The sequence below is a fragment of the Dromaius novaehollandiae genome, chromosome 2 (assembly GCF_036370855.1).
Source record: "Dromaius novaehollandiae isolate bDroNov1 chromosome 2, bDroNov1.hap1, whole genome shotgun sequence".
NCBI classification, from domain to species: Eukaryota; Metazoa; Chordata; class Aves; order Casuariiformes; family Dromaiidae; genus Dromaius; species Dromaius novaehollandiae.
This window is the reverse complement of record NC_088099.1, coordinates 56,155,093-56,299,271: the sequence shown is the minus strand read 5'-3', so window position 1 is coordinate 56,299,271 and position 144,179 is coordinate 56,155,093. Positions and strand designations below refer to the sequence as shown.

At 41.3% G+C, this 144,179-nt stretch overlaps 1 protein-coding gene across 3 annotated transcripts; it reads left to right on the top strand.

Annotated features, from left to right (window-relative positions):
* Nucleotides 1-30,861: 30,861 nt before the first annotated feature.
* On the top strand, nt 30,862-143,405 carry AMPH (amphiphysin). 3 transcript variants are annotated; one of them, XM_026117858.2, is made up of 22 exons: nt 30,862-31,058; nt 78,298-78,378; nt 90,224-90,278; nt 96,764-96,858; nt 99,427-99,522; nt 100,914-101,021; nt 101,408-101,493; nt 102,770-102,845; nt 103,646-103,728; nt 106,465-106,603; nt 108,272-108,400; nt 113,464-113,571; nt 116,821-116,844; nt 118,487-118,510; nt 121,142-121,174; nt 122,295-122,345; nt 124,554-124,676; nt 132,525-132,581; nt 136,718-136,870; nt 137,822-138,088; nt 139,804-139,905; nt 142,232-143,405. In XM_026117858.2, exons 1-22 carry the CDS (start codon nt 30,990-30,992, stop codon nt 142,337-142,339), a joined length of 2,067 nt encoding a protein of 688 aa, XP_025973643.1. In that variant the 5' UTR covers nt 30,862-30,989; the 3' UTR covers nt 142,340-143,405. The 3 variants fall into 3 exon arrangements, with proteins under 3 accessions (XP_025973643.1, XP_025973644.1, XP_064362657.1); XM_026117859.2 differs by lacking the exon at nt 132,525-132,581; XM_064506587.1 differs by lacking the exons at nt 124,554-124,676; nt 132,525-132,581.
* The last annotated feature ends 774 nt before the right edge of the window (nt 143,406-144,179 follow it).

Genomic DNA, 144,179 nt, shown 5'->3' with positions numbered 1-144,179 from the left:
GCCCAGCCAACCTCCACGGGCCAAGGAATAAAAGAATTCCTGAGTGTCACAAGTGTTGTGCGAGCCCTTCTCTCCTGCCCCACGCCGTCCCCGCGCTGCCCCGCAAGCCCTGGGCCGTGAAGAGGTGGCCTCTCTTCTGCCCCGAGCCCCGAGGGAGAGGCGAGGAGAGGGCCTGCCTTCCTCTGGGCTGCTGTGTCAGGGCGACAGGAGGAGTCTGGCGGAGGGTCGCCAAGGTCACTGGGGGGCCCGGAGGTAGGGTTTTTTCAGTCGGAGGGTGAGGAGGCGAATGGGGGTAGCTGTCTTCAGCTCCTTCTCTCTTCAGCTACCTAACGGGAGGTTGAAACTGGAGCAAGATCCTCCTTGGAGGCGCACAAATACCACCACCGGATCGATCGCAGGAGCCATCGACAGAGTTGCTCCTCTGCAGCAGCAAAGGGCTTCAATTCCAGCACGAAGACGTGCTGCATTTCAGCAGGGAGTTCCGTCCGTTCTAATGGCTCCAGTAGGAGTTCTTTTCAGGACTGGGCTAATTTGTTCAAACTGCAAACATATCTGCTTCCCTGTTTGGCACCTCCTCTGGATTGCTGTGTTGGGTTTGGCCTCTCCCCCGCCCCAAAGAAGACTGAAAGACTGGAGGAGCCCAGCTTAAGGCCACAGAGGTGATCAGGTGCTGCAGCACGTGGCATGAAAGGCGAGGTGGAGGGACCTGGGCTTGTTCAGCGTTCAGAAGAGAAGGCTTCCTTTCACAAGACTCACAGTGCCTTCACTTTTACCTCTGTGCGTTGCATGGGACTGCCCTACAGCTACAAACGAGCAATGTTGCAATCAACTGTCTTGATGGTGGAGTTGCCAGTGCTGTGAGCTTTGGCTGTCTGGTCACTGTTTTGCTTGCAGACGGACTAGGGAACATCAGTGGAAGCAGTAAATCAAAAGGAAGCGGTAAATCTAGACGAGGAAATGGCAGTCTCACAAAGTACAGCTGCCTTAAAGGTGCTGGTTGTCATTAGAGCTACTTAGAACATAAGCATTCCCTTTCTTTCTGGCACGTTGGAAAGCTTTCAAGTTTTTGCCTCCTGGTTAATGAGACCGAAGAAGAGCAAAAAAGAAAAAAATTTATTTTCTTTTCATAGCGTGCTTAATCATACGACACTAACTGAGAGCAACCAGGACCATGTCGCTTTAAGTTACCAGGTGTCTTTGCAGAAGCAGAAGGTTGTATGTGCATGTAGAGACGCATATGCACGCCTGGGTGCGCACACAAATGCATGAAGTCGTGAGCTTTATCTTTGCCTGGTCTCCCACACTACTACCTATATTATTGCAGTTGGCTGTGTGAGCTCTGGTAAGTTATAAGGCTTCACTGAGACGTGTGTGTGCATACTTCCTTGCACACATTAGGCTGATTTACAGTTATGGAAAAGGAAAGCTTACAATGTGCATGACTGATACTTAATTCTTTTCTGAACGGGTGCCTCTTTTGGAAGGAACCCTTTGTGGTTAGCAACTGGTGAGACTTTTCGGTATGGGGAATAGTGCCCTTTTCTTGAAGCCCATCCTTTTTTCTTTTTTTTCCTTTATCTAGGCCACAGCTGTAAACCCCCAAGAACCTTATCTGGTGCCTCTTCAGTGTATCATTTGCAGCAGGTGATATAAATCAGATTGCAGGTGTGGCAAAAGTCTCGGAATTTAGCTGGAAATAGTTTCACAAAGCACGTTTCTCTGGTCTCTTTCTGATCTCTGGTTCTGTGTGCCCGCGCATGGGCAGCGCTGCTTGGAGCAGCTCCGTGTCTGGGAACAGACAGGGCAGCTATCCCGGCGGCCCGAGCCTTGTGCCGTGGGCAGGGACAAGCATGCAAAGCCAGGTTGCTCTTGGTTGTTCACCTGTTGCCAGCCTCCTCTGTAGCTACAGCAATTCATGAGCACCTGTCGGGGTAAGTCCGCTGAAGACTGTTCAAGAGCTGCGTATTGTGAAAATGCTGAACGATTACGCTTACTTTTCCGGAAGCATGCAGAACAGTACCTTCAAGCACAGGCACAGGTGCAGCGATAGTGTCTGAGGGTAAGAAGGCTTACTGGCCCGAATGTCATTCCTTTACCGGACCTCGTTTCTATGAACCTTGTCATTTCATAGGTCTCGAACTAGTTTGGAAAGTCAGCAAAATCTATTGCTTGGGCTGGTAAAGTAATTACAGAAGCATGAGCATACCTATTACTATTTATCCAGTCTCTATACCTATGCTATTTAGCTTGCGCTAGGGGCTGCAAGGCCCTAGCGCAAGCACTTGATGGTCTTTGGCTGTACTATAAACAGTCATTCCTGGAGCAGCTATTTACTTTTATTGGGTACAGACCCAATATATATTATATAAATATAAATATGAAAGGCAATTTAGAATTCAGACAGGGATGCTTGTAGTAGTAAGCCACGACAGTGCGGTCTCATGGTATTGTAAAATACACCTCTGCTGTGTTTTATCCTTCTCTTCTTAGCAAGTCAGGTTGGCTGCCACTACGTCTAGTGCCAAAGGGCTAGTGGCGACTGGTTTTGCGCAGAGTCTCTTAGCCCTTCCTGCCTAAACAAGGTGCCTCCGGGCAGCGTTTACCAGGTAATGGCGGGGCAGGTCAAAGGTTAGCTGATTCCTGCACCTCAGCTGAACGCTACTGCACTGTAGCCGAGGGAGCACAAGTGAATGGGCACCGCCTTTTCAGTTTCTCCACTTTACCACCCAGTGTGTTCACTCCAGGCCACCGCAATAGCGGCTTAACTGAGCACGTGGGGCAACAAACTGCAGTGGGCGAGCATCTGGCACACGCTGGCTCCTGCCAGGCTTGCGACACTAAGGTGACCTTCAGCAGAGACACAGCATGACCAGTGTGCGGCCGTAAGGGCTTAACTTGCAACCATGCTCTTTTAGAAAGGAATATGTTGATCCTTAGCGTCATAAACACCGTACCCATTTCTCAGAAATTAAGTTGGTACCCCCGGTGCCTACTACTGGAGACAGCCATCCGATTTGCCACACGCAACGCTGCGTACTTCCAGCTCATCTAAGGCTGCCTTTCAGTATGCATGTTTTGAAGGGGTATGTGGCTGTTTTTAAGACTTTGGGGGAGGAAGGTGCCCTTGTGCGACTTTTGTAAGTGATTCCTGGATGAAGAAATCCGTGATCTGTGTAATTAAACAAATAAAGAAAAAGTGTTGAGCACAGAAAATCGGACAGCCAACTCCAGCGTTAGACATTGGGGGTATCCATGTAATGGGTCCTGAAAGAGGACTATAGTATGCATGGCTGCAATGTCAGATGTTCTCTTTTAAAAGCCCGGAAGCAGAAGAACGAGTCCAATTGTACCGCAGCAGAAGTGACAGTTGAACCGCAGTTTTCACAGAATCCCAGAGCAGCCGGAGCTGGAAGGCCCCTCTGGAGCGCAGCTCGTCCAACCCCTCTGCTCAAGCAGTTTGTCTCCTGTCCATGCCTCACCCATCTGGCATTTGTCCTCCCTTCTCCCTCGGACACGTACCTTTCCTTTCAAAGGGGAGACAGCATTGCCTCTCATGGGTAGCAGCTGGTCACTCTTCAGTTCCCTTCTACTTCTTAAAAACTGTGGCAGCATCACAGCAGCTACATCTTTCTTTCCTCCCGTTTCTCCAGTGCCAAACTGACACGTGAGGCACGGCGACAGAAACGATCAGAGTTCACATACTTGGCTCAAATTCTGCGGGGAAGCTGGTCCTATCCCAACAGACCTCGTAGTTCAATCAGTGTGAACAGAAGGTGTCACTGCCTTGGCAAACTCATCACCAAGGGAAGTAAAGGCATATGGAAAATCTAGGGCTATTCATATACAGATAGACATAGCCTGCGGTTATGTCCATAAAGCAGGAAGCATTGCCCTTTTGCCACAGTTCCCAGTCCCCTCCTCCCCTTCTTCCACTCTTTCCTCTGGCGGAGTTTGAAGACGAGTTTTGGTGAAAGAAAATCCCGCGGTGGCTACACTCGAGGACCACCAAACAATGCCGCCAGTCAAAGGAGATTCCTGCAGGCTGTGCAGCTGCAGTACCACCTTCAGAACTGATCACATATTTGTGCTGATACCGGAGTATGCAATACAGGAAGCAGGAAAGATTGGAAAAAAAAAAAAAAAAGGAGAAAAGAACAGGAATAAGGAAAAGGAGTTACGGGTAGAGGGAGCATTTAGCAAGAAGCAGTAGTAGTAGTAGTAGTAAAACGTGGCCACAGCAACACAACTAAAGTGGGAGGGAGAAAGACCAGAGACTGCTTGACAGTGAAAGAAAAAGGGAAAGAGATAAAAGCAACTGAGGGTGAATGACCAAAATAATCCGAGGACAGAAGCTGTTTTGCTATCGAGTCCCCGCACTGCCCACAGAATGGCTGACTTTGGGGTCCAGTTGGCCTGAGATCACAGAGGAACACTGATGCCACAAGCCACCTCACTGCCGTTGCCCCTCAAAAAGCGGGAGCGCTGGCACTGGCCCAGAACTCACTGAGGTTCTTGCTCCTGGAGCACCGGCGCGACTTGGAGCGGCAGGTTGCCAAGAAGCCTTGGCGAGTTACTTGCTACCCTCTGGGTAGTGTGTTGCGAGCGTGCTCAGGTTCCCTGAGTGATTGTGAGGCCCTGGAAGGAGCATCTTCCCCACAGCCAGCACAGGCTGCGGGGGTGCTCTGGGACTCCTTTCAGGGCAGGCCGCTTCAGAGGCCCTCTCACAGGCCTGCCAGCAGTGCACAAAGGCCACTGGGCGGTGTGCAGGAGCCCTCTGTGTTCCAGAGGGCACCCCGGCACAAGGAATCAGGTGGTCCGCAGGGGAACCAAAGGACTTTGGAAAAGAAGGAAGGAATCCTGGGATAAGATCTGGGCCATCAAGGATTTGATACGATTGCTCCAGAAGGATGAATCTGAACCAATGGAGGCTGATCCTCCCATTGACGACCCTGAACCCATGGAAGTGGGCTGCAGGCTGCAAACCACGCCCAGCCAACCTCCACGGGCCAATGAATAAAAGAATTCCTGAGTGTCAAAAGTGTTGTGTGAGTCCTTCTTTCCTGCCCCACACTGTCCCCGCACTGCCCACAGAATGGCTGACTTTGGGGTCCAGTTGGCCTGAGATCACAGAGGAACACTGATGCCACAAGCCACCTCACTGCTGTTGCCCCTATAAAGGCGGGAGCGCTGGCTCTGGCCCAGAGCTCACTGAGGTTCTTGCTCCTGGAGCACCAGCGAGAGTTGGAGCAGCAGGTTGCCAAGAAGCCTCGTGGAGCTACTTGCTGCCCTCTGGGTGGTGCACTGGGAGCGTTCTCAGGCACGATGAATCAGGTGGTCCGCAGGGGAACAAAACGCCTGCGGATAAGAAGAAGGGAATTGTGGGACAAGCTCTGGGCCATCAGCGATTCCATACAGTTCCCCCAGAAGGACCAATCAGAACCGATGGAGGTTGATCCTCCCCCTGACGAGCCCGAACCCATGGAAGTCGATCCTCCAGCAGGTGACGAGGAGGAGCCCATGGAGGTTGACATGCCGCCAGCAAAGGTGGCCTGCCAAAACCCCCCGCTGCGTGGGATGGCCTGGCGAAAGCCACGGCGGCCGAGTCATCCCAGGAGAGCCGGGGGCTGCACGGCCATCAAGCTCGGCCCAGTCACCAGCCCCCCACCAAAAGATCAAGATGAGGGGGCTGCATGGAGGAGAAACATCTGCCGGCGGCAAACAGAGCGCAGCCCCCAGCCCCCAGCCAAAAGAACAGGATGAAGGGGCTGTAAAGACATCTGCGGGCTGCAAACCACGCCCAGCCAACCTCCACGGGCCAAGGAATAAAAGAATTCCTGAGTGTCACAAGTGTTGTGTGAGTCCTTCTTTCCTGCCCCACACTGTCCCCGCACTGCCCACAGAATGGCTGACTTTGGGGTCCAGTTGGCCTGAGATCACAGAGGAACACTGATGTCACAAGCCACCTCACTGCCGTTGCCCCTATAAAGGCGGGAGCGCTGGCTCTGGCCCAGAGCTCACTGAGGTTCTTGCTCCTGGAGCACCAGCGAGAGTTGGAGCAGCAGGTTGCCAAGAAGCCTCGTGGAGCTACTTGCTGCCCTCTGGGTGGTGCACTGGGAGCGTTCTCAGGCACGATGAATCAGGTGGTCCGCAGGGGAACAAAACGCCTGCGGATAAGAAGAAGGGAATTGTGGGACAAGCTCTGGGCCATCAGCGATTCCATACAGTTCCCCCAGAAGGACCAATCAGAACCGATGGAGGTTGATCCTCCCCCTGACGAGCCCGAACCCATGGAAGTCGATCCTCCAGCAGGTGACGAGGAGGAGCCCATGGAGGTTGACATGCTGCCAGCAAAGGTGGCCTGCCAAAACCCCCCGCTGCGTGGGATGGCCTGGCGAAAGCCACGGCGGCCGAGTCATCCCAGGAGAGCCGGGGGCTGCACGGCCATCAAGCTCGGCCCAGTCACCAGCCCCCCACCAAAAGATCAAGATGAGGGGGCTGCATGGAGGAGAAACATCTGCCGGCGGCAAACAGAGCGCAGCCCCCAGCCCCCAGCCAAAAGAACAGGATGAAGGGGCTGTAAAGACATCTGCGGGCTGCAAACCACGCCCAGCCAACCTCCACGGGCCAAGGAATAAAAGAATTCCTGAGTGTCACAAGTGTTGTGCGAGCCCTTCTCTCCTGCCCCACGCCGTCCCCGCGCTGCCCCGCAAGCCCTGGGCCGTGAAGAGGTGGCCTCTCTTCTGCCCCGAGCCCCGAGGGAGAGGCGAGGAGAGGGCCTGCCTTCCTCTGGGCTGCTGTGCCGGGGCGACAGGAGGAGTCTGGCGGAGGGTCGCCAAGGTCACTGGGGGGCCCGGAGGTAGGGTTTTTTCAGTCGGAGGGTGAGGAGGCAAATGGGGGTAGCTGTCTTCAGCTCCTTCTCTCTTCAGCTACCTAACGGGAGGTTGAAACTGGAGCAAGATCCTCCTTGGAGGCGCACAAATACCACCACCGGATCGATCGCAGGAGCCATCGACAGAGTTGCTCCTCTGCAGCAGCAAAGGGCTTCAATTCCAGCACGAAGACGTGCTGCATTTCAGCAGGGAGTTCCGTCCGTTCTAATGGCTCCAGTAGGAGTTCTTTTCAGGACTGGGCTAATTTGTTCAAACTGCAAACATATCTGCTTCCCTGTTTGGCACCTCCTCTGGATTGCTGTGTTGGGTTTGGCCTCTCCCCCGCCCCAAAGAAGACTGAAAGACTGGAGGAGCCCAGCTTAAGGCCACAGAGGTGATCAGGTGCTGCAGCACGTGGCATGAAAGGCGAGGTGGAGGGACCTGGGCTTGTTCAGCGTTCAGAAGAGAAGGCTTCCTTTCACAAGACTCACAGTGCCTTCACTTTTACCTCTGTGCGTTGCATGGGACTGCCCTACAGCTACAAACAAGCAATGTAAGGTTTTTTTCAGTTGGAGGGTGAGGAGGCGAATGGGGGTAGCTGTCTTCAGCTCCTTGTCTCTTCAGCTATGAACTGGGTGCCACTCTGGAAGCGGTGGTAGTTTGAAAGAGAAAATAGGCAGCACCTTCCAAGCTTCTAGCCAGTCCCTTAGACACTCCCCAGACTTTTCTGCCAGTCATCATACCTTCTTGGGGATTGAATCTGGTAAAGAACATCTTTTACAACTTATGACTCCTCTAATCTCATGTGCAGAAGATGTACAGGGCAAGCACTGATTGTACAAACTATGCTTAGAAATTAAAGAACAGCAGGTAATACCAGTTGCCTGTACAGGTATAGTAGGTCATGCCTTCATATTTAGAGACTTCTGCTCTTGTTTTCAAGTGAATTTTGATATCCCTAGGTATTTAAGGAAATAAAAAATAAAGCTATGCTTTCTGCAAAGCACGCCACAGCACAGCAGGCAGACTTCCAAGCCCAGCTTTGCAGCGACACCAACAGAGCTGCAAGAGTCCCAACTCGACCAGTCAGCACTGAGGCACAAGCGAAGGAGGGAACAGGCTGTATCTGCCTTTGGTAAGTACACAGTATTGTCTCTGTGGAACAAAGCAGCAATGAGGAAGAAGGCACAATTGACAGAAAGAGTAGGTTTGGCTCCAAGCCTAACAGCAGCGGTATTGAAATATGAGTGGACTACCTTCTAAGGGAGAATGATCTTGTGTGGAGCCCAAAGAGAATGAAAGTTTCCTGCCGAACACTCAGAGGCCTCATAGGTTTGGAGAAAGTTTACAGGAAAGCACAGCTTTCTCTTGCCAAAACCAAAGATATTCCTCATGCAATCAGCAGCAGCTTCTCTGTGAAATCTGAAGTGCCAGTATCCAGTTCCATTATACATTTATGCATTATGAGCTATGATGCTAAAAACTACATCTAAGGACCAGCTTGCACTGAGAGTGGAGGTCAGGGAGCAGCAAATGAATGATATGAAGCAGGTAACTCTAGCAGAACTGGATAAAAACAATACTGGAGTATTCCTGATACAGTCAGACCAGCAGGAAAAATGTTTTGCAGAGAACTAATACAACTTTGGTAGCAACCAACTCTTCCGCTACTTCTACATGAAAGTGCAAACGCTGCTGTAGAGGCTGAAGCACACCTGAAGAGTGTTAAGATGCTTATTGCGGTAATAACAAATGACACAGCAAGGTGGTTCCAACTACTTTCTCTGCTATCAAGCGTAGTAGGCAAGTGATAACACAGACTGTGTTCCTGGCTTTCCTTCAGCCCTTCATTTCTCTTCCACCCACCCCTGCAATATAAGCATTAAGAGACACATCCAGTCTTCTAGCATCCCCTGCAATGTTCCCCTGTGAGAACAAATCCTATGAGGAAGGAGGATCCACATCGGATGGTAAATCAATGTAGCCTTAATGGCCACACCAGTAAGGAACAGGCTGACAGATTCTGCTATTAGCATGGCCTTCACTGATTTCTCCTCAAACACTTGGGCTCAGACATTTCTCATTCCATAAAGGTGGTGAGCACAAAGCTATTTTTAAAAGGGACTTCTCTCAGCATAGTTCCCAGGCTGTGGAAACCCTGCCATTTCACATGGCAGTCTGCAAGTACAGTCCTGGAACGAGTTATTCAAATGATACGGCAATCCGATTTGTCTTTCCTCTACTTGCTGAAAGGCCTAATCCCTGTCTCAGAAGAGATTTCTTCTTCCCAGTTTAACAAGGCTTACTCCTCTGTGGAACTGGCAGCTTCCCAGTGCCAGCTGATCACAGCAAGCAGGAAAAGGAGTGAGGCCAATCATTTCTAGTGCAAGTTAGTCAAGACTTCAAGCCCATGTTTTCCATCATCTGTTCATATACAATCCATGCCATTGCTGCCATCAGAGTACGCCTCAGGGCCTGGAGCGCGCCAGCTGGGAAAAAGCTGACCAAGCCCCAAGTCCTGCAACAGGAGACAGGCAAACAGCAGTCCATCACCATGTGCCTCCAACATTTTAATTCCTCATTATTTATTGCATGGAACAGCTATTTCAGCTCAGACCCAGACTTGTCTCCAAAAGATCCGGGTGCAAACAGCATTTAACCCTGAGGGAAAACTTGTAGCAATTGCAGTGCTACTCACTAAAAGAGGAAGAGCAGAGAGTGGGGAAGGGTATGCCAGGATGACAAAGGACAGGGAAAGTGTCACCCGAGCCAAACAAAGAGGAGACGAGAGAATAACAGTTTCAAGCCACTTCAGGAGAAGGACTTATCCTTGTTTTAGAGCTCATGCATATTTACAAAAATCACTTTAGTGTTCTTCAAAAACAGATTTATCAGTACTGAAGTAAAAAAAGATCTGGTAAGACAGAGTGGACCAGAATGAACATGCAAACAAACAGACTCCTGTTTAGGGATGGAGTTCAACCAAACCAAAGCAAAGCTGCCAAACTCAGATTCAGATCTTTCATTTTGGCCTTTGCCAATTTTGATTTATAACTGAAGAAACCATCTTGACAGGAGTCACCTCATCAGCAAGACATGCCAGAATCTGGAGAAACTCAGCTCTGATCTCCTGTCACCCTGTATCAGAGAGGCTGTGAATCTCTTTGGGCCAGAGTACAGGAGACACAAATCTCTAGGGCTCAACTGATCGCATCTCACACAGCAAGGCAAAGGGCCAGCTTAAACATGACAAACTCCACATTCCCTGCAGTCTTGATTCTGATCTCTTTCAGGGCCCAGCCTGGCCAGTCCACAGGAAACTTTCTAGGATGCTCACTGGAAGATCAGGCTTGGCCCAACTGGAATACATGTGCAAGCAAGCTTGGGCCCATGTTAAAGCAACGAGCACATTTAGCATCTTTGCTTCCAGCAAGGCCTGCACCTCAGGATCTTATTGTGAACGTGAGGATGGCGAAGGACCTGGTTTTGAAAGAAGGCTTGGACCTACACTTAATTAACAGCATATACTAATACGCCCACATGGGTGAAGGAGAAATGCACCACAGTAGCTGTTCTTCCAAGGAAAGGTGAGTTGGACTAGATCTTCACCCAGTTCCTTAAATACAGATCTGGACACTCCTTTCCCTTCTAGTGTCCAAAGGTCAAAGAATTGTTTTGTAGCTGGCTTCTCTCTAAAACTGCCATTTCCTGCCACATACTAAAGAAACCTTTGCCTCAGCATGGTAATCACAGATGTGCCTACACCAATAAATCAGAGGGGTGGCAGCAGCTGTAAGCTGGATGCAAACAGCTCCTACAAGCTTACATGCTCACACATTTAAAATGAAATAACCAAAGTGTTTTCCATCGCTACCAGTGTAAGAGTTAAGGTGGATGGACAGAACTGAAGTGAAGCCATACACCAGCCTGGAACATGAGGTAGGTTTGTCTGGAGATTTGCCTGCTACAGCATGCCCACCTTTGTGCTCCCGCGTGCTGCGCTTGCTCAGCAATTCCCCCATGACTCACCTCAGCTTCTGAAAATCCTTACACTGATTAGCCTGACTGCAAGAGCATGTCTAGCACAGTCGCATTTGTTCGCCTGCTTTCAAAGGCAAGAACTTTCTTAGCAAAGCCGTGCTTCTGGTGAAAGGATGGGACTATGAGGCTGTGATCAAATATATCAGAAGAGGTCCACCTCAGCTTGAGGATGAAGGCAATGGTTTGGGTCGTCCTGTGGTACTTTTGGTATGGACACCTGCATACGTGTTTTGATGACATCAGCAGGCTGCGTTGCCAGTAAAGCCAAGATTCCCACAAAGATCCCACGGCCAAAATTCAGCAGGGGCATGGGTGCTGGATCCAGCTGATCTGCCAGAAAGCAAAGGGAACTCAGACACAGAGCAGTGTGGTAATACTCATGCTGCACAACACAGTGAAAAGCTACTGAATAACAGAATCCACAGCAGAGTTTGAGAGAAGATAAAATCTAGGCAGGGCAGAGAAGACTTTTCAGGAGGAAAAGTGACTACAGGTTAAAAGCTAGCACTGTTAACGACTCCCTGCCAAAGAACTGGATTTGCCTGGAACTCAGAGAAGGAAAGGTTGTATGAGTCTTGCCCCAGCCAGTTCGACTAATTCTACCACCACAGAAACCCCATTTTAGTGGAAACTACCCAGCATACGAGACAACCAGCAGCAGACAGCACCGCTGAACACAACCTCTCTCTCAACTGTTCACTAAGCAACCTTATGCATCAGACCACCCCATGAAAGACAATTAGTAATGGACCAATTCTGGGTTCTACTTCTGGACTAACCCAGGGCTACAGTATTTCACAGGTAAAAGGCCAATGCCCCACCTAAAACCCCGCAAGAGACTGCTTTAACTGCTGAGGTAGAGGGCTGTAAGTACAGCATGCAGATAGTTTCCTGCAGGGCAAGAATAACATCTTCCGTTACATCACCTTACATTCAGCCTTTACCCTGAGGGGTGAGTTTTTTGGTGTGTGCGTAGAATATCAGGTAGAGTCCAGAGAAAGGAGCATCCTGTAGCAGCATCGCGGTGAGTCTGCTGAACACACCACGAGCCCTGTCTGCCTGACAGACAGTCTTCAGAGCTCCATATACACTCCCATAGCCAAATCTTCCACACTGCAAAGGTAGACAAGTCAGCGATCTGTGTGCCAGACACAGGCCAACAAGTTCTCTACCCAGTCTGAGGCCACCGTGTTCAAACAGATGTTAGTACGCGCTCCGTGTGATGGCTGAGATGGCAGTGCCCAAGGGCACAACTGAGTTCCAACCTACCTCAGCCTTTAAAATAATTCTTCAAGAAGATAAAGTAAGAAAGATGCTATAATTAGAGGGGCATTGCATAAAACTGAAACTTTAAAATCTCAGGGTGAATTCTGTCCCATCTTATATTCCTTGCCTAAAAAACAGTGGCGTGGCATGACATTTTCCGTATAACGTGTGAACCAGAATGAAACCAGGACTACAGTCCCCACTGTCACTCACTGCCAGGAACTTGCAGTTTTGCTACAGCACACGGTGAACTTCCAACATGCCTTAGAACAGATATTAACGTATCTGCTTTTTCACTGCAACTTCTCCTGCCCCATCCACTTCCTCTGGAAAGGAAGGGAACCTTAGCACTGGTTCCCATACATGGCTGAACTTGCTGCCTTCACAGCAGTTGACTGCACCTGGCAAATGGAAGCAGTTGCGTGCACATTAAAAGGTTGCATGGCAGTTGCACAGGATTTTCCAGACCACAGCTGACAGCCGGTTAAACTGCCCGGCACCCAGTCCAGCAAACATGGCACTCTCAGATGACTACCAACAGATGCTGCAGCTACATCTTGGTAACGTTCACCAGAGCTACCATCTTCACTCCTCTGGGGCAAAATACTGAATCTTCTCCATGCTATAAAAACACACCTCCATTCCGGAAAGACTCTCAGCATCTGAATTACACCCCTGAATGCTAAACCCTAGCCAGCGCACCAGGAAGAAGCCTCTGATGGGGCCCACACACCCTTTCCCCCCCAGCCGTGCATAGAAAGCTGCAGAGGCTGCAGGTGGGTTTTCAGCAGGTTGAGGGACTGGACCAGGAGGCTGGAGTGAGTCCGCCTGATGCAGCCATGCATAAAGGCCTTCAGGACTGGCATCTTACTATTTTCTCACGCTTACTTTTGAACCTCTTGTCGCTCACTAGATCCATTATGATTCTTCAACAATGTTCCCTAAAACTTGTTGCTGGAAGGGCAGCAAATATAGGCGAGACGACATGGGCATGCTCCCGAGATGTCCTGCTTCCCAAGATGTCCTTCATCCCACAGCATCTTGACAGTGGCCAAACCTGGGCTATCCCGGCTCACGTCCCGTGCATGGCACCCCCGATGGTAACCCCACAGCTGCTGGGCCATGAGGCACCACCTCACATGTGAGCCCCTCGGCAGCCTACGGCGCCCTTTGGGTTTGCAGCTACACGCGCCTGGTGCGCCCCTCCTGAAGGCACAGGAGCCTGCTACACCCCCGCTGAATCTGTTAAAAGGCAAAAAAAGTCCATCTAATGTGGCCTAGGTGGGGGAAAGAGGTGTTCTTGTGAAAACAGGCAGAAGATTTGGGAAAGACGACACATTTCCAATTAAGCAATGAGGTGCCTGGGTCAACGCATGCGTCAGAGCCACCAAGCACCTGGCCGGTAGCCTGACAGCAGGGTCACCTTAGCCACCTCCCTACAGGGCAAGCAGGGCAACGGAGTCTTCTGGGCCCACCAGAGCTTCCAGCCCACTTACTACACCAGCTGGGCCCCAGGACAGAGGGTGATTTGGGGGGTGGAGGGGGAGTGAAGCAACCCCTTCCGGTCTCCCATCCGCTTGCCACCCCAGGCAGGCCCTGCCTAACTCGGCAGCCGGTGAGCGAAACGAGGCTGAACGACCCCCGCAGCGCTCCTCCGCCACTGGCCAATCCGAGCAGCCCGCTGGGAGCCAATCGGGGGGCAGAGCACGGCCGCGCAGGGGCGCCTGCGCGCTCGCTTTAACCCGTCGTTTGCCTGGAGGGGGGGAGGGGGGCACAGCTGCGCGAGGCGGCTGGTCAGCGCTGGTCAGCGCCGGGGCCGGCGGGCGGGCGGCCCCCGGGTCTCGCCTCCCTTGGTGCTCTCTGCTGCTCAGTGGTCTGGACTATTAGTGACTGTTTCTTTTTCCACAGATTACCTATGTTCTCTATTGCCACTGAATTTTTTTGTACCACCCTTGACACATCAATGCTCACTTTGAAAGCTGTCTTTCTTCAGCGATGACTCCAAGACTGCAAGTTAATTAAATGAAAATAATAGGAAATATTCAAGTCACTCCCCTGAAAAGATCTCGTCTTTATTACATCATTCCCCAGCTAGTTTACCATCCAGCAACTGAAATGCTGCAATGCACTGTCCTCGTGAACTTTATAAAACACAAGCAATTCATAAGGGAAAATTTATAATATATTGTTTTCATTTCTTCCTTCCTGTCCCTCCCCTTAAAGGTCTTGTTCTGGAGACAGTGGCATTCAGAATCACAAGCTTCTCTCCACTGTTTTCTTACCATTAATGTTTCTACTCTGTCTTCTACATCTTGAGCCTGGAGCAGAGCAGGCCTGGTTTTCTGGATCATTTGAACTAGACACTGAAATGACATGATTCAGCTCTCAAGCCTGGGTTTCTTTGCTGCCTCTTCAGATCCAGCCCTTTCTTATCTGTGAAGCAGGAGGAAGATGGGAGGACTACACAGCTGCTTAAATGATCTGCTTTACAGAGGATCTCTTGCCAGCTTGCCATGCCCTGGGTGTGTCGGGGGAGGCACTTAGAGACATGTCACACTTCAGCTAAGGTGGGCTGTTCCTAGGAAGAAAAACTTGGGCACAGAAGTAGTCATGTGGACAAACCACTTGTCCTTATTTGCTCACTTTTCCAAACAGGAGCCCTGAAGAAAGAGACACTGTTCTTGTCTGAGAAAATGTAGCATATATGCCAGCAAAAGCTTTTCATGAAGGCTTCCTTCTGCACTTTGCAGTTGACTTCGCTTTGGTGAGCTCCTCTCTCTCATTATGCAGTTCCCTCCTCAAGAGGGGTGACTGTCTTCTTATATTTCATGGACTGACAGTGCCTGCAAACTTGTGGAAAAGAAGATCAGCCCACCAACTTCTCTTCTGGTGCTTCTTTCCCTAGCTCACATCTCAGGGCAAAACAAAGCTGGATCCAGGCTCTCTGGCTGGATGCTGTTCAATATACTGCTGTCTGCAGACCCCCTGTTGTGCAGTGGTGCAGAAGCTCTGCCAGGAGGGTTTTCTCCACACTGGTGTGCCAGAGCTCATCACTGGAGTTGCTCAGACTAGTTCATAGCTGCAGATTCTCATGGAACAGCAGTGGCTTCTGGGGTTATCCAGCAACTGTTATGCAAAGGTACTCCAGGCATTGCCTGCTGCACGCTGGGTACTGCATCCCATACAAGTGCCCGGTCCCATCGCATGCTATCCAGGATTTTCACTGATCTCTTCTTATTAATCCTTCGGTGCTAGGAATGCTCCGCTGTGCAGGGCAGTTTTCTAGAACTGACACACACGTGGAAAACCACAAGCACCATCATGGGGTAGATCTTAAACAGACATCTTGCCTCCAGCCTCGCTTGTGTATTTGACACAGACATAAGACCATAGGAGACGCTTTCTGGTGGGTCAGGCAGTGGGCTGCCTATTCCATGCCTGGCAGTAGCAATAGCAGATGTTATTTAGGGAAGGGGCATAAACCTGGCCACTTTCTATGGTCCCTTGTCACCCCACTCCCAGATCATCTCCAACTGCTTGTGCTTGTGGAGATCTCAAGGTGTCTTTGACCAGGTAGACCTGAATTCCTTTCGGATGAAACTGAAAGGGAAGCCCCACTCCAAATCAGCTTCCAAAGCATAGTCTGTGGCCTGTAGCGTGAAGTCCTCCAAAAGACTTCCAGCTTGCATGTATCGCCCAAAGGCTCTCGAAGACTCAGGAGACCCCCCCCTCAGATGGCTTAAAGGCAAATCTGAGGCTCACTTTTGTATTTGTCTTTGACAGCCAGACCCTCAGTTTCACTTGCCTGATCCTCTACCTTCCTCTTTGCAAATCCTGACCTTTTTTCCTAGCCCATTTTCTCCTCTATGTTTCACAGAATCACAGAATGTTTGAGGTAGGAAGGAACCTCTGGAGATCATCTCATCCAGCCCCCCTGCTCGAGCAGGGTCACCTAGAGCATGTTGCCCAGGACCCTACCCGGACAGCTTTTGAACATTTCCAAGGATACAGAGATTCCACAACCTCTGTGGGCAACCTGTTCTAGTGCTCTGTTACCCTTGTTGTAGTGATCCTAACTGGAAGACTATTGTGCACCAAGGAGTTAGCGATTCACTTACCAGTTAACCTGAGTAGGTACAGACCTGTGCTGTGCTGCCCATATCCCTTGGCCGCAGGATTAACTTATCTGGCTAATCGTAACGGAGGAGCGTGTAGGCAGCTCCCACTTGGCACCAGCTGCCTGCCTGTCCTCGTCTGTATCTGAAATTTCTCCTGTGAGCATCCTTTTGCTTGACAGGAGGAATGATGAATAAAATTGCTTTCTTCTAAGAAAACCCTTTAAGGGCCCTAAAAACCAAAATGCTGGTGAACCTCACCGCAGATGGGATTTGCACTGTGTGCCATGTCCTGATTGAGAGGTCTGTCTGATGCTGTATCCTCTCGGTGTTCCTAGCATCAGAAGGGACCTAAGAGAAAATTCCTAATCTGTTATTCTGCTCCTATCTTTGAACACTCTGCTTAAATATCATATTACTCCTAAAGATTTGAGTGGGCATTCTCTCTTACCAAGATGGAGAAAGCACTGGCACCTACCTGGTGCACAACAATGTTCCACTGAAACTAGCTCAGCAACAAGGTGCGGCCCTGCTTCTAACAGCAGAAGAATTGATGGTTGGCCTGGGAAAGGAAAAGTAGAAAAGAGGTACAAGTGTTTATTTTTTTGCACGGACAAGTGATGTTTCTGTAAAATTCCATGGCCTTGCAAATAATGTGGTGCAAAATTACAGACTGGAAATTTGGTCATGAGAAAAAGGGGCAGGAACACTTGTGCTGGACACAATTTACATGGTAAAGAAGTGTGTGAGACAGCCTTAATAACAGGGGTGTGTAGGCACTTTACCCTGACCATTGTTTTCACTCATTGCAGTAAATTTCCATGGCTTCCTAAGTTTACTCAGGCACCTCATGATGCCAAGGGAAAGGCTCGCTCTCTCTGGCACCCAGCTGGTTTGGGTGGGGGGCATCTCAGCTGTGCTGCCAGCTTCCAGCACCCCGTCTCTCACATACCCCTTCCTCTCCTGAATCCTCTCTCATCCACAGGGAAAGCTCAGCAGCTCTCAGGGAAATCTTCCCTTCTTCCGGGGGGGGGGGAAGATCTCCCATCAAATTCAGCTTGTAGCTGTTAGCACAAGAGAAACAGAGCGCCTTTTCCTTGTTGCCCAGCCTCAGTCTTTGTAAGTGAGTACCAGATTAAAATGAAACACACTTACTGTGGACAGACACTCACGTTGCATCCATCACACTAAATAAATAGTTTCACACAGCTGACATTTTATGAGATAAGCAATTTTGATTTTAAGGTATGTTATAACTTCTGTATGTAATACAGAAATATTATATAAAATAAGATATAACTTTTAATACACACTTGCAAGGTTAAGGTTATAATAGCAAGGATATTGTAATATTAGGAAAAGAAAGCTGTGTTCAATTAACAGTTCAATTAACATTATGCTGCATTTATTGTGTGATCACGTCTCGTGCACAGTTATTCAATGTTTATATGAGGAAGACAGCTTGGAGATGCAAGCGGTTTTGGAAAAGCTCCCTGGGCTGCTTTCTTGTACTGGCATGTGGTGTGTTTCTGCTGTGCTGGGCTGGGAGTCTCAGACTAGTGTTGGCTCTATGCATAGTAGTTTGTTTGGCTTTTCCTTTGCAGAAACAATAACAGCATATTCCAATGCCTTTTTTAGAGGAGTGAACTTCACAACTCTGATAAAGCTTGCAAACCTCAAATTGCAACATTCTTGTATGGAGCTGAGCATCAGGTAATTGTGCTGTGTCTCTGGGTGTAGCTACAACAGACCCTTGCCTTGTTTCCTCAAGCAAAGCAGTGCCTGCCAGAATAGTGGCCAGACTGTTCCCATCTCCAGCAAGAGCTCTTTCAGTCTGAAACTCTGTTAGTAGCAACAGTCTCTATCTCTTTGGCTTGCTGTGGAGCTGGAACAGTTTTGTTCCTTTACAATAAGACTTGATAGACAAGGAAGTGAACTAGCACCGCTGATCACATGCATCTCCGCAATGATTATTTCCTTCCCTCACTTCTAAAGGAAAAGCCAGTAGAGGGAGCCTCCTTCTTTCATGTGGCTGTCGTTTAGGGCTTCAAGGAGACAGCTCAGCTCCTGTGGCTTTCCAGCCACCAGTAGCAGAGATGGGTTTATTCTTCTGTCATTTAAGGGGGGGGGGGCAAAAATTACCTGGAGATCCTCCCTGATACGATACTTCCAATTTCTGCAGCTTTATCTACCAGCACTTTAAAGAAATTAATGCGTAACATGCTCTTTTGAGGAGATCTGCCTCCCTATTCTTCTCTAAACTATAGATTCTAGACCACTGAGAACAGTGTTTTCTCTTTACTTAGGCCCCCATCTTTGACTTTCCCAAATCTGAGGTGAGAGTATTTCATGGTGGAGTATGCAAAATGATTTGATCCAATGCGGGCCTGTTTTCCCTAGCTGAACCTCTCATTAGCAGTCCCTCCTTTGTTATTGGATGGTGAGTGTTACCATGCAAATATATTCCCACCACTAGCCCTTACCACCGTGCAGACCGAGTATCTTCACCTGTGTACTGTTCCAAAATTCATTGGATTATGGACTTTGGCCCATACAAGAGAATTGAAAGAGTTTCATTGCCTTCAATAAATTTTGAACCAGACCAAATTTGCCCAATTCTGGTTCGCTAATATAAAATCTCTCTGATAGTTAAGCTTTACAGTTTCTTCATAGGCAGATGTATTAGTAAAGACTAGTACTAAAATTTTTGTAATGAAGTTATTTACATGCTTTAGAAGGATCTCCATGAGTATAGAAAAAAACAGCATTGTTCTACTTGCTGACCTTCATTGTCTTGTCTGTTTTGTCTTTGTCTTTCTTTGAGATCTCGCGGAGCTGCCTTTCCTTGGTGCATTATGCACAGCATCTCTTAGCATTAATAAATTATCCATTCTTAGTATGTTCCCTCTCATGACAAATGTTCCAGCACAGTCATAAAGTGCATGACCTGATTTATTGAGATATTACATTAAAATATTGGGACTGCTTCTATGACTACCCCCATAGGGATGTACATCTGGAATTATGAATGCAGATGTGTAAATGTCATGTACATGATGGATCACTGATGTAAAAATTATAGTATCAGAACATTGTTGCGATCCTGTTAGGTGGGACAGTAAAAAATATAATACAAAAAAGAAATCATAACCTTCTGAACTGGTGGGCTTGAGCAGTTTTTGTGTGGTTTCTTGACGACACCAGCATCACTTCTGCTTCCATTATAATGCACTTGCCACAGCTCTTTAAATATTCATTGTGGCCATCTGCTTGAACCATGCTGGTTGAACTAGATACCACAGCACCATTTGATATGCATCTGAACCTCTTCTCCTTCTCCCTTTTCCAGCCTCTGGCCTTTCAGGCGCTGAGCAGCATCTACCTGGTTAGACTTCTGCTTTTAATCTTCCCGGTCCCTTTTCTTGATAATTACTTGGATTTATCACTCTATAGCTTAAATTTTTTTAATGATAAAGTTTGAAGTTCATCGCGTGTGTGTCAAATGTTGTCATTTGCCTTAGTCATTTGCTTTAGAAGGAAAGTGTTTGCATGGCTTTTGCTTAAATGGAGCCTAATTTCTACTCATATGTCTAACTTGTAGAATGCTGAAGGGAGGAGAGGTGAATCCCACCCTTAACAATTGAAGGCTTACAATGGAAGTTGATTTCCTTAACTTCTTATATGCTGGTCTTGTGCTTTGTTCACTCTAGGAGGTGATACCTTTAGAAGGGTTAGCAACAGAGATAGGAAATAAAGAGGAAAAACCCTTGCAGCGCACTTCAAATGCAGCATGTTTTCACTTTCAACTGATGACATCGGGTCACTGACAAAAACAATGTGTGCCTTAAAACTCGCATTAAAAACAAATTAAAAGGAACAGCTGCAGTGAAAATTCAAAGCAAAACTGTTCCTTTCTCTTGCATAAGCAACTGCACATTAACACTGATCAGTGTCCAAAGCCCATGGTACAATTAGTGTTCCTCTGTGTCATGTAGAGCAGAAATGCATGGATAGATGCATCCTCAGCCCCAGAGAGCTCTGAGTATGAAATCCTAAACCAATACTTACCGAAGTCAAACAGAAGTTTTTTATTGACTTTGATGGTTGTTGGCACAGGCTTTGAAGTCCCAGTACTTCAAAGGAGCTTTACAGTTCTCTGTGATTGTAATTCAAAATCCATGAAAAATGTAAGCAATTCCACCTGGTCCTCTACCAAGGTCTGTTTCTTGAACACATCAGAGTGCAAGGGAGACCACCATTAATTGGGCATTGATCTGTCTGTGGAAACTGTGCAATAGGTTGGATACCATTACAACCAGTCCTGTAGTCCTTTAGTTCACTCTCCTGGTAGACGACTGAAGGTTTTGTCCATGTTATTTTCCTCTCTTTCTGCTTTCTTCTAAAACTCTTTTCTTGGTGTACCTAAGTTAGATGTGTTATATCTTAGTTGCAAAGATGATGAACAGCATCTACTTTCCACAGTGTTTATTTGCATCGCGACATGCTTTAATGTGAGGATAGACAACTTCTCCCTCCCTCCCTCTTGTTGAGTGCTGTTTAAGTTTTCCAAATTCTTTATACAGAGGAGTTTTAAAAAGAATTGGGTGTTGCAAAAGACGATGTCAACAGAGGGGTCTTGTTGGCTCACATTGTTGAATGTTCCACTCCTAATGCCCTGCTGACACCTGCACACTAATTTTGGGGCCCAGGAATTGGCAGCACGGCTCTTTTGGATCAAGGTTCTGAGTTCTATCTCAAAGCATGTGGAAATGTGTCATGTAAACTCTGTGTGTGAAGCAATATTTTGATGAGTCATGTAATATAAAGTATGGCTTAAAATATCCTTTCACATCTACACTACAACGATCTGCTTCAGTCTGCTTCTGCTTGGCTTCATGGTGTTTTTTTGCTCCCTGCTCACCTCTGCATCTCTGTATGTCGCTGTTGCCTCTTGCCACCTACCCAGGTCATTAGGCCCAAGTGTGAAAAACGGGACTCTGGAGCTTGGTCCTGCAAAGCTTGGCCTTTAGCTTGGTATTGCAGTGTTAGGTCCAGAGGGGCTCAGGCAATTTCCAAAGTTTCCTGTGCTCTGGGGGGAAGAAGAGTGAGCAAAGATTCCTTGACTGTGCAACCTCATCTCTCCTGGTCACTTTGTTTATGCAGCTTTGATCATGTGCAGAGAGAGCCTGTATGCAGGGCATACAGTGTATCACATATACACAGAACTTAAAAGCACAAAGTAATTCTTTATTGTCCAGTAGCTAGGACTGATGAGCTGCTGGCTAAGCATTAGTATGCACGCTGCCCCAGCAAGGCATTGGATGAACATTGGCAGCCCAGCAAGCTGTCTGTCAGCTGGGCAAGAGCTGGCCTCCATCTCTCATTGCAACGGGCTGAACCTTTAAGTTGCTCCTCTGACTCCTCCTTTTGTCTGTATGATTTTATACTTTTTCAGGTCAATGTTTTCCCTCTTGAATCCACGATCTGTTGTCTATCCCAATCTCAACAAACTTGTCTGTGCCTGCTGTTTTAGTTTCTGTGCTTTGCACAGCTCTAGGTGATGTGCTTTCTCACAGCTTGTCCTCACACCTTAGCCGTTATCTCAGGAGTCTGAGCTCCAGTAGTGCAGCTGGGCTGTATTGAAACCTGGCCTTGGCTGGGACACAGCTGAAATCTGAGGAGGAGGATTACAACTGAGCACCTCAGAGTGACTCTGACTGCAGGGATGCCTCTGCCGGTTGCTCTGAAATGCCAATGACAGGGATATTTCTCTCATGTGAACATGGGTGAAGGTAGCCATCTTGGTGAAAGTGGGACTCAGCGTCTGAAGTTGTTCAGTCCCTTGAATCATGGTTTTCTTTCCTGGGTGGGAAGGGTAGGAGGTGAGATTCTTGCCACCCGCTTGTCTAGTAATAGTCTGGCATTTACAGCATCTCCTCTGAAAAGGGAGACCTGGATTTCAGCTCTTCCTTGCCCCAGCTTAACGCCTCATCTCTCACGTCTCATGAGAGCACTGTGACCAATAGGCCAGAGGGCAGTTAGTTTGTTGTCAGCAGCAGCAGCCACTCCTGGCTCTGCGGCAAGTGCCTGCCTGTGTGGAGCTGTCCTGGTGGTGCTCACGAACGGCTTTGCAGCAGCCTGCACCCCGGCACGGCTGTGTGCAAGACTATGGTGGAGGCTATGAGGATGTCTCCTAACATTAGATGGAACTTGTTTCCCTGTGGTCCCTCCGAAATCTTACAAATAAATCAAAAGTTTGTAGCCAGATTGGAATCTCTGAAGTGCTCAGAAATCTCATCCTGTTGGTACTCCAGTTCTTTTGAGAAGGGACAGAGGGATGACTTGGGGAAAGCTTAACATGAATAGTTCATAGGTCTTGTCCTCTTGAAGGAAACCGGTATCCCTGACCTACCTGGTGAACTGCTGTGATGTCATGCTATCTCCTAATTTTTCATCCCATCCCTACACCGGGGTTAAACTGAAGTTGCAGAGGCCAAGTGCCTGCCTCTGCTCAGGGTCTCCTTTCACAAGCACTCTTCAACACAGGAGCCACAGCAGGTTCAGCCACAGATGTGCGCTTTCACTTGTGGAGGTGGAGCCTAAGACATCTCACTTCAGCTTCCCCTGGTGCTGGTGAGACTTACCTAGGTATTGTAACAACAAAAAAGAAACTTTCCACAAAGGCTTTTCTTCTCCCTCCCCAAAATCCCCGTATCTTTTAAACTTGTTTTGCATTTCAGAAGATACTGCCTGGTTCTTTTTGGCAGACATTCATGAAAAGAGGGATCGGAAAAAACTCATTCGACACTTCATATGCAGAGGCCTCAAAGATTTGTTCATGAGTAGTTTTTGATTATATTGAAATAATTTGTTTTGTGTATATCACAGTTCTGATGCAAACCTTTGTAATATTTCTCAGCTGCCCCTTTGAGCTCCCTGTTAAGGTGCTTGTTAGCCAATGATTATCCAGATTATTCTCTGGCATAGTGAAACTATTGACACTTGTGCTTATGTTACTAACAGTCTTAAATTTATTTAATGCTCATTTACTATTCCATTAACCTTGATCAGAAAAGTTTCCGTTGATGTCAATGGGAATGTGACTGGATCTTTTGCTCTAAAAAGTCTAAGACAACTTTAAAAGAAAAGTTGAACAGTATCTGAAAATACAGTTTTTGAACAATATTCTACTCAGGTGAAGAAAAATCAATGCATAGTGAAAAATATTCAACACCAGATTCTGCTCATTCCTTTCCTGCAAAGCTTCTGCAAAACTTAGCTCCATCCATTGAAAATTTTAACTTAAGTACAGCACCAAGGCATCTGAGCCCTCATTGTGCCACAGATCTGCTCTCTAACCTTGTTCCTCATTTTCTGTGATATGACAGATTTTATTTTATCTTTGTTTATATTAATCTTCTATTTTATCTTCTCTTTTCTTTATCTTGTAGGTGTTCAGAAAGTACAGGGAAGTATATATAAAGTTCATGGCCTCACTCTACATAGCAAAGTATTCATTATGGATTATACAGGTTGCATCGGTCTAAAGGCATTTGCAGGCTTTTTAAAATCTAACTGATACATAATAGTCATTAATTTATGGGTGATCAAGATTTACTAGAGGTTTTTCTTTAAAAGAACTGTTTTTAACAGACATACTATTGGAAAATATCATTATTGTGTAACTGGTGCTCTCCTCTTCTGCTGTGTGTGGTTTCTCAGATATGGCAGGGAGAACAGTAGCAATGTGTGAGCATTTCTCAGTACAGTTTCGAAAGTAGGGGGAAGGGAAGGGAGGAGGTGTTAAAATTTAATTTGGATGATGTATAGCTTTAACTTTTATCCAGGCTGTCTCTGATGAAAGATGCAACAAGATGCTTCTAAAATAAGACTAGCATAACATTATTAGATAGAAAGATTTTTTTTCACCCTAGAGAGTGAGAAAAATCAGTGTCTCACATGCCAAGAGCTAGGAAGCCAGCAATATTTACGGAGTTTGGTTCCTATAGTGACTGTTATAGCGACTGTTAGCATTTAAAGTGTCTTTTAATTCTAATGATTGAAATATTTCAGAAAAATCTCTTTCCAGAGATAGTTCCTGGATGAATGCAGTATTCATTATCCTGTATACATCTATAATAAAATGAGACAGATCAGAAACTGAGTTTGGGGAAGAGTCAAAGAAAGTTTTGCTGGAATCTGGATGCAGATTAACTTGTCTCTAATCTCTGCTGTTTGTTTATAGCTCTTTTAAATGCTGCAGAGATATATTGCTGGGCAAAAATCCAATAAACCTGGAACACAGCTTCTAAAATATGCTGAAGAATACACTAGCCACAGCTCAATAACTTTCTCTTAAGCCAGTCAGGCTGTTTGCAGATAGAACAGTTTTAATTCACCCCAGAGCCTGTTTCCCCTGGAACTATCCGTGAGACCTTTGGGATGAATAATGATAATAGGACAGTTGGAAAGATTTTATTCCTGCAAGTAGAGATGTAAGTTATAACTTTTCAGTGTACTAATATTACTAATTTCACTGAGAGAAGTGCTGACGTTCCCACAGCTGTGATGCAGAACACAGGCATGAAATTCAGTGTGGGATTCCTCAGAACAATTTATGAAGAGATATGAGGACCAATCTGGATCAGTTAAGAACAAACTAAATATTAAGAAACAAGAGTGGAGAGAGAAAATAAGGATGCTTGATAATCAAAGCTGGCAGTGACAGCTAAATCTTCAGATTACATGGGTTTCAAAGCCTGACTTTAGACGCCATGATCACAAGCAATAGATGTTACAATTTGACTCAGTCTCAAGAGGGGACACCTTTTTGAAGTTTGGATTAATCTCTTGCTGTGGCCTATGGTTTTCATTATGAAACTGCCTCTCCTGTGGCCAGGGGTTGCATCACTCCCTATAGATACTGGCTTTTTAGAACACTTCCAGTGGTTCTGCAGCTGACAGTGACAGCTAGGCAGGGTTTTTCTCGTGAGTGATGTTCCACACCCCAGAAGCAGATCCTTGGTTGCTCTACATGTTATTGGTCCATTGAAATCAGAGAGTGTGAAGACAAGAAGACCTGCTGCAGGAGAGGAGGCTTCCAACCACCATAGCCCAGACCCAAGTGACTAGGAGGAAAAATCTGATGTTTAGAAAATGCTGTGCCAGTCCTGAACCAGCACAATTAGTCCACAATGGTTGATATCCACATGTCTTCTTCAATGAAAAAAAAAATCTTAGGGCCTTCGTGTTAAAATAATTGTATCCTCTGCATTTCATGGGCCTTCTAAATTAGGGGCACCCACAATCAGAATAGGTATGACTCCAAAACAGCTCTCTCACTAGACACTCCTCTTTACTCGTCTTTCTCCTCCTCACATCAAATTTTAAGCTTTTCAGGGTTAGGATTACAATTCCATCACCTCACCTCTCCTCCTAGTCCCCAAGAACAGTGGAGGTGATGGCACTGTCTCAGTGTGCATTAGCACGAAGAATAGAATTGGAGAGGATAGATGATGTAGTGTGCTTATAATGTAATTATCATCCAGTTCATAAGCAAAAACTCACAGAATCGAACTGATGCCATGGCGCTGTTCCCTTTAAAATGCCTAACTTGTGTGAGAAACTCACCAATGAAGGCAAGTTCTTGGTGGAATTAAACATATATACATGTAAATGTCACACTATTTATTATTATTGTTATCCAAATGAAAGGTGTGATCTTCTAGATCTTTACTATAAGTATCAGGAACAGCCTATTTGATGAGGAAGAGAAGAGGAGGGATATGGAAAAGTTGGGAGTGGAATACACTGTTTTTAAGCAAAGAAGTCAGTTTTTCTTTCAGGAGAGATCTAGAAGACGTCTTTCAGAAACCTCTTCTGTCCTTTTTAGCTGCCTGTTTAAAGGGCAGATGTTTCTGGTTCTGGCCTGTGACCTCTTCTGAATGAAAAGATAAAATGTGTCAAGCAAATCCATGCCCAGATTTTTGAAAAGCAATTCTGAATGACTTCTGAATGTTGACTTGAGATGGACACTAAGGGAGCCCAAATTTAGATGATGGGTGGTTGGTACTTTTCAGAAAATCAGATGCTTCCACAGAGTGACAATTTGGGAGTCTCCATCTTTTATCATGTTATGGAAGTTTTTCCATTTAGGTGGGAAAGCTCATATGTCAGTATCATTCTCCAAAATTCATCTTTCTTCTGTACCATTGCCTATGCTTTTCCTTTAAAGCCTGACATATCAGGATAAGGCAAACCAAAGCATCAGCATCCTACTCAGGATTCATACCTAATGCTTGAATGCATTACAATGCAGTACTATATATGCCACCCCTGAAGATACTGTTGCTATATGAATTATACAGCGTAAAGCCATTTTCTTTGTGTAGCCCCTTTTACAGCAGGCTCCAGTTTGGCAGTTAGTTACCCTCTCTACGGGAGGGAACTGCAGATCCTGGGAACTCTGGAAATGGACACAAAGGTGGCTGATGACAAAGCATCCCTCGATCTCAAGAAATCTTGCCTTTCCCATCAGCCTAGTCGTTTCCTCAGTAATATATTTTATTGATACAACTGTGTACTTTATGAAGTCAAAATGCCTGGTATTTACTAAGTAATACTTAATTACTTACTCCCACCTCCAACTCCTAACCCTAAAGGATCTTTGGATCTCCTGTCATGCCTCCTTATATGCTCAGGCCTGGAAACATTCACACAAGGGCAGCAGCAGTAATTCCAGCTCTTCTCTGTCTTGCATCCAACGTTTCTGCTATATTTGAAGCTCATTTCTCTAATTGCTACTCTTTCAGGGAGAAGTACTTGGGAGAGGAGAGAGGAAAAAAACATACCTCCCTGCTGAAGTTCAGCACAGAAATCTGTGTAGCAGACATGCTTCCTAGGTGCGAATTTCATACAGAAACATCACTGGCTGTAAGCTAGCTCTACAGGCCCCTCATTAGTGCCACTTTCCACCAGAAGTCTGTGGGAGTTTCAGAGCCCATGGTGTTGACCCAGCTGTTCACTAGTTCAAGTTAGTGGTAGGACTGACCTCCAGAGGAACAAAACCAGGCCAGTGCTGAGTGCTGCCTAACTGCAGGCAGCTCTGGGAAGCAAAGTAGGTTCACATAATTAAGCTGAAATCAAAGGGCACTTGTAGCTTTTAGACAAAATGCTTCCAACTGATGAAATTGGTATTCTGTGCCAGAATGTCAATATAGGTTCATATTAAAGACTGAGAGAAAAATATTAATCTCAAGCTATGGCTGTGAAGGAAAATGTAAAAAAAAACCCCAAAACCTATATTTGACTTTAATTATAAGGATTGTAATTAAAAGTAAATGCCTAAGTCTTTAAATTTAGAGAAATGAAACTATTTTAACCCATCTCCTATTTTTTAAAATTTCAGGTTTTTACTAAAATTTTTCTATGGACTAGATTTTTACAGGGTTTGGTACATTTGTTTTATGGACAGATTCTTTCTTCCAAACATGTATTTTCTACTGTTTTCCTTACCTCCCTTGTCCTGTGATTCTGACAGGTGAATCTTCTCTCTGTGACAGACTTCCTCGGAGCAGTGAGACCTACAGAAACATTCTTGATGATTTAGAAAATCTTTTTCTTCCCTTTATAACCTGGCCTAAACCACTAGCACAATACCACGGAGGTGCTGTAGGAAGAGGTTTAAAACTGAGGTCCTCCACCTGAAATCACGCCGGCATCAAACTCAGGTAAATACATTCTGCCTATCAAAATCCGCAGTTACAATGCAATTTCAATTCTCAGGCTGTCCTGCAGCTTCATTTGGATAATCTTCATTTCCTACTCCAATTTGCCATTGCCATGACCAATTAAGTGGTGTGCTTATGATGGGGATATCTTTCATCTACCATATCCGAGCTGTGAATTATGAATCTCAGTATATTAGTAATCATATAGTCCTTTGAGCTGAAATTCACTGTGTTATTCCTAAGTAGTTGATATCTATGTTGTAATTATCATTTGAACAGAGATGGCTGCAAGACACTTGCCAATTTTTTCATACCTGATATTGTAAAACTGACCCCTGTGGACCAAGGTCTTCCCATTTGGTTGATTTAAACCAATAGCAGAGAAGCGTGATTAGTAATGGTGCCATTGATGAGTGAGGAGAGATACGGAGTTGTTCTTTTCCTGACCATCATTTAGGGTGAATGGGAACTGTCACCTGGCAAGACTAGTAAAACTTTCTCTCCTCCCTTCCCCTTAAAGATTTTAGGTTTAAAAATAACCATTTCAGTAGGAGCATTTTTCTATGAAGACTGAGCATCCCTACTCTTCAAGAATGAAACTGAAGTGAAAATTTCATTTTAAAATAACACCAAATCAACAGTACTCCAATAAAAACCAAAGAGAAAAACAAGCAGGAGAAGTAGTAGTAATGATCTTCATTTTTAAACATTATCTATTTCAGACTAAGTTATCAGCAACACAGAGAAAGAAATTTGCTTTAAAATCTATCTTACTGGAGAAGTTTTCTCTGAAGAGAGATTTGCAATAAACCTGTATGACAGATAGAGATTTCACTAGCACAGAGAGTATGAGATATCAGCCTGGTGATCTGCTGACAACTACTTTTCAAAATCTAGCTGAGGGAGAGAGCAACATGCACATTCATAAACTGGCCAGTGAATAAGCCATTTCTGGCTGTTGTCCAAAGCAATTAAATGGGGCAAAACCAGCGCAGGTCTACTGTTTGGGAAAGAAGAGAACGGATATATGATGAGTATAGCTGACACATCTTCATGCTCCTCATCTGCCAGCATGCAAAAGCATTTTTGTGTTTGGCAATGTGGGATTTACTATCATTATATCAGACAACTGGGACAAAACAGGCACAGGAGAGGATGTCTTCCCTCCCCCTGACAGGCTGAATGCAGACTTGTACCCCAGAATACTCTGTGCTGGTAGTAGGTCTACCTTGGTTAATTTTTGGTGAAGAAAAGTCACGAGCAATAGAAGTTAAGGTAATCTCTTTTAATAATTTTTTAGTGTCAGAGTGGTGTGATCCTTTTGAAATCAAACCCCAAACCAACCAAAATGAAAAACGCTAAAGATGTCCAAAATTACTTCAAAGAGTTTGGGAGCTCTAGTCACCTTGGGATTTTGTACTGATCTTTCATCAGCCCAGCAACATTGTAAGAGATTGCCTGCGATCTAAAATACTTTCCTTGGTTGCTATGATGTGTTTTCTTTGGTTTTGCTTTGTATTTTTTTCTTTTTAGAGATATTTACGTGAGAATTAAGTAAGCCCCCACCTTACATAAGTCACAGGTCGCAGTTTCTTAATCAGCATTATTACATCTGCAGTCAGTGTGTCAATTCTGCTCCCTAATACTAAAGGAAAATGTGCCATGCAGTTCTGGGACTGAAGAGATGTCAGAAATATAGGGGCTCAAGAAACATAGGTGAACTTACTAGCTCTCTGACAAGACATTGTCAGTTGGGACATTTTCTTTTTGCGTGTACCTTGGCATGTTTGCTGTAGCCAGTGATGATGCTCTGGCTTGTGTTCTCTATCAATTTGAAAAATCAATGAAAAGTATTACGAATGCAGAACAACCCCCCATAGAAGAATATAGGCACAGGCTCAGAGCCTGGAGTTTCACAGTGTATTTGCTTTGTGTTGGTTGCCACCAGGGTTTCTAATCTCTGAATAAGGGAACTGCATGCTTAGCTAAATAGCAGAAACAAGGGCCAGAAGGGAATAGGTATCTTGGCAGGCTGGCTTAGCTAACCTTGAGTGACTGGTGTTGAGCAATTCTGTGTTTTGAAGAATTCTGGGGTGCTCAGGTGTCAGGGAAGACCAAAAATTTTGCTGCAAGGGCCCTCTAGTTTTGACTACAAGCTGTAATTTCAGGAACTAAGTCAAAAATCTTAAATCAGTTTGGAGTCAGTTAATCACGGTAGGCATCTACATAGAGATTCAGGTGAGCAGTCTGACACTGAGAACAATGTAGTGAAGAGTGAATGTCTATTGGTTTTGTTCAGCAGTGTGAGCATGGCAGGCTCAACACCACTGCGAACCACGTCAGAAAAGTGCAGGGCCTAACCATGGATTCATGTCCCCGAACCTCAGTGTCAGATTTTGTGCTAAAACTTTGCAAAACATCCTCTCTGTTCTCCAGCCCTAAACCCAGACCAAAGGGTGTCAGAGGCAAAGAGCCTGGGAACAGGGCAGGGGGCTCGACCTGGTGGAAATTTCACAGGAAATAACTCAGCATATCTCTACCTTGGTCTGTCCAGCTGCAGAACAGGGCTGACACCTCACCTTTCTGCTGGATGAGGAAGGCTTGTTTGTGCACTGCTTCTCTCAGCACAGTGAGGCAAGGGAGCAGGATTTACTGTGGTAATATATCTCGTTACTAGCGACTGCAGCACTGGCAGCAGCTAATAACCATCTATATTATCACAATAATCTTCGTGCGTCCTCGCTGGCTCGGGGAGTGGGGGGCGGCTCACCTGCAGCCCCGGCGGGGCCCGCCTCTCCCCGCTGTAGCTTTAAGGCCGCCCCCCTCCACGGCGCCCCTCCTCCTCCTCCCGCTGCCTCTCTCCATCCATCCCTGTCTCCCTCCATCCATCCTTCCCTACATCTGTCCTTCCCTCCGTCCCTGCCTCGCCGCCGCCGGGCTCTGCCTCACCCGCCCGCCCGCCTCCAGCCATGGCCGACATGAAAACCGGCATCTTTGCCAAAAACGTCCAGAAACGCCTGAACCGCGCTCAGGAGAAGGTGCGCCGGGAGCCGCGGGGCGGGGGGGGCCGCGCACCGCGCTGGGGCCGGGCCCGGCGGGAGCGGCCGCGGGGCCCCGGGCACCCCCCGGGCGGGAGGAGGAGGAGGCGGTGGAGGAAGGCGGCGGCAGCGGCTCGGTGCGGGCGGGGGGCGGCAGCGAGGCCCGCCTGGGGCCGGGCTCGGCCCCCCCCCCCGGCCGGGGGCGCCCCTGCCGCCTCGGGGCCCTCGCCCCCGGGACCTGCTGCCTCGCATTTGAGTGTCCCCGCAAGCGGCTGCCACCCCCTCAGGTCAGTTGTCGGGGTGCTGCCAGAGATGGTGAGATTATATAACTGGCCCATTTATCTCATATCTTGAGTGAAATTCTCTCTGCTGTGGAGTGAGGTGACTCAAGTGCCTGCCAAAGCGGCTGTGGCTGTTCTGGGGTGGCTGTGACCTCCTTGATGCCCTCTGCTTGCGCACGGCAGGTACCCCAGGTGGGCTGTCTGCTCTTTTGGAAATAAGCGTCCAAGAGTCTTGCTTTGACGCTTTGGCAGCACAGCTGGGCTGAACCTGCTCTGGCTTGGAGCACTGAGCAATGCTGGTTTACACCTGCCAAAGACCTGACCTGGGGTTTTCTCACCCTCTGCTCTTTAATAAGAAATGAGACTCCCCAGTGGATGTGGGCCAAATGGTTGTGTGACAGCAGGAAGACATCCACTGGCCTGATCTGTGCATAGAACAAAGGTTTGCCTGTCTCATGGCCCCACACACACGCACACAAACACATGCACTTTCAGCCTTCTAAGAGGATTGTATTTCCTTTAATATCCACCCGGCTCATCCTGAACTGAAGTGATCCTCCTTGCAGCGCTCACTTGGCAGCTGAGCAATCCAGCTACAGAGGTGGTGCTACAGCCTTCGAAATCTCTTGTGTCAGTAATCCATGGTGACCACTCTGAGTAATGCTTGCAGAGAGGCCCATGCCTGCTTCTTTTCATTAGCAGTTGCTTCAGTTTTGCAGAATGTCTCTTAATGGCATGACATTAGGCATAACACCAAAATTGTGTGTGATTACACTTACTGCTTAGAAAACTCAGAAAACTCCTGTTTTATTCCAGCCTGATACTGAACAACCAGCAAAGTCAGAGCGAATTTGCAAGTTTCTGTTAATGGATGAGGGCCTTGTTGGTCCTTGTTTATTTTATTCTTCTTCACTAATAAAAGCCAGTGGGGGTAAATGTTCCACCTAAATAGCTCTTGTTTAGCTATTTTACACATCTTTCAGAGCAGGACCCTAAATGCAGACACTAAACTGAGCAGAAAAACATTTGTGTATGACTATATATAGCATGCGTATCAGCTGCTCGTATGGTTTGTTATAAAGCTGTTGTCAGCGTGAATTTGAGAGGCAAGTTGTCAGCAGGTTAATGCAAGTCATCCCTTTTGAGGGTCAGTATAACCTCTATTCCTCTCCAGCACATCTTCTGTGTTGTTATATGTTTTACATAGTAAATCTCTAGAGAATTAAGAGAGATTATTTTTTGTTTACTATTTTTCATATCCCATTTCCTTTGTGCCCTCTACTGAACTGTATGGAGCTCTAAGGGAATAAAACCCACAACAATTAAAAAGTAGAAAAGTTCCATACGTAATCATGTCATTATTTGAGAATCTAAGAGTTGAGGCTGTCACAGGCAGGTGATGAATTTTCTTTTTCAAATACTCACTCATGTCTAGCTCTCAAGGTCATAAAATACTGACCTCTTCAATACCAAAGTCATGATGCATTTCCATTCTTGCAGATCTAGATTGAAGCTGTTTTCAGCCAAAACACATATATATTCTTTAATTGTTTGAAGAACTTGGTCAGTAGTTGGAGTAGATGCCTAAAACTACCTCCCGGCATCTTTGTCCAAGTTGTTTATTAGTATTGTTACTATTGACCATCCAATAAAGCAGTGGAGTAAGCCTTAATATCATGTGTACTGCTTACAAGTGTGTCTGTGCCAACGTGGGAGGTCTCTGCAGAAATGTGTGGGTGTATTGGAGCACACCTTGCTCTGAGGGGCTGAGGTCCCGGTGTTGCGGCACAGATGGCTACCGCACCAGCTTGGGGGAGCCTGATGGGTGCTGCGGGTGCAAACCTGGGACACTGGTAGGCTCTGGCCAGGCTGCCCCACCTCCCTTCTGTGATCAGCCACACCAACAAGGGGAAAATTTGCCTGGTTTGGCCTTCATGTATTGCAGTCAGGCAACTGGCAGCTTGGACCTCCCCAGGGCATGTGTGGTGTTGGTTTCTCACCATATCAGGGGGTCTAAACTTTGCTTATTTACAGGGGAACTAAAGCTGTCAGGGGCCTGATGACAACATAAACATCAGTAGTGTAGGCTGTGGTCCCAGGCAGCCCTGTATCCTTTTCTCTTCATGGTGTGCATATATAGTTACTGCATGAGCTGCAGCCATCTATTCTCTGCTGCCTACACTGCGAGTTTAGTTCTGAGTTCCTCTAATGGTTATACAACATAAATCTTCTTTATTTTTGTTAAAATAAATAAATAAAATATTGAAAGTCCCCAAATGGGGTTTAGATAGCCTTTTTTTAAAAAGTCAATAATTTTATACTTGCTGTTGTCCAGTAAATTGTATCTAGGAATTGAAAGTCTGATTCCTGACTCTGTGAATACGCTGGGTTTGTGGCACCAGCTTAGTGTGATTTTTTAAATACTTTCAAAGTTGTTTTATTTTGTTGCTTATATTGCATTTGAGCGCCTTCAATTTATTTAATGCACCCTTGTATTCAAGTAGGGTGATAATACATTTATAAATAGTTTTCAATTATTTGTTATTCATGAAACGTCTGTATTAAGAACTCTTGAGACTTGGATGCAGTTGTCTCATGGAGTGGATATAAAATATAAGCCTTCAGCTGTGTTTTTCTAGTAACAGAATCATTGTCTTCAATTCCTTGTAGTCCAGGAGAAACTTTAGTTTTATGGTACAGGTAGTGCATGTGCCTATATACGTCTGTCTGTTCAGTATTTATATGACAGAAACTAAATAACTGTTGTGAAAACATCTCCTTTTTACATTCTTGCATAAGGCTTTTTGTCTTGGACAAATCTAGCTATCTTCCATTAGAAATGTTTAATCCATGAGTTCCATGGATGCATTATATGATGACATTTTCCGGTTTTAAACAACTCCCCCTCCCCCAGTTATTATTCATCTGTAATACACTAGACTTTGGTATTTGTATGATAGACTTGATAAGATCAACAGTGTGGCTTTTTTCTTATAAAATTCCAGACATATTTGCAAATTATTTTTACCTCTTCCATTTCTAAACTGTAATGTGACAATGGCTTGATATTGCAATGACGTTACAAAACAGTGTAGGAGTAAAGAAAGAAGCAGGTACTGTCATGAACTTAAAGTGCTGAGGGGGGGGGGAAAGGTAATTGTCCAAACTGGGCTAACTAGAGTAATATCCAAAATGTAATAGGATTTTAAACAACCAGAAGTAATAATTGGCCACTCAGCTTTTCATGCCAACCAGAAGATACTACTTCCAGTAGCACATAGGCCCTGGCACTATCATTTGATCTCATGATTTTGATTGGAGAAAAGTGTCCTATGTACGAATCTACACTGCTTTCCATTGCATTTCTTCACTGGCTTTTCTCTCAATATTCAAAAAGTTTGGATGTAAGGAGCGTGTAGCATCTGCTGGAAACTTCCAGCAGTCATCCAAAGAATCTGGATTACCATTTTAAAAGCATCAGAGCAGTTTAGGAGCCAGTACAAAAGTAAATGAAACACTCAAATGCTGAAGGGTATGTTTCTACTGAAAACCAAACAGATGGATTTGTAACTGAGATTGGCTGAGCCAGGCCTGAAGACAAGATGACTTGGATGAAGAAGCTGAGTTTGGATCTCTGGGTTCCACCAGAAATTTGAACTTAAGCTGCCAGCGCAATTTATGACACTAGAAGTTATCCGCTTGTCCTCACAATGGTGAGGACACTCAAAAACTTAACACTTCTAACTAAGTGCACCCACTCACTGTCATCATAACATTGATGAAAGTCAGGCTCAGTAAGGCTTGTTCCCTGGAGTTTCTTGAGTAGCTTTTGAGAATCCAACTAACAGGCTTTTTGACATTTAGCTTCTGGTCAGCTGTATACTGTGTCCCATCCAAAAGTTAAAGCAGTAAATACTCTAGGTCATGAGAACTTTGGAGGGGTAACTAGTGTTATATTGCCTACATATTGCACCTGTGCTGACCTGCAAGTGTGGTGATATGGTTCTAGCAACCTCAAGCTCATAAAAGCAAATGACTGGCTGATGGTTTAAAGTATTGACCCCAGATGTGTTAGCAGATCTAGTACCCTGAAGCTATTACAGTATTATGGCAGACCCCAAAGTCTAATAACCCGCTGGTACAAGCACATCACAGGCAATAGAAGCAGCTTCATCTCTGAAGAATTAGTTGTTCATCTCTGAGTTGAAAATTAGTTAGAAATCAGTTGTTTCTCATGTAAATAGTATAGTCTAAGGTATGCAGCCCAGGTTCTCAAGTATAAAAAACCTTAAATTTATATTTGAGGGAGCTTAAGGGGTTATTTGACACATTCTTCCACACCAAAGCAGAACTGGCTGTAGTTAAATTATTCCTTAGGAGTGATTTTCTTGCCTGCTTTGCAAATGTCTAAGGGTGGAGATTTTGCAGTCTCCCTAAAATGAACTATATCAATGCTTAGTCACCTGCAGTTGAAGGGTTTTTTTTTTTTCTTTCTCATTTAATATAATTCTCCTTTTTCACAATTGAAGCTCTTCGCTTCCTGTTCTGTCTTTGCTGGATGCAGTAGAACTTGCTCCCTTTCATTGTGCCTCAAAATTGACAAGTAGCTTTGCTCTGCATTCTCCTTTTTTGCCAGCATGCCCTCTGATCTAACTGGAGTTATCGCATGACCTTCCCAACCAGGCAAAATAGTAGCTATTATTGAAATATTGATTGCTTTCTATTCTTTCAATCTCTAATGTGCAGTTTAAAATATAGAGGTAGATTTTGGTTCTCTGGGTGCCAAGTGTGCATATTTAAAAAAGAAAGCGGGGGAGGCTCCTTCTATTTAGGTTTTCATGTGCCATGTTCCCTGATAGGTGTTTCAGGTTTCTCCCCATATGCAATAAATAATCCTGACACTTAGTCACTGTGTGCGCTCTTCCTCATCATCGCTTGGTGTCTCTCAAGTTAGGAAAGCACTGTTTCTTCAGTTTTATGGGGCTCTGTGTCTCCACATTCACTGACCAGAGCATTAATATTAAAGCTGCTTCTTCCTCTGTTCTTGCTTGATAATGTTGTCTTCTTGCTTGTATTCTTTCCCATCTCCTTTTTAATTACTGGTCTTGTGTCTGTTCCTCTCCCATTCTCTCTACAAGTGATCTCCTAGCATTTTTCTGTCTCCCTCAGAGCATTTCATTGAGTCCCTCTCTAAAAATGTGTTTGCTACTAATTTGTTGGGTTTGGGTCTGGACTATCTTCCACTTCACTACATCTTCCCCCTGCAGCGGATCTTTTCTCTCTTGCATTTTAGTATTGCCTAAGCCCTGAGATTTCTCAGCCAAGACCTTCACCTTGCTTGTGGTCTATGGGGCTGTGATGAGTATCTGCAGCTGCCTCTGCTCCCCTCCTCCCCTGCACAGCTGATGTAAATGGTGAGGGTGAGAGAGCTGTGAATGGGAGTGGGAATAAATTTTGCTTGTCACCTCAATAGCCTAAGAATCCTGTACTAGGTAGGAGGAGCTGTGAGTGAAACTGCTCAGTGTCTGCTGTTGCAGGATACTTCCTTGGGGATAAATGGCAGAGATAGAGCAGGGGTGAGTGTGGGGTAGGGATAAACATGGAGGGAGAACCACATGCCCATACTCATCCTGCCTGCAGGAGCAGCTGCTGGGTTGCTGGCTGGGGCCATGGGGCACCTCTGGTACTGGCCAGGCAGGGAATAAAAGCAAGCATGGGAGGGCAGACCTAAATTTGGGAGAAAATGAAAGCAAAGGGTGAAAGATGCTTTTCAGCTGTTTTGTGTTGGTGTTAGTGGAGGGAATGTGGTGTCTGTGTCTGAGCTTGGAGTTTGTGTGAAGTGTGTGTCCCAACTTTGTGACTTAAAAAGCTGGTGTGGCAGTTGCAGCATGTCCATAAAGCCACAGCACAGCCTTCCAGGTGGGTACTCCACAATATCAGCCTGAGATGAGCTGCTCTGTGCCTTTTCTCCCACATGCCTTTTTGCATGGCTGGTTCCCATAAGCTTTGGCATCTCTCTCTGCTTAACAAATGATGCAAAAAAACAGTGTCTTGCAGTGCTTCTCAGTACTGAATTGACTTGAATCCCCCAGTTCTCCAATGCAGGCACCCCCATGAAGGGGCCTGTAACTCCCAGATCTCACATGGAGATGGCAGGGCCTTTCTTTCACTTGTGTGAAATATGCAGTGTGGGATTTCTCTTGCCCCTTCCCCCCCCCAAGTCTCTTCTCAGGCAGTAGTTGCTGCTCGCTCTGCTGGTCCTCTTACCTCGAGGACTGAGGAGTAGGGGGAGAAGAGGTAGCAGATGGCCCTATGTGCCCAACACAGAGGGCATTTTCCTTAGGGAGCTGTTGTTTGGTTTAGTTCATTGGGCTCTGCTGCAAGTTCAGCTGCTTGGAGCCTTCAGTCCTAAAAGTAGATTCAAATGCTGAGTCTCTCTTCTCTGAATGTTTTGCAGCATCAATGGTGTGCCATGCTGAGTCTTTGCTGTTCTTGAATACAAGATAATTTGATCTGGACTTAATAAGTAGCTACTTAGTCAGTAGTTGCCAGAATCATAAAGCAGTGACCAATCTGGAAGAGCAATAATGTTGTCTTGTCACGTGAGTCTCTGCTAATTGTAGTTTATTCATCTATTCAAAAGCATAAGGGAAAACAAAGGCCTATGGTAAAGATGCATCTAACACATTTCTGAAGTAGGAAATGAGAAATGAGGAAGCTGATGCAGAGAATAGCCTGTTCCTCTTGCTGGCTGCTCTACCTTTCTTTCTGTTTTCTCAGTAATCATCCATTCATTTAATCTGTAGAAAAGGAACACCTGTAAGACCCTGCAGAACTGGGACCTGGCATGGATGGGGCCCGTAGCCAAATGTCTAAACAGGATTTTACCACCTAAGGAGGTTGGCAGGGCAATCAGAGGGAGGTTCAGAGGCCTTCGTTTTGCAGGGGCACAGAAAAGTGGGGAGCTGGACCACATTTCAAGTTTCTTGATTTCCAGTGCCCTGCTACTACTCTGAATTGTCTCTGTTGCTGTTCCTTGTGTTCCCCTGTCTCTTTGCTGACTGTTCCATCTCCAGGTAAGATCCTCTGCTTTGTTCTCCCTGTGATTAGCAGATGAATTCCTGTGGTACTCCCTTTAATTTTCAGCTTCACATTCATCCCACTTTTTTGTGCCTATAGAGTATTGAATCCATGAGTTATAGTGATATAGAGCCCAGAGATACAGTCTGTGAACTGCAATCAACCCTCTTTATTTATGATACAGAAGAAGAGAGGAAGGCTTACCAAAGTCTTAGGCTGTTGCTGAAACAGGGCACATGGAAAAACAATTTATAGTCTGCATTACCAAACAGAAGTTCATATCGTTTTTCTCAAAAGCATTTTACAAAATAACATCTTTATAACACAGGTACTCGCATGCATCTGTTCATGCTTACAAAAAACTGTCAATCCTACTTTTCTCAGGTTTCAGTTTGGAAAACACTGTAAGAATAGGCGGATTTCTTATTTTTAACAAAGTAAGGGTTCGAAGGCTAAAAAATAAAGTTGTCTAAAGAACACAGAGAATCTGAATTTGTTTTTTAGTCTGTGATCATCAATCAGTAAGCATTTGCTTGTATCTTTGTGGAAGTATAAGGGTTTTCTGGTGGGTGGGTCTGGTCTGCAGTGCCATGGAAACATAGTTACTTTTACTGATGATCTTTGCTTTAGGTTTCAGTGCAGTCCAGTTACGTGACCCACATGCATGAGAGTTAATGCACATAAGCACAAAGTAAAGAAGAACAAGAGAATGCGGTTTATGTCCAGATGTGTGGAAGAGGCCCAAAAACAAACCTAAAGTTTTGAGATGAAATATGCATTTGGAATATGAAATATGGATTTGGGGAAAAATGTTAAAATGTAGCTGTGCAGGGGAAATTCCTTTGATTTATAAAATACTACAGCTCCCTCAGTCTATTCTGAAGTGCCTTCTGGATTAAAGAAATGAATATATTCCTTTAATGTGACAGTCTTCCAGGCTGCCAGAATGGAACTTTCTTAATAGCTCATCTCCAAACATCGTCCTACTTAATTCTTAGAAAAAATGCGTAGGCAGAGTTCGTACAGTTCTGTCTTTGTTCATGTTTGTTCATCTTGCCTCTTCCTTCTTTGTCCCTCTCTTCTCCCACCATTTGTTCCTTGCTGCTTTCTCTTTCCCTTCCTCTCCCATTGTAGGCATAACTGCACAAGTTGTTGCAAACTCTAGTTCCAAAACCATTCACAAAAAGCTTTGACTTCTCTTGGGCCATTTGGTTATTTCATAGCTGAACATAGCTGCGCTCTTCTTAGGTAATCACAGTATCTCTGGTTCCACTCTTTTAAAAATCCATCCTGAGCCTCCAAACATCACAAGCTTTCAGGGTATAATGAAGGTTCACTTAATTTTATTTGCCTCTTGCTTTGCATGAGAGGAGGGACAGATGGCACTAATGGATCCTGGTTATTCCCTGGGCTTGTGGGACTGACCCAGGTCCCTTCTGTGTGATGGGAAGCTGTGAATAAAGTGACAGCACCCCATGTAGGCAGTGCTGAATACCTGGGGAAAGGCTGAAAGACAGGGAGGGTGAAACTGGGAACAAAGCTTCCTAGTAGTTAAGGCACCAGGGTGTAAAGTGCAGATGGGTGAGCTGAAGCTGTTTGCAGTGGGCTACATTCACAAGTGTGTTTTTCTGTTTTGTTTGTTTGTTTTTTTTATAGGAAGTTCTAGCTGACTGCACGGGAATTTCCCCAGTTGGCTTAGGGTTTAGCCTAGCAGTGCTATCACTCTAGGTTCACTGAAGAGAAGGTGCCATGTGTATCCCAGGGATTTTGAGCTTTGCTGCTGTTGTATTTAAGGAAAAAAAAAAAACAAAAACCCCAACTCCTATGAAATCCTTAGTTTCAGGGTGTGAAAGACATGTTCCAGAGAAGGCAAATCTCGCTGATGTTTTTGCAGGACCAAAGAGGCTTTTATTCTTAACACCACCCTGGCATTATGTTTGCCAGTAGCACCATTCCAAGATGATATTTGTTTCAAGCACAGTGCCAGCAACTTCAGTGCAAAATTTCATATTGGGGAGAAACCAAATGGTAATTCAGAAGCTGGCTGAGGATCTAGTTTGATTTGACAGCCAAACTGAGAAACAAATCAGGAAAGAGTTTAGGCAGTTGTTAGCTGACAAACACACGTGCAATTCATATGGCATCTTCTGGGTTGTTTTTAATGTTAGTCACAGCTTCAAGAGTCAGGACAGAGTAAGGTGGCAGGACAGGGAAGAAGAAGCAGCCCTCACTGACAGATGTTTTGGGTCAAGAACACTTGTTTGCAGACTGCATAATGAATGGCAAGTTTGAGTGTGATGTGTTTGGTCAGTGTTTCAACTTGGGTTGTGTAGTTTGGTCTGGTTTCTGCCATGAGGGCTGTGTTTTCTATGTGCAGTATTTGGGAAAGAATTTAAGAAATTGGACCTCATTAAAAAGTATATTTTAAAGGAGACACTATGCCCTATCAAGCTTGCTAAGTTACCTTATTATTTTTCCAAGAATCTATTTTTGACAGCCATAAATCCTTTTTTCCCTCCAGTATCTGATTTCCCAGAACATTTATACCAAGGTCTGTTTGCTGTGTCTATTGCTAGCCCATCCTACCAAATGCTTACCATGGAGTGGTACCCTAGGATTGCTTAGTAGTATCTGTAATCAGATGTGCTTGCAGGGATGCAGTAATATAAATCCAGCAAAGACTTTTCCCTCCTCTAGGTCAAAGAGGGATTTTTTTTTTTTTTTACCCTGCATTATTTTACAAAAGAAGATTCCTTACTTGCATGAAAGCAGTCACTAATCAAGCATATTATGTTACATACTAGTGCATCTTGGAAGATTTGCAAATTTAATGGATCAGAAAAAATGACAATGAAAAGTCAATCTCCAATGCAAAGCACTCCTTATCCCTTCCTTTCTCCTTTGAAGCACAGGATATTTTCAGTTCCCCTTCAGGGAAGCTATCATCATTAAGTGTTGGCAAAAAACACCTCTGGTGGATTGTGATGGATTTCTGTCTTATAATAACAAATAAAAGAAGCAGAAATAGCAAAAAGGTGGGGAAAGGCTTTCTAAAAAGAGTCACCAAGTCCTTTCCATTCTAGGATATGTACAGCAACAGATTATATCTACATTGAAACCTGATTTATCTATAGCAGTAGTGAGCAGGTGGTTTCCTATCAAGTCAAAATTACGTGCTGTACTACTGGAAAACATTAAATGAAAAGTATATTTCCATCCACTTTTTCAGCCCTGGGACTTGACCTTTCAGAAGAACTAAGTCCCTGCTGATCTTCCTGATTTAGTTCAGGATTTTTGGTACTTGGTTCTTCATTCCTGAATTTGCCTTTCAGTGCTGTTTGTGCCTGCTTGAGTGTGGTGTGGTGGGTTTCCACTTTGCACCTATCAAATAAATACAAATGAAGGTTTCAGGCAGGTGCAGAGAGTAAAGGTTTAGGTTCCTTCATAAAAATATTATGCGTTGTCTGCATCTTCCGCTCTGCCCAGTGTCTCCCCTAGTAAAATGTGTGTTCTCCAGAGCTTGACTTGGTGAGGCATGAAGCAAAGTGTGAGGCCCTATGTGAAGGTGGTAGGGTATCACTGTGCATTGCGGGAAAGCCAGGTATTGTTTGTGTTCCCAGTGTCGTAGGTAAAAGTGGGGTCCTGGTCCTAAATACAATTAGTTTGGTCCCTACAGTATTGGACAAATGAGTTGAGAGCACACAATTTTCTTATCCCTAACCTAATGCTTTTGTGTGCAAAGAGAGAATTTAGGGCCAAACTGATGGTCTAGATGCACAGCCACAAAGTTGCTTGACAGATCAAAGGCATGCTGTTAATGCTGATACATGGTCAGATCGCACATCCATTGAAATAAATTAAAATGATTGAGGGGAAACCTTGCTCTTGCTTAAATGAGTGCTGGACCATCGTGGGATGCTGGCTGCAATGAGAAGCTGATAGGCAACTGATGTTGCATTGCCATTAGTGAAGTTCCCTTGTTTTACCACATCTGCCCTATTTGGTGTCTCTGTCCTGGATGGGGAAGAATAGATTTTCTCTGCTGGTCTGTGTTGTTCCAAAACAGAGTGCAATTTCTATCCAAAGTTTTAGGAAAACATCAGACTTCCTCTACAATAGCCTTTTCTGAATTCCTTAGCAACTAAGAGGCAATCCCCCTGTGTTTTATGCATGCAGTCAAGAGAAGTTCGTTGTAACTTTGTGATGGATATGAAGAGCAAGCACACTCGTGTTAATATACATGGAACCCAAACAGATGGCTGGATACCTTTTATATAATATATGATGCTACGAGCACTAAAGAACTCAGTCTTAAAGTATTTTCAACTTGGTAAACAGCGAAGAAGTAGGGGTCTGTTCTCCATGAGATAGTGTTGGCGTAAGACTAAAGTGATACAATGATTAATGAAGGCCAACACTCCCAAATGCAAATTTAAGTTTTAGTGGGGCTACATATTTAAAACTAAGGGGAAAACTGGCAACTTCTTAATGTCTTTGCATATATTTTAAAGTGAGAAATGAGAGGACTAGTGGTTCAAATGTGGGCAAAATCAACACTGATATGCCTGGCATAAAAATATTTTTATAGCTGTTTAGATGACAAATTGTTAAGATTTACAATTAATGTATCTGTGCCAGAAGAGAGTGTGTGTTGCAGAATATCAAATCCAAGTTACTCTTTGTGTTTTGTAAACCTGAGGTATAGTAAGGAGCATAACAACTTCAAAACAACGGACTGATTTCTAATCTTGGATGTGTAGGTGCATATTGTTGCTTCGTCCGTAAAATCTGCGGTAGCTAATTTTACCAGAGACCTGATAAAATGCCTGTACTCTCATCTGGGATCCGAATGATCCTTTAGTCTCTGGCAAGTGTAGGAGTAATAGAACTCTTCCTTTCTCACTCTCCTCATGAGAAAAGGCAATGATTTATTTGTATTGAAGGAAAACTTCCCTGATTTCTCCAATGACGTGAGCTTTTCCTATGATTCAGTCTCATACTGAATTGTATTTTACTGTATAAGTAATCTCATTGAAATGCAGTGGACTATGCGCAGGTTACTCTCTTGTTCATGCAGTGGGAAAAACTGTGCAAAAATATAGTCCCAACCAGCATTCCAGCTCAGCTACCTTTCTTCCTGTTGTCTTTTTTTTTTTTTTTTTTTTTTTTTGAGGGAGGGTTGTCTTAATACAATACCTGATCTTGAATTGTATAGGAATTCTATCTGAATAAAAATTCAGATCAGAGCCACCGCTTATGAAATTGGGGAATACATCCATTGTAGTATTTAGGCTTTCTGCCTGTTACAAATTGTGCTGATTTTGATATCAAATCTGTGTTGTACTATGAGCTGTCTGTTAAAGATTAGATTGTGCTCATGCTGATTTTAGTGGCAGCAGGATCAGGTTCTGTGGGTTAAATATAATCCAGTTTATTGTGCTAGCAGAAGGTTTAACACTATATGATCTCTGTACTGGCTCTGCATGGGACTGAATTTAAGTCCTAGCTGGTTGCATAGCTTTCTGCAAATACACACGTGCTCATAGGTGTAGTAGTGTGTATACATAAGTGTAGTAGTGTGTATACATTTTGAGTTAAGAAGCATTTTTATTTTGAGGATCCTCTCAATAGCAAAAGCTATGTTGTGAAATCCTGAGCAGTTATAAACTGGGGACGCTGCTTGCATTAAGGGAATTTGCCTGGCTATATTAGCTGCAAATGTGGCCTGTGGAAGCTCCTGGTTGACCTTTCCTTATAGCCATGGTGTGTATAAATTGATCCTTCTTTTTTGCTGATACTGGAGTTTTCCAGCTAGTTATACCCATTCCAGCAAACTTGTGTAAACCTGCACATCCACCACATCCCATTGGAAGGAAATGTGTGACACTGACTTTGTGCTAAAATTTTGCAAGGACGCATGCAGACTCACTGCTGAAGCCTTTTGCTTGCTCTCCTTGCAACAGACGCCTACGCACAAATACAGAGGGCTTAGTAGATCAGTCTGAGGCCGTCTGTCACTGTTTTTAATCTTGCTAATTTTTCGTTGTTTGTACTGATTGGTTGATGATACTTGGAAGGTGCATGCAGTTTGACTGCTCCCTTTTCATTTGGTACAATCAGTACTGTACTTTATTTGTTACACTTTACTTGAGACTCAGCCAAAGGTATATAATGTGTAGGCCAAGGCACAAGAATTACTGACCTGACAGACAGTCCTTCTCCCCCTCTTTTGATATTGCAGAGTAACTTCAAACTGTTTATGCTGATTTGTGTTAAAAAGAACATTGTCCCAAAAAGCAGAAAATGACAGTATACAAGGCTGGCTTCCTCATGTCTTGAAAAAATTATTATTATTATTATTTTTATTATTATTATTTTAATCTTAACAAAAAAAATCCTAGCATGGGTTTACTGAAAAGGGGAACAAACAATTTTTCTCCTCCTTTCCCTTTGATTAGCACTTCTCAGTGTGTTTCTCGATTACATATACTGCTTGTACAGTTCCCATTCCTGCCCCTGCCTCTTCCTTCCTATTTCAGTCAGACCAGTGTCTGGTCCTTAATTTCACTTTTTGTTTAGAATTGTAGAATAATTTAGGTTGGAGGAGACATGTGCAGGCCATCTAATCCCCCTATAGCTCAAAGCAGGGCCAACTTCCAAACTAGATCAGATTGATCAGGATCGTGTCCAGTTGTGTCTTGAATATCTCCAAGGACAGAGATTCCACAGCTTCTCTGGGCAGCTCGTTCCAGTACTGCACCATCTCCTGGTGATTTTTCATCTCTTGTACCTACTGAGAATTTCCCTTGCTGCATATTGTGACTATTGCTCTTGTCCTTCCATTGTGCCCTGCCGCACACCTTCGTGGCCCTCAGCTGGCCTCGCTCTGGTTTGCCCACGCCTTTATTGTACTGGGGAGCCCAGCGGTGGCTGTGGTGGCACTCCTGATGCAGCCTGATGAATTCCAAATAGAGAAGGAGAGTCGCTGCCCTTGACCTGTGGCTACCCTGCTGCTCTTGGCCTTCGACCCTGCAAGGGAGCACTGCAGGCTTTCAGGGTGTGGATCCTCTGCCAGTGGAGGTCAGCAGCAGTTTTCGGATATAAGAACTGAGGGTTTTAGAGAGAAGAACAGGGAGGAGAGAAGAAGCTGTTAGGTGCTTTGATAACTCGTGTCATTCGTGGGTTTAGTGGTGACTGTGAGCCTGTGCTTTGCACCATCCCTAGTAAACAATAATACATCAAGAAACTAAAAAATAGTAAACGCGTAGTCTGTACTCACATCTGCTTAGCTTAAAGCTCAGTGCAGTCTTCAGACTGTCCAAATCAAGACTTTATGGCTCACAATACATGTGTCTTTCACAGAGTCGTGCTGCCTGCTCAAACATGTGCTGAGGGCAGTAGAAGGCTCACAGGGTAGTAAGTGCATATTCCGTCAGGGATCAGAGGTTACCATTTTCCTGAGGAACATAAAAAGCCCAGCTTGTTGAAAACAGTTTATCCTAACTAAGTATCTACTGCCTTTTCTTAAGGTGGCGTTTAAGGCACTGTTTACTTATTTTATTACTACACTATTTGCTTTCAAAAATGACAGTTTAGTGCTACTCCTTTTAGAGTAGCATTAATCCACTGTGTTTGATTTTGCTCTCAGTAACGTTAGTTTTAACCCCATTGTCTTCAGATGAATGATTCTGGATTTTAAACAGAGCAATTCTGTAATTTGGACCTCTTTTGAATAATACTGTGAACTGTAAAGAAGGATATGACTGCTGTGGTTTGGCAATGGCTTCTATATCAACAAGTATAAGAACCTGTGTTTATGTAATAACAGTGCTTTGAAACCTTTGAGTTTTAGGGTCAGAATTAGCAGATTGTGGTCTGGGATATAGCTACAATTAGCCTTGACTTGGCCTGCATACAGACTCAATGCCATTTCAACATTTATGGTGTTTTGATGTTTGGAGAATATTGTCAGTGGTCATAGAAAAGAAGACCCATATTCTTGTTCCTCTGGCACCATGGGAAGAGAAATGTGACTGAGTCAAGATACTGAAGATTGTTACCCACTTCAGTCCTGTGAATAATCTCCCCATGAAGAGCTGAAGGTTTCTTGAGAATATGCCACACTTAGGGCTGGAACACACACTTGGCCAGTCTGTTTTAAGTGCCCCTTTTGAGGGCAGTTTCAGGTGGTGCATAATTTAGAGCAGCCATTAGGCAGCCAGAGCACCAGGAAAAGGGATGACACTCACTGTTTCTTGTTGTGATCATCTTGCTGTAGCTGCACTTGCAATTCTCCGTATTTGTGTTACTGTTGCTTCCTGTCCCAAGTGCTGGGAAATGCAGGCGTTTGTCCTCTGTTGTCCTGCATGCAGTCGTTTACATCACTGCAGGATCCAGATAAGCTGGTCAGGAAGGGGTATAAGGAGCTATGTAAGCGCAGGGTAGCAGAGAAGGTAGCGAGCGCTTTGTTACATTGCGGTATGATGAATTTGGTAAACATGGACTTTTTCCAATGGCATCTGTTGTACAAAGTGTCTGAGTGAAGACGTATAACGCCGTGCGCTTAGAGTGTCCCTGCAAGTACATACTTCAGAAGAACAGTTGTACTGAAACAGGGCATTGGGTGATGGTCTGTGTCTAGCAGTTGCCAACAGCCAACACTTTAGACAAAGATTTAAGAAATGAGCAAGCATGCAACAATACTTCCCCTTTCACCACTGCCCTGTGCTGGAGAATATAACTTCATGTTTAATAGCCCTTGATAGATATGGATATATTTGACTATGGATAGGTTTTGATTCTGAATATATTCATGCTTTTACAACATATTTTGCTCCATGTCCCTTTTATGTTTTGTTATTTTTAAGAAATCATACTTTGATATACAGCATAAAACCCTAATATTCTTTAGCTAGTAATCCTCTGCTAACTGATTTTTTTTCAGGCAGTGATTTTTAAGTGTGTATTTAATATGCAGCTAACATAATGAAAGATAAAGCACAGAGCTCTCTAAAACCAGTGGTAAAACTTTGTTCTGCTAGAGACTAGTGATCTAGAAACCTACAGTAAGCGTTCTGCAAAATCCTTTTATCTTGCAGGTGTTTTCAAACAAAAATGGATGAAAAATGTCCATACATCAACTCTGAAACTTTTCTGAAGGTTTTTGAACCATTGGTGTATTTTGCTTGCCTTTTTTTTTTTTTTTTTTTTTTTTTTTTTTTTTCCTGTGTGTGTGTGTGCCTTCAGTCACAGTACAAAACAGAATATAGCATTGCTTTTCTTTTTCCTGGATAGATCGTATCTATCTTTTATTTTTTCCACCTTTTAAAAAGCTCCCCTGCACCTTAATACTTGAGGATGGGAAAAAGTGAGAAAGCTGTAAATGCAAGACTTAATGGTAGGGCAGTTTAGTATACAATATTTCAGACTTCTTGTTTCATTTGAAAAACTCAGGATGAGTCCAGTGGCAGAAAAAACAGCTCTGATATTGTGTGCTTCCACACATCTTTCATTAGGGGGCATTGTTTTACTCTAAGGAGAGAACAAAAGAGCAACAGCAAGCTATTAACCATGAATGACTAAGATGGTAAAAAGCTAGTGCCGCCAATTCTGCCTTTGCAGTGGAAGGACTACAGGAAATCTATAGATCTCACCCACTCCACAAAAATTTTTATCTTTTTCACTTTTCTAATTTATCTGGCCTTGAGCTTTATTTTTATAGTGTTCTGTTGGTTCATCTTCAGGGTTGTGGGAAACTTTGTGTTGTTATTTTTAATTGCATTTACAAATCACAGTACAGTGAGAGAGCATTTTGAATATTCTACAAGTGATTGCTCTGGTATAAGTTGTGAAGAACGTGACTACAGTTATTAAGGCTGGTAGAAGTTTTCCCAGTGAAACCCTTTTTTGAGTTGAGAACAAAATGAAATTTCTACAGAAAAGTGTCCCTTAGTGCAGAAAATCAACATTTGTTGTGTTTTTTATTTGTCAGTGTTCTTTATTTGTCAATTACCTTCATTGTGTTCTTAAATTGTTTTCATTATAATCTTCAATTACTTTTGTTGGTTTTTCTGTGAATTTACATTTTGCTGTTCCTCCTGCCCCTTTATTAAAAAGTCAGACTTCAGTAGAAAATCAGGTCATCACATTTTTTTTTAACTTTTATTTAAATTTTATAGTGAAATTTCATTTTCCATTTAACTCATGAATTGGAAAAAGTTCTTTGCTGTTAGCCTAATTGTTATAAAATGTGAATAACATCTATTTGCAAAAACATATATATAAAAATATATTTATTATTTATATAATTTATATATATAATTTTTATATATATATAATTTATAAATATAATTTAAAATATATATCAAAAGCATTGTTTTCCCTCTTAAGACAGCAAATTTTAGGGAAAAGCTTCTAACTTGTATAAGATAACTCTTTAGGTAAGTAGTAGACTCTCACATTTGACTTCAAAACATAAATAGGTCTTTTCTGCCTTCTTTGCTGTCTCTTGTAATACTGTAAAATACAGTCTGCAGTTCTGCTTCTATCAATTTTATTGGGGTTTTTTGCATTTTTTTAAACAAGATTTCCATTTTCCTTTTGCCCTGTTGTCAGCTCTTCAGTCTTTGCTGTTGTGTGATGCTTTCGATGAAACATAGGAGTGCTTAGCTCAGATCATTTTTAAGTGTTCAGATAGAAAGCTTTTTCTCATCACAGATGCCCTTTAGGGCAATCCAGCTAGAACCTTAACAGAAGTTCTTAAAAGGTGTAGATATGATTGGGGGTTTCAAGCCAAAAAAAACTTGCAGAGTGCTGAGCTGCAGTGTAGTGAATCAGACAAATGTCTTGCTGTATGCTGAACATGATAGCATACATCTTAGATGAGATGTCTTGGGCAAACACCTGTGCTTCCTCTAGAGCATTTTTGTCATGAGTGCCCAACAGAGGACTTCAAGTGACTTCGAATTTAAGGGTTCCTGGGCAGAGTTGTGAATAGTTACTCCAGGATCTCTGACACCATGTATGTAGAGAAGTATTGCAAATACCTTAAAACAGCTGACCAAGAGGTTGTGTTTGTGTGACTGCCACAGCTCAATGAGGGACACCAACAAAACACTTTCATCCCCGTGCTATGAAAGGAAGTCCTAAAATGACAGATGTCAGAGTGATAGTTACTGAACTGTAGAGAAAGCGTTAAGTGGGCTACAGGGAGGAGGTTAAGTCCAGGGATGTGAGAAAATCCTGTTTTTGGTGGAGATAGTGAGCAGAATCAAGGAGAACATCTCTAAAAAGAGAGGGTTGTTTGCCCCAAACATTATCACTTCTGATAAGAAGGAGTTGGAGAAGAACTAGCTTCTGGCTCCTGTCCCTGACATCATAACTTTGTCCTGCAGCTGTCACTGCTTGAAGGAACAGATAATATTTGACTGATTCTAGGCTGGTGGAGGTTTTCCAAGGCAGAATGGAGGATGTGATGATAATCGACAGTAAATCGAAGAACAACAAGCTGAAATTCAGTAAAAATGAACAAAATCTGAGGTCAGTCTGAGGAAAAACTTCATTTTGGCATAATCAAAGCAAGTATAGAACTGTTTATAAAAGCACAGAAGGTAAATTACCCACTCAAACCAGAGCTGTTGAAACGTCATCTAGAGTCCTTGGTACAGTTTTGGGCAACAATTCCTTGAAAAATGTGTAGAAGGGGTACACAGAGGTTCAGAGAACAGTGACACAGAAGAAAGAGTTATGGAAACTGGCTTTTCTTGGTCTAGAAGAGAAAATGTTGAGAAAATGTTAAGGGCAGACATAATTCTTCTCATATGTGAAAAGTACTTACCTTTACTTACCTGTAAAGATGATGGTGATCAGTTGTGCTCTATGTCCACTGGGTGTAGGACAAGAAGCAAATAGCAGAATGTGAAAGAAGGAAGACTTGGGCTGCTTTTTAGGAAAAATGTTTGCTATAATGACAGTGAAGTACTGAAATTGGCTTCCGAGTCACGAGGATCTTATGCTGTATTTTTTGTACTTGTATTTTATAGAATAGGTCTGACCTAGATCTGTCAGAGTTGGCCTGGATACAAAGAGCTGAGCCCAGCGCCTTGTAAGCCGTTAGCCTGTTTCAGGGCAGGAAAATGGAAAAATGATGTCTTGAGGTCTAATACCCCTTACACTTGTGAGGTATAAGTGAGTCCTTCCCTAACTATTAGGAGAAGTCCTAAGGCAGGTTAACTTAAACATCAGTCTTTTCCCGGCTTTTTGCTATTATGTTTACATATTCTTGCTTTGTTCCCATGGCTGAATTTCCTTAGTTATCCCTGTGTAGTTTCTCTTTTGCTCTGTGGTTCACTGGACTGAAATCAAAGTGATGCAGAAGATACATGTGGTAAGGGAGTGAGTCTGAAGTCAGCCAAAAAAAAAAAGGCAACCTTTTGTATGACCTATCAAGCTAGATCAAGTTCCCCATGTAGGAAGATTGATGATAACTGCTTTCAAAGGCAGGTTCATTAAAGGCTTGAACCTGCTAAATAGGGTAATAGGATAAAAATCCCCCATGCAGTAAAGTCTAATACTTCATAACTTGCCACAGGCAAGCAGAATGGGCTAGTGTACAGTCCTTTCATGAGGGATGGCAGGTACTCCTGACCATTCTGCCTATACTCAGAACAGGATTTGGGAAGTGGGTCACAGGCTTTGAACTATAAATGTAATTGTCCGTTTTATTTTGAAGATCTTTTTTTTTAGTTAGGGTTTTTCTTACTGTCTTCCTTTGATCTCCGTGCTTTACTTGAGATCTCAGTAGTAAGTGGTTGTAGGCAGAAGTGACATCATAGGAGAACTGTGCTGTGGCAGCCTGCTGTTTTATTTTCTCCACAGCAGCATAGCTGCAAACTCTGAGCCACCTAGATACTGTGGGAACAAAAGTAAAATGCTTATTACTGGGTATGATGTATGAGCATTTAATTAAAATACAGATAGTTTTCCCTGGGAAGGGAAAATAGCCTGAAAATATTGCATTTTGCAAAGCAGGGATTATAGTATGAAATGAAAACCTCAAAATAATAGCAGTAGGGTAAAACTAACCATTGAGGGGGCTTTCCGACTCCAGTGCATTCAGGCATAATCCCAGAGATGGAAGCTTCACTCCAGTAACTCCTCAGCCGAGCATGTTCACCAGATGTCTCTATATATAGACAGAGAGGAGCTTTATGAAAGAATGGCTTTGTTCATTTCTTGAGATAACTATTATAAAACTAAATTATGTGTACTTATTATTGCCTGATAGGGTACTATGTGGTATTAATGAGGCTTAAAGAAGTGCGTATTCCTCGGGGCATAGCGAGCTTCTAATGCATGTGGAGATCAGCATTTTCATGGTGAAGTTCCTGGAAGCCTGGCATCTCATGGTTGTGAGCTACAGTGAAGCCTGGTTTCCAGTGGATCTGTGTCTCTCCTTTCCATTGATGGATCTGTATTGTGATTTAAAGATTGATATTGTCAAAGTCCAGCCTGCAAGAAAAGCTTCAATTACACCATCCTGGACTGTAGAGAATCCACCTGGGGGAAAATGCCTTTCTCAACTGAGAAAGGGATTAGTTTGCTGTCTGAGGAAGTCTGAGCTCTGACCGAAGTTTGATTTGCGATTAGGGCATTGATACCAATGCTTTTCTAGGTTTGTGTCAAATCTCTGCTGCCTGTGTTGAAGAAGCATGCTTGCATGTGTTTTTCCTTCATTGAGAGCTCTGTAAAGTTTGTCTCTTCTGTGATCTGTGACATGGAAGAATCATATAATCTGGTAATACAGAGTTTGGAACTATTTTCATTTTACAGATAGGGGTTTTGGCAGTTGTGCTTTGCCAAAAGTTTTCTTGTTTTCATTTGAAAGTGGTTTATACACCAGAACACAAATTACAGACCTATCTACCCTAAAGTTTGGAACCCCAACTATACACTTTTTACTGGTTTAGCTGTGATAGTTGAAGAACTCAAAGTATCCACTGATTTAACGGTAACTGTTTTCTAAATTGTTTCTTTTCTTTGTGAGTGTATGTGTAAAACTTTACCATCACCCAAGTTTAAATGTTGAGTCTATAAGATGTGGTTCAACTCAGAGGTTTTCTACATAAGGATTGTGATTTCCCTCAGATTATTTTAAATGGGAAGAAATGAAATCCCAACAATATAAAGCTGGAGTAAGTAAGATGGGAGTTCATCCCAAAATATGACAGATTTTTATTATATTATGTGAGTTGGATGCACTTAAAATGCAAAATCTGAAAAGTTTCATGTTAGCAGAAGGGGAAGTTACCCTCTTCTGAAGCTTTGACTTTGACTTTCCCTAAACAACCATTGTGGTTTACTTAATGAGGGCCTGCACTAGAATATGACAAATTTGAAAAGCCAGTCTATACATATTTATCTTGCAGAGCGTTGAATTTGAATGCTGGCATGAACTTGTTTATGAGTGAAATTAAATTTTTGCTGCTTTTAGGTAAAATATAAGCAATTAAAATCGTTAAGGCCTGCAGGGAAACCTTATGGAATTTCTTTATGTTCTTTTACTTTTGCTGAGCTGACAATCTTTGCTACTTTGGCTGGAATGCTCTTTCCTGCTAAAGCAGATTTGTAAGCATCCACAGGGAGACTGTAGCCTCCCCTGCTACTATGGAGAGGAAAGGAATAAGGCAATAACAAAATAACCTATCACTTGCAGATGGTCTAATAACACTTATTTCTCGCTAAATTTTGCTCTGTTAGCAATATTAATGTGTCTAACTATTTGTGGCTCTGCAAAGCTAGAAGGCAAGCCGCAGAAGTTGCTGTGATTCTCTGGCTTTGCTCAGGTAGAATAATGATGTCCAGATATAACTTTTGGGACCCGTTTTGGAGTCCTGGGGGCCTCTAAGTGGAATTTTCCAACCTTCAGATGTCATGAGCTAGAAGTGATATCTGCGGTTACAAACCAGCCTGAGTAGTGTGCAGCTGGCATATACATTGCACTTTTTCCCTTTTGCAAAGCACTGCTAATGGCAGTCTGTGTGAAATATCTGGACTGTGAGCAAGTCTCCAGCTAGAGATTTCTTTGCCTGGGGAAGAAAGGACTTCAGGGTTGAAGCAGTCTTGCCCACTTGCTCAAACTTGCTTTGACAGCCCTTTGGGGCTGCAGAGGACACCAGGCTTGATGGTGTATCTGTGAGCTAGTCCCAGGATAGGGCTCTACCTCCAAAGTACAATAGAGCCCTTAATTATTTAGTTCTAGCATAAATTATTTCTGGACTTTCAGAATTGAATACTATTGTCTTTTGCCAAAGCTGAGATGACTTAATGTGTTGATTGCTCACAGTTTTTCTCTGAAGCCTTGCTTGTGAAGTCAGGATCCAGGGAGCATACTTGGATTTTGATGAGTGTGCAGCTTCCAGAAAACAGTGCGTAGGCATCAGGAACAGGCTGCACCTAAATCTGTAAGCTATAGCCACAGCCAGCTGAGACATTTATTGAGCAAATACTGTTGTTGTAAAGACCAGGAACCAAGCTGAGTAAAACTGTGCAATGGGTTACTAACTACATGCCTGTAAGGAGTCTTGCTTTGCTCTGAAGCATCTACGTCATTTCATTAAACTGCAGTGGAGTGACTTGGTTACAGGGTCAGCTTACCAAGGGGATGATCCCATGTTGGAAACTGCTGAATGACTGATCTCCACTGGCAGAAGGGCTTCAGATGTTAGACTACCATGTTTTTCCAGAACCAGCTTGCTCAAGGACTGGGTGTGCTTGCCACTGACTCCAGCGTGCTCTTGCCTCCTAAGGCTAAGTCATGCCTCCTACAACTAATGTTTGTTTCCCATATCCCTGTCACTAGTCAGATACTTTTGGCACTACTGCAAATCTGTTGACCTCTGTCTAAATGGGAAAAAAAGACTGAATAAAAATGCCATGATAAAAATCAGACAGAAGTAGTAAACACAAGTGGAACAATTGCAAAGGGCAGAGTACGTACAGAGCATGTGGTTTGTGTAGAAACACTGCATGTCTTTTCATTGTGTTACTGTGGGGTGAAATATAATCATAGATTTTAGTTTACACTATAGATCATGGTATTTGTGCTTTCTGTCCCCCCACTTTGTTTTCAAGATGAAAGGGAAGTGAGTCAAACTGAAAGAACACATATGAATAAATGTATCCTTGCAAGAATCATCTCTGTTCTCACTGATGTTACAGATATTTTCACTTGAAGGCATGCTGTGCCACAGTGGGATTCTGCTTCTATTGAGCTGAGAGAATTTGCCAATGGTTTGGAGAATATTGTGTCTCTCTCCAAATGTCTAGGTCTCTATCCATTTGGTTCATTTGTTTTTCTTTTTATTATTCAGATTTCAATGACATATAAGCAAAAGAAACAGTTCATTAGTGGAATGTATTTTAAGGTACAGGTACACATCCTTGCATCAGCACAGTGTTGACTGGGATAGCCAGCTTCGCCTGGGGTAGTGTGACTTTCTTGTGTCTGAAATGAGAGATATAAAATCCCAAGACTAGAGCTGGTGTCTGTGGAGATGAGCAGAAGAGGAGAGTGTCACCTTCCAGGTGCTCCTCTGGTTGTGCACTCTGCCTACCTGGCATCACAGAGTTGAAGTACCTGGTGCCTCGCCATCAGTATTTTTCCAGGAGCTTAAAAACCTCTGACAGACAGCCTTGATAATTCTGAGATCTAAGTTCAGATAAAGACCCTCAAGACATTTTATTTAATCATAGCTCCATCTTTAGAGGAGGGGGAAAAAAGGAATGATGCATGGGGGTGGGGGGAAGTAAATCAATGATTTGATTAAATTTCTCACCACAGCTTGTGATGCAGATTCCAGATCACAGTTATTACTTTTATTTGCTCCTGTTAGGAATAACAGGGATATTATGTACTGATTTTTTTTTTTAAGGGCTGAAGCCATTTTATTTAACAGTTATTTTCATGGTCCTACTGAAAAATCTACTGGTTGCTTGACCATATGTCAAGAGTGACACAGCAAGAGAAGCACTAAGACAGGATCTTCGTTTTGAAAGTTAACCAGATCAAACATTCACATTTGTGCAGAACTATGCACCTCCTGTGATTTCCTTCCCAAGAGAGACCTTAGAAATAGGAAACTGCCTCCACTGCATAAATATGGGAGTGATTCCCAGTTCTAGAGAGGCCAGCTAGCGCTGTTGTGCCTATGCAAGGAGGTCTCTGAGTAGGTGGAGATGATAGTTGCAGAGCATGAGCAGGTGTCCGGTCGCAGCTGAATGAATTATTCTTGTGGAAATGTATATTTCCGAATTTAATCTGATTTTCTTCTTGCATTATATTTTTGAACAGATTGCAGTTTCTTCAAGTTATTTGTTGCTCCAGTGCACTTTTAAAATAGCTCTTCAATTTTTTTTTCCTTCAGGTTTGCTAACATTGAATTTCATTTTTTTTTAATTGCTGTATTGCATGATCGCTTACTGACTTGTCTGTACATGCAGACTGCACTAGATAAACTTAACTTTTTTAAAAAAACTTTTAGTTGAGCTAATCATACAAATTTTTTATTATTATGTAGTTTAAGGTAATTGTTAATACAATACATAAATGTACTTGTTTAAACTGGAATAAAGTTCATCAAGCCATTTGTAACTAAAAGCAAAAAAGTGGAATGTCTAGTGAAATTACTGCAGCTCATAAAGGAAGCCTCAGTTTAATGGCGATCATGAGTCTTAGAGGGGATGTCAAGACAGATTGTGTGGTGAGGTTTTTAGTTGGAGGTCATGAGAACCAGTCCTAAGAAAAGGTGCCCCTCAAGATGGTGGAGGGGAGAAAAAGTCAAAGAGAATGACTGCTGATGATAAGAAAGGAAAGAAAGAGGTGAACTAAGGATAGAGAGAAAGAAAAACTGGAAAATGGCAAATGTTGGTACAGAATAAAAGAGAAAAACAAAAGTGTGAAAGTAAATCAGTGATGACAGTGGAGCTGTAGGTGGCGAAGAAGGTGTAGAAAACAGCTGAATAGATGGCTTTCAAGTCACAGATTAATGTCTACACATAGGTTTTATTTGGAGGATAACAGTTGTTTTGTCTCAGAAATGCTGACTAGTTTTGTTTTGTTTGATGCATCAAACATACATGCAATACATACACTTTGGGGGCTTGATGGAGACTATTATTCTTACACAGGAATAGCTATGAAAGGACAGAAAATCTTAATGTAATTTTGTACACTACCTGTTTGTAGTCCATGGGGTATTTAACCTGTGAAGCCATGATTCACAAAGGCAATTTGACAGTGCACTGTCCTGTTAAGTGCTCCTCTGAAGATGATTTTCTGAATTAACAAAGTTTACTTAGCTAAACCCCCAGTTGTCATTATTTCCTTAAACCTGTTACAGCACAAAAAGCTGCGGTGCATCTCTCCACGTTTTTCATGTCCAGATAAGGTTGCTCCTAATTTATGGTAGCAGAACACTTCAAGTGCAAATCAGTTCTTGTTGTTAACATGTGATCAAATTTGTAACTAAAGTGTGGCTATATGTTAAAATAAAATAGTGTTTAAAATAGTGATACCAAAGGTATGTCCCCAGAGCTGTAGAGCCACGTTTGTGTGCCCACTTGGGCAGAAGCAGGCTTTTATTAGCCAGGATGGAGCTGCTACTCCAGCACAGCCATGCAAACCCACCCAAGCCTGGTGTCTCTGCACACCCCTACACTTACGCTTTTTCAATAAACCATCTGGTCTTCATTTAGCTTTCCTATCTGCCTCCTTCCTTTGCTGCAAAAGCTTCCAAATCCTTTAAGTCAAACAACTTTAGACGTTTGACAGCAGGTTAATTAAAATACCAAACTATAAGACAATTAAAAAAAAATTGAGATCTTGGATTGTGATTTTCTGCAGCAATCTGGTCTTGTAATAGCACAAATGAGGGGGGAATTCCCCCCCCCCCCCCCCCAAGAAAACTCAGGGCTTAGTTAATGGATGAGTAGAAATTGAATGCTGCATATTGCTAACAGTACATCCAGTACTCTTTCAGGGAGAACCTACTAAGTACTCTTGCCAAAAGTCAGTGTAAATGTTCTACCCTGTGGGTCACTGGTATGCTGTGCGTGGAGACTGTGAATATATGCCATGCCTGGTGCTCTGACATGTTCTATTAAATAAAACTTAAGAAACAGATAACCTTCAGTCAGGGCTTCCTCGTAAGGTCAGCTGCTCCGAAGTTTTCTTTCTGGCAGCATCCTGCTTCCCAGTTTCCTCAAGCGATGACAATAAATGGGTATTTTCATCCTTGTGCTCAGCCTTTTCCTGAGCTGGAACTAATGGGACTCCCCTTGCCGGGGTACTGAGTGAGTCAGCAAAACAGCTCTGTGCAGAGGAGCACTGGTGGAGCTGCAGACGCCTGATAGGTGGATTTGTTAAAAATTTTTATTATAGAAAGCCCTTTTCTCAAACGGGGAAAAACAACTGAGCAGTCCATCAAAGTTTCTTTTCCAAGAGTACATTTTTTTGTATAAGCAGCAGAACCTTCCAAACAGGCACTGTGTTATCATCTGGGAAGTATTTATCTGATATCTGAAGAAAAGATTAGAAAATAAAGATGCAGTGTTCTACTAGCTCAACCACTACAGAAGTAAGAGAAGATCCTTTTAATCTGATGACTTCAAACAAGGTCACGTAGTATATCCCAAAAATCTGTAAAATGCATAATAGAGTTTGTATTGTGTATGCACATGTGCTTTCAGTTTTTCAGTAATATTCTCCCATAGCTATTTTTTACTTCTATCTCTAGAAAAACTCCAGAGTTTGAGGTAGTCTGGAGGAAAAAAAGAAGTTTGTAGAAATGGCATGGATGTTTAGCATACTTCTCAAAAATGAAGCTTTTCAATTTACAATTAAAAAACAAACCAAAACTCTTCCCTGGTCCGAAAGCTTGGCATGCACAACCCAGCATGCAGGAATTAACTGATGTTTTTGCTGTCTTACCCACTGATGATAACATAGACTTTTCGGTCAGGATTTCTTTCTCAAAGCCTGCGGGTGAATTTAAACTGCAATCAAGTTCTCTATTGGCACAGCAGCTCTAGTAAAATGAGCTATAATAATCATATTTTAAAGGGCAGCATAAAGAGATGCACTTCTAGAATGGCACAGGGAGTTCTTGTGCTAAGTAAAGAGACCTCTTTATAAAGGGTGTCTTTACACAGGAACTAAACTTTGGAATAAAAGAAGCACAAATGGACGTCAAAAGGGCAGGCCAGGTATATAGACAAGGGGGGGAAAAAAAAGTATTTTCTTAGGTTGGAATGGGGAATTCTGATTCCCCTTAGTTATGGACTCTTGCAGAGTTTTTGGTGTAAATTACTAAACTGTATCAAAATGGTTATCCTCAAAAGAGTTTCATCCCTAAATTGCTCAGTTCCCACCTCAAATTCCTGTTAAAATGTATAGATGCTAATGTAATGACCTGTTTGTGCAGTGTAGAAATGTCAGACTCTCTGAATCCCAGAGAAAAAGATTAATAAGAGGAGCAAGGAAGCAGTGTGGGCTGGGACTGCAAGGCAGCACCATGTCCATTATGTCTCTTTCACTTAATGAAACTTATTCCATCCTACATTTTAGAGACAGAGGAAGGTCTTTTTTGGGGGTTTTGTTTTGTTTCTTTTTTTTTTTTTGCCTGTGATTTGCTTGATATGTGTCAGCATATTTGTGTTTGATCTCTGTACTTCATTATACTAGAAGTCCCTCTAGGACTTCCTGTGCTTTCTATTCTGAACAAGGTAAGTGAACAAATTCTTCTGTGGCGAATTCAAATTCTTATCTGAATTATCCTGGCAGTGGAGTTAGATGTGGCTTTCTTATTCAACTTGATTACCTTATTGATTCCCTTCTGGTTTTGAGGATATCTCCTCACTTTAATAGTGATAGCTTTCCAAGTTGTCCTAACTTGGAGGTGAAGTTTTTCAGGCTCCTGTCTTTGCTGGTGATTGGTTTATTGGTTCCTTGTTTAAGTTTAAACAAAAGTTCCTTTGAGTTTTGTTGTTGTTGTTTTGAGAGACTCACCACTCTGAAAACCAAAGTATTCTTAGTGTTTTGTTTGTTTATTTTTTTTCTTTTTTGATGAGAGGAAGGGGCGTATCACACTGAGCAGAACTCCTAAACGTAAAATCATGTTGAATGTGTGCTGCATACTGGCAAGGGGAGTGATGGGAAGCTCTGCTCTGCCTAGAGACCAGTAGACTTCCCAAAGGCTTATTCAGCGTATCCTTGACTATCCTCTGCACTTTACAACTGCCCCTGAGCAGCATAGGCCCTGAGGGAGGACAATGCAATAGTCACTTTTCTCCAGAATGCATCTCTCTATGGCTCAGGCACAGATCTTGCATCAGTCTTAAATATTGCACTTGAAGTGCAAACCACTTCAAAATAGAACTATTCTTGTGATAAAGATGGCATATTGCAAAATCTTACTGTGATTCTTCATATACCTGAGGCTTCTTAATGATGACTAGGACACAGAGTCTTGCGTTCTGCAGTAAATTGTTCTCATTTGCCCATCTAGTGCATTTTACTTCACCTTTTCTCACACTACTCCTCAATTGATGTGCTTTACTTGCAGTGATTTTATGTAGCTGCACAGTCATGAGCTCTCTAATGGTCTAAGAATTCTGCATGGAAAAAAAAGCAACAGCTCTTGGGATCTCTTTGATATTGCTGATATTTGTTCCACTGACACTTATTATTATTTATTTTTTCAGGCTCTTAATATTTCAGTGTAGGTGCTGTCAGTGTGAGACAGTTTTGTTCAGTGCAGCAAGAAGGAGCAGGTTTTGGTGGGAAGGTTGCTTTGGTCTGGATGGTCTGAGCCCGCAGTGATTTCTGTGAAGCAAAACTAACTCTGCCTTAAACTATGTGAACAGGGCATACAGGTGTGTGCCCGATATTGCTTGGAGCAGCATTGTAACCTTGGGCTCTGTCAGTGTTTTCCTGCTATATGGACAGCCTATAGGAAGGTGGTCTTAAAAAACAGTAGCTCTCTGGATGACCAAGTTTGGCTCCTGTTAAAGATAATTGGTTTTGAGAAGGATGCCCCAAGCAGTGTACTCTACCTACTTGATTTCTGAACACTTAAGCTGGATTTTCCACATCTTTCTTCAGTTGAGAAATTCTTCATCCAGTCAGAATTTTTAATAGATTTAACTTACTTCCAAATATTACCTTAGTACCTCATAATGAAAAGCCTTTCTTGTCTGTATTTGTAAGGAGTCTTGTATCACTGTGGTAAAACTGTCTGTATTTTCTCTCTTGCTCAAACATGACCTTGCAATCTCTGAAACAATTATATTTAGACCAGTGTTGTAATCCATGCAGAGTAATTTCCCGCTGGAATCTACCACTGTGACATGGCAAGAGATTGCATTCACAGGTTCATATCATATAAGCAATCACAGATGCATATTTATTCTGAAACAAAATGTTAAATAGCCAGAGGTTAGGAAGAGAAATGCTATACCAGCATGGTACTCTGAATCTGAATAATTTGCTTTAAATAGTGTCATCCTAATTTCCAAACAGATTTAGAATCAATTAAGTTAATTAAGTTAAGTAAGAGAAAGCAGAGGTCTAGTATGTTGTAGCCCTGTTAATCACACTGACTTGCACTTAATCACATACTTTCACATTAATCACACAATTTTGCATTTACATTGTTTTGTCAGCCATGCGGACCACAATTTTTTTATGCAGAAACCATTTCACGCACTGCTGAAATGCAGTTTCTTTTTGAAGGATGTGGCAAATGTTTTGCAGTGTGTAGCAATGCCAGCAACAGCTGAGAAGAGGAAGAGAAGAAAAAGAACATATCAAATGGCAAATGAAGAAGAAAGTAAGAAAGGTAGAATATAACAGTTGAACAGTTTTATTCCCACTACTGTGGAAAAATATGCTGTGATCAATGACTGTGACTAACAAGAGTTAGCTTCACTATTTGTTTAAAAATGTAGCACCTCTCTTGGCCTCCTTAGCAACCTACTGTAGTACTGGGATCAATTTAAGTTTGAGGAAAGAAGGGCATCTCCTCAATGACCAATACGACTTCTTGCAGTATGCAGAATTTCCGTTGAGGCTATCAATCCTCTGTGTGTGTGTGTGTGTATAAAAGTGTGTGTGTGTGTGTGTGTGTGTGTATGTATGTATAAAAAAAAAAAAAACAAACATGAGCATGTTGGTACTTAGAGAGACCTACCCTTCTAAGAAAAATATCAGTTATTCTTTCCTTTAAGTTCTGTCTTGCGAACCTTCTTCTTGACACTATGTCACAGTTTGGGAATATCTCTCTCCTGCCCTTATTTTCCTCATCTTACCTGCAGGCTACTAAAATCATAACAGCCAAGAGACTGTCGCACGGATGAACTGGAGTAAGTTGCATTGAAATAAGGATGGAGGGGGTTACATGAATGGACCAGGAGTGCTGATATATAAGTCTGTTGTCCTAAGGTTTTATAACTAAGCATGACATGAAGTCTAAAATAGGCATCAGCTTTTAATGTGAGGTTGTAGTTTGGATTGCAATGATAAAGGTCCTAAGACAATTCAAGGTTTCTATCTCCTACCTTTGGGATAGTTAGTAAGGGTCAGGACTTTAGATCTGTAAATTACACTCACTACAGCTGATTCCTTGAGTTTATACTTTGTATTAAATAAAGCTTTTCATGCTTTATTTTCTCACAGTATTGTGACTTATTAATGGGAATAGAAGAGATTTATATGTGGTGCTTGACAACGTTACATTTCCTTAACATGGTCGTTCCGATTTAGGTAGAAATGGAGTTCTTTGCACTGAAAAAGAAGTCTAATAAAGCTAGCAAATATAGGCAGATTTTCCAAAAATCTTTCACTAAGCTTAGGATAGACTGGCACATTATGTGTGTATTAGTAGAAATTTTTTGGAAGAAAGAATATTTTTCAAGGAAACTTGAAAGAGTACCATTAAGATTTAAATTATTTCTTTTTAATACTTATGTTTTTATTTAAACTATTTTATTTTATACAAGTTCTGACAAAAAGTACATGTGAAAAATACTCTTCTGTAGAATGCTTTAAAGCAGGTGAACAGCAGAATTATGCTTATAGGGTCCATACTCATCTGTGATTTCTTAACAATTAAAAAAAAAAATTAGGCATTCTTGGAGTATCTGTGACTTAATCTCCATTATACTTGTAGCAGAGGTGCCATTTAAGCTGGTATTACTTTATGCCAGACTACCCAAATGGGCCCACCTGAAGGAGATGTTGGTAATTTAAGGGGCCTGAAGAGCATCCCATCCAGGATGAAACAGCATAGACTGCATTCAGTTTTGTCTTTATTAATTCCCTGGAGGTTAGGGCACATGGGCTGTGCATCTGCTTTAGCAAGGAGTATGCAGTAATAGGAGCATATCTCTAGATCAAAGCAGTAGGTGCTGAGCACCTGACACTCCACCCATTTCAGGGTGTTTTAATTTGGATTAGCTCTAGTCCCATGGGTTGGTTGCCTGGTTGGGGCTGGAGTATGTTAGGAGCGCTCCTACAGTGCGCTGCAGTTTTGTTTCATCCTAAAGTGCCATCAAGGGAGACAGTGAGGAGCTTCAGCTTAGAAGGGCCCGCCTGGTCCTAGCGGAAACCCTGCTATGGATGTGCCCATGGATGCCTCATTGCCTGTAGTCCTTGCAGGCTTTCGGGCTTGAGGTTAAAATGGGCATCCCACCTGCAAGGTCATGCCAGTGGAGAAATCAGTAGTTTGCTCCAGAAGGAGGATGTACAGTAAAGCTTAAACTTAGAAAAAGCTGTTTGATGTTAAACTGTTTCCATGACTGGAAATCAGTGTAATGACCCTGTTTGAATGGTTGCAAACATTGACGTATTGAAAACAGTTGTTTTGCTGAAGGGGAACACTGCCTCTGCTGAAAGGCAGTGAATGCTGCATATCAGGAAGGAAGCTGAGATCCAGAGTACTGCTGCTGTAGCTGCATTCCATGAACACGGCAGGAGTTAGTTAACTTGTGGATTCCAATCTGATTCCAAAATAATGACTTTCCCTCTTGTGGAAAAAGCTGACCTGACAGCTTTTATAAGTCTTTGCTCTGCAGTCTGCAGGTGTAATCAGTCTGCAGAGAAAGCAGCTTGATGACTGCAAGTACCTGGGGGGCCTTTTCTCCCCTAAACAGCATTGGACAAAAGAGCTGCTGTGATCCCATTGACTGATGGCATGGAAAGGCCTTTAAAGGCTTTTGTTTCTAAAAATCATATACAGGTACCATTCTTTCCCCCTGTCCCAGTTCCCATGGAGAACTGCAATTGTTTTAGCTCTATTGGCAATCTCACTGTCTGTACAGAGATAAGTATTGGGCAAAATTTAATAGACTGCATCTTATGTTGCATAATCGAATATTCATAGATAAATTATAAAACTTATATGAACAACTTCTGTAGCTTCTAAATGGCAGCTAGTATGAAACTTTTGCTGTGAAATACATTAAATCTTTATGTTAGAATATTTTGATGCTGTTACAGTAGATAAGAGGATTTTGAAAATGATCATGTATTTTCCTGGAAACTGCAGCCTTTCTGGGAGTTGTTGTCTGCAAGTACTTTCCTAATCATCTTGTATGAAGGGAACAACAGGGAGGTGCTGAAATCCAGACTGAAGTACAAGTGCTTACTGCTTCATAGATATGCAGGACCAAGAGAAGGTCTATAATACTTCTCCCCTGAAATAATTTAGCATTATATACAGGGAAAGGCTTTGCAGTCCATAAAACAGGGTACTTCTTTCTTTTCAGCCTTTCTTATGGCCATCCCTTCTTTTGCCTACCTCAGTGCCCAGCCATCAATGCCTTCTACCATTGAGCAGGAAGCTGGCTTTCTGAGGACGGATTTGATGATCAGCCATGGTTTATGCTTTGCTGCCCTAAATTGGATACTGTGTGGATATCTTAGGGAAAAAATGAGACTTTTTAAGCAATCTTCACCTGGACATTAATAAAACACTTCATCAAACTTACCACAGGTGCTCCTGATATTATGTTTCATAGCATCTGATTAACAGAATAAAATACCAGATAAAGGCAGAAATTATATTTGGTTACAAATGGTGATGCTTCCACCAAGACTGAAGAGGATTGTTGGAGAAGATGGATTGAGAGCATGTTTTGGGGTACAAACTTCAGCGCTTTCTACACCGTAAGGGCAGGCAAAACAGAGACAGTCACAAGTGTAAGTCATTTCCATTTTATTGTAGATTTATGCCATGCGTCCCTGACTTGGTTTTAGTCTGTATCTTGCTGTTTTTAGAAGGAAAATTCCTTCCTTTTTTATAGAGTTGTAGTTTGGATCAGTTTTCGTTGTAGTACTCCCAAGTCCTAGATCTTGATTTTCTGTTATCTTGCATTAGCCTAAGGAATCAGAAATCAAGAGTCAGAATATTCTAAATGCTAGGCAGTCTTTCGTGTCAGTGTAGATTTTCCAGCTTCTGCTACAAATGGATTCAACAGTATAGTTCAGTGCATGATTAATCCCACTGGCTTTGGAGTGGTTCATATGCTTGAAGTTAGGACTTTGCTGAATAAAGGGAATCCTAAGCTATCTGTACTATACATCCCAGCTACCTGACCCTGGACAGACAAATTCTCTGTGAGTTTATTCCAATAAACAAGCTGCTGAGCTATTACAATGCGTGGAATGATGTATACAAAGTCAGAACTGATGTTTCTATACACTTAGATAAGAACTAGTGTATTTTTAAAGATACATAAGAGCATTGTATGTTTTCAAAAGTACTTCCCTCCAAAATGCTTCAGGAACTTTGGGTGACAAATACAGGAAGAAGTGAACCAAATGTTATGGCTATGTGTTGCATTGTAGCTGCCACAAGTTAAATTTTTATTTGTAAATGGCTTCAGTTCTGCTTGCCAGTAGGACTCATAATGTGAAAATCATCCTTTATTTAAGCATATAATCCAAATCCTTTAAAAAATCTTTGTTAAGAAATTATTTGCTGCAGAGGCTATTTTACACAGTCAAAAATTCCAAGCACTGTATTTGATACAAAAAATCAAGTCATACTGTACACTTACAGATGCATTCACATGAAGCTTTGGTTTACTCATTTTTGCACCAGTATCATTAAACTGACTTTTAACTTTTTGCTGTAAGAAGTATGACACCTTGAGCAGGTAGGTATGATAGACAGTATTAAGCAATCATTACCATATGTGGTAATGATTTGTGGGAGCGGTAGAGGAACTAATCCTGTTTGTCTTTCTCACACATTCAGATCTCATTCAGTCCCATTCAGATCTCCAAATATAATTACCTGAGATGACCAAGAATCTTCCCTTGTTATGTGTCCGTGCTCTCTCACATAAGTAATCTGCTTTTCTAGGCAGGCTGTAGCTCTTTGTGCCATTAAGTGGTTTTTGAGAGAGGATTGTATAGAGTCAGTGTTGATGTAGAACATGTAGGTTCAGTTCAAAGCTCTCTTTTGGCTTGTTGCATGATTTATTACAGGTTGGGACTGCTGCTTCATATGTTCATGTGCCTCAGTTCCTCCTCTAGAAGTGGAGGTATTATGATCCAATCCCAGAGCAATTTTAAGAGGAACTTGGGAGATATTCACATACTGTGGTGATCACAGTGGATAGGAGTATATAGACTGACTGGAGGTTTGAGCTCCAAATATAGCGAGACACCGGGGAGCTGATTTTTTTTTTCTTTTTTTTTTTTTTTTTGATGAGAGATGTGCCGAGTGTGTGTGTATTTTTTTTCTTTTTTTTTTTTTAATAGGATTTAGCCTAGAATAGGCTTACTTATGCCTGATGTCATTTGCAGATCTATTTTCACACGTGAGCTGATTTTCAGTGCTTGATGAATTTCTTTCTACCACCGAATATACATAAAATACATTGGATTTCTTTTTTTACATATTTTCCTACCATTGACTGATTTTTCAAAGCCACTGAAGAGAATAGAAAATCAAAGAGAATTCAGGGACTTTGAGCAATTTAAGGATGCACAGAAAATTCAGACATATTACTAGAGAAGCCAGTTAGCTACAAACTAGAGACAGTCTAGAGGAAAGCCAGGAAAATAATGGAACATTAGAAAACGTGACCACAAGGCATTTACTTAGTGTAGAAAAGAGGAATGAACATAGAATTGATAAGTCTTCCTGTTTTTTAAAAAAGTTATTTTAAGGAAGACAATGATCAGTTTTCCCATTGTTGCCTGTGGATGGAGGACCTCAGTATAGATGACTTGCAAAATGAAAGAGCAGAGTTGTTTATCGCTGTCCCATGCTGTTCCAGGATGCTTATGGTATGAAGGACTATGAATTTATTCCATCCTATTCCCTCCAGATGTACCAGCTGAATTCAGCTGTGCACTTGATTCCTGGTAATTTTCAGTAATAACTAGTCTGTGCCTGTTTATTATCACATAAAAGACAAACTCCTTCAGTTTTATATGTGATGATGAAGATTTCTGTTGAGCTGTTCACTGACAGCCTTGCTTCAGCATTGGTGTGAAGTCTGCTTCTGAAAAGTTTAAGAGGCCCTGCAGCATTGGACTTGCTAATGGGAGACCTTCTAGCATATCAAAGCTGCTGCTGTTACTACTGCATGCCTTGGTGACTGTGCTAAGAGGTATATGACCACAGAATCACACTGTTATTTTATTTTGTCCCCATTCTGGAAGTATTATTTTTTAAAATGTGCTAACACCTACAGAGTTTGTGACACTTTCTCGCCTGACTTCACACCCCCCCTATATTGAAAATAAACCTTTGTCCAGATCCTGAGTTCTTGCTCCTTGTTAACTGTGTTCTCAGTGTGGTATGTACCTCTGACTTGGTGTTTAATTGCTAGTTTAATTATTCCTTCATAGAGATTGTCTTGGTTAATTTGTGATTGTTATGGGAGTATGCCTTTGCCCATTCTTCCAATAAGTCTGAAATACATCTCTTGTAGATCCATAAATTTTTGAAAAAGCTATTAAAGAAGAAGTACCTGGGTGACTTCAAAGATTTCCTAAATTGTTAAAGCACTTGACCAAGTGTATGTGCTCTACCTAGTTTTTCATCCGGCTATGAGATAGTTTCCTGCATTTTTGAAACAATTCTGAATTGTTATTCCATCAACAGGGGAGTAAGTGCACCTGGATGTGTTAGGTGATTTTTTTCTTCCTCTGGATGAAAGTAGCAGAAAGCTCTGAAGCATCCCAAAGGTGAAGAATAACTCATTACCTAGTGCTGCCATGTCAGGCACATCACTGATATTTAGTATGTGATATATTCATGATCTATGAAGAAATAGTAAATTCTCTCACAGATGAAGATCAATCTGGAAAATGTTTTGCAAAGTTCTAGACAAAGTTATCTTGGTGTTTTGCTTTGCTGTGTGTGATGTGACATGAGACTGTCTAACAGGTGGTGCAATATTCTGCTGGCAAGCCATCAAATGCCACGGGCAACTTTTGCTTTTGTTTCCGCAGTGCTCCAGTATGAATCCTGTACTGAAACTTCCCCTGAATCTGCAGAGAGAAATTCTGTCTTTGCTGGATGTGAGGGAGCCTTAGGACAGGCAGTATCTGCACCTCTGTGCATGCTGGACCAAAGGCAAGCATTTATTTTCAGCCTGAGCCAATACCTTTCTTGAAGTAAGGATCTGTGGAAATGTCAGTGCTCAGACTGGAGGAGGCAGTCAAGATTAGACATCTGTATCACTACATTGAGCATATGGATTAATTCAGAAGCTAAACTGATAAGCGGCAAAAACATTAGTAGCTTGTCTTATAGATATAATGGTGAAGAAAAAGGAAAGTAAATTCACCTCTTAAGTGTTCTAGGCCACACGAGAAATATGTAGGGTCTGTTATTACCCATGTCAGGAATGGATGAACTCTGTTCATCATCATCACTGCATAGTTATTGAAGAAAAGTTATAATTTGGGGTCTGTGGCTGTATGAGTATGGGCTGTAATCTTACAGGAGAGTTAAAACTTGAGCAGAGCCCCCAGTCTCATAGGCAGCCTTTAGAAAAATTTGTTACATCTAATAAAAATACCCCTTTCAACTCAATTTTTTTTCCTTTTTTCCCCAGAAATTTTGAATTTTTGAAATGTTTCATCCCAGTCTACATCCAGCTTACATAAATTACCTTCTCCAGCAATCAAATAACATGAACAACTCCTAATGATTTGCAGCACTTCCTGTGACAAGAAGTAGCCTAAAGCTATGTGTAATGTTATCAAATGCCACTTACCAAGTTTCTATAATTCTAGCATGGGAACATTATATTTTAACACTATTTACTTTGTGCCCAAACCCATATCTCTTATTATACATTGGTTCAGTTTGGTGAGTTTAATCAGGATGAAGAGTGACAAAATACTGTCACTGAATCTTGGACCTGAATACAGAAAATCAGATACCACATGGTGACTATAATGGGAAACAGTCTGAAAAGCGTCATTACTTAAAGTGAAAGCCTGATTTCCTTATAAATTCTTTGACCTACTGAAAGCATATCATTAGAGCTAAAGAAAGTAAACCAGGAGCCTGCTATATATATCCTATTGAGCAAGACAGTGGGAGAATGTCTGTGCACTTTTAAATTCAAAGTCTGTATTATTGAATGTGGTCTTTATTTTGGCCATGTGACTGGAAAGCTTTTCAGTTGATTACTTTTTATTTGTCCCCTAGCAGACAGGAAGAGCATCACATGCTTGCTGTGATAAATGCCTAGAGAAAATCTGTAAAGGACAAAGTTATCTTGTGTCGGTAGAATTTAAACATCTAATTAAGAAAGCAAAACTTTGCTAGCCACAACTAAATTACAGTTTTATATTTGATCTCTCTCTTCTTGGCCCATGAGAAACTTGACTAATTTAGAGATAACATTGCCTGTCAGGTAGGTCTGCTGAGGACTACAGTAGGATAAATTATTTTAGGTGCTTTGTGGAAGGATAGACTTTAGTGGCCTTTTCTGTAGAGGAGACAGGTTTGTTTATTTTATTGTGGCTGTTTGCAGCTTAAAAGATCTCTGTTCTAGATGTCATTATAATTGATTTTAATGTTCTATTTGCACGATCTTGGAAATTAGTCTTGAAACAAGATCTATAAAGGCAGCCGCCTACTCCAGTTTTGGATAAGTAGTGGTTTTCTAGCTTTGTGAATAGTAATTCTTTTACGATTGGTTCCATGCTGCTTTTTGCATTGAAAATATGGTGAAAAAAATGTTTGGAATGGCTACTTCAGCTTTTTTTCTTTTTCCTTTCCCCTCCTGGTTTTTAAGGACTAGGAGTGTCAAGTAAATAGGAAGAGTGTTAGCTTCTCTCTGGGTGAATTTAAACATAAGAGAAATTATTATGGCTTTTCAGGTAGGATCCTGAAGCAAATCAAGCCAGTGGGCCCTTTGTCTCAGGTACTCTAAATGGACAAAGGATCAGATGGTCTCTGCTTTGAAGAGCTTGCAGTCCCAATAGGGCAGATGGATAAAAGTTTGGGCAAACAGAGTTGTGACATGAGCAGAATGAAATATTGTGAGGGCAGCAAATAACACATCTTCCACAACTATTATTTTTTAGAAGGTGGGAAAGGTAGAAAACTGTCAGCTCAATAGGAAAGGGAGAGGACAAACCACAGGGGAATAGGGAAAGGGAGGAGCTGGTAAGGAAGAGAGAAATATAAAGTGAGGAGCAGACTAAGTCAGCCTGGAGGAGAAACAGCCAGTTTCTACAAGGCTCTGGTCACTAGTCGAATGATATCCAGGTATTTTTCAGCTAGATGAACAAGCAAAGTATAGGCAGAAGCAAGAGCATTCGACAGGATTTTTGATTAACTGAGCAGAATGGTTTTTGGATTTGTTTGGGGTGCAGTAAAGGACACTGATTCATTCAGGGCTGTTACTGCTACTTGTGCAGGCAGTTAAATTTAGCTCTTGTTCAACCACAAGAAGAGATCAGTCTTTTCAAGAAGAAAGAGTAACAATAGCCAGAAAAGGACAAACAGATTGTCTTTCCAGTTCTGTAAGACGCCTTTTTGTTTGCTCTTCCTCTTTTCTTCTGGGTCCCTCTAATGCAGATACTCTGAACGTAGCAGATTTCCGTACTACGCTTCTCCTGTTCACAGGAGAATGGCCCAGAGGTTAAGATGCTAGTCTGCTTTTGGTACCTACTTGTGATTAACTTCCTCTGAACTTGGCATAGTTGCTTACCTTTATTGTACCTTTTTTTCCCCAATGGTAAAGCAAGCACAGGAGGAACTACTATTGCATAAGAAATTTTGTGAGGGGAAGAAGAATACTCAAAAGTTTGTGAAGATGTGTAGATGTTGCTGTAGCTCAGATCATCTCAATTCAGTTGCCCATGCATGGGACGCTTGAAGTGTCCTGCTCTGCCTTGAGCTGCGATTCTAGAATACACTTCTATAGGGCCCGTGTCATGTTTGCGAGCTGCACAGAAATGTCTCAGGCATCCTATGTCATCTGAGATGCCTACAGAAAGGCCAAAGAAACAAACCCACAGTTTTTCAAACTTGATTCTTTGCCCTTAGACTGAACCCTAATATTTCTTAATGATCTTTCTCCTTTTCAATTGTTTCCTCAGTTTCTCATTCTTTTTTCTTCCTCTAAGCTTGGTCTGCCTATATTATTTCTAGTCTGTCTTTCCATTTTGTTTTCCTCTTTAAGCTACATGCCATGAAAATCACCTGCTGTGCCCTATCCCAGCATCTCAACCTGGATGCCCTACTCTATTCTGTACAGGCTAGTCATACAGAACAGACTAGGGAAAACTGGTCTAACAGCATGTTTCTCCATTTTTTTTTTTTTTAATAGATCATGGTTCTTTGAAGCCATGCTGGGCTTTTTCTTTCATTGGAGATAAGCACCTTTCAGGATTTCTGCGGAGAGTATCTGGTGAGCCAACTTTCCAGGTGGGAGGGTCACATAGTATTAAACCCTGTACAAATCCTTGAATAGATGCCTGTCAGACAGGCAGCAAAAGTCCCTCGTGATACATTGCTCCAGCTGTTAGTATCCCTTCGTGTCCCACCAGCAAAACAAGCCCTTGCTAAGTGCAAAGCCCATCCTTTTCTTGAGTGTCCTTGAATTGAAGTGAAGCTTTGCTGCTGGACCTCTTGGAGCTATGTTTATACATGTTGATAGCCATCTGTTGTGATGTGAAATTTTGCAAGGCTGTCTACTTACAGTAAAACAGATATTAACCTTCTGTTTGCTGGACGCACTAGAAATGGATGTGTATGGGTCTGTGCACTGTGGTGCACTGTGCTATGTAAGTCAGTGCTTTCTGCAGAGTACTTTCTGGCTTTAAGCAAATGACCAAGGACTCATGTAGAAGTATGTGGCTTCACTGTGGGAGGGATCATAATCTGATTTATTTTGTGGCTCTCTAGAACATTTTTACATCTGGGCAATGATGTGCAATTAGATTCTGTAATTTGCACAAAGGTTATTATATCATTTCTCCTAGCATAATGTTCACATTTGACATTTAGGCTGTGTAGAAAGACCACATTTCCCTCTTTCAATTTTGATTAACAGAACATATCTGTATCACAGTATTTTATGCTTGTCTGGATATTATTAAGTACTCTGCTCATTTGTTATCTGTTGCCATGCATCATGGTGTTTTAGAATACTCAAAGCACCGGTGAGCAAAAGCTGACATGAAATTCACAGTAGAGAATCAGCCATGAGAAAAGTGAACCTTCATGCTTCTTCAAACAGTAAATACCTTACCTGGGTTTAAAAAGCAACAGGACTTATTTATGTAAGAAAAATCCATCTCTAAAATGTAAAGACACCACGTCAGGAAATCCCTGGAATACAGTTTGCTAGGGGCTGGGAGAGTGTTTCGGAGGTGTAACGCTATGTGTTTTCTTGTATCTTCCCTAGGTGTCTTCTCTTGAGGAGGCTGGAGAGAGGCTGATAGACTAGACGGACCTTTAGTCCAATCTGTAGAGTCACTGCCATGCTTTTGCATCCTGGCAAGTGCCACGTGCCTAGTAGCCATCCTTCCTCCATGGGTAGGGCCAATATTCCACCCATAATGATGTTCAGGATAGGACTTCTTTTGCTTTGTGACCCTGTACAGCAGAAATTGCCTCTGTCGATAGTGGAATAGCGGTTGTGAAGCTGCAGTCCACCACAAAATGATACCTTCCCAAATTACAGTTTCCATGATGGCCTTTCCCCTAGTACAAGATCCAGTGTGTCAGCCTTCAGCATGGAAACTGCAAAGAGTGGACAAAGGAGGGCTATTGTGCTCATGGTAATAGGGCCTAAACTGAAAGCAGGGGAACAAATAGCAATATAATAGCAATATAAGATACATTATGCAACAAGAGAAGTGGCTGCAGTTGTTGAATGCTCAAGAATTCTCTACATCATTAATACTGCAAATGTACACAGTTAAAAGGAGTGATAACTAACGATCAGCTAATGTTGATCAGGGAACTTGAGCTCAGTTTAAAGTTGCTTCTTAAGACGAGTAATGGAAATGATCCATGCTCCAAAAATATCAAATGGCAAATGAAGAACAGTGCTAGAGAAAATGTAAACAGATTTGTAAGGCTTTTTAATTACTTTTTCTTATTAGGAAATGTCATCATTTTTTTTATGAAATATGCTGTATGTATTTTCATCCTACCATGTGACAGTCTCAAAACATACACTGCCCATCTTTTTCTTTCTCTCACCATCTCTGAGGTGTCAGTGCCGGACTGAAATGGAGGCATGATAAGGCTGTAGACCTGGACATCATAGCAAAACAAGTTTTTTAATGTCACCCAAGAAATGCTTGGGTAGTTAGGTATGAATGTTGCATTTTTGGAGAGAGAAGCCTTTTTATTAGTTGGACCGAACCTGTCGGTCCCTCAGTTTTACACCTTATGTGTATGTAATCGAATTCATTGTGTCCTCCTGCTCCTCTCTATAGAGAATGAATTAGTAATCATTGTAATGGTTTTCCCTTCCTGGTTTCACTCCAGGTGGCAGTCAGGAGTTGCAAGTCTTGTGGTTTCAGTGAGTCTTGTGCATTTGTTCCATTTCTTGTGTTTAACACCCTGAGCTAATACTTGAGTGAAAGTTGGTGTAAGTTTTGGAATTAATTTTGTTCCAGCTTTCATACTTTGAAGGTAGCATTTATTTCTGGAGCAAACAGGGTTTCTTAAGCTTCCTAAGAAGCTTCTTTCAAAGCTTGTATTTCATATTGAGCAAATACTTCTTTCACTTTTGTGAGCATTTCCTGTAATCCATATGATACTTTGCACATAGGTAGATCTACTGTGGTTTCTGCTGAATGGTCTATTTTCATGTTAATCACTTTTTGACCAGCAATAACATCCTGCAACTCCTTTGGAAAGCTGCACAAATTTCTTATGCAGCCCTAGTGTTTCTTTTACAAGTCTTAGAAGAGTGTGGCATTAGGAAAGTGTAGAACAGCTCCCCACTACATAAGCTTGCATATGCTGAGATCCTGAGCACTTTGCTGTGCTCGAAACATTTCAAGTACTGAGTCCATGACAATGATCTTTGACTCTCACAAGTGTTTATTCTGCCAGTCATAATAGGGTTATTCTGTAATATGCTCAAATAGTTCTACTTGTGACAAGTTAATTAGTTTAGTTTTTTTTCAATGTATTAATGCTCCTGTGATTTTCCAATAAAGTCTTGTCCTGAGTATTGCTGTCTGAGCAATCGTGTCTTCCTACATTGGCTGATTTTGAGCTTGTTGGTTGTCCTGTAAGAATATTGATGCATAACTGGTGATGATGCGTCTTGGGATGTCTGATGAGGTTACTCTCAGTTGCAGTCCACTCTGCTGCTGTGCAAGAATCTGAGCTGCTCTTGAGGCAGCTCCTGGATGACCACAGTTTACATTAGGGAAATGGTTTCATTTTCATTGAATTGTTGTAGTTTGGGAAGCTTTTTTAGGGCAGCATGGGTAGGCCTGTCAGTCAGGGTGGTAGTCTCCGCCATTATAAAATTGTCATCCTTTCCACAAGCCATGAGTTTTTGAAATAATCAAGCTCACTCAGACTCGTGTGCAATTTCTTCTGCTTGTTTCTTTTTTTTTCTCTTTTCTTTGGCATGTTGCAGAAATTTCAAAGCCTGTCATGTCAGAACTGATCATTTTAATTCAAAATCAGCAAATTATCTACTGTTTCTTCCTAACAATTCATTTCCTCATAGATCTGAAATGTACTTCAGTGAGTAAAGGTGCTCAGGCAATTTTAGAGGGGAGCTGTTTAGTCTGATGCCTTCCAAAAGGGTTACTGAAGATGCAACATCCCTAAATGGAAATAGGCTTGCATTTTTTATCTAGACCTGTACTTTTTATGGCATTGATGACTGGTATCAGACATGCTGGATGTCCTTCCTCAAATCTTCTGGATTTTTGTAGAATCTGTCACTTATCTCAGTAGCACGTGGCCAGGCATTTTGTCTGTACATGTATCCGCTCAACAGCGTTGAGGTTTATCATCAGATCAAATTCAGGTTTTACTTCATTCTCGATACTAACTAACTGGATGCTCCTAACCTTAAGTACAAACATTATTTCTCCATGTGGATATGCTTAAAAAAAAAAAAAAATATTACTAACCTCCTGCCTCCTCTGAGTCCAGGCCATATTCTAGGCCTATGGGTCATTGAATGTTCAGCAACAGTTTGGGTTCATCTGCTCTTCCTTTTGCTAATGCCTGGCTCCAAACCGTCAATATGGATAAGTGACCACAGAGAGCTAAAAGAAAATGTTATCACTTCTCCATTGAGATCTCCTTTCTTTGGCACGTTGTAGAATACTCCAAAGCTGTCATAAAATATTGCTCACTGACCCTTTTTGTGCCCTCATGGGCTGCCAATAAACAGAGGTATTCTTGTTACTAAATCTCATCCTTATATAGAAGGGTTGTTAAACTGGCTCTGAAGAGGGAGTTTAGGCACTTTCTGCTCCTGAGCACAACCTTCATTCTGTGTTAGAGGGCCATAAAATGGTCACCTGTAACAAGGACTTTTCCATTTTTTTTTTTTCTCTTAACTTACTGCTAGTAGGCTGATCGAAGAGGTGACTGAACAGGGAGTATATGAAAGTATTAGTCCTTAGCTTTTCTGAGCTCAGTTCCCTTCCAAGGTGTTGAGGGTGCTGAATATTTACCAGTATCCTAGAGCTGTCCATTTCCTTTTCCTAAACTTAGCCCTAACCCAGACCTTGACTCTGATCTTGGCCCAGGTACTGTGCATAACAAGAGGAACAAAATCTGTCTACAATTTTTGTCAGTCTATCCATAGAGGGGTTAGAGTTAGAAGAAGCCAAGGGTGTGTAGGCAAGCCTTCATCTAGCCTTAACCCTATCCCAAAGACACTTTGTAGGTAAGTGACCAAAGTGGGCAAAAATAAACTACAAGCTACAGACTTCTGCTGGCACCAGATTTCCTATTTAAAACATAAGGGCTTAAATAAAGGCTGGGAGGTTTAGCAGAGATCTGTTTCTAAGACTTGTTCTCTGTCTGGTTACCTGTCTGTTTAGAGTGCTAGTGGCAAAGTTGTGTTCACAGTTAGGAAGAGGTTGACTGCCAAAGAGCATACCACACATTCAGCAGTCAATGGGGTTACATGAAGGATAGGATCTAAAGGGGCCTGTATGTCGTAGTTTATTTTAGCCCGTTTGCTCAGTTGTCTCTATATAGAACTGTGGGGTTAGAGTTAAGATTAGGATAACACTTAAGAAATGAAGAGTGAATGAACCCCAGTTATCTGTGTGTATTGTGTGGGCTGCAGGATTTCAGGAAGGGCAAGTATCACTAGCTAGTATCAAACCACTGGCTAATACGTTATTTTTTTCCCAAACATGGGCATATCTCCAGTGAGTTTTTAGGTTGTGGTTTGGGTTAGGATTAGCATAATTGGAAAGCTATGTTATTAGTGGTTATTTAGTGTAACCCTCAATTAAAATCAGGGTTGGTGTCTGCAGGAGCAAGTTTGAATACTGCCTTTTAGCGTCAGTTTAGTTCAATAGCTGTTGAGATCTTGAAAGCTGGAGTAAGAAAAAAGCAATATATGAGGCAAGTGCTGTGAAAGGTAGGTTGTTCCCCTCTGGTCCTTGCACTACTGTGCCTGAGTGCACATCCAGAGACATGGATATGTGCTATTAATGTTTTGGGAAAGAGAAAAGAGCATAACCTTTCTTGCCCTGGATTGTTACTTCTGTTGTGAATAGCTCAGACCCTACTTAATGTGCTGTCTAGTTGCTCCTGTGGCCTTGACTTGAATGTGTTGCTCTTGGTCAGAAGGCTTACCTGGCAGCTGTCTCTTTGAAAAGGAAATGTTGCATTTTCAGTGAGCCGTCTGGCATGGATGAAAGTCATGCCGTAGTCAGGGGTAGACGATTTGGTTCGCTGGTGACAGGGAGAAATGCAAAGGCCTATGGTGATGCAAAATGTTAAATGACATGATTCCTCTGTAAAACTATCCTTGATACTTTTTAATATTTTACCAAGAGGTTGGTAATGAGAACATCTGAGGCCCTTGGGACTAGTCAACAGGCATAAAAGCAACTCAAAATGCCCAAATGAACCAGAGGAATGAAAAGTTGCATAGCTACAGGCAGCAAAAAGCTAGTCTTGGACAATGTTTTCTCTTTCATGTCACTCTTTCTTTCTGTTGTAAATATGTCAGAACTTCCTTTAAGTTCCATGTGCCCGATACTTACGTAGTATTTTCATCACCTTTGTCATCACCTTCACCTCCAGTTTCCACTAAGGGGAATGCTTTCTGCCCCTTTTTGAATATTGTTTTTATGGCTCAGGGCTGACTGGAAGGGAGAGGCCAGATGATCTGAGAGAGAATATGGCACATCTGGGTTCATACAGCATTTGGTTTGAGAAGAGTAGGAGGTGATGTTTCTTCATGGTATTGGTTAACTGCTACAGTTTCCATTTTTGCGTTATTACCTGTCACTTTGTTTCCTCTAAGAACGGACAGTCTGGGCACTTTTTCATAGGGAAACGAACTGAACACGGCTATCTGGGATGATGTGTCCCTCATACAGTATTCTGTAAAGATTTGGGGGCTGGTTGAAAAGAAGGGTGAAGCCTATTTGCGCCTACAGATAAGTCTTCAGTGCTAAAAAGAACGGCTAATGCTGGGATTTAATAATAGAATGCATTCATTGTAGTTAAATACAGTGTAAAGCATAGCTGTTTCAAATTACTTTCCAGACCGCTATCACATGAATAGCCCATATTGCTGACATATTGCTGTACATTTATTATCTGGCAGATGACAATCCATTTCTGAATTAATGGTGAGGGAGGGGGAGATATGAACACAAATAAAAGTTTTAACCGCTTCTTAGCTCTAATAATTTCTCACTCAGCCTTACAGTTCTTGCAGTGCCAGCAAATTTGTCTCGTTCTTCCTTGCTTTGAGAGTTTGGGATCCTTTGCTAAAGGAAAAGTTGCTTCATATTAAAAAAAAAAAAAAAGGGGGGGGGGGAGGGGGGCAAGAACTCTGTATTTTGCAGTATTTCCACACACAATTTCCACACACACATATATACACACCCCACACTCCTGCCTACATACACAAAATGTTTCATTTTTGTGTCTATAATCATCCTTTGTTATTTTGACAAAATGGTTTCCTGTGTGAACTTTAGAAACAGTAGTGCATGCAACACCCCCAAAATATAAAATGCTATTGAAGCATAACTGCAAGAACAGAAGCGTTGAAAGTAGCAGCGTTTTTGTATTGTGACACTAGTGTAATTATTACAAGACACAATTAATTAATTCTTTTTTCTTTTTTTTCCCCCAATATAGGTCCTTCAGAAACTAGGAAAAGCAGATGAAACAAAAGATGAACAGTTTGAAGAATATGTTCAAAATTTCAAGCGGCAAGAGGTCAGTTACTTTTTTGTTTTCTATAACTGTGTCTTAAGAAGAATAGAGTTCTTTTGAGGAGGATGCTGCAGGGTAACAGTTAAAAAATTTTTTTGAATAAGATTTTGTTCTGCCATTTGCAAACAGAAAGAAACCCTTCAATTTGTGCATGCAAATGGCTAAGAATTGCATTTATAATAAAAGGCCAGAATTTAATCATAACTAACATCATCATGCTAGAACTCCCTGGAATCGGTGGCAGGACAGCAGACTTGTAACAGTGTAACTGAGAACGGAAGGCCACCCAAATTAAATACAGCTTTGCAGTTGCCACAAAGAGCAGTGTATCTGCTTGGTTTCATTTGGGGGATCCTTTTTATTAGTGCTATATAATATTAGTGGGTCTGTATGAAGTTAATAGATGAATAATTTTAGACTGCTGTGTGTTATTACACATCCCTGTTAGTGCAGGGATGGCAAAGACTGTGGTGGCAGTGCTGATGAGGCACTCCTGGGGAGCAGGGCTCAGTTATTCTTGATGTTGTAAACACAGCCATAAAAACAAAGGTGCCCTGAAGACTTTAGAATCTACTCCCAATGCAGTCCTAAATTCTAACCTCAATTACTCCTTGCTTTGTTGGACAGACTTTTCTGCTTGGAGGTGACTAATTGCAATTAATTATATAGTAGCTTTCTAGTGTAAATTAATGCCTACCATGAGCTGCATTAATGGCACCAAGAAAAGAATCTTGTTATATAAGTATTAATTGAGGTATCTATAGTCTTTGTGAGCTGTCCTTTACAGCTGATCTATAAAAGCCCTGAAGGGTGAGAGAGCTACTCCCACACATTTTACATGATGTAAAATTTGGCTTTTGTCAGTGTTTGGGATTCCTAGCCTGAATCAGTCCTATCTACCACATGTATTTCTGTCCTTCCCATGCAAAAACAGTTCCTGCACGCTGATTACTGGAACACTGATGAACTCTTTTGCATCTTATGGTGACAAAGCCATTATTTTCCTCTCTTAGTCTAGAAGAGAGGGAGGATTCAGGAGCCAGTGGGCTGTGTAGATCTTCACTCTTCCCCAGAGATGGCAATGGGAGGTAAAAGAATTTGTTTCTCTGTCGAGGGTAGTTCCTCCCTCATTTTCTTGAGCTCTGGAAGGTGCTGGGATTTAATGGAGCTGAAGAAGCATTCAGGAGCTACAAAGCCCTGCAGAGATGTTGCATTTTTCCCTTTTGTCCTCTTTCTCTTTTCCCTATATGCTGGGATATCTTTCTTTGGAGTATATTTCTTCCTGATTTTTCTTATATTGCTGCTTATCCTTGCTTTCAGTATCACAGCTGTTTGCACAGCTAGTGCCCATGATACTGGAAATAAGGATGCATCTGTGGGGTTCTAATGGTATGGGAAAAAAGCAGCGGGAGCATCCCCATGAAGACACAGTTCTGTGGGGTGTATTTTTAGCTAAATATTCTGAGTGAATGAAAGGAGGAGAGAAGAAAAATTTTTTCAGAACAGCAGAACTGTTGCTGTGGGCCATTCAGGTGACTTGCATGCAGGACCCCCATTATTAGAGACTGTCTAGTCTTCTGCAGTACCATCTAGGTTTATTTGCCTCTGTGTTGGTTGCCAACGTAGTCTTGCCTTCCTATACAAGAGATAGTCTGAGGGAAAGTCCAAACTTTATTTTACCTTTCTTGCAATCTCCCTTGGCAGTGAATTAGCTCTGTTTCCTGGCCATCTCACTTACCTGAATTTGGTTTGGGGGCAGATTGTCACTTCAGTTCTGTCTCTTTGTAAGTTGTGTGTAGCAGCTGATGCCATGTGGACTCTGGGGATCCCAGTAAACTGAAAGCTGTGACAATGGTCTATTTTTCTTGTTTCCGCGTCTTCTTGAACCTTGCCCACTTGGGAGGTCAACTGGTCTTGCAGACAGAATGATTCTTTTATTAAAACTGTCCAGAGATAATAAATGAGAGCTGCCAGTTCAGCTCAGGGAAAGGATAGCAGGAGGAGAAGAGCATAGCACTTGTTAACCAGGAAACAGGTAGTTGAAAAACAGAAATCTTAGTGCACTGTTCCTTGCCTGGAGAGTAGATTGGATGTCAGGTATGTACCAAACTCAGCAAAATGCTCTATGTAGGGATAATTCCAGCAGATTGATCTTTCTTTCTGGAGGAAAAACCCATTTAGGCTGCTCAGGGATCAGTTCCCACTTATTTTTGAATACAGCCCCTTAGGACATGCAAACCCACAGCTGAATTACCCGGATGAATCACCATGGAGAAACTGAGTCATCCTGTACCTGGAGAGAACAGAGCACAGTGCCTTTGCAGAACCTCAGGAGTCTTGCTGTCAGAAGCAGTAAGGTGCTGCGACTGAAAGCAGCGGTCTAAAGATTTTGATTTTGAACGGTAAATAGAACCGATATTTACCTTCCACTTAAATTAAGTTGTAAACAAGAAAGTGCTGATCTTAAAAAAGACTTGTGGGCCCCATAAACTCATTTATGACAGATTTTCAGTGTAGTGCAAGAAATTTTTCAAAGCTTAGACCTTCCATTCTGCATAGCTAATTTTGGATGTGCTTAGCCTCTTAATCAACCCTGAAGTTTAGAAAAAGGAGAAAAAAAAGTCCTGCATATTTCTCGCTACTGTGAAAATATCAAGTCCATTGGGCTTTTACCTGAAATTTCATCTCTATTCCGTTACTCAAAGAACTGCATCTTACACTTTCTTTTTTTCTGACAGGAAGTTAAGAAGCAATTCCCATATCCCCAAATGTAATGACTCTCAGTGCTTGCTTAATTTTTGTAAGAGATCAATATTCTCTTTCATGTCTATGCATGAAAGCTCATATTTACCTGTCATTATTACTTTTTTCCATATGGAGTTGAGATGTCAGAAATTAAAATATATTTAGTGTATAAGAACATTAACATTGCATATTTTATATGCACACACAGAGATTTACCACTTACTATTCCAAACTAGAAGCCAAAGAAACATTGTTAGAATAAAGTGTCAAGTGCTGCAGTTGCTCCTTTATAAAATGAGGTAAAAAGGAAGAGCCATTTTTTGTTCTTCAGTGAGCAGAACCTGCTCCTATGGATTGCTTTACTAAATGCATGCCTTGCAGTAAAAGATGCTTCTCTGGTGTAATTGTTAGGGGTCCTGAGCAGTTTTATCCTGGCCAGACACTCATTTGCTGCAAGTTTGTTCAGCTTCCTGACAGCCATAGCACAACATTTGATTTCAAGCTGTTCTTTGAGACAATTAACCTGCATTGAAGCACTCTTTTTGTATTAGCCATGCAGCCGATTTCTTGGAACTCATTAGTGGTCCGAGACACCAAAGATGAGATTCACTGCCTACACACAGGCACCGGATGTGCCTCGGGGTGTCCCAGCTGGCCCCTGGTGGCAGGTCCAGAAGTGCAGGGCTCTACCTGCAATCCGGTTTAGTGGCCACCGTCTCTGCAAGGGCCTCTCAGGTACCTCACGGCATCTGTAGGGCAGCAGACGCATGTTTCTGCAGCTGAGCCCTGCCCCCAGAGGGCTACCAGTTCCACATTGCAACACCCGAACATGGGTGGCTGTATTTGAGCTCAGTCTCTCCACATGCCTGTGCTGAACTGGGCAGCCTGGTAGGAGGGCCTGGACAGCAACTGTCAGGGCCTTGGGGCCACATGTGGGCCTTGCTGGCCCTGCCCAGCCCCACATGGGACCCCTGCTTGCACCTGCTCAGGGGTCCCACTTCAGTTTGGCCCTGGGCACTCAGTCCCTGCCTGAGCCCCATCTCCTGGTGGACCCTGGACCTGGCTTACCCCTTACTGTATCGAGAGCTGTAGATGAACCCTGTTACCAGCCCCCAGCTCTGCCCACCTGGCTCAGATTCCATGGAATGGTGCCCAGTTGGTGATGGGGTCTCCCTCAGTTCCTAACTTGGTCCCCCTCATGGTGCAGCCCCACCAAGTTGACGAGGTGCCGTGAGGGGTGAGTCACTCATCTAAATTTTGGCTTCCAACTGCCCTTTCACAAAGTTGAGCGTCTTCCTTAGGAGCTGTTGTATTTGCCAGCCCCCTGTGGGGGTGTCACAGGGTGTCGTCACAAGAGGTGTTAGATGGCTATGTTAAGTGAACAATGTGACTTTAGAATTTTCTGAATTGCTCTCTTGATTCCACTGACTGCACTGGCAAGATCTGCACTGGCTCTTAGGGGAGGAAGGCAGACAGCTCATGTGTAGGCAGTCATAGCTTTCTTAATCTGGAGCTGAATGAAAGACATGATGAAGAAGGGGAGCTCCAGTATGCATTATAATCGCATAAAATTCAATGTGTTCTGCAATCCCTTCTTTCCTCTGTGTGTTCTTGTGCATCCCATATATTTATTTGACTCTTTTGAAAAGCACTTCATGTTCTTCCCTCAGACCTCTTGTTTTACAGATCTCATACATGGGCTTAGAATGGAGACAAGAATTCAGGCAATAAACAAAAATATGAGCTTTAAAATCATTTTGACTGGGAGATACTATTTCCCATTAGCTGGCATCCAGATTTGCTCAGTTTTCTGTGGAATCCCATACTAAACTGCAGGGGATTCTTGATACTTGTTAAGCTGCAACATATGTTGCTAAACCAAGTTGATGCCAAATGTCCCTCAAAGTAAGCTAGACACTGGAAAAAAAGCCTAGACTCTGGTGGGAGGGAGGCTTCTTTTGCAAGCTCCGAAGTATTTGCAGACTGCATTCAGAGGGAATTTGTCTGATTTTTCAGGAGCAATCCCCAAATGTACTTCAGATACTAGATAAGCCAATTACAGGCAGATACCAGCTGTGCAAATTATTTTGGGGGTGGTGGCAGGGGGGAGTCTCTGCTGATAATCTCATCCTGGAATGTATGCTTAATAATTATCTCATGACTGAGGGGGCATTTTTTCTCACAACAAGAAGAGACATGGTACGCTGATAAATCGCATCTCAGCCTCACTAATTTCCAGTCAGGCAAGATTCCCAGGAATGTGAGGCTCTGTTTTATCCTACAAATCGATTTCTGAAGGAATGGTCCAGATCCATTACAACTAATTCCTTACTTCAACTGAGAGAGTGGGGCATATGATGTTTTGCTTTTTTTGACTGTGTCTGTTGGTTTCTCCAAGTGTGAAGTCTGAACCATAGTCACATTGGGCTGGCTTTGATTGCCTGTTGAATACAACCTATTACGTCTCTGTTGCTTTTAATGACTGTGCTGGTTGTTCTCTGCGAGGATGTGAAGTTGAGTGATGAAGTTCTCTCTGACTATTTTTAAAGCAGCCTGCGATAGGTTTCTTCAGGAGTCCTTTACAATAGCTGACCCTTGAGATAGTTGACATAGCCAAGCTCTGGAGTAGAACACACAGACTGAATGTGATCACACCAAACAGTTCCAAACAGTTTTCTCTTAGACCTGCTACTATATTGCTTATAGATGCAGCTATAGTCATAGAGATTCAGTTCAGTATTTAGAAAGTCTAGCTTGGTATTTTATGTGTCTAGGTTACTTTTAGCCATATACTTAAAGCCTCTGAACTTGGTGTCATTGTACACCCCAAATTTCCATTAGATCCATTAGGCTGGGTCGTACTTTGGGAATGTGAGTATGCTTATAGGGAGATGTAATAGGTATAAAGATAGGATCCTAGCTGAGGGAGTGAGGGGTTTAGCTGTGAGGTACTAGAAACAAAGCAAAATGTTTGGGACTCTCTTTAGGGAGGATGCCAAATAAACCAAGTTCTCTGGGGGCTATTCTCATGCTGCAGGTACAAGAAGGATGCCCATTTAAGCCTCTTATCACAAAGCCTTCCTTCTTGAAATTGTTTATTTTCTGTAGGGTCCATGTCTGATGCAAGACTTGCTTCTGTAAGCAGTAGTAAGAAGCAAAAGAGTAGTAAGAGCATGACTGCAGGCATGGAGCTTTCTTACATGGTTCTTGGGGGGTCACTGCTAACATGGTGCAGAGGATGTTGGTTGTTGCCTTTTTAGCCCATGTTTTTGGATTAGTCCAAATGAGGGGCCTACGTGATTTCATGCAGTTTCTTTCATCTCATGATGTTACTTTGTTACTGGAGCAATGAAATTATCACTCTTGATTTTTCTTGGTGACTGGACTATGAATTTGAAGCACTCTCCTGGTAGTTACTGGGATTCCAGAAACCTCTGTTTTTCCAGAGCAGTTTACAAACCCAGCTTTTTCAACTCTTCTTTTTTCTCCTGTGACACACTGTCCCGATCCAATATCGGGGGGGGGGGGGGGGGGTTCGTTACGATCCCAAGGACGAGATTAAGACGCTAAAACCGGTCAAATATCCTACAACCTTTTAACTTTATTTTCCACGGAGTGGGGAGAAAAGGTGGGGGGAGAAGGTGAAGGGGAGGAAAGAGAGAAAGAAAGAGAGAGAAAAGGGGGAGAGAGAAAGAGATATCACCACCCATGGATCCAGCGGCGTCCCGTTGGTCCTCTTCACCCTGGGTGTAAATTTTAGCGATGCGCGTGCAGTAATTACAACTTGAGCAGGGTCCGACCCTAGGTTCCCGCTGAAAAGTTCAGAATGACACGCGTGCAGTAGTTACAGCTCGAGTTGGGTGCCTCCAAAGAGGGACCCTGAACAAAGAAATCCCTGGGCAATTATAGCTTTTTCAAATTAAGTTTCCCACCCCTCACACGGTGGTTCAGACCAATAGTAATTTTTGGGTCTGGGGTCTCCTGCTCCCTATTGGGTCTCATCATTGTTCCTAGGCAGGCTGCTTTTCTCCCTTATCTTTCCAGTCTGCACCCGCTCTGGGGCCCTTTCTCTCTGAACTAGGGAGTGCGGCCTAAGGCTTCAGCAAATTTAGCTACTTATGCTAAGCAAGTTTTATAAAAGTTGTGCTAAGCGGCAGTAATTTGCAGTCCAGGTCCCAAAGTCTCTGTCCGATTGTGGTCCGGTTCAGCGCAGGCTTGGTGTGTCCCAAATGGTCGCAGGGAGACCATTTCGGGGGTCTCAGCAGCTCAGTCCTGTTTCCGCTGGTAACAGATGGCTTGTTCGGGGTTATGGTTTGCTTGCACCTTATGTACCAAGAAATGTTTAAGGCGAAAGTTCACTCATCTGTCCGCCACACACACTAGACAAATAATTCAAAATCTAAGTCCCTGTTAGCTGGTGGATAGAGGAAAAAAATGTATTTCTTCATGAACAAGCTTTCCAAATTTGCCAGACGGTTCTAGGACCTATAAGGGAGTGAAAAATGTTCAAATAGGGCTGGGGTACAACATTGTACTGTGATATTTCATACCAAATTATGGGTGCTTCCCAATAGCCTCTTACATCTGTGAGCTTTTCGTAGTGATGTAGTCATTTACAGTCATTCTTCTGAGTTCCCTAAAAGCTGTATCAGTAAATACTACCTAAAGTGTTTCCAAACAGAATGACAGCCATGCTTTATGTAACAGGTAATAACTACACATTCCAACAGTGTCTGCCAGGTACTACATAAAATGCTTTCATTTGAGCTGATTTTCCCTTGTATCTTAGTGATGAAATGAAAAAATTGCAGTGTTAGACTTAGAGCTGCATTATTGATTAGCTGTTTTGTATTTATACGGGGCAGATTAGTAAGTATTGTATGCTCCAGGCATTGACAGTGCTTTTGACTCTCTCTAAAGTGGGGTGATTTATCTATTTTTGGTATTAAGCACATGTGACACTGACCTTTCCTGTAAAGATGTTTTGTGTTTGCATCTTGTATGTGACATGCTGGATAAATCAAACTCTTCTGTTCTGGTTGGAAAGCTGTGAATAAATGATACCTGGCAAATAGGTCATCTGATTTCAGCCTTCATGGAGGGCAGAGTGGCCTTTATACTCTGCACAGAAGCAGTAATATTCCTGATGCACCAGCAGGTGAAAGGTGGTAAGACACAAACTCTGCTTTTTATGGTTGTAGTCTTGAAGTTTTGGTAGGTCCCTTCAGCCTTTGAGCCAACAGTGCTGTGGCTCTCTATCTTAATTCCTGTGCTCTAATACATGCCTAAATGCTATAAATAAATAAATGAATAACCCCAAAAGACAGTCCTACTGAAAAGGCTCAGTGCTGCCTTCAAGGGCTGTAGGATCTGTGGCTGCAGATGACACAATCCTGAGCCACTGAGCCTCCTTGTCTCACCAGGTGCACATCTTTCCTGGGTACCTAGAACTGACCACATAATAAGGCTACAGAGCAGAAAAAGGGAGCTGGCAGCAGCACTGATTGTATACTACAGTGTTCAAAGTACCATATTGTTGTTTGGGACGTTACTGTGGAGATCTGTATTGTTTTTTTAGCAAAAGATACTGTTTTGGGTGATCAGCATGCCGTCTCGCTCAGATGTATGATATGACAGGATTGCCAGAGATATCTTTGTTAGTTTATCTGTTGATTTTGACCCGATGAGCTACGAGCACTGATTTCTGGTGCTAGAGTCTGTTGATAACATGCCTGCTGTTACCAACCAACCTGACTGTGAGAAGTCTGCTATTAAGTATGCTACTGAGATTTGTCTCTAGAGTTTTCTTGCATATTATGAAACAGTGACTCATTTTGCTGCCTCATGTAAACGAAATTCTGAAATGGTACAGGAAGCATCAGTGCTCTTTTGGGAAATCTCATTTCCCAGGAGCACAGTGTCTGCAAAATGACACCTACTTTTCATTACCCTTAAAGAAGCTGCATCTCAATTAGCAAAATGAAAGGCCTTAATGAAATTACTTGGAGCAATTGTTTCAGAACCACCAGATGCTTCCATCTGACAGACCAGAAAGGAGAGAAAGTATAGGTAGCAGTATGCATGGAGAAGGGGAAATATTAAATATGGTTGAAATCTGAAAAACAGTGCTTTCAAACCTAGTATATCACAGTTTGCAAGGTGCGTGGAGTCAGCAATGCAGTGTTTTCATCCTGTAAATATTAGTTTCTTAGGTGATAAGAGTGCATCTACCTTCACTAATAGTGAGCTTAGTTTAGTAAAATGAGTAGAGCAGAGGCACCTTTCACAGAATTCACCGGACTGAGGACTTCTGATGCAAATTTTTGTATGTGTGTGTATATACATATATATATATATATATATATATATATATATATATATATATATATATATATATATATGCCCATGGGCCCTTTAGTATTATGTGTCATACAGCATTTGCTACTGAAGGAACATTCATATGGGTCTGTGTTGCATGGATTTTCAATGGCTTGCGGCTTACTAATAACCTAGACTGAGGGAGATTCATGTTAAAATTATTCTTTTGAATGAATCATGAGACTTTCTAACAGCACATATGGCAAAATATTTGCATTGTGTTTTACTGCTTTGACTTTTTCCTCTGTTTTCCTGAGCAGTGGTTGCTGATGACTTGTGACAGTAACCAACCACAATAGATGTCGTAGTGTTTTAGGGTACCAGTAGTAAAACTATACAATAGCACAGTTATAAACATAGCATTTGAGCAGTGTGTGTCCCTGACATACCTTTTGTTGAGTGCTAGTTATTCTTGGTGACAGAATATCACATGTATGAATAAATATAGGCCTTTTCCTCGAAATGAGGAGTGCTGACAGGGTTCTGAGCCTTCCAACTGCAGTTTTCTTGTTTCCAAAACATCAGAAAGTGTTACCATCTGGGAACCTGTTCAGCTGGATGGTGATGAAAAATCTGGTTGCTGTGAGTATCTACTTCCCATTGTTGCCACAAGCCAAGAAGATAGACTTGTGCTCATGCTCAACATGTGAATTGGAAAGATAATTCCTGTACATTCATGTGGCTTCTCAGAGGACAAGGAGTCCTCCCAGAAGGAGGCTGACACACATAAAAGTGTCACAAAAATTCCCACTTCTGCTGTGTGTCCACAGATACTCGTCTTTGGATCTTAGAGCAAGAGCTTCTTTCCCCATGTTCAATCTCCTTTCCTCTCTGCCAGTATCGTTCGTTTAATGCATTTCTCCATGGAAAGCAGACAACTTCTATCATCCTCTGCCTCCCATTCTATCACCAACAGAAGTGGAAAAAAGTCCCCTTCTAAAGTGTGTTAGGATGATACTGTGTTGTGTAGGATGTTATAATATGTAGTTATGATAGGATGACCATTTGTATTAAGCAGTGTGAAGATGTTTTGTTTCATTTTTTTAATTGGACACCACAGTAAGCTACCACAACCCTTAGAGCTTACCCTCTATTGTGTTGTGAGTGCTGACACCCAAGGGTTAGGGATTTCCACTGATTCCTGCCCCAGTTGCTTACCTGGCCCTGCCTTGGTGTGTAGCAGTGATCCCAAAGCAAGGGAAGGGTTTGCCTTTCCTTGAAGGACCAAATATGGTCCAAAACCAGAGACAGAATGGTGGATTGGATGCATGAAGTGGATTCAGCCTGCTTTCTAAGCCTACTTGGGCATTCTTGTCTGTGAAATTCCTTAATATTTCCAAAGCCTTAGAATACTAGTAATACCTGTGCTCTCCATTGTTCTCTTCTTACAGTACATTGTTATTTGGGGCTTTTGCTCTTCAGTTCTAGAGGCCTTCAGTTCCTGGCAGGGAGTTGGGAGAGGCATGTGAGTTTGGGGGATGTAATATGCATATTGCAATGTGTGTCCTGGTTGGGCAAGTGGTTATTTTTGGAGAACCACCACTTGGATTTAATGCAATTGCAGGTAGATGAATCCTAAGATCCAGCTACTCCCTTTCAATCTGAATTTCTCATGATCCTCTCTGTTTGAACACTGAGCATCACTGTCACTAATGACAAATCCTTCACTGATGTGTGAAGCCTTTTGACTTCAGCAGAGTTTTAATGGCTTATACCAGTTGAGACTTCACCTCCTAAATATTAACACAGGCAGCCTTTCGAGGTTTAACTTTCGAATGAGAAATATAAGAAAAATTCAAAGGTGTTCTCTTGAATATTGCAGCCAATTTTTCCATATGATGTAGCTCTATGTGAGAAATGTAACCACAAATGGATATTTCTGTAGTTTCCAGAAGTTTAAATAAATTGGAGAATACTGGGTACCAGTAGACACAGAGGACTTCCAAATTCTTCAGGCTATTGAAAGTGTCCTAGAGAATGGCTTTTTTGCCATAATGTGTGTCCCGTAATGTAGCACAAATTTTTTTGCAAATCCTTTTTTGCAAGTACAAACTGTGATGTGGTCATAGATAAGGTAAAACAACCTATTGATATAAAATAAAGAAAGATCACTTTGATAAATTTGCCAAGGAAAGAGTTGAGATTTCATGGCAGACTGCACTTGCCAAGCTAAGCAACATAATTAATTTAACACTAATGTTTTTGCAGCTATTTACCAAATATTCGAAAATCTAAAATATTACAAAAACTGTTTGTAAAACTAGTAAGCCATTTATGTAAGTACCTAGATCTTCAGTCAGTCCAAACTGGCCTAATTTGAGTGGTCTCCAAAGCAGGTGCAGCAGTCTTAATTGTACTACTTTGAGTTTCATGTTAGGAGATTGGCCAGGCTGAGACTTGATGTTGGCCAGGCTGGAACTTAGCTGTAATATCTACCTGTCTTTGACTGAGATGCTTCCCTGTGCAAATGGCTGAACTAAAACCAGAAACTTTAGCCTAGAGAGTTACACTATGTGTAGCATCTTGCACAGGCCACCTTTTCCATATGAACCTGTATATGCACCTGCGGCAAGTATGTTTGAAATGCTTACAAGTGACTTGATTCATCAGAGAGCTTGTGAAATAGATTTTTGTTGTTAAGCTTGACATACTACATGTATGCTTTAAGGCATATAACATACGTGAAATGTGTTTTCATTTTTTTGCTTTTTTTCTTCTTTTCCAGGCAGAGGGTTCCAGGCTCCAGAGAGAACTGAGAGGATATTTAGCTGCCATCAAAGGTGAATTTTAAGTCATGTTTCCATGAAGCAAACTGTTTTTAAAATCAAAATGAGTGGGCTTGTTTAAAGTGTGCAAGGACAAATACAAATAGCATTGCTTTTGTCATTAGTAGACTGCATTTATGTTTTGGATCTGGCATAGGCACTGCAGTCTATTCCTAATTTTTCTGCAGCTTTGATCTCAACTCATGGGCATACAGTCCTGCATGCAGGGCTCTTTCTGGGCTGTGCTGTGTGTGCAGGACTGCTGCCCAGATTCTCACATGTGCACGCATGTTGAGCACCAGCGAAATCTGCACATGTTGTGGTGTTCACTTTTGCAAACGCTAGAATAAGAAATACTCCATGCAAGAGGAGGGGTTGCTAGCAGACTGTGTTATCTCCACCACTGTAACATTTCCAAGTATTGCTAGGAGGATGATAAATCTCCTCCCTCCCAAAATATGCCCCCTGAGATGCTGTAATTTCTTGTGTATTTCTGACTGCTGAGTCCAAAATTGGTTTATTTTTTAAAAAAAATTGAAAATAGAATGCTTTTGATACTACACTGAAGAACCAGTAATGGTTTGCAAAAACAAAAAAAAAAAGAAAAACCTTAGAAATCACTATGTCATTCACTGTGTCATAATAAAGCTTCAGCAGCTACTGTCAGGCAGGGTAGCTCTTTTTGATGGGAATTATAAAACAAGGATCAAAGCAGTAGGTTAGTGTCTTTGTTTATTATTTGCTGGATTGGCTGATCAATGAAAATTTTCTGCCAGACATGAGGACATGCTTAGAGGAAATTTCATCACTTTTTTTTTTTTTTTTTTTTTTTTTGGCATTTATCGGATGCTGGTTTTACATTCTTATTTTTCACTCATCCCCTTTGCCACAGCCGCTGTCAGCTGTGTGCATAGTCAGAAGCAGTGTGATGAGGCCATTTGTTGGCCAGATGGCTTCCGTCTCCTGTAGGCTGACTGTTTACGTGGTGGTACGATTTCTGTGTTGGTGATAACAACCCTGCTCCCCAGTGCTTGTGTGTGCACTCTCTCCCACTCCCCAGCGCGCGCGCACACTCTCCCCAGTGCGTGTGTGCTCGCTCACTCACTCTTGCCCCAGCGCTCTCACACTCGCTTGTGCTTGCTCTCTCCCCCCAGTGCGTGCTCGCTTTCTCACGCTCTTGCCCCCCTCTCCAGCCTCTCCCTTCTTGCCCCTAAATCCATACTTGAAAATAACTTGGACTGACTTTCTTACTATTTGGTAAGACCTTGTTGTCCTCAAGTCTTAAAAAAGACCCAATCATAAGCAGCTTGCATGAACCTTAGAAATGTTATTCTCTGAAGCCAGCAAGGCCACCAGTGGGCATCCTTGGCACCCATGCTGGCACACCTTCCTGCATCAGGGCAAGATGCCAGCCTGGGATTACAGCCTCAATACACAGCTGAGGGGCTTCCCTGAAGCTGACAGGCTCAGCAGTGGCAAAGGCCCCTCCAGGTTTTGGGTGGCAGAAAGAGATGCGGCAACAGCTACAGCCTCAGTGTTTCTTGTTCTGTGAAGGACTGCTACCATTAAAACAGTTTGGGGTGAGCTATGCACAAAAGCATGGGAACCCCACTCATGGATACTTAGCCCCTGGAGTGAGATTTCTGTACCTGGGGTGTCTGGGCCTTGGAGGCATACCATAATTATGGGCTTATTTCTGGGGGGAGAAGGCTGATCATATCATTAGAAAATAATGCACTTGATATCTCTGTACTCCTCCACATGTGAGAAAAGCAGTTCATTTTGAAGGGCTTCAGGAACTGGCAAGACTGCTATTTTGCTTAACTAGAAGTACCTGTCTGAAGCTGATACGTTGTTAACTAGTAATAAGTTTCATTTTACTTCATGACATCTGAGTGACTGGATTTTAGAATTTGAAAGTACTGTAAGACCAGGGCACAATTTAAGGAAGGAATGATCAAATGACTCTTCTTTTAACCCTTTTTATCCCTTCATTTTAATATATTGGAAAAAAAGGTTTCTGAGATTGTCTTGCACGTTCTTAAAATAAAAGAATTTTTTCCCATGTTCACACTCTTTCTCTGATTCTGAGGCACTTGGTCTCAGCAGGATCTTGATCTTTACTGCTGGTTACTCAAGGACTCAGAGGAACCATGGCATAAAGCTATCAAACTTGTGAATATTTTTTATATGATGCTTTATTTCACCTATGTGGTAGTTTCAGGTCTGCTGTGTGTTCTATCAGTGGTGTTTGTAGTGACAATAGAGAAAGCTGCACACTGTCTCCTGTAGCTATAGTCTTCTGATGCCTTAGTCTTTCATCCCCTCCAGTCTCCTTGGCAACATGTATCTGAGTCTTCTATTCCATGATTTTCTTTTTTTAAGCTTTTGAGAGCTATATGTGGTTATAAAGGTTTTATGGGCCAATTTTAAAAGAAACCCAAATGAGCCTTCTATTCTTGACCCTTAGCTCTTTGCAGGCACAAATGCAGATGGGGATTAAGTACCTGAATTTGCATGCAGGTGGCAAGCGCAGAGGTGAAAAGGAATCCTACATCATGAAAACAAAAAAATAAAGGAAAAAAAAAAAGTAGCATGTTTATCAGGTGGTTTACTTAGTGATAAATAACTGGTCTACAGGAGGAGAAAGGGAGGTTAAGGCAGTTTTATTGCTGAGGTGTCAGTCTGTGGCTGACAGAATTGTGCATATACTCCAGACACACAAATCCCTTAAAATCAGTCATTTAATTTCCTAGAAGCAATAAAACTGTTCATCTTCTTTCTGTAAAATTTTGTAATCAATTATGAAATGATTGATTTGTTCTGGTGGAAACTCTACTGTGTAGCTAGCAATAATGAATACAAGTCTTACAGCAGGACAGGTCATTTCCCTGGAGAACCTCAAATAAAGAAGTTCACCTCCTCACTCTGATAATTAAATAGTAAGAGACAGACCAAGGTGCCTTGCTCTAATAGGATAATGGAATTTTCTCTGTGATTCATCCTAGCCCTCCCTTTTGGGGGCATCAGGAGACCCCACAATATATGGGTCCCAAGGTTGACATGGAGTCCCTGGCCAGCCTTGTTGCTTTGGCCCATGTCCGAGGTGTTAAGATTGTCTTGATCTCCTTCAGAATTTGAGTATATTGGAATTGTTATGGCAAAGAGTCAGCTACCCTCTGCTATCTCTAGAGCGCCATAATGGGGATGTCTCTGCATCAGTTTCAGGTTCATTATTCCATCTCAAGCATCCCCACCATGTGTGGACCTCTAGGAGCCTTATGAGGCCCCAGGCACATGGGCTGTTTCTCGTAGAAAGAAGGATGATTTTCATGCAAGAGCCTCAGACTTCAGGAACTGGATTATTTAGCATCACTCTTCCTAAGCAATTCAATTTTGGCATTTCTGGTTCTTAAATAAGTGATCCAATTACCAAGAAGAAGCAGTACTAATCAAACAATTGATATTAAGTATAAACTTCTAACAGTTTGTCAGCAGTAAAAATTACTTTCACATTTCTTAGTACTTAACGACTTGCTTTAAATAACTCATCTTTTTTATGGATAGCAGTTAAAAAAAGGCAGAGTGACAACTTTCAGTCTATGTATGACATTAATCTTCTCAATTTTAGTGCTGAATAATGCATTAGAGGTATCAGTACATAAGAAATAATTCAATGTGAAAACCACACCACTCCTCCTTCCCTAACCCTGCCAAATCCTTGGGCATTATGAGTTTATGTGCACAGGCATGAACAAGAATGAGAGGAGACCTGGTTAATATGTACCTATGCACTCATCTGGGGTATTGCAATAAATATAAATACAGTAGAGAGTAGGTAGCCCAGGTGATCTTGGTCTGTGGGAATTTTAGACTGAAGCCCTTTGTGGCTGAAGAAGCCAGATACTGTTATGCCCACTTGCTTCACACTGCCACTGGGTGTGACTGATGCTTTATACAGGAATACACTCGGATGAAAGATTACCAGATTATCAAGACTGAAAAACTTGTGAAAGTTGGCACAAGTTTGATATGAATGAAGCATGGGATATAAAGTGCCTTTTATTTATTCTCTTAAGCAGATATTGGCCTGAGTTGTGTAGTATGCAATAGCAAAAGTCTGTACAGGCAAAGGTGCTCTACCTGAAGCTGATCTGTGACTAAGCTGAATGCAAACTACAAGAGATAAGAGAGAAGCTCAGTTGGCACACCTGCCACAGGAACATATGTTGCAGGTTTAGTCTACAGTGTGCTGAAGGGCAGAAGTACAGGTATCAGAAAGGATCAAGTATGAGCAAGGATATGTGAGCCCTCCCGATATGTGCGTTCACCCTGAGCAGGCAGAATGCAGTGTTTTGAAGCATAGCAATACTATATTGGTTTTGCCTTACCTGCAGCGTTGATTTTATTTGCAGTGGCATTGAAGAAGATTTTAGATGAGTCCTACCTGGAAAAATATGTGAAGATCATCTGCATTTTAGTGTGGTCTGGTATATTCTAGACAAAACCTTCTCTCTCCAGGAACCCTTTCTTAGCTAGAGATTCATTGTCCTAAGGATTATGCACAGAGGAGAGGAGGAAGAAATGCCCCTTATGTCCTTATATGCTATATAAATTCTCTAGGCTGAGTTCTGTCATCAAAAGGATCTGCAAGACAATCCAAGAAAAAGTTGTGTTCTTAGCACACATCTGTAGATTTAAGGGTAACAGCTTGTACATTCTGCACACCAGGCTTCGTACATTTTCTCCCCCTTACCCATGCCATTCTCTCCCTTCAACCTAAGGTCCAAGAACAGCCATTTACTTCCAGCTTTTTCCTTAGCCCTTTTTGCCTATTGTACCCATTCCATAGACCACTGTTTTTATACTGGGAGGTGTACCTTTTTGCTTTTCTTTTCCTGTCCTATCTTGTGTGTGTGTTTTGGAGTGCATAGTGAGATAGTTGTTGAGCAGGTCGTAACTGCTCACTCCAGACATTCCAGTCTCAAGTTAATTCTCTTCTCTTTCTAGACATTTATTTGTGCAGAGAAGAGAAATGTCAATGTTATTTCTAAATCCAGCCAATGAGCAGTTAAATCTGAATATCACACTAGAGATATTTTCAAGACAGCACAGATGTGCCACAGCAAGCAGACTTTGGCTGGGGAAAAATGTGATTAAAAAAAAGTTACTGCTAGATCAAAACATTATTTTTAGCAGTCAATGTTGTTATTGAGATTTTGCAATGAAGATGAGATAGTTGTCTGTCATTTCAGAATGACTGCTTATGAACTGACACTTAACATCTTCTTAGGCATGGTAGGTTTTTTTATTGGATTCAGGAACATGTTCACCATCAAATGTATTCCTGCTCTAGCAAAACAGAAAGGCACATCCCAGTGCCTTCACTGAGGGCAGCAGTTTATTCACTGGGATCAAAGTGGTCTCACTGAAGATAGATTTAGGCTCTCTACAGTACTATCATTGAATCTACTTGATATTTAAGTCATTTTAGGTGGAAAGAACGTCCTGTCTTTTGCATGTTAGAGACAGATAACCACTGCCAGTCCCTTTTCTTCTTTCACCTGTAGTGTCATGGGCTTCAGAGGTGACTGATCCAGTTTGGTTCAGCGCATTCCCTTTAAATACTATCTTGTTACAAGTGCAAGTAGGTACTAGGCTCCACGTACTTCTAACCCTACTGGGTCAGCATGCAAGATATTCATTCTTGTAAAATCACGTCCGTTACAGTACGCTTTCCAGGTTCAGACATCTTGTTTGCCTGGACCTGAAGACATGGTCTCAGCTCTTGCCAGTCTCACTCCTTTGCTTCATTATTTATGTAGTTTTATGTCATCATCATTGTTGTGGGCACTCATGGGAACAGCATAGCAAGAAAGGAAGGAACCCAAAAGCAGCAAACTTCTTTTTCTTAACAACTCTCACTTCACACATGCAAGCTCCTGAGATTTCAGTATCTTTGAAAACAAGCAAATAAAGAAGTCCTGAGACATGTTCTGCCTTTGCGTGACCTCTCCCCTTCTGGGGACCATTTTTGTTTGGAAAATTCTGGCTTCTCTCCAAAGTCCTTTTTTCTAGATATCGTTTCCTCTAAATGTCTGCCATGTCAAACATGTCATCTAGGAGATGCCTCGTCTTCCATGCAAGTAGGCATTGGTACTCAGTGTGAATCAGGTTGGAAACTATTCTGCAGGATGGAAGACATGAGAGTAACTGAAGGCAGAAACTCAGGATTGCTATTTGATTGGCTTCTTGGTGATAATCTTTCAATGAGTTATTAAATGTCTTTAGTAAATATGGGTTAATTCTCCAATGGTGAAAATTTCTTGTTCATTTTGAGGAGTTGGGTGAACATAAAGGTTTTGTTTTAGCTCTTGAAAACTATATTCTAAACGTGCTATAGGGAATAGTATAGGGGGTATAAGTGGGTTGAAAAAAGATATTTATCAACTGTTTCTTGTTGTTTGCAGTTACGTATTTTTTTTTCTGTCAAATTACAGGGATGCAAGATGCCTCCAAGAAGCTTACAGAGTCTCTTCATGAAGTATATGAGCCAGATTGGTATGGACGAGAAGATGTGAAAATGATTGGAGAGGTAAGAAGTGTGGAAAGAGGAGAAAAATATTCTGGCTGCAAAAAGATTAATCTGAGCTACTGAGAAGTGTAGGTCTGCAGTTTCCCTGAATTCTTTGTTGTGTGTTAAATGCTGTTGTTTCAGCAAGTAAACTACTGGTCTTGTGAAACGCACCTCCTGCTGAGCAGATGCTCCATTTCCAGTATCTGTTTTACAAACTAGCCGTATCAAAGTAAATTTTAAAAATAATTACTGAAAAATGAAAAGAGTGTTGATCATCTCAGGGCCTTTTTTTCTCTTTTCTGGCCCTGGCTTAAGACTCGCATGTTTCTATTAGGCTGACATAACCTCCCACTGAGGTTAGCATCGATGTGAACAGAATCAGTCCTGAAAGCAGCTGATTGACAAGTTTGTAGAAGGTATCTAGAGTTTGAGGCCAAATGAGGCTTGTAGGTTCGTGTTCATTTTGGCACACCTTTCTTAGGTTTCTCCAGTGACTGGAGAAAGTGAGGCTTTTCTAGAGGACACTGCAGGAGTCTAACTTTAGGAGATCTGAACTACCTTCATAGAGTAAACAGCCTGTCAGCAAATGTATTGGCGGTGACAAGAAAGTGCAAGCTGTTATCACTGCAGTTTGTGCCCACCTGGCATTCAGTGTGGGAGGCCTCGTGGAAAAAATAATTAACATGAAACTGGAAGGCAGAGCAGTCATCTAAAAACTGCCTGATGATTGCTTTTCTTCTCTGTGGTTGCTCTTCTCTCCTCTTCCCTCTCCTGCTGCTGAAGGCATGATGTGTTTTTGATTTTAAATGCACCCAACTTCCGAACTGTGTAAGTGAAGATACCACACCATTTATATCCTTGTAAGTTCACTGGCTGGAGATCTCCTGCTGCTTCTTCCTGTAGCACCTCATCTTGTATCTGTAGACTACTAGATTTTATATTTGGCAATTTATAATTGTGTATGAAAGGGCCAAAGTTTGGCCCTTCATCTCCATTCGATGTAGGGATAAATGTTAGATGTGCATCTTCGTCATAAAAGATTGATGTGGGAATCTCTACTCCTAAATTCTTCCCACTATAATTGCAAGTGTAGATTTATGTATCCTTAACAGTGCAGTTCAAAATAGTTATGTATTTATCCAGCCCAGGCTATAAGTGCTCATGCCAAAACTGCTCCACCTAAATGACCTTGTTCTGTATGTTAGGAAAGAAGATGGCTTGAAGGACTCTTCAGCACTGTTTTCAGTCCTCTTAGCTTTCAGAAAATCTCCATGATTTTGTCTAAAATATGTATCAACGAGGTACAAAGGCAAATGTGCAGCCCTGGCACTTCTTTGCTCTGATGTAATGCTGTACTACTCTCTAGACCACTGTGGTTAAATATTATGTTAATAAATAAGGGGTTTTTTTAAGCATGATTAATGGATTGTGATAATTCATTAGGGATTGTGTTAGGGCAGGAAATGAATGAGCTAAATGCTGGCATCACACAGCATTTATAATATGCCCCATAGTAGCTCCTGATAAACAGCATGGAATAGCTTTCAAGACTTACCCGTGAGGATAAGTCCTGCAAAGCAATGTTCGCCCCCTTGAGCCTTCCTCCCATCAAAGGGAGTATCAATCATTTTGATATGTGTTAAAAAAAAAAAAAAAAAAAAAAAAAAGGGGGGGGGGGTTGGAATTGTGACATTTAATGCTTGCTAATGACTTGCTTGACAGAGTACCAAGGACCTCCAGTACAGTGTTGCAGCAACAGTATTTTGCTTCTGGCAAGAAATCTCACCCCGCTCTTCTTACGGTCCTCCCCACATCAGCTGCATTACCATGCTCTTAATAACCAGAAAATTACAAAGAATGTCTCCTGGTGATTATCCTGAGCTGCAAAGAGGGAAAACCACTGTGGCTTCTTGGGAAATTTTGTTTGTTTTGCCAGTTGATGTAGGCATCGTTCAGATCTGGAATCCCAGTTCTCTAGTGGTCTGAGGTAGAGCTTTGTAAGCCAGCAGTTTCATCAAATGCCTCTTGATGGCACAAAACATATGGGATGGAAAGACAGAGCTTTCTCAGGACAGGTCTTAAAGCCTTTATTTTAAAAATGAACAAATAAAGGTAAGCTTACAAATCGTTGTAGTTGATGAGAAACTCGCTTTATTTTATTTGCTGTTTTTATTCTTAGTTATACTAGTACTTTTTTTCCTCTGTAAGGAAGGTTTGTCATCAAGCCAACATCCTTGCATGTAAGAACTGAAGCAACGTCAGTTTCCACATTTGTGACCTTTTGAAATCTGAAATCCTGAGGAAGACCTTGAATCCATGATATCCTGATTTTCAGACAGAAGCTAATATTTGAAAGAATGAAAAAACAAACCAATTATTAAACAAATCTTCTTTCATTGTGAATTTAAAGTTGTAATGTCAAGGTTTTTTTTTTTAATTAATAACTGTATTCTGAGGTAATGCCATAAGGAACATAACAAAACTTTAGAAAGATTAAGCTTTGCCGTTTACATTTGTATTTCCTCTTAGTCTGAAGTAGAATTAAACTACTAAGTGTATTTCTCTCTTTCCATCTGCTTTTTACAGAAATGTGATGAACTTTGGGAAGACTTTCATCAAAAACTGGTGGATGGGTCGTTGTTGACCTTGGATACATATCTAGGACAGTTTCCTGATATCAAAGTACAGTAATGCTTTCCTCTAATGGAGAATTTGTAAATACCACCGGTAGTTACTGTTGAGTCATAAAAAAAATAAAGTGAGATTAACAAAAAGGGGGGTGGGGGCATCGATTCTTCTCTGCAGTGCAAAACATCTTGTTCTGTAAGCAAAGCCCTGCCATGGGGCTGCACTGATTTTTTCCAAGTGAACAAAAATGATCTCCATGCAGTAGTGGTTGGAAGTAAATTTACCTTTGTATATCAGAATTTTATAATGTTTTTTCCTGCTGCTGTTTGATATGAGACATGATTCTCACTGACTTCAGCAGGGCTGTATTAAGCTCCTCAGCCATCAAAATGCCAGACAAATTGCAACATTAAGAGGAAGTCTTCTGTTATTGGCTAGATGCACCTGTGGGTGTTTACATGTCTCTGTGTTATCTGAAGCATGGTCCCTGTGATTTAATCAGTTCTAAAAAGATTTTCTAATACATACCAGGAGAGATTGTTATGCAGATTCTAGCTTCTCCCAGATGCCTGGCTGGTGTACAGTCGAGAGAGATGATTGCTAAGATGAAATATGTGGGGGTAAAGAATCGTTACTGGTGAGAGGGAAATACTTGTATACTTGGATGTGGCTGCCTAGGCATAGATGAAAATTCCTTGTGATGCAGTGATTTATAATTGAGTAGGTATCACACAGTTATCCCCCTCTATCATTTTAATTTGATTTATTTATCATTTATAAATCCTAGCATTATTGACATTCCTACTTGCTCCTAAGTGAAAATGTGCTTGTGCCTGCTCAACATATGGCCCACAGCATCATAAAGAGGAATTCACATATAATATCTGGCTTTGTAAAGTTAAGATATTTCAAAGGACTTCTTATAATTTTGTTTAGTTGTAAGAGAAGTAGAGCAGGTAAGTTAGAATTCCTATTTCCTGTTAGAACTCAATTTGTCTCAGTTATGTGTCAAAGCAGCTATACTGAGAAATGCATTTTGAATGTTTTTCCTACTCCAGAAAAAATATATGCTAATTATTTGTTAAATTTGCCACTATATATAAGGGAAAAAGACCATGTTACTGTGAGTTTAAGAAGTCCATTTATACTGGAGAATGAGAGAAGTCTTGCATAACATTGCTCTCTGACTCCTGAGGTCTGTAAGCCCTGCACTCACTGAAATCCCTTCCAAACCCTCTGTAAATGGGTTCTTTTTTTAAAATAAGGTGATAAGTTTGTCTCTTTTACCATGTCCATGTTCCTGTATGATATGGTAATAAGTCAGATGTGAATTGCAGGTGAGAGAGAATAAAAAAATGTCAAAAAGCTAAATGAAAACATAGATAAAATAACTTTTAAGAAAAGTGCCAGTTGTGCTGCCTTTGCTTTTTTCTACCTCTGTGCAGACTCGCATTGCAAAGCGAAGCAGAAAGCTAGTGGACTATGACAGTGCGAGGCATCACCTAGAAGCCCTGCAGAGCTCAAAAAGAAAAGACGAAGGCAGAATTACCAAGGTAGCGTACTCAGAAGTATCCTGACAGAAGATTTTTGGAGCTTGGGTGGAATTCATTTCTATACAGAGGCCTGGCACAAAGTTTCTCTTCTTTCCTCTTTAAGAAGTAGAAATATCCTTAAGCATAAATGGATATTAAGTATTGTGGTGGATAAGAAATAGAACACTTAGCCTCTTGCAGGAGTGAGTCCTGTTTGAGGCCTAACTTTCTCACTCAATGGGCCTTAGGGAACAGCAAGTCCTGTGTTGGCCTTTGTTATGGGTGTGAGTTGTATCTTTTGTTAATAATAATAATAATATAATAATGATAATAAAGAGAACAGGTTTGATAAGTTTTGCTGTGTCTTACAGTGATTACAGAAGCCAATCTGTTTCCTTTTGTTTTAGGCCGAAGAAGAGTTTCAAAAAGCACAGAAAGTGTTTGAAGAGTTTAACAGTGATTTACAAGAAGAATTGCCATCTCTGTGGTCACGGTAAGGCTAGGCAGATATTGTCTGGAAGGGCTAGAAGGAGACTAAGGAATGGGAACCGGTAGACTTTAATGAGCTGGCTGAAAAGATTTAATAGCTCCTTGCAGATCCCACCCGTCACCTTTTTGATAGAGTAAGAGAGAAAATGCCTGAACCTGATCCAAAATTATATTTACTTTTCACTATATTTATGCTTATTTCTATCAGCATATGTTGGCACTTAAGAATCTTTATCATATCTTCATTCTAAGGTGCAAGAAGGTCTTTTTTTATGGATAAAGAACTGTGGCAGAGCACAGAATGGCTGGGCATGACTAAAATGCTCTGCTTCTATCACCTTTCTCAGAAACCTGATGGGGATGCCTCATCCTTTCAAGGAAAAAAAGGCCACTTGTTAGTATAATGGATCAAATATTTGTACTGTCAAAAGTAACCACAGAGAGCAGCCACAGGATGTTCTAGAAAATTTGGAATTTCTCGATTTATAGGTCATTTGTCTATAAGAAGTACCAAAGCAAAGAACATATAAAGATTTTTTAGCAATTCTCTCCAAGCTCCTATAAAATATTACCAAAGTAGTATAAGAAAAGAAAAATAACATTCCTTTATAACTACTTCAGAATATACATTAGAGTTTTACACTGAATATGTCTGTGATGTAGGAGCATTTGATGGCATAGGCCATTCATTTGGGATGTGCGATCATGGATTGTGTTTTTACGGAAAAGGAAGACAAAATGAGCAGGAGAACATAAACGATAGAAAACAAGCATCTCATTAGCGTGCTATGTTCTTTAAAAAATGACATGCCAGAATCAGTGTGTTGTGAGTCACTGAAGTATCCTTTGTCTTCTCTGTCTCTCTAAATTAATTCTTGTTAATTGTGAGATCAAGAGAAGGTTTTCCTGATGTGTTCCTGACTACTGCAATTGAGGAGCTGCTTAGCACTTCAACATATTTGTTTTATGAGCTTACTAAAAGTAAGACTGTATATGAGTGATTTGGAGTAAGTACTCTTTTGTTTCAGTATGTCTGTTGCCCACTAACTAGTCTCAGTGAAAGATAGAATTGAATTTGAGAAAGAATTTAGAAAGCAAATGGTTTCAGAGTCCTATTTTTGGTTATTACGATTTTGACATTCAATCCAATTTTTTGCTTTGCTGAGAATAATATTCAAGAATGCTGCTTGTAGTCTGGAAAATATGAATTCCTCTTCCCTTGTGGCCCTCTCACCCCCATCTTTTATTCTCTTTTCCTTTCTCTGTGGCATCCTTTGTAGACGAGTTGGTTTCTATGTGAATACCTTCAAAAATGTATCCAGCCTTGAAGCCAAATTTCATAAGGAAATAGCTTTGGTGAGTACAAATGGATCACTTGTGTATACTGTATTATGTGATATACATAACAGCAAATAAATTGTCTTGAAACAAGGCAGTAAAAATCTAGGAGAACTACATCTGAGAATTTGTCCTAGCTCCAGGTTTGTAGCATAACCTTCCCATTGGTTTCTAAATCCTCTGTTTTGGACTCTCCTTAAGGAAACAGCAGCCCATATACTCTTGAATTAAAGTGCATTATCAGTTGTAGCAGTAAATTCACTGTCTATTTTGATTCTTTCTCCACCTCATTTTTATGACGCTGTTGTCTTCAATATTATTTCTGTGTCCAATTACTAAGCATCTCATTGCTTTAACCAGTCCTGGATAAACGTGTCAAGCATCCCCTTCAAGACCTTTATATACATGGTCAGTAGTGCGGCATTATATCTGTGATTATTGGGCAAATACAACGATTTCTGTAAAAACCTTATGAATGTATTAAATGCCTCAATAGATGGAAGTGTATTATGTATAGTAACCTGGTAAACTTATAGCAACCAAAATGGAGAACTCACTTGACTAAGTCCCACGTAAGTCAGGATCAGGTTTTTGAGGAAATATTAGGAATCTTCTCTCCTACTCAATTGCTTCAGACCTCAGATGACCCACTTCAGTAGAGAGTAGTTTGGCTTTCAATAAACATAGCACTGACTTATGTTTTTTGGAAGGATCTATACCATTTTAAACAAGTCAGAGCAGTTACTAGATGAGACTTACCACCTATGTTTTTAATCATTGGCTTCACCTAAATTTAAGCAAGTGTTTTATCTTCTCAGCTGTGTCACAAACTATATGAAGTGATGACGAAGCTGGGAGATCAGCACGCAGACAAGGCCTTCACCATCCAAGGGGCACCCAGGTGAATTTGTTGAATTGTTTAATAAATTGCCTTGCAGTTCAACATAGGTAATAATCAGCTGCAGCACGTGTAATGATTGCTGTACAACATGGTTGCTGGGTGTGTTTGTTCAGGAAGTTAGAGGGATACCTTGGATGAAGGACATCTCAACATGACTAAAGGTACAAAACTTCCTTCATTACTCGCTTCTTTTTCCTTTCCTAAAGGAATCAAGGCCAGATTTGCAGCTGTTGCCATTTAGCCTAATTCATTGCAGAATATTACATCAGCTTGCAGCAGCTAAGTATCTAGCCCATTTATTCTTAGATGCTTAGTCTACAGCAAAGTTGCTAACTCTTATGACTTTCTTTTTTTTAAAGCATTGAAGTATTAGATGTGTTCTTAGCTCCTAAAGGCATATGATTAGGTGAGAATCCTAGCTCTGTAACTCAGCTTTTCTCTCTTGTGCTTGTGGGGAAAAGTCAGGAAAAGTGATCTGAGTGGATCATAAAAGTGAAAAGCTGAAGTGAAAAGAATGTCACAAAATGCCGTATTTTAAATTACTTTCAAGAGGAATCTTATTTTGTCTTTAAAAAGAAAAAGACTTAAAATGAAATGTGCTTTCCTTAAGGTCAGTGGATGCCTATGCAGTATTTCTGATTTTCGCTTGCAAGCAGCATAGCCTTTCTGCTGGAATTTGATCTCTTTGGTTCTGTAATAGCAGTAGGCAGAAAAGGTTCAAAGTATAAAAGGGTGGCACTTATCAAAACACAATGATATTTAGAGTGAATACCTAAATCCTGAGTTTGCATCCAATCCAGCTCATCCAGAAATAATCAACACAATATTCTGGCCTCTGCTAATTTGCCCTCAAACCAGAGTCGGATTAGCAACCATTAAGGCTGACCTGACAAAATAACATCTGCCTCAAACATATGGCTGGCATCTCTCCATTTGTTTCCATCTCACTTTGGAAGGGCGAAAATAAAATATTGAAACTTTCAACATAATAGAAAATTTAGAAGTATTTTATGAAGAATTTACCCAAAGTTTTTGTTTTGGATTAGTTCTGGATTAGTGAATTAGATTACAAGATATATACTTGTACACTGCCTCAGGGGACTTGTTAGCTCATGTTTCACCACTCTCAACCCCTGTAGGAAGGGCTCCTGAGTGAGACTATATTTCCCCTAGAGCATTTGTAGAATGTTTTTGCCGGATGAAAAATTATAGGTTGTTGGAAAACTTGAAGCAAATTTTGTAATAAACAGGCTTTTTGGCCACCTATGTCTTTTAGACAGTGTTCAGCATGCAGACACACACTCCCTGAATTACTCTTGCAAGGAACAAGAGAGAAAATATGACTTTAGCTGAAAATGAGTAGACATAGGTTAATACAGCGTGATATAATATGGTCTCAACATATTTTAAAGGTGTTTTAAAAATGTGATATTTTTGTAATTACTATTTTATTCTCTTGTGTGAGACTTGCTGCATTCCAAGCTTTTCTTTTTTTTCACTTGAGACCTGTGTAAGGATAAGTGCTACAAACACTGCAATATTTTTGTGCCATACTGTTCACAGAGCCTTATGTGAAACTCTGGATAGATTTTGAGCTCCATTATTAGTTACGGTGTTCTAAAACACTACTCAGGAATGGGTGCATTGTAAGATAAAACAGCTTTCTACAGTATCTAAACTTTTCTTTAAAGTACTGTATGAAAAGAAATATCTTAAAAACTTGTATGCTGTTGAATACTCTATCCTGAAGGCAAATATAATACCTGGGAAGGAATTTCTTAATCATTGCTTATTTTTTCTTTTTAATATTTCCACAGAAAGAGGTGGTGAGTGTGAGCTATGTCTTTTCAAAGAATGAATGTGCCTTGCATTAGCATTAGGAACATGATTATGGTGTGGTATCCTCAATCATGTAATGCTTGTGTTCTCCCTGAAGATATGTACAACTTGCTCTTCTCTTACTGAGTGCTGTGGTCCATGAATGTGGTAGTTTATAGCCTCCCTAAGTTATAAGCTTTCAGAGTTTCTAGGTAGCCGAATCTGCCTCAGTGCTTGCACCAGGAAGGGCAGATCCTTACTCGGGACTTCACCAGATCTTTTGGCAGAGCTCTGTTGAAGTCACTTGACTATTGCTCATTTATAGATGTGGTGAGTTGTCCCTTTAAATAATGACATTCTTATCTTAATCTTGGTTGTGTTTTATTTTACTAAAACCTTTCTGTTGCTGAACTTTTAAAATTATTTCCATTGTTCATTGTTACGCCTTCTCCTGGGATTGTTTATCTTCAGAGTCTTTTATACTGAGAGCTGTGTAAGATGAAGACAATAATTCTAGCTCACATTTCATAATAGTTTCAAATTTATACCTGATATATTGTTTCAAATACAGAATCTGAAACAATGCAGGTACTTTGTTTTCCTCAAGTTACAATGAGCAGGTAACCAGAGAGCAGATGTTCCAAAAATCAAGATCATTCAGGACTTAAAGCTTCCTTTGATGCTGTAGATCACTGAATTGTAATTGAATTTAATTACAGTTTTAGTTTTATTCATCACGTAGTGGTTGAATTCACTCCCAGTGTATATTGCCGTTGTGGTCACTGGCATTATATGAGGGATGCAGTTCAACTATTGCATCATATTGTCCCTGTTGGAGGCAGGAGGAGTAGAAATGAAGGTCGGGGTAATAAATCAGCATGATATGCATGTCCTGACTGTTACTTTGCTTCTATCCAGTGATTCAGGTCCTCTCCGTATTGCAAAAACACCGTCACCACCGGAGGAGGTGTCTCCCCTGCCTAGCCCTACGGCTAGTCCCAATCATATGCTGGCACCAGCATCTCCGGCACCAGCCCGGCCTAAATCACCCACACAGGTAGGTGGAAAGCCAACAGGAGAAAATGGCATGTTGTGCAGAAAAAGATGGCTGAGATGTTGTTTATGGTGGGATTTCTCATCTTATCTCTGACTGAGAAATGATAGCAAGGCCCCTGGCTCCCTTGCTGTCTTTGGTTGTTCATCCTTGTGTCACAAGCATAGGTGAAAAGTGATTTTTATAGAGGGGAACAAGGAAAGACAGAGGTGCCTGGTGAACTAGGAGGACTTGTGGTGACTATGCAGAATACTTCTTAAGAAGTAGCATAGTCTCTAAGGACCCTTTTCCCTTCAGTGATCATTTGGAAATCCTATTTTTAAAACTTCCGTGTGGATTTCATTACATTATACATTGCTCTTTACCATTTGTGTTCAAATGCACACTTACCATGAAAAACGTTAATGTTAGCCAAGGAGTATCACTGGATGGGTCGACCTGTATTTCTCTCTAGAACAGTAAATAATAGAGCTAGCTCAAATACTGCTGTGATAATTACAGCTAATTAAAGGTTTACTGATTGCTCTTAACACCAGAGTGAGAAATTCAGCCCTTGTGGAGTCATTTGTATTCTCACTGGTGTCAGTGAAATAAGAATCAGTTTCATGAAAGGCAGCATCTATAGTGCAGGAATTGTATGTGATGCTTTGAGGAAATATCAAAGACAAGATTTGTGTTGTGATTGTAGGAGATGATAATTTAACTCCAAAACATGATATGTGAATACATTTATAGAAATAAGATTTTTTTTAACCAAGAAATATGATGGAAATCAAGATGGTGATCATGTCCCGAGATACTGGAACTCCAATAATTGATGTTTCCAGGGTGGGGGATAGCATCTGTGCTGACTGCTGCTTGTACATGGTGAAAAAGAAATTTAATTTTGCATGTTTTAAATTTGAGCACACCCGCTTTCTTTGGTCTGTCAAACTGTAACACCCCAGTGCCTGAATCTTTATCTGATAGAACTCAGTTTAGTCTTACTGGTGCCAATGGTGTTACATCATTATAGTACCTAAGGATTTTTGTGGACGTGTTTTTTTTTTTTTTTTCCTCCACATATTTTAAAAACATCCATTGTTTGGTATTATTCCGACCAAACAGCACGTCATAGTTGTGTGAATCTCTGGAGAACAAGGAGAATTAGTAACCTAAGTACCTTTGAGGTGCTATGTTTCCCAGAGACAATGGTTTCTTAGTATCAAGCACACTTTAAGAGGAAGTTAGAGGTGGGCAGGGAAGAACATGAATTGAGCAAAATCTAAAAACTGAACTGAAATGAATTTAAGAAGCCAAAGAACAGGTTCTATGCAACGCTGCCCTTCCAACTACAATGCTATGTAGGAGAGGAAGTGTCTTGCACCATGTTTCCCGCAGAGCAAAAAAACTTCAGCCAAGAAATACTTTCATATGAACTCTCTAAACTTGAGCTGGAATGCATTTGAAATGTAATATTTTTGATTTTTTGTTTTGTTTTTCATGCAATGTTTCCTTCATTCAAGACAGATGAGAATGAACAACTGAACAGGTTCTTTAAATCCAGGGCATTTTCCCACATTTGAGGTGAAGCAGCAGAGATCAGAACCTAACTCAAACTGTTTAGGCCTAGCTTCAAGCCCTTTCTCTTGTCCCTGAGCTAAGTCTGTGCCATTTTTGCTGTCTGCCTAGCTGAGAAAAGGTCCTCCAGTCCCACCGCTACCTAAACTCACGCCCACAAAGGAGCTGCAACAGGAGAACATCATCAATTTCTTTGATGACAACTTTGTTCCAGAAATCAATGTGACGACCCCATCACAGGTAAGCTTCAGGAAGGGCAACATATGGGTCCAGTCTTGCAAGCCCCCGAGGTACTCCAAGATCGTTGCCCTATGGCTGATCTCAGTGAGGAGGGAGGAGGAGGATGCAGAGAGAAGGCTCTGGCAGAAATGACCTTTCAGGTCATCTTGAAAGTCACGTGTAATGTTTTATCTTTGACTAGGTCATGTGTAATCGCTCAAAAGGGCTAGCACTGCTAGCATATTGAAAAATATGAGAGATTTTCTGATGGTAGGCCGGACTAACAACACTGTGAAACGTGACGATGTTTGAGATTTGCCTGAATCCAGATTTCATTATAAACTGAGAATTCATGTGAGATGCTTTTTTCCTAATCCCAAACATCTCAAGAAATACATCATGTCAATGCTTGGTCGTTCCAGTTTCTTTCCATCAAAGTCATACATAATAATATTTGTTTCCATTGGATGATTTTAAAAACTGGAACTTGGTTGTTTTAATCAACTTTTATTTTAGTATTCTTGGTAAATGTTTGGTTTGGAAGTTAAATATGTTTTTGCAGGTATAAAAGGCAACTCTAGCTAGATTGGTCATTCATTTGATTTTGACTCATATGAACATTAGTTACACAGCAGAGCCATATCCAGAATGACTTTTATCTCTCCTTATAATTAAATTATGAAATTAAGAATGTTGTGTATAACAAACAAAAAACACAGAGCTGTGTAAAATAAGCCTGTAGCATTTGTGTTCAGTTATTCAGCTTTCATGCACAGCTCTGGTAACTAGTGGTTGTTCAATAATGGACTGTTTTCTATTATGGTAATTACCGCTCTGAAATCCAAGCCTGTATATTGTAGGCTGTGTAGAAATATGCAGATCTGAAGCTAATGCAGAATGTTTATGAATTTTTGTTCTCATGTGAATTATTGTTTTTGTATGAATTCATTTGACAATACAAGAGGATGTAGTCGTAGCAATGAAACCCCAAATTATCTTAGAGAACTCAGATGTATGGTGTTTTGTTTTCTTGTGGAGGGGAGAAAAGGGCATTACCATGTTTCCCTTTGGGATCTTTTTGGAAGAGGGAAAAGAGTTGCTTCTAGTTAAGTCTCTGTGCAATTAATGGATGAAACCCTGCTGGGCAGCTCCCATGCTGGGAAGCCTGTACACACTGGCTGTCAGGCCCTCACGGAAGGGGGCTTTCAGGTCTGCTGCATCATTGTACACTGACTTTGTAGGAGTTATCCCTCTGGTAGTGTGACCTCTGAGATCAGTGGTAGAAGCCAGCACAACCTGCGCTAGACGTGGTCCCCTGCATTAAATGCTATATCCAACTAACTGTGACCTATCAAACTAGCTAGGCAAGCAGAAATGGCACCAGTTTGCCTTTCTATTAAGAGCTGACACTGGAATGGGGCTCAAAATGAGTGTAAGTTGCATTTCGAGAATCTTTACAGCCTTTCTACAAGAGGTGGATATAAAAACATAATGGCATAATAAAGGTGGGCATGCTCTTGAGAATTGAAATCTTTCCGTTGTCTCTCAAGGAAAAAATTTATCTGCCTTCAGTGAATGATTTACATCTCTCCCTCCTGCCTAGTCAAGGAATAGCCTGAGAATGGCCTAAGTTATTCCCTAGGCACCTTCTCATGAATGATCTGCCTTTCTCCTTCCACAAAGCCCACCCCCATTACTGTAATGTAACTGTGTCTGAGACCTTTGAATATGTACAAGCATACACAAATAGTGTGATAGAGTGGGCCTTATATCCTTCTGTAAGGCAACCAGTTATTGAAAATGTGTACTGCATGAAAACTATAGGAAACGCGGATGCATCGCTCTCTCGGTGCATACGGCATCTCCTGTACTTGGTGAGCTTTGGCTGGGTGGCAGGGAGGAAGCTCTCCAGCCCGCAGAGCCCTCTAATGGTGCAGGGCTTCCCAAAGGACTGTGCTGGTGTCCCTGGCACTATCCTCACTCTCAGAGGCATGAAACCAGCAGGCTGATGAGTAGTGTTGCACTGCTTTAATCCCAGGGTTCAGACAGGATTATGAACAAGCCAAACACTCTTTTTTTTCCTCTCCCTGAACATAGGAACAAACAGCCTGTACCTGCTGTTGTTCATCTCTCTTGCGCTCTCTGGTTTTTTTTCTTTTTTTTTTTTTCCCTTCACCAGCAGCACTAATGGATTTGGTGCTGTATGAGATGCAGAAAGACAGACAGTCCTGCTAGTCCTACTTGATGCTGTTGAGTATTCAGGACCGGATTAAACAAAGCAACTCTCACCACCATTTTATTTATTTTCAAGAGTGGATTTAATTCCTGCTATGTAAAAGACCTGAGGAGATGTGATATTTGTGGGGCCAAAAGAGAGGAGTCATTTAAAAATGAGTGTTCTTGTTTTACTACATGTTTTCCTGTCCTTCCTCATTGCACTCCTCCCATGTCATTGTTATGCTGAGGTGCTGAGATGATTTGACAAAATATGGATATTCACACAGCTTTGGCCACTAAAATCAGCTCATCATTTTCATGGCTGATGGTGCTTCTTGGTTTTGGACAGCTGCTTAAGTAAAATATTGCTAGTAGTCCAATTACTAGTGTCCAGTTACTAGCTTGAACGTCAGAAGTCTGTATAATATGCCTCTCCAGGTACCTAAAGTCTAAGTCTGGATGCATCAGGTAGCTCTGAAGTGACCAACCTCATGCTGCCTTTGGAGCCACTCAACAGAGCTGCTGCAGTCAGTGCTCAGCAGTGGGGGTGAAGGAGCTGGAGGGCTGAGGCACAGCCTGCGTTTTCCGGAGTTATTTTAAATCTTTTGCTGAGTGTTTGCAGAGAGGGACTGGCAGGTATGCCAGTTCTCATGGGGAGCGTACAGGTTTCTTGTGCCTTCTCCATCCCTTGAACCTAAGTGTGTTTTGAGAGATACAGCCTTGCTTCTGCCACAGTCACCCCTTTCAAATGTAGTGTCTCTTCATGCTTCTTCATGCTGTGGTAGAATTAGCACAGGCTGGTCAGTAGGCATTCATGTAGTAGCCTGGTCCTTATTGAAGGATTTCCTGAGGTTCCTAGTTTTCCCAAATCTTCATCTAACTTGGTATCTCTGTTACACTGTATTTTTTCTTGGGGTTTTGTTCCTAGAGTTATAACAAGTCTTCTGCTCGTTTTAGTCTGTGGGTAACAGCTAATGTAAGTCAGTAATGCAGTCAGTAATCGGTGCCCTATCAAAACAGGTACCTTAGTCGCCATCTTGCAGGGCTTAAGTAAGACTCCTATTAATTTTTTTCAGTCCTCATAAATGACAGCTTCATTGTAAAATCTCAGTGAAAGATAATTATCTTTTCCATCTCCATCCATTTCTGGTTATGTACTGGTTAATGCCATGTTATTTCCTCAAGCTGTGTGACCATATGAGAATTAGTGCCTCAAGGGCATATGTGATAAAATCTAAATGCATCAGATGAATGGCATGGCAGAACTCTCAATGAAAATAATCTTGGTATACTAGTGGGGAGGCTGTTTTGATTTCTGACTTTTTAAAATGTGAGACTATAAGACTGGCTTTACTGGGTCAGACTAATTATTCGTCTATCCAGTTGTCAATGGACAATTGCAGAAGCTGAGGGAAGAATATAAAGCAGGGCAAGCACAGCTGATGTTCCTTGTACCCCCTCCTCATATGGTCTCAAGCCTCCAGCCATTTGCAGCTCAGGGGATTCCTGAACATGGTTTCTATGCATTTAGTATTTCTCAGTAAATTTCTTCTATATGAATTTGTCTTTTCAGTCTTTCAGCACATGTAAAATTTTTGTGTCTGTGGTACCTGATGGCAAGCAGTTTCCCAGCTGATCTCCATGTCACGTGACGCACCACCAACTTTTCTTTATTCCAGATAGTAATACCAATTAAGAAAGTTTATGCTCTTAAATGTCTTAAAAATGAAAGCCTTTCTATTATTATTTTGTGTCAGCTCCTAGTTTTGTTGTTTTTATGCTTGCCGTGCTCTTCTAGACATCCCCTGGCATCCACCTGGGCCACAGTCAGGGACAGGAGGTTGGGCTGTGTGGACTTTTGGTGTGACCCTGTGTTACCATTCTTATGGAAGATTATAGGTGAATATATGTGAACGAGTCACTTCCCTGGTATTGTTTCCAGTCTGAACTCCTTTCAAAATAGCATGCTAATTAATATTTTATTGTCTACATATTCTATACATCAAAAGAAAAGAGTTTTTCTCACTATTTAATAACATAGAACAATTAGCAGTGCTAGCCTTGTTACCAAAACTAAGATGCTTGCCTAAAATATTTATTAGTGATAATTTAATCTCAGCTGCAGTTGTTACACTACTTAAAAATAGCCGATTGTGTTGAGGCATGTTAATTATTTGTTCATGTTAATTTACAGAGGGAATGATCCACAGCCTGTAGAACTAATACAGCTATTTATAGTGACCCCAGTGGCCTTGACTAATTCATTAATTGCAAATAAAAAAAAGAAAAAAAAGGGCTGTAATGTGTAATCCAGTTTTGTAAGAGCAGTTAAAGCTAGCAAGATTTATTTATTATATAAGATGTTTCCTAAGGGTTAGAGCTAAGGACAACACTAAATATGAATGTTATTGACATTCAGAATTGAAATTTAATTCAATTGGATTTATGGACTTTTTACAAATGTTTGTGTTAAGGGGAGATTCACTTATTAGAATATATGGGTGCTGGGTGCCATTTCTATAGCTTTTAATTTTAGTGTCCAACTCAAAGTACTTTAAAAGGGCCTTTACAGTCAGACAGTGAAGACTCAGCACTCTTTCAAGAGGGCTATAATTTGTTTAGCCTAAAAAGACAAAGGTGCACTGTGCAGAAATCAAAAGCATCATAGAAAGGAAGCTCATAAAAAGAAAAATTAAAGGTTACACTGAAGCTCAGGACAGCCTTCAGAGCTTCCTCCCCTCCTGGCTTGCACTACAGCTTGAAAATCTGTGATGTAATTTTTAGTTTTCTTTTGCCTCCTAATATTTTGTTGCCCAGGGTAGTTTTTAAGAGGTGAATTTTCAAGAGTTATGTTTCTCTTCTACCAGAATGAAGTTTCTGAAGCTAAGAAAGAGGAATCTTTGCTAGATTTGGACTTCGACCCTTTCAAGCCGGAAGTTGTGTCAACAGGAGTAACTCATTCACCCATGTCTCAGGTATTTCTTTACCCTGAGGTAGGCAAAGCATATGAATGCAACTTGCTGTGTTTGGTAGCAAAGATTTGCCTCGCGTAGCTGATCTTCCTGAGCAGCTCTTGCCAGCCATATATCTTTCCCCTTCAGTACCCCTGCACTCCTTGGTGATGGACTGGAAGAGGAAATTGTCAGGTGGTAAAATGAGATGTTTGTCAATGAGAATGGTTGCTAGTACCTTGGCCTTTGGCATGTCATTATTTTCCATCTTTGGAGTAACTAAAGACATTATAATCCTCCAAAGCTGGATTTCTGACAATTTTTCTGACCTGGCTTTGACTCCTGATGTTTGGAAAGAGGCCTCAGGAGACCTAGGTCTTATGGAGTTGGCATACAATTGCTTTGCCATCATGGAATCTCTGTACCAAGCAGAGGATGTGATCTGAGTGTTTTTGCTCTCATAAATCTATTTCAGACCTGACTTCAAGGAAAATAAGAGAATGGACTATCACGTTTCCTTGTAGGATGTTGTATTAAAGGAATTCTGCATTCTATGGTACTATTTGCCATGGTAGTTTCTCTCAGCAATATGCAAAAAAAAATAGAGACTGATAAGAGAGTTGCTGATTTTCTGTGGCTTGCCTCAGGGGACCTGCTATTTTAAAATGCAGAATTCACCCTTGCTAACCCTAGGGCTGACAGTGCAGTAGGGGAGTTCCCCTGGCCAGCAGAGCTGGACCTCTCCACTGTACACCGGCAAGGAAATAATACTGGCATCCTGCGAGCCAAGCCTGTTATCCTTATGGCTATCACTAACCTGGTTTATACTGTGAGATATGAAAGGTCTAATCATCTGTTCAAGAATGCAGCACTGGGAAAAGAATGAGCAGACAGGAAGCTTTAATGCTGAGACCGTCCTGGTTCTCTGCTGATCTTTCTCAGTTAATTAATTTTGTCTTTAGTGTGTAGGCCTAGTTATGTAACGAGATCTGTAGTGATCTCTAATGGGTTATGCAGTGTCACCAGTCCAAACATTAGCTGCAATTTCTCATTGTGGTTTGATCAAAGGAGTGTTTAATTACAGTAGAGGCTTTCTGCGTCTTACTTGTTCTTTTTCTTGCTCCCTGTGAACAAGAAAGAAAATAAGAAAATAATCCCTTGGCATTCAGCATTGACCGAAAATTCTAGCTGTGACTTTGCTAATGTTACCCATTCAGCTTGCCTTGTAATAACCCTGATTAGAGCAATGGGATAGTTAAACCAATGGCTTTTAACTTTTATGAGGCAGCATTTGTGTCCTGATATCCTAATGTACAGACTGTGGGATGCTTTACTTCTTTAGTGAAAAAGAATCATTTTTGATTCAACTGTGCAATGAAACAGAATATAATTCAATGTCGAAAAATATTTATACACATGTTTTCATCTAGGTGCGTATGATGCATTCACTGAACGCCTTCCATCTCTTCTCTCTTATTTCCTCCATATATATATATATAAAATATATGTATGTATGTTTGTTTGTTTGTTTATGTATATATATAAAAGATGATTCTTGTGCATGGATGAGTCAGAGCACCATGTTTTTCGAAGAAGTGAAGATAGCCCTGCAGTGAGGCTTTCCGTCTCACTGGATGTGACAGTCATTCCTATGGGAGCACAGACGGGATGAAATCTGTGATCTCCATATTCGGAGAATCTTGTGCTACTTTACAAGGAGATTAAGAACAGAGCCTTAAATGCATTTTCTGAATGTGTATTGTTTTTTGCCTCAGTCATGGATGTTTTTCCCTCAGCAAATCGTGCTGAAGTAGTGAACTGAAGATGGGGTAGGCATCTTTGCCACGTCTCCCCTGGCAGGCCAAACATGACTTCCTTACTGATCATTTAATTACATCCCTGCATTCCTCTGCCAGTGTGCTCAAGTCACAGCAAGTGAGCCCCAGTCTGCTCTTCTTCTCCTGCCCCTCCTCACTTGCTTTTCTATTCCTATGACTGTTTCAGGAGCGGCCTTTCAAGACATGCCTGGATAGCTTCCCATCTATGCACATCGACACTTTCCTGGGTCCTGTAATGTGTCTTGCCTTTCCCTCGTTGTGTTCCTTCCTCCTAGTGCTCAAAGGCATTGCTCCTTCACTGAAGTCAGTAGGACTATTATGGTTTGCATCAGTAAGGGCTATAAGAAGAGACCTATAATTTTTCCTTAGAGCTTACATGTTCAGCTAACACAGTTATGTTGGAGTAAGCAAGTACACTTGAGCTGAATTACATCCACAGAAAAAAGCATATACTTGGAATTAAAGAAAATTAAACTGATTGAGGATTGGGTGCTGGTGTTAATTTACTGTAAATCTGAGTAGTGAATTATTATTTTTGTCTTTTAGTCATGAAAGTGGAAGTGGTTTGGGAAGCCATTCTGTCCTTTGTAAAATAAGAAGCAGGCAATAAAAGAATCTAAATGCAGCGATCTATTCTCTTAGGCAAATGTTAGATGTCATATTTAACATTTGCAAATATTTCAGCAAGTTTCACATTTTATTTTTGTAGTGTCTTGTCTTTTTATTTTGGATTGACTTTGACCTAGGTGTGAACAAAGTAGATATATTATAAAGTACCCCAGAGAGCTTTTGAGACCAACCAGGAGAGCTCCTTCTCTTGTGGAGGACTATTAACTTAGGACTGAAGTCTGCTGTTTTTCTTTCATCTGTCCCTTCAGTTCTTCTGCTGAGAGGCCACCAACATTTCTAATTAACAGACTAGGCAAGAAATTGAAAACATTGGTCAATTTTCTTGTTTTGTTTCCCAAAAAGCATACTGTTTTCTTTTCTGGTGTCAGAGTTGTGAGAAAACCCATTTGTTGTTCTCGGTGAACAGCTGGATCTTTTTTTTTTAACTGAAAAGCCTGACCTCTGGCTTATGTAGGCAGTCATACCTTGCAGAGACTCCTGTACCCATTGAAGTTCATTCAGTCATTAGTTCAGAATGTGGTCTCTAGTCAAGTGCTTAGTGGTATGAGTTCACTGGAAAAGAGCAAGTATTCTGAAGTAGGAGATATGATAATCCATCACATACTGCCCATCCTATTTAACCAAAAAGCATATTATACAGATATGTACAGACACATACATACTCACACATATATAGAAAATATATGTATAAGTATGCATATAAATAAGATTCTGTTAGTTAATGCACACAGTGATGTAGCACACTGAACCTGTGACATGCAAACTATTTTTCTAAGTGCCTTTTTCCCCCCCTCTTATTTTTCAGACATTGCCATGGGATCTATGGACGGTAAGCCTGACACTCATCCTTGTAATTTGGGATATTTCTGTGCCTCTGATTTTGTAACACGCTGAACTCAGATTTATAATCCTTTCCCCAGAAACCAAGATAAATTTACAGACCATGACAAATACTTTAAAGTAGATGAAACCACCTGGGATCCTTTAAAAACAACAGAAAAATATCTCTGTTTGGTGTACAGAACATAAATGATGTCAGCACTCTAGGCTAATAAGTTTCACAATCATTATAGCTAAGTAATTGCTGCTTTTATGCTCATGCCTCCGTTGTAGATATTGGAGGGTAGTCCTGGGTGCTAGTCACCTGTTTGAATTATTTGAAGATGTAGTTCCTCAGGATTTTAACCCAATCATCGCCATTTTGACAGAATTCAGGAGTGAAGAGAGAATTTAACTTGTTCTTTTAATAGTGGGCATACAGTGATCCAGAGTTATTCACAAAAACAGCTGCTTCTATAGGAAACCCCATAAATCCTTCCTTCTGCCTACTGGTGCCGAATCAGATATAATGATCTGCAAGAAGAAAACAGTTCATTTCTGTGAGCTTTATTTTGAATTTGTGTCACGGTGATAGCTGGGTTGACTTGCTCTGTAGCCTGGAATGCTCATGTTTTGACCTTTTGCAGATTCAGCCAGCACAGAAGTCTATGGATGCTTCTTGTGCCTTCAGATTTGTTGTAACATTTTATGAATACACAACAAATGCGATGTATCTTAAATGCCCATCTCTTCCTCTTGGGAAAGGTTAAATAAAGCCTGAAAACAATAGTCATATACGCAGACTAGCCAAAATTTCAAGGCTGTCAGTATAAAGATCAACTAAAATAATCCAGAAATGTTTTGAACTCATAGTTCTGAACTAATATGAGATATCTTTATCAGTGTCTTCCTGTCACACAGTTTTATTTATAGCTCTTTAATACATATTTTTGTATTATAACTGTTATTCTCTTTGCTCTTGTTTAAAAAAAATCAAGTAAATAATGAGCTTCACAGCTAAATGTTTGAAATTAGGGATTCTGAACGTTTACTGAGTTTATCTTACTAATAAATTGGGTCTAGATTAGTTGTTGATCTGTCTCACAGTATTTGCATCTGTTCAGAGTGGTGGTGTAGATAGGTGGCTTTGTGAGCTGGTGCTTTACTCTACCTGGGTGTAAATGCCTCCGCATGGTGCAAGGTGATGGAGAATCAGAGCTGTGCGCTAAAGGCCTGAGTGAAGTATCTATGCCTTAGTGTAAACGGGAGTAAAGCCTACTGCCACTTGGATTGCTTCCTTTCTTGTTCACTGCCTGACAGATCCCTCTTTTCTACTGAGATGTAATAGGGTACCTGTGATAAAAAGTGTCAGGGGAAGCAAAAGTTTTCAGAGGAAAGCAAGGTCTGATTATTATTCAATGAACGTGTATAAGTTATTTTCTAATGTAATTCAGTGTCTGGAAGTGTGGCTTAAATTCATGGGCCTGTGATTAGTCTTCAGTGGGGGTCAGGAGAGGACCTGCAGTCCTTCCCCACACCAGTTTGGTAATCACTGCTGGCCAGAGAACTGATAATTAATGAACAGTTGTCATAACAAAAAAAATCACATTTGTATTTTCTTTGTTTTATATGAATGATTTTCTTCCATACAGACAAGCAGTGAATTGGTGCAGCCGGTAAGCAAACTTCCCCTTAAAATTGCAACCATTTTAGAGACATTCATGAGTCGATGTTGTGTAATGTATAGTTCTTTGCCTTGTCTATCGGTGCTGCTCTTTTAGATTGCAGTCTGCTGTCTCCTAACATTGCAAATCACATAGCTCTTCCTTAAACTGCTAAATTTAGTCATTTTCGTTCTTTAAATTAAAATTGCTGTAGTAAGATATAAATTTTGTGTTTTCTCATCAAGTCCGCCTTTATCTTTTTCATCTTGTGTTTTTTCTTTGCTTTTCTGTCTGCTCAAAGCCTGATTCTGCAAAAAGTCTTTCCCTGTGTAACCTGGTCATGGAGGAAACCCCAAACAGTGGGTCATCAGAAGATATTAACAGATCCCAAACTGATCTAGGTTCACTCAACTGGGGCCTAGAGGTTAGCACACCCAGTGTCAGCCAGGAAATTACTGCAGGCGGTTCTTTGCTTTTCCCTGGGGCAGAGCAAATCTCAAGCGAATCCACTGGTACTCTGCCTGTTAGTGTTTGGCCTGCTGTAGGTGAGCAGGAGGATGCTGCTCCAAGGTCAGCTTCTGTAAACAGAAACCAGAGGACTTCACTGGAGGCCCATTTGGATGTTAAAAATGTCCCATGGGAAGATGTGGCGACTGATCTGCCTTTAGAGACCGTAACCAGTTTTGAGACACCCATCCCAGGAACTGATAGCTTGCTGGATGAATGCCTCCCATGTGAAGTGCAAAAGGCAGAAGAAGAGCAGGAGGAAGAAGAGTCTATGTGGACAGGTGTCGAGCCAAGTGAAAAGGTAGAGACCAGAGCTGTTAACTACAAGGAGGTAGAAGGTACAGGGGAGCTGGAAGAGAGAGGTTGTGAAACTAAAGAGAACAAAGAGGCAGAACTTCATAAGGTTTTAGCAAAGCCAAATGCTGAAATTTTAGTAAGTACAGAGGCAGAAACTTTATATGTGTCAGAAAATAATGGGGAAGCTGGCACAACTAGTGGGACAACTAGCTGGGACAACCTAGAATACTCTGTGGAGAAAGAATTCAAAGAAATCAAAGACATAAATGTCATTGAGGAGACAGATGGAAAAACACCATTGCTGAGCACAAGGTTGGATGATGGAAACAAAATAGTAGTGAACAACTGTAAAACTCTAGAAAGCACTGGCACCGAACCTGAGAAAGTCTTGGGTAACTGGGATCAGGACCATGAAAGGACATTTGAAGATGGCTTAGACCAAGCTGGCAATGCTGCTGGAGGCAGTACCTCCATGCAGTGTATAAACGTGATGGGACGTGCTGACCTAGAGGTAACTGACCACACAGAAAAGGACCCTACAGGTGTTGGAAACGTTCTGTGTGATGCTGAATTATTCAGTGCAGAAGAGTCTGGTAAAAGAACTGAAGACAATAGCATCAGCCTCCTCCAAAACAGTAGCATTGCCAATGAGTTTCAAGCTGCTGCTGAAAAAGAATGGGCATTGCCACCTGAAACAGCTGACACTGCCCATACACACTGTGGTGATTCTTGCCTAGATGATACAGAAGACCAAATGGTAGGTAGGGCAGCAGAAGCAGCAGTTGCTGAAGAGCATCCTAGTAACAGTGGTGTTCCTGAAGCCTTGGAAACAGACTCTTGGCTGGCAAACTGGGATCCAACAGTTACTAATGATTCCTGGGGGTTTTCTAATCTGTCAGATGGCCAAGCTAATGGATTGGATAATTGGCCTTTTTTCCCCAAGCAGCAAGATTCAGAGGAAGGTAACATGGAAAATGTTTGGTTAGGCATTAGTGATAAATGGTCCACACAGGACTTGGGAGGGACGGATAACAGTTGGGGAGCAGTAGGTGTAAGCACAAGCAATAAAAGTCAGGAGACACCAGTTAAACAAGGCTCACCTCGGGAACAGGCAAGCATTAGCAATCCTGGACTGAGCAAGGAGATAGCTAGACCCTTGGTTCTGTTTCAAATGGGAAATTCCAGAAATGCTAGCACCGAGAGTTCAACTAGTCCTAAGGACAATGAGACCAACAACTCAGATTTATCTGAAGATGAAATTGCTAACCGGAGATATGGATTATTGTACCAGGAAACTGAGGCTGATAAAGAAGAGGTACCTACCCCAGTGTGTAGCCTAGTCTAGACAAAGAATTCCTTAGGCCATGTGTAACCTTGTCATTTAAAAAGAATCCGTTTATGTTTCCCACTTCCCCTTCTAAACCCTTGCTACTCTTTTTTGAAAAATTGTCATGCAGCTGTCAAACTGTGGTGCGCTTCAGCCATGCAATGAAGCAGGCTGACAAAGACACATTTAAAAAGGTGATTGAAGCTTTGAACTGTGAAGGCACAGTGTCTTACAACTTTTTTTTTATATGTATAATTTTAAATTCACTTACAATCCTTTCTTTATGAAATTCTAAAGTCAGCCTGCTTTTTGTTTTTGTTTTGGTGTTTTCTTTAAACCTATGAAACCTGTTATCAAATTCATCAAATTTCTTGCTGCCTTGCCCTTCTTTTTTATTTTTATTTATTTTGAAAATGTTTGGCTTATTTTTATTTTGCAAATAAAAGCATTTTGACTCATGTTCTGGTTTAGCAAACAAATGATAATTTGTTCTGATCTTTACTTCTACTTAGGCATCCAGCACAGCATTTAATGGATTTGCACAGGTAAGAGATAAACATGTTTTGAGAGTTTTTTCTGTGCTGTTAGGAACAGAGTAGGACTGGCTGTACAATTTTAGGAAATCTGTTCTGCTGAATACCTTCACAATAATGTTATACCAAGACAATTCCAAACCCTGTCTGCTCTCTGAAATTATTACTAAACGTACTAGAATGATGCTAATATTCTTGGTACTCTTAGCCTCACTGAATTTAATAGCAAAACTCCCACTATCTTAGTGGGACTAAATTTTTGCTGTTTTAGCTTTTTTATTACATTCTTTTGTGGCTTTTTCTCACAGTTCCCAAATACTGTAAATCATGGCTTCCTCCATCTTAGACACTTCTAGTAACTGTGTGTGTGTGCATACATAAAATGAGTTTTATTTCTTTCTGTACCTTTATTTTTATTTAAAATTTATTTCAATCTGAAAGTTGAACATAAATTATTTGTTTACTGCTATGCTGATGTTGCAACTCCGTGTTAGGAGCTGCAGAAGTGCTATGAACAAAGATAGCACATTTGTGCTTTCAAAGTCTGGAGCTGTGGATGGTCTTCATTAAGCTCCAGCAGCCCTTCAGACTGGCTCATCTGCAGCATACCCTGTACACCACTTTTTTTAAAGCATGCAAAAAAATGAGCTAATAGAAGACTGGAAATGAGTCCTTCAGTGCTAATTCATGTTGCTTCAGCCCTTTTAAATTAATAAAGGATCCAGAAGGAAGGAGCAAGGTGCGAGGCTCCCACCCCTAGTCATTAGGGCAAAATGTTTGACCCAGGGAAATCAAAAGTTGATACCCACTGACTTCAGTAGGGATAGGATTTTGCCCATCAATGTTTTCTGATTAACTATTTCTGAATGATTAAGATGTCGGAAAACTCTTTCTGCACTTTTACATAATGCAGGTAAAATTTTGGATCCACAATAACTTGGCAATACAGTTAATATCTGAAGAAAAGCCCAGAATGAAGAGGATGTGAAAGTAGCTTAGAGCTAGCTCAGTCTATGAGAAGTTATTGATAGCTTTACCTAAGTAAGTCATGAACAATTGTGTCTTTGGTAGCCTCTTGCGAAAATGCCATCTCAAATACTTTTGCCTCATTGTTTTTCATTTTTGTATCTAGGATACCTCTCTGTTTACAGTGCAATCAAATGAGAATGTGACAGAAACTTTGGTAAGTTGTGGCTTTTGCTTCATTTTTAAATGTCCTACAAAAAAGGGTACTGTTTTTACTTTGTGCAAAGATATTTGCTCCTTGTATGTGTTGCCATCCTCTAACTTGCAAAATCTTAGTCTGAAAGAGCTGGTGGGTGAGTGGGTCCATATTAGTTGTGTAAGTCTTTTCTCAATGAAACAGTCTTTCACAAGGAAAGCACAGAGAAAAAGAAAAGAAATACTGCTTTGAAACAAAAAGAAAAGAAAAACAGGTTATTCTAAGTTATTTTTAATTTTCAGATGTATAATCAAATAATTTTTCATTTATTGCAGTTAACAAATGGCAATAATCAGTACTATGACCCAGTGCACAGAAAGCAGGTGATGGTACATAGTGGCTGTATACCCCTCTCCAGTATTACTGTAGCTTTGTCCGCTTACAGCTGTGACTTTTCAGGAAATAATTTCCACATATTAACAGTCTTTTAAGGAGCAGAGAATCTTTCTGGAAGTGATTACATTCTGGCAGCTTCATAGTTTCTGTTACAGTCTTTGGTTAGCCTGCAGTAAGGATATGAGATAGCTGCAGTGCTGGGGTGAGTGTCATAGAATGATTTTGAAAATATTATTTAATGTGGCTTTTGTATAATGCCTCAGGTGGTGCTTCAGTGTTCAGCACCACCTCAGGTGGTGCATTCAGTGTTCAGAATGATTACTGAATACACTGAGAATATTTTTTAGCATTTTTACTTGTAGTTCAAACATGGCAACTAGTCTGAAGCCTGCTTGTCCATAAGTGACTTGAAGCACATCAATACAATCTTCATTATAACATGTCATCTGTGATTCTAAGTCTAAAAGTTTCTTGCAGCATTAAACCTCAGAAACTCATTAGTCATCTTACCTGGGATAAATCTGTCTTGTGTTTCTCATTTCAGTCCTATTTCTTCTTTGTGAAATTCCCTAGAGCTTGTATTAATACACTAGACAGAGAGGTTCTGCACAGCATGTTACCAGATAATGAGTGTTTCTTGATACTGTGCCAAATGCTGAAGGTCTTGCTTTTAGGCAAACTTCTCTGTACCTCATAAAAAACCAGTCATCTTAAGGAATATGTAAGAAAAGAAGTGAAATGCTATGAATTTTTCCTGAAAAATATTGATAAGGAAAAGATTTTAGTAGCTTTGAGAATTTCATGGAAGCTGTCTCTTTATCACAGGAGACCTTACAGCCATCTGCATGTTATTAAATGCAAAACAATTAAATAGCTTTTGAGTTTCATATTATGCTGAACAATTTTTTCATGACAGATTAATCTACTGGGCTTATTTTGTTTGGTCGAGTCAGCCATCTTTATAAATGTATATGCTGAGTCCAGCTTGTAGCCCTCTCCTTGTATGTGTGTGTGTTTGCAAGGTGATGTCTCCATGCAGAGAGATCCTGTCTCAGTGCTGGAGATCCCACTTGTGCTCTGAGCTACTTTGCTACAGGACTAAACTTGTTGCAGGCTGGTGGTGTTTGCTAGATCCTCTGGCTAAAAACAAGCATAGGCCAGAATTTAAAAGGGTACAAATCCCAGGGTGTGGCTGGTAAATGGATGCCTGGTAGGTGATTGAGAGCTCAAGAGGGAATGCATGTTAATAAGAAATCAGGGATGATTTTTGCACTGCAGGAATTCAAGCAGTCAGTGGTTGCCCACGTGTGTGTAAAAACCATTTGGGTCTCTGATATTTGCTTCCTACCTTCACTAGAGAAGGGGCCATTTTGTCAGAGAACTGACAGAACTAAGGGGTAGGAGGTAATTTTAAAACCTCATAAGAAGCCCTGGGTTGGGACACACAAATGCCAGTATCAGCTCCTGGCTTTGCCGTCACTTTCTGGAGCATCTCTGAGTGAACTGAATACTTTGCCTCTGTTTCCATGGCCCCTTTCTGTGACTCAGGAGGGTAAGACTTTCTTTCCTTTGAAGGGAGGGATGTAGGGACTGGCTCAGTTTACATAAAGCACTTTGAGGATGAAAGCGCTCTTTAGCTGCTAAGTGTTAATGGGATGGTGTAAGGCTAAGCACTGCCGTCCTCGTCCCAACAAAGTCCAGTAGGACTGAGCCTGTGGTGTGGCAGCTGTGAGTGAAGCAGCACTGTCATGGGCATAGTTCTCATTCCCCTCCTCCCCCATAATCACGTGCTTTTCAATGATTTTTCCACTGTCTACTTAAAAACCAATAAAGCAAAAGACTGAGGCTGAAGAAGCTCCACCTGGGGAACCCAAGGTTGAGGAAACCCCTGCTGCTGCTGTTCTCGAAAAGGAGGCCGTCCCCGCTGAGCCCACTGAGCCAGCAGAGCAGGCTGCGGTGAGTGACCTGTCCCTCATGTGCTCCCGGGCCTCATCTGAGCCACCTTTCGCCATGATGAATGTGCCTGCTGCATTTCAGCCATTCTTTCCATTCTTCACCATCTGCCCCGGCTGGTGTCCCCAGCACCCACCTGTGTCACAGCATGCTTTTCTACCATATGTGCCTCTCTCAACCCTAAAATGTCATTCCTCTTATGCCTGGCATTTTAGACTGAAGTTCAGCTGAATGATTGTGGTTTCACATTTTGTTTGATTCCAGACAGACTTCAGGAGGGGAAAGAATTGATGCCTTTTATAAATGACCTTATTAGCGTTTTTTTTTCATTTCATTTCAAGCTGAGCTGTAAGCACTAAGCCAGTGTACATCTTTTATGGTCCTTGCTTGAGCATGAAAATACCAGCAAGAAGTGTTTGTAATGTAAATGTCTACAAGTCTCATGGTTTTAGAAGCTAGCTGCTGGCTAAGGAGGGAACTCCAAAGCACCAGTTTGTAGATTATGAGATGTCAGCATTCAGGAAACAGTGGGAGGAAAAGAAATGACAGGCTCTACCAGAACATGGAAGGGCATCCCATATCACTCTAAATCAAGAGATGCACTGAGATGGTGGGGGGTTTGGGTTTTTTTGTTTGTTTGTTTGGTTGTTTTTTCTGACTAGAATCCCTTTCTGATAATGGTTATCCCAGTGAATATTCTTTTTATCCAGCTTCTACTTACTACAGTCACAAGGTCATGGAGGTGGGTGACACCTACAGACTAAGAAACCTTGAAAGAAAAATGTATCTGTTTCTGTAGGCTACCAGTCCAAAAGTGCCAGTGCTTTACCAAAACTTTGCTCAGGGTCTGTAACAAGTGTTTGTCACTGTTATAATCTGAACAGGAGTTGCTGGACCAAATCTCAGGAGGTAGTGACCTCCCATAGAACCAACTAAATATGAAGTTGTACAGCTCCTGTTCTTTAAACAGTTACAAGCCTTCTGCAGAATGCCTCTTCTGGGGAACTCGAGTTGATACCCTCAGAGGCATCCTCCTGTTGCAGGAAAGGGCAATCATTCCTCCTTAAGAGTGAGTAAAATAACTCCATATTATTTCATTTTCCCCAAAGTTTGTTTTACTGAATCATGAATCTGAGGAATGAATCCGAGCACAGTTGTAGATTCCTTGTGTAAAAGTGGACAGAAAAAAGATTCGTTTGCTGGGTCACTTTCTCTGCCACTGAAGTCAGTGGACACTTCATAGGTCTGCTTTTGACCGTTGAGCACACTTTGCAGTACATGTTCCCAGTAGAACAAGGTTCTCTTTACTGAACCTGCCTTTAGCCTTGGGCAAGTCCCTGTCAGTCTCCATGACAGTCTCCATCTGTTAAGTAGAGATGATGATACCGTCATTTTCATAAAGGTGGGTATTTTTCAGTGAAGCATGTGATACACTGCCACATGGGAAACGATTAATTAGGCTGTAGCAGATGCAGACTGGCTGAAGAAAATCAGTCATTAGTAAACTATGGATGTGGCAGTGCAATGTATTGGAAGAAGGATTATCAGGTGTGCAGCTACTGTAGCATCTCATGTATCTGTCTCTGGAGCTGATCTTGTTGAACATTTTTATTAATGGTAATGGCTCAGACACTGCAAGCCTGCTGATGACATTTTTCAATGACTACAGTTGGGTAGTGTCATTAATATAGAAGGTTAGCATTAGGATAGCATACAAGCAGAACTGAGGGAGGACCTGCGAATGGTTGGAAGCAGTTAATGTGGTAAAGGGATCACTAGCTCTACCTGCCAGTCAGAGGCTGATTATCTGCTAATGGTGTTGGACCCTTGTAAAAGCCACATGTAGTACTAGGCAAGCTGTCTGCAGCAGCAAGGAGGAAGTACTAGTGTTGGTGTGCAAGGCTCTGGAGTACAAATGTAGTTTAATTAAAGACTCACTTAAATGAGGCAAGAGCAGAGCAGTGCTACTAGCATGATGATGAGAGACCTTATCTAGCGAGGGGAGGTGGGAGGAAGACGACTTGTCTAACCCGACAACTGCTGATCAGTGCTGTCTACACATTCATCAGTGGGATAAACAGCAGAGCAAAAAATAACTATATAAGCTTAAGAAAAGTGTTGGAATGAGAGTATCCCCATATGCTCAACGTTTCAGAAATACATGTGATCTGGAAATTGGAACATTTTTCCCCATTAGAGCAATCAAATTCTGGCACAGCTTTCGTTTTGAAGTAAGGGGGATAAAACCTGAAGAGGTTTTAAAGTGCCACTTATGACTGGGGTTATATGATTGAGTATCTGTGACAACAGCAGATTGGATGTTGTGACCCAGGAGGTTGCTTCCTGTGCAATATTTCCTGTTAATAAGAGATGGATTAGTTCTGGTTTTAATCTGCTGGAGAAAAAAGTAAATAGCTGCCCTGGGTTGTTTTCTGCTCTCTGACTGCATAAAATTTATCTCTTTCAAAGAAATCAAATCTTCAGATATTCAGTTATATTACCTAAAAATGTACATAGGGCTCATACTGATTGCTATATACTCTATATTCAGAGGCACACATCACCTCAAACCTTTGTGCAAACTGAAAGCGCTATTTAGACTCTCTGAATAGTCAGACCTAGTTATTTCATTCATCACTGTTTCAGTTCACATAAAATTGTTGCTCTCACAGAGAAGATGAAACACTGATATTTTAGAGAAATTGCTCTGGAAATAGGAAGAATGTCGGTATTGGACACCTGACATACATGTGGACATCTCATACAGATAGATGAGTTTGCCTGGGTGGCATCAATCAATATTCCAGGTGTTTGTACCACAAGATTAAAAAATGTTATCCAGTGGGAAGGGTATGAAAAGGGAGGTTGAACTTTAGCCTTAGCGTCTGCCTCGTTATCATTCCTTCCTTGCTCCCATCTGACTGAAAGAGGAGGAAAAAAAAGGAAAGGGGGACAGTGCTGGGTGGGCTGTTCTGGAGGTCTCTGGGGGAGAAGGGAGATACTCCCCGTCTCCGTCCAACCCTTCCTTTTGAGTATTCAAGCTTTTCATTCTCTTTTTATTCAGTTCCATGGTACACACTGGAGCAGGTGATTTCAGGATCATCCTCTTACACTCTCACACACCCAAACTATGAAGGCCACACACCCTGGGGAGATCCAGCTCTTCCCCTTCTGTGTGTTTTCTTTTGAATTGATATAAGTTACAGTAATAAATCGTCAGCTCCTTATAGAGGCAAGCAATGAAATTGCATGTCTGAGGCACAACTTTTTGTCAAACTCTTCTCTCAAATGTCTGATGTCTAGTCAGAGTAAATTTGATAGTTTGAAATAAAGGAGGAAGGGAAGGTGAGTAGAGGAGGGATGGGAAATCAATCATTAGTCTGGAGCTCACCACTTCGGGTGACTGAATGACAGGAAATAATGCAGAGGAAAAAATATTAATGAAACTTAAAAGGTTGTTTCTAAATGGTTTTCTTTTGATTTTCTGTAAGGATTTCATAAAGAAAAGAAATTATGCAATAAATTATTTTACTAAAAGGAAGCCAGCTCCTTTTCATCCAGCACTAAGACAAAGCAAAATCATAAAATCTGTTGCATATCTTAAGTGCTAATTAAATGATGGGCTGTTGCTGCAGTACTGCTCATAGTTGACTGACGTGACCTTTTCAGATAATCCATTTTGCTGCCTGAATGTCACTATAGAGTTCTTAGTTCATGTTCTGTTGGAAGGTTGTCTAGCTGAGGCAGAGAATTGCAGAATTATTGGGAAAAAAATACAGCTTAAGAGACAGGCAATATGGTAGCAGTCCAGAAGAAAGACCATAGGCATGAAATATAAGTTAAATGATTTCGATTAGGTTTTGGGGGGGTTTTTTGTTGCTTTTCAAGTATGAAGTCGTCAGAGATAGGGAGAGAGGGAAAGAGGGAAAGAAAGCAGGAAGGAGGGGACTGGGAAAATAAGCTGAAAGTGTTGATTTTAAAAATGCCTGAAATACAGTCATTCTTAATGTGGTCCTGTAGGAGCAGCAGTTTTTATTTCAGGAAGTACTTTCCAGGAGCTGTTGCGAAGAAGAGTTTTGAAGATTAGGATTGATGACAAATATGATGAAAGCTGAGGAAATATGATCAAAGCTAAGGAAATAACATGGACACATGTCATTTCTCAGCAGCAGATCTGCATTTGTTTACTTTATAAGTGAAGGTCTACTTAAAAAGTGGATTTGTAAAATATTGGTTGGTATTTGTCCATTAGGACTCTTCTGTGGGTTTAGGTAACTTCCTGTTTGTAGTGTCAGACACTAGTCAGTTTAATTTTTTTTTGGTAGATTTCCTGTCAAATCACATTAAGCCAGAAAATTTATGACATGCATTGTTCACTGTAGGTGCTTTGTGGTAAATTTTCTGGCAGGGATTTCTCTTAAACTGGGAAAGAGCGACCCAGTGGACAAGGTACTACTATGAGAGTTTTGAATGCGGCTACTTGCTTTTTCATAGTTCATTATTGCCAGAAATATTGGCAAGACTTCATTACAAGAGCTCACCATAAATTGCTGCATGGGATCTTTTTGCATGTTTGTGTATTGGTTCTTCAGGTCTCAACTGCCACGGAACAAACAAAATTTTTTATTAGTAGCTGGCAACAGTTGATCCTTTTTCTTATTTTCTTTTTGTGGATAACAAAATGTTTGGCAACTAAAGGAGCAGAATGACCATTTGCATTGTACTCTAACAACACTAGAAGAGCCAGCATTAGCCCTGGTAAAGCCCTCATTGCATGGACTTCTGCACACTTAAACAATTTTGTTTCCCTATTTCCATAACATACCCAAAGGCAGATGTCAAATGCAAAGGATACAGTCTAAAGAATATAGTGCATTAATGACTGATCAATTTGTTTTTCAGATAATAGTACCCCCTTCATCCCTTTCATATTGAAACTTCAGCTAAATCCTGAAGCATAGATGAGTATTTTTGGAGCTTTATTGGTAGATGCTGCTGAACTCTGTGTACCTGTCCTGCTGCATTCAGGAGAATGTCAGATATGCCACCTAATAGTATTCTCTAGAACAGAGAGAAGTTGAGGAGAAAGATGACAAGAGCACAGTAGTGAGAGCTTAGGAAATTTTGTTATTTCCGTTTCTTATTCTCTTACATGTGAGATACAATGCGAGGAGTTCATAGTAGTGCTCAGAGATCAGCTTTTTGACTTCCATTATGCTCGTTGGGTCTGAGAGAGCCTTTCTATGCTTTTCATTTGACACCTGCCTGGATGCTGATGTTCTCCCATTAAAGTAGTTAGACACTCAGCTAACTACTGTGATTTTCAAAGCCATTTATAAACATATATGGAACTACCTCCTGATAAGCTCTTTGCAGACACTGAACAAGTACTGCAGAGGCCAAGAAACAGCCTTCAGCTTTAAGGATATCTAATTATGGCTGAATCCCACTGTAGATACAATTCATCTTGCACAAACGGCTGAGCCATTACAGCAGTGGCTGTAATCTGGGAGAGCAGGTTAGATAAAGAAGAGTGGTTAAGTGATTCGGGAGAACTGACACAGATCTTCAACTGATATAAAATAGTGTTATTCTACTGAAATCTGCAGAAGCAGATTTTACTCATCTATGGAACCAGGGTGTTACTTTAGTTGAATGATATTTTAGTCATTCTTTTTACTAGAGCTTTCATGCCTTAAAAATGGCATGGTCCATGCTACCATACCTCTCTTATAAACCCGCACCATCTGCAAAACACAAACTTCCAACTAATCGAAAGAGCAATGCTGCTAATTTGACTAGTGAGCAAGATTTGTCATGGAGTAAGGGAAACTACTTACTTTCCCCTTTCCCACCAAACCTGTGCAGTTAGTCAGCCTGGAAAACAGTCCTCGTTACATGTAAAAACAAAACAAAACAAAAACCTTCTCTACAGAGACTCAAACTACTACTGTGAACTGGGCTGATGGGATTCTTATCACAGAATATTGCTGGATTATTACAAAGAGAAGGGCTGGGGCTGGCCTGTTCCTGACTGTAAAGTGCAGAATGATGGTCATTTCTGAAGACAAATTGACCTAGAAATACAGCTGATGGCAGAAATTCAGCACTTTTTTATAGTAAAAGCATAGGAAGTGTTTATCTACTGAAATGCCATGGAATATATAGCTTTTATGGGCAATAGAAACATTTGTGTTCTCTCTTCTGGAAAAAATATTTCTTCTGTGGGTGGCTGTGTGCATCTCTTGAAGAGGAAATAATTTGTGTTATGCAGCTGATACTTGTTTCTCTCTTTAAGACCCTCTACACTCTCCTTCAAACTTGCTATAAAAATGAGGACTCCACAGTAGAGGTTTGCCAGCTTCAAAGAAGAATTAATCATAAAAAAGGTTATGTAACATTGTAATTTTAACAGGATAAAGCTGTGAGAGGTTTCCATAGTAACGCTGCTGTCAGCAACTGCCTTTCCCTGACATCTGGACATGTTTAGAGCTTATGATGTGACTGCAGGGAATACTAGAAGATTAGATTAGAAAAAACATGAATGATATGAAGTTCAGATACAACTCATCATCCTTTTATTAAAAAAGGAACATGCAACGATTTCGACTGAAACGTGTAGATTTTTTGGAGTGATAATTAAAGGTGTGTGAAGGGTTAGTTGGAGCCTGAACACTTGTGATCTCGTAATTAATTTCTGATTTCTAAAGATGACAGTCCATGCTGCCTCTCTTCTAAACCCCCACACAAGTTTGCACAGCTTGTCTTCACCCTTACAGCTCTGTTGAAAAATCTGATTTAGCTATGTTTGCAGAACAGGCTCAAAATTTACTTTCAAAATATGTGTCCAAAATAGGGCTTTGATTTTATTTTTCCCTGGAAGAGCATCTTTAGAAATGATCTATGTCCACAGGGAGTCAAACCTGAACAGAAAAAAGCACTTCAAACTATTCCAAACTGGACCTCAATTTTAGCCATTTTTGTTTTCTTGCACTAAATTTACCAGCAAGGCAGAGAAACAGTCAAAACTGAATCCAAACTCAAGTGAGTGGTTTGACTCACTGGTTAAATCCATAAATGCTGCAGTAGAATTGGAAACCAGCAGGGGCACAGCTGTCCCTAAGAGTCTGGGGAATAATTGTGGCTTTTTCTCTGATTTCCAAAACTTCTTGGAACTCATGCAGTTTTACTTTTTCTGTAAAGAGGGACCTAATGTTAGATGCCGTCTATGCTGTAAAAAGTACCATTTGGGGAGTACTGTTCAGCGCACATGATCTTTTAAACACGTACATGGGCATCAGATTTAAAAAAAAGCACTTAGACATGCCTGAGTTTTTAAAATGTCAGGCACCTACTGCATGCACCGCTGAATTTGTACCTAAAGAAAAGTAGTTCTGCAAAAAGTAATATGTTTTGTGACCCATTTCTTGAGCAATCCCTTTAAACGAATTGCAGTCCAACATATATGGAAGGAGAAGTAGGTAGAAGTAAGTTCTTCAAAGCTGGTGTTATTATGAGAATACTAATAACAAAAGTAAAAGCTGGTGTTATTATGAGAATACTAAGAACAAAAGTAAATAACAGTGTCCTTAACACTCCCAGTGTGATGATGGTGATACAAGTAAAGAAAAAGATCACTTCTTGTTTTTTAGCCTCTAATGACTTTTATTTCAGATGAGAAGTGGCAGTAAGAATCTTTCAGCTTGCAACATGCAATTCCATTTAGTTCCAACCATACATTTCATTGCATCCATATATGTCATTCTTCCATTAAGCTTGATTAATGCAAATTTCTCTGTAGCCATAACCTCAGCATGAGTAAGGTGATGACCATATTTCCTCTTTATACAGGACAGTGTCAAGGCAGGGGACAAGGAGACAACTGGAGTTGCTGAGAAAGAGAGTGAGGTACATATGAGCAGCCTCAGGAGTGTGGCTGTCCTTTAATATCACAAGAGAAATGGCAAGAAATTTTTGTCGCTTGCATGTTATCAATATGTAGGCCAGTATGATATGACTGTGACCCAACTACAATACCTGCCGTTCTAACACCCAGAACATCTCACACAGTGGAGATCTATCTTAGAAACTGCCTGTTGCAGCAGAATAGAGTGATAAATTTTTTATGGTAGTAAATAATGCAGCTGTGTGGTAGAAGGTGGTATAACTCTATTGACATTTGGTGTAAACAGAAAAGATGCTGCAGAGAGTCCCAGTATACACTTTCCATAAATTTGTTTATCCTAGTCCTTCCTATAAGCATCTTTTTATAAAGAAAAAAGCTTTCACTCATCATTTATTTTTGCTAGCATGTGTCCTGAACTAAAACAGATATCTGAAATTAATCATGTTGTGTGCTTATTTTCTAAAGCATGAATCCAGCATCAAATTAGATATAGTTAAAACCAAAACTATAAAGCAACTGAAAAAATCAGTGACATAATGCATTTCTCTTTAGCGGGGAATACCTGGACTCTAATGGTTGTGTTTTGCTTCCATTTCTCAGAGGTGGGAAAACAACCTCTTACTCTCAATCCTTCTATACTAAAGTGAAACTATAACAGTATGTTCAAATGTGCACAGAGAGCAGTACAAGAGAAATGGCTACACATTAAATGCAGGAATAGAAATAGGGACTGAGAAACTGATTGTAACTCCTAGTCATTAATCACTTAGGATTTGTATCTCAGGGTGCTGACAGTCTCCTTTGTTACAACTTTATTAATTTTATTTCTGTAATATTTCTTCACCATCATAAAAACTGATCTCTGTTCACTTTGGTTGCAGAACATGGTAAGTTGGGCTGTCCAAGCTCAGTTTTGTTGCACAGCTTTTTTTACAGCATTGAAATTTCTCTGGCTCCATGGTACCCAAGTGTAGCTAGGAAATCTTTTTACTGCCCGTAGCTGTCCCTACTGATTTGCACAGTTTTGTGCTGGAAATGAGGCCCAGCAATCCAGGCCTGCCTTTTTCCCAAACAGTGGCTCATAGGCCTGACTCACCACTGCCATACTTCTCACTGGCACTAGCACATCTCCATAGAAATCAGTGGAATTACACCAGTTAGAACCTGCAGGACGGGGTTGTAGATCAGGCCTAGCTTCTCTGACTCTTAGTGTTAACACAGTGTGAAATAATGTCCTACTGCTTCTTTAGTGTTGGTTTATCATGCCAAATGTGCAGTCCAACAAGAAACATACAAGAAATTCCAAGCCCTCCCCTGAGCTCCACAGGACTAAGTCTTTGAAATTTAACTTTACACTTCTCTCTAATATGACATATCTTTATAATGCAAGGTCTCTTATCTGGTAAGCTCACCCCCTGTGCTTTGTTTAAAATAGCAGTATTGCTGAATGTGAGAGCTGCCCTAAGAGATCGAGCTGTAGTCTAAACTGGTATTCCACCTCCAGTGGAGGCCAGTCCCTCTGGTGCTGTAATTTTCGTAACTGGTTCTTCTACTATCCCTGAAAGTCTTCCAAGACTTCACAAGCAATCAAAATATTCCCTAAAACATGACAATTAGTTCCCCTCGACGTTATATTAGCTGGCTTAGCTGCAATTGTAACTAACTGTCATAAGAATTGCCCAGTGCCTTTCTAAATCCTGCCTCAGGGCCAGATCTTCAGATCTGGAAAATTGCCATAGCTATATTCAAGTCACAAGTTGAGGTGCTCAGCCCACCCTAGTCCTCTCACAGACCCCCAGCAGCAGACTCCTTTTTTGTTTGTTGTTTGTTTTTTGGGGGTTTTGTTTTTTGTCCTCTATAAGGCTGGTATAATGGAAAAACTGGCAAAATTTTGATATTACTGCTATAGATAAGTTGTTTGAAATTCTAATAGACTGTGGTCTACTAGACCAGAAGTGTTGTTGATGACCTATGGAAAAGATGTTTGTAGGATTAGTTCTCAATATGAAATCAGATAATACAGGTAACTATATCTGCCAGGATATGGTTCACCATAGCTGGGTATGGAATTCTAGCTTTCCTGAATTCAGTGGGACCAACCTTCCTCCTTTTCCTTTTCTCTCCCTCTTCCTCTCATCCGACATTGAGGGTCATAGTGAGGTTCATTTTCTGCTGCCTCCTTGGTGTCTTTGCAAAAGCTTTTTCTACCTTTTTTTATTAGAATAAATGATTATGCAGTTCTAAGATGTTGTGTTGATTTAATAACTTATGGCTATAGACTCTGAGAGTCTGACCCTTTCAGTGAAGTATACTTGAGAGCTGATTTGTGTAAATTAGAATTCTCCTCCTTAGTGGCATAAAATGGGCTGTACAAATACAATAAATAAATAGGAGAGAAGTGTTGATCCTAATCAAATCAGACAGCAGGATCAATTTCTGCAGCATGCTGCTAGAAGCACACGATATAAAGTCATTCTGATTTGCACTCCATTCCCTGTCTTTTCTACTAGCCTTTTCCTGAGTTTTTACATATGTTCTTGAGTCAAGGCTGCTAAAATCAATAATACTGTGAATGGCAAGCTTGCATGCTTTGCTCGAGATTTGCAGGAGAAAGTTTCTGCATCTCCCAATGTCATTTAATGTTGCTTCTTTTTATGATAGGGCATCCTTCATCAGCAGAATTTTCAATTTAAATTCTCCAGTCATTCCTACAGAGTGCTATAATACTTTTTTCTTTCATGGACACTGGAAGAATGTATTTATCACTTTAATTAAGAGCAGCCAAAAGGATTAGTACTAAATATTAGGTACTGCTACAAAACAGTATCTGAAGAACAACTATAAGCAATTACAGGTAATTCAAGTTGAGGTCAGGTAGCTGAGTTAGTCTTATCTGTGGAGGAAAGATTAAGCTGAGGCAACAAAAAGCATCAGGCTGCTAATTGGAAATCAGAGACATTTTTGCTAACTGTAGCTTGACATCAGTACCTAGAACACATTTTTTCTTCAATGTTTTTATTTTATCCGGGTACTACCTGCCATAATATATTAGAAATTCCATGCCAGTGTTAATTGCCTTAACAGAATGACTTTTGTCATTGAACTTCTACCCTCTGGCTCTTAAATTTAATCCACTCTAAGTACATACCGTATATTACTGTGAGCATATGCCAATATATACCAGTTTGACTGTTAGAGCTGAACATTGTACATAAATTAGAGGACAGTCTCTGCTGGATGAGGATTTTAATGTTGATCTGTAGGCAGGTATTTTTCTATCCACATTTGAAGAACTGGAGCAAAACGCATTAACTTTTCAAATGAACTTAATCCTATATGCTTCAGTGATATCCAGGCTCCTTGGGCCTTTATTTATGTTTAATTTTTTTTATACTGACCTAACACTAGATCCTCCATTTATCATTTTTTAAAACTTTCTGATCTTCATCCAGCTATAGAATGTATTAGCTTCTGCTAGTATAGCCCAATTTGCAAATCTCTTTATTATAAAGGAGTCTGTAACAAAATATGGCAATATTCTTGAAGCCAGGTCAGGTCTAGAAGTAGGTGATGGTAGCTGGAGATGGCTTGTAGCGTTGTCCCAAGAACAGACTCCGCCAGCATGGTCCTGTGGACACATGAACGACTTGCAGCCTCCTCCTCAGCAGATATTTGTGGCGAATTTCTTAGCAACACAGCCTGAAGGTGAATCAGCCCCAAGACTGCAGTCACATGAATGTTTCAGCAGGTAATGGAAGGGGTGTTTTATGTGAGTGTCCAGTGGGAAGAAAAGCCAATAAAAAAAAAAGAAAGAGCCTTGACAAACTCTTACTGCAGTAGTGACATCTGAGGACTCCACTAAATGTACCTAGTGAGGTTTCATAGACTTATTTCTTCCACCTGTTAATCAGCCTCACTGTGCAAGTTTAGCCTTGCACTCCCTGCATGGTGTGTCAGGCACAGGATGGCAGCCTTCAGCACTGTTCTCCACCATAAATCATGAGAAATCCCAGTGAAACCAAAGACGTGGGTTGGCATCAGCTGGGGAGGTTGCAGAGCAGAGGCCATTCCATGGCCTCTCTCCAGCTGATATCCACATCTAGTGTCCTGAAGGGAGTCTTCTTCCTGTTATTTTTAGGTGATAACTACCACAGAGGGGGTTGTGGTGGTAGAAGATGTTGGTGCAGCAGTGGCAGCAGAAGCTGATGATAGTGCCACTACCACTGAACAGGAGGGTGTTGCTGCAAGTGACCAACCTGAGGGAGAAGAAAAGGAGGCTGATGTGTCTCAGGTGACTCTTACTGGTACAAGGGGAGAGTGTGTGGGGCAGTCTTTTGGAGAAATAGGGAGAGAAAGTCATGGCTTTTTTGTCTCTTGCCACTGTGTCCTATCAACAGCAGTACCTTGTTTTGTTTTAAGTAAATCATGGTCAAGCTGTGTGACTGTATCTGGCCTGCTGCCTTTTCTTCTGTGACCTCTGAAGAACTAGGGAAAAGCTGCTAGAGCAGACCCTGCAGCTAGGGCAGGCAGTTGCTCCCTTCTGTTATTGCATGTTTTATTTCTTCAATGTACCAGAATAGGTTGATCTGGCAGTGAACAATGGCGATGAACATATTCTTTCCAGGGTTGAATTCTCCAACAAGTTTCATTAAATGCCTTTTGTCCTAGGCTGTGTGATTGATCAGATGCTTTCCTCTTAGCCTTTTCACTTTCTCTGTTCTTAGCTATATTGCTGTAAATCAGGAGAAATCTTAATCCCCTTAATCTGACAAAAAATAGGTCATGTTTCCTACTTGCACCAGCTTTACATCACTATTATCCTGTTGACTTGAATTCCCAAAGAAACATAGGACAGTGACTCTTGGAACTTGAGGCTTGATCCAAACCCAATCAAAGTTAAGAGAAGAAGCGAGAAGGGAGCTCTGTTAGTTTCCATGCACATTGGAAGTGGAAACCAATGGCAGAGCATTTTCATTATTTACTGTAAATATTTGTGGTAATATAGAAAGTAGACTTAGGAAGAATAAGGGGAACTGGTCAAATTAAAGGAAAGGGTTTACTATTTTATCTTGTTGCACAAGTACTGTTTCTTCTCTTAATGTAAGAATGCACTGTGTAGAATAAGGGCATGTTTTATCGTGTTTGCTCCATACAAAAAATAAACAGTTGTGTTTTCCAACTTGAATTAAAGTACTAAATACTCTTCTGGTGTTTTTGTGGGTCCCCCTCCCCCCCACCTTAGGAAAAGATCAGCAGCATCCCTTCAGTAGTAATAGAGCCAGCATCAAACAACGAGGGGGAGGGAGAAGAACACGAAGTCGTCATGAATGAGTCCAAAGATGCTGTGGCAGATACTGGCACTCAGGGCACTGACAGTTCTCCCACTGAAACTTCCCAAGTTGGCAATGAGCAGAAACCCACCGAAGAAATCCAGACTGCACCTTCTCACGATCAGCCTGCATCAGCAGAAGACACAGCTTCTGCAATGCCTCCTGGCTTTCTCCTTAAGGTCTGTTTGTGTGTTCATTCATTCATGCTTTAGATATCCCTTCAAGTCTAGCTTCTGTGGATACATCTGTGCGTATAGGCAGCATGATGGTTACTTGAGCCCAAAGGATGCTTAGTTAGATGGCCACACACATACAGAACTTTTCCTTTGTGCTGTTTCTCTATATGTGAAGTTTGAGAAAAGGTATTTTCTGCACACTGTTGTTATTGCACATATCCTTAGGTAGCTGTAGGACTCATTCAAGTATGGGAGCCTTTTCATCTCACCAAATTATTATTGATAATGAATATATTGAATAAAACTCCACTGTCAGAGTTATTCAAGAGTATCATATGATCATATAATAACAATATCATAAAATGGCATTTTTCTGGCCTGAAAATCTATAGTAGAAGTTCTGGCTCTATTGAAATCCATGGAACTTCCACAATTCATTGTAATGAAGATGTCATTCCATGACTTTAGTAATGTTATAGTTATAAACTGTTAGGGTAATCAAACAGAAAAGTTTAATGAAACGAAAGAGAAATTCTGTCCTTGGCTGGCAAGGGCCATAAGGTATCTTGGTTTGCAATGTACTTAGATAATACTTCTCACTTCAGAATTACTGAGCCAGTGAAAAGCTCCATAAGGATGGATGAACTTTACCTGCTTCCTATTATAGTATGCATAACTCAGACTAATTAGTCCCAAAGCACTCTATGAGTATGCCATTCATTTTGGTCTATTCTCACTGCTCAATATTTTCAGCAAACGTTGAGAATAACATTAAGATGAGGGTGAACAGTATCATGCAACTTTGACTCAGACATGCTGACACAGTTCATCTTTTATTTTTCATCACACTCTCTTGGGTAAGACATAAATAAGGAGAAGCAGAATATATGCCTGCCATCTGGTTCTTGATGCCATTTTCTTTCATTACTGCAGTGTTACCATGGAAGTAGTTGTGCCTTTGAGAAAACTGGAACAGTGCCTCTCTTAAGGAGGTAGAACTATTTAGTTAAAATGATCTGTTCATCACAACACGATGACTCTGCCAGTATTTTGATAATTGCCTGTTTAAAAGAGAGATATTTGGGGAATCCAATTTGGCAACAAATTGGAGTTCTTCCCAGGGCAGACATAAAGTAGGGTTCCCATTGCTTGCCTCCTTGATCCTGTATGGAAATTGGTACTGTACCTCTTGCTCTAATTTCTGTGGATGTTTACAAGAAGAATAATACACAGTGGCCAGAACAAGCAAGAGTCCTGAAATGTTGATTCCTATGAGTCTTTACCCAGTTTATTAACAAAATTCTCCCATCCATCTCACAGATGTAGTGATGACAATAGGGAACAAAAGCAAGTTCCTTACACAGAAGGAATAAGGGTAATAGGATGTCTGCAAGAGGCAGTGCTTGTGGGGTTTTACAGTATAATAAGTTCTTGAGATCCTGTGACTCTGGGAAAGTATGTTTTAGGAAAATTTGCCTTAAATAATGTCTGTCTCCAAGCATACAAATAGAAAACTTTGATATTAATTGATGTTAACATTAACAATTTGAACATATTTATCTAAAGCCATATGTTTGCATAAAGAAGGCATATGTTGGAAAATTAAAAAAAAAATAAAAGCACTATGGCTTTTTTGCAGTTAAGACTAAACAGAGAATTTTATTGGGAAAATATCTCCATCTAGATGATGTCTATGTGTTTGGTATTATTTTCTTTAGGTTGAAGTTCTACATGATTTCGAGGCAGCTAACAGTGATGAGCTTAATTTAAAACGAGGAGATATTGTACTAGTAATTCCTTCTGAGACCACAGCTGATCAGGTAAAAAAAAAAAAAATAAAAATAAAAAGGATTATTTCTTTTGTTGACTTTTTTTTTCAAAATTTGTCTCACAGATTAGAGTTAATAGGAAATGCCTATTCAAAACGGCATTACTGTTAGAAAACATGAAGAGACTGTACTTGGTTTTATTTGAGCCTAAAAGGCGAAGTTAGGTACATTTCTGGTTGTTTTTTAAATAATTTTCTTCCACATGTTCAATAGAAATACAGCGAACTGAAATATTTTTTTGATTACTGCTTTAAAAGAGAACTCCACTTCATACTGTTAGTACTGGCCACTTCATTGGCATCTGCTAGTGCTCAGAAGGGCCAGTGAAGTCTCCCATTGATTTGGGGGTGGAAGGGGGGGCGAATGGATCTCCCTGTGATAATACCTCTGCCTTGAATGAAGAACATTTCTTCAGATAGGTTTAAATACTAATCCCACAGGCACATCTTTGGAGTGCTGGGAACAGTATTTTAAATTGTTTTAATGGCTGATGCTGTGTAAAGGTAGGTAATAACATGTTCATGATCTCAGCTGAGCTTTCTTTTAACACAAGAGGGAAATATGTATTTTTTTTTAATTTCACTATACTGTACTAGAGATTTTTCTTTCAGCAGGATACTTTGTTCTTTTTATAGGGATAGATTCTCTTATCCTTACTCACATTATTCTGTATTATACTTCATGGGCAGTTCAGCCAATTTCATTAGCAATATTTGCAGAATGAGTTACTACTGTAAGGATACAAAAATCTTTTCTTTGTCTTCATTTTTTTTATTTTAGGATGTTATGTATTAAATATATGCTTAATCTTCACTTGATGAATCCATAAAGTGTATTCCTCTCTTGTGGTGTGTGTTGAAATTCTATTAGCATTAATTGCAGTAAATTGTGTGCAATGATGGAGAAAATAAACCTTTATGTATTCATGTTTTTGAGACTGTTCCATTCATATCTTTATTACTGAGTACACATTTGCCCTTCATCTTTAACATCACCGTAAAACTTAATCTTTTTGTCTTTTGCCAGATACTTTGTTGATTTATATAGTCTTTTTATCTTTGTTATTCTTTTTTCTCCTTCAAAATTGGCCTGTCTAAAACCATAATTCTAATATAGCTGGTAAAATCAGCCTGCATTCCCCATTCAAAGAAAACAAGTCCCACCCCGTGGCTTCGATTTTTCTGTTACTCTTGAGTTAAACTTACTAGTAGGATCTATTCCATCTGTGTTCAGAAAGCTGTAGTCCCTGTCTTCTCTCAGATATTCCATCTGCTTTAAAAACATTTCCCTAGCTATACATATTTAGTCAATGCCATAACCTGTAGCTGCTTTACTGGTACTTATTCTGGGGTAGAGAACCAGTACACCACCACATGGAGCCACTGAGCAATGAGGACTTAGTGCTGTATATGAAGATCTGTTAAAATTATTCCATTTCCTTGGGTACTTTCTGTGCAATCATAATACTGCAGCATTTGGTCTTTCCTGTTTGTCTTCACTTTGCTCTGGCTCCTGTTCTTAAAAGGAACAAGCAGCAAGAAACACAGAGGAAAACAGAATCAAAGCACTGAGTTAGTGAAATGAGAATAGGCTGAGCATTTTGAAAAATACTGAATTGATTTTATTCCAGGTAGAATTGGTAGTACTTAAGAGAACCCAGCACCTTCCATCTCTTTCAGTTGACTAGACTGCTGATGATCTGGGTTGCAATTTTGCGTGTGAAGTTCTGCTTCAGACTCAAGTTTCCAGAAACTTTTGGTAAAATAAGTGGCTATCAGCTGAGTTTGAGTTTTTAAAGACAGTAACTCCAGAACAGAAAAGAATTATTATTTCTCCTGACTGCCAATGTATGAACAGGAGAAAAGAAACCATAGGACAAAAAAAATCAGATTGAAAACACTGAGGTTTTTTTCCCATCTCTGGTATTGTGTGATAGTTCTAGCCCACTCCTATGCCCTTGCTGCATTGCCTAAGTATGCTAATATAACTGTGAGAACTTCAAAAAAGTCTCAACACAGATTTGCACAAGTGCAGATCTGGTATAATACTAGATGACCTGGAAGGCTGATTATCCAATTTTGAGTTCAGCTAGGGGTTAGATGGGCTAAGGGCCATACTGTATGCTCACAACCATTTGCTCTCCCAAAACTGTGGTCTGGCAGAACAGATAAATCTGTCTGTGCAAAATCAGAGGCTTCTTTTTAACTGAAGCACCAAATCTTTTAGCCATGTGAGTCTGAAACTTCTTCAGGTGTGAAGCTGGTAACAAGGAATGGAGGGGGACCTGACATCTAAAAAACTGTCTTTTTCTTTGCAGGAGGCTGGCTGGTTGACAGGCATTAAGGAATCTGAGTGGCTTCAGTACAGAGATGCAAATAGTTATAAGGGACTTTTCCCAGAAAACTTCACACGCCGTCTGGAGTAGTTCTGCGCTCAGGCACACAAGTGTGGTATGAAGCTCAGTCAGTAGGTTTTTAACCTCTTTGAAACACGGGAGCCCAGTTTTTTTGTAGTTTAAGTCATTAATGGTTTACAGACTGGTGCCAGACAAAGTTTGTTGAAACAGATCGAAATGAGCATGAATGCAAACAGATAAGCTAGCAATTTCTGAAGCAGTACATGAAAAAAAAATCAAATAAAAAAGAAATGTTCTTATTTGTTCACACGTATGTGGCAACAGGTTTGTTTGTGCTTTGTCAGAGCTATGGTGATCCTGTATTTGGTCCTTTCCCATGAAATCTGAAATTAGCCTCCTTGATACCAAAACCTTAACTTCTCTGCACTAAGTGTATTGTATGGAGTTGCACTGCAGAAGATTTGATTAGTAATCCTGTAGTAATGAGGTCAAACTATTATAAGTTTCATGTGTTTAAAAAATAAAACTGCTGCAACATTTTTTCAATGTTATTTTCAGACACACATTACATATATACACAGAAGAATGTATATGTGTATATATAAGTGCATATGGGTATATATGCATTTCCACAACTTCATCGTAGTTCTTTGACTGTGTAGTATCATCAGTACATGCATTGCTCTTTCACTGTCTGGCATTACAGGAAACAGTTTTGTTTCAAAGCAAAACTAGCTGCTCCATTGCCAAAACATTATACAGTATGTGTGTTTGTAATGTGAAATTTTCATTCTGAGATGATGAACAATATCATGTTCAAAGCTGCTAAACCCTTGGGAAGGCATGGCTGTCTCCTCCTCTTCCAGCTACAGTAGTTACAATGAGATAACCTGGAGGGGGAGCTCTGATGATGCTGTTCTATACTTTTTTATTTAATTGGCTGAATAAAGAAAACAGAACTAATCTCTGAGAAGAAATAAATAAACACAATATATTTTCACTATAGGTATTTATGCAGCATATCTTCACAGATCCTTTTAAAATAAGATATATAATGTATCCTGTATGAAGAAGTCATCTGTAACTTATGTTTTCCAGTGCTGTGTCATTAAAAATAAACCTTTGATCCAAAAAAGCTCTTTCAGCTGTGGTGCTTTTGAATTTTTGTTACACTGAATTTCATATAGTTCATATGTTATATTACAGAATCTAATCTTAATTTAATTCCTCTTTTTCCAAAGAAACAGAGCATAACAAGCGCACCATCTAAATTCTTGCTCTCAATCCCAGTCAAGGCCAGAGCTGCAAAAGGTCTGAACCCCAGCTCAGTGCATCTCCTAATTGTCCTTCCTGGAAATGGACTCTAACTGCTAGCTAATTTCTGCCCACAAATACCAAAGGAACGTGTCTGTGCTTGATTGTCACCTAACTGAAGATTGCTACCACTTACTTACTTCATTTTCTGCTTCTCCATTTACCTTGTGTGGAAAGTTCGTTCTCCATGAATCTGCTCTGTTATGTTTGCTAATGCAGGGAAGTTACAAACGTTTAGGAATACCTACATTTTCCTATCAATTCAGTTATTTTTCTTGATATTTTTCTTGGGGATGGTGTGTGTGTGTGTGTGTGTGTGTGTGTGTGTGTGTGTAATCAGTGTCTGTTTCTACTCCTAAGTTGTCAGATTTAAATTGAAGAAATAGATTTTTTGTTGCTCTGAAAGAGGAGAAAATTTGGTTTCTTTTTGTCTTTCAGAATACAATAGCTTTCAAAAGCAATCTCTGATAGTGTATGTTCAAAGAAGTTGACTGACTCAGCTGTGTTAGCTGGGATTTTGGCTCTAAAATATCACCGTGAGCAATCAGAGTCTAAGGAGATTATAGGAAAGGTCTTTGGTTTTCTTCCCATCCCT

Excerpts from the sequence above, each read along its gene's own strand:
- AMPH (XM_026117858.2), top strand. The coding sequence starts at position 30,990 with ATGGCCGACATGAAAACCGGCATCTTTGCCAAAAACGTCCAGAAACGC. Across the intron at positions 101,494-102,769 it reads TTGCCATCTCTGTGGTCACG|ACGAGTTGGTTTCTATGTGA; the intron begins GTAAGGCTAGGC and ends CATCCTTTGTAG. Across the intron at positions 139,906-142,231 it reads CTGAGACCACAGCTGATCAG|GAGGCTGGCTGGTTGACAGG; the intron begins GTAAAAAAAAAA and ends TTTTCTTTGCAG.